This window comes from Dendropsophus ebraccatus, chromosome 3 (assembly GCF_027789765.1).
Source record: "Dendropsophus ebraccatus isolate aDenEbr1 chromosome 3, aDenEbr1.pat, whole genome shotgun sequence".
In the NCBI taxonomy this organism is placed as follows: Eukaryota; Metazoa; Chordata; class Amphibia; order Anura; family Hylidae; genus Dendropsophus; species Dendropsophus ebraccatus.
Window position 1 is genome coordinate 143,480,671 of NC_091456.1, and position 144,179 is coordinate 143,624,849.

The 144,179-nt window shown below is 42.9% G+C and overlaps 5 protein-coding genes and 1 long non-coding RNA gene across 10 annotated transcripts in view; 2 read left to right on the forward strand and 4 right to left on the reverse strand.

Moving 5' to 3' along the window:
- Nucleotides 1-23,889: 23,889 nt before the first annotated feature.
- FAM151B (family with sequence similarity 151 member B) lies at nt 23,890-44,229 on the reverse strand. Its single transcript, XM_069962860.1, has 6 exons — nt 43,713-44,229; nt 41,556-41,681; nt 40,216-40,375; nt 32,154-32,368; nt 28,002-28,137; nt 23,890-26,712 (listed from the first exon to the last, which is right to left on the reverse strand). Exons 1-6 carry the CDS (start codon nt 43,897-43,899, stop codon nt 26,541-26,543), a joined length of 996 nt encoding a protein of 331 aa, XP_069818961.1. The 5' UTR covers nt 43,900-44,229; the 3' UTR covers nt 23,890-26,540.
- A 30-nt stretch (nt 44,230-44,259) lies between these two features.
- Nucleotides 44,260-48,236, forward strand: LOC138786128 (uncharacterized). Its single transcript, XR_011362186.1, has 3 exons — nt 44,260-44,386; nt 45,634-45,734; nt 47,529-48,236. It is a non-coding gene; the product is annotated as an uncharacterized lncRNA (long non-coding RNA).
- A 2,080-nt stretch (nt 48,237-50,316) lies between these two features.
- ZFYVE16 (zinc finger FYVE-type containing 16) lies at nt 50,317-94,572 on the reverse strand. Of its 3 annotated transcripts, none has more exons than XM_069962858.1 (18): nt 94,487-94,572; nt 90,090-90,193; nt 85,662-87,652; nt 82,611-82,707; nt 81,473-81,574; nt 76,800-76,951; nt 75,713-75,959; nt 73,873-73,995; nt 73,600-73,755; nt 72,424-72,648; nt 70,260-70,342; nt 68,110-68,214; nt 67,590-67,740; nt 65,491-65,571; nt 64,057-64,219; nt 60,757-60,862; nt 58,808-58,975; nt 50,317-58,668 (listed from the first exon to the last, which is right to left on the reverse strand). In XM_069962858.1, exons 2-18 carry the CDS (start codon nt 90,157-90,159, stop codon nt 58,507-58,509), a joined length of 4,182 nt encoding a protein of 1,393 aa, XP_069818959.1. In that variant the 5' UTR covers nt 90,160-90,193; nt 94,487-94,572; the 3' UTR covers nt 50,317-58,506. The 3 variants fall into 3 exon arrangements, with proteins under 3 accessions (XP_069818959.1, XP_069818958.1, XP_069818960.1); XM_069962857.1 differs by having other exon boundaries at nt 81,404-81,574; XM_069962859.1 differs by lacking the exon at nt 81,473-81,574.
- A 4,894-nt stretch (nt 94,573-99,466) lies between these two features.
- On the reverse strand, nt 99,467-119,011 carry CCDC125 (coiled-coil domain containing 125). The gene is made up of 12 exons (XM_069962861.1): nt 118,860-119,011; nt 116,937-117,271; nt 115,393-115,451; nt 110,074-110,160; nt 109,441-109,518; nt 108,548-108,633; nt 107,892-107,974; nt 107,067-107,182; nt 104,649-104,753; nt 102,926-103,103; nt 100,740-100,873; nt 99,467-100,149 (listed from the first exon to the last, which is right to left on the reverse strand). Exons 2-12 carry the CDS (start codon nt 117,238-117,240, stop codon nt 99,790-99,792), a joined length of 1,590 nt encoding a protein of 529 aa, XP_069818962.1. The 5' UTR covers nt 117,241-117,271; nt 118,860-119,011; the 3' UTR covers nt 99,467-99,789.
- Nucleotides 119,012-121,075: 2,064 nt separating this feature from the next.
- Nucleotides 121,076-138,571, reverse strand: RAD17 (RAD17 checkpoint clamp loader component). Of its 3 annotated transcripts, none has more exons than XM_069962864.1 (17): nt 138,552-138,571; nt 136,404-136,507; nt 135,174-135,416; nt 135,007-135,081; nt 134,733-134,889; nt 134,444-134,580; nt 133,861-133,913; nt 133,637-133,762; nt 131,871-131,940; nt 131,184-131,295; nt 129,117-129,308; nt 126,403-126,491; nt 126,033-126,179; nt 125,140-125,286; nt 123,586-123,706; nt 121,717-121,774; nt 121,076-121,625 (listed from the first exon to the last, which is right to left on the reverse strand). In XM_069962864.1, the coding sequence occupies exons 2-17, from the start codon at nt 136,443-136,445 to the stop codon at nt 121,373-121,375; spliced, it is 2,022 nt and encodes a 673-aa protein (XP_069818965.1). In that variant the 5' UTR covers nt 136,446-136,507; nt 138,552-138,571; the 3' UTR covers nt 121,076-121,372. The 3 variants fall into 3 exon arrangements, with proteins under 3 accessions (XP_069818965.1, XP_069818963.1, XP_069818964.1); XM_069962862.1 differs by lacking the exon at nt 138,552-138,571 and adding an exon at nt 138,257-138,364; XM_069962863.1 differs by lacking the exon at nt 138,552-138,571 and adding an exon at nt 138,257-138,346 and having other exon boundaries at nt 136,404-136,502.
- Nucleotides 138,572-138,576: 5 nt separating this feature from the next.
- Nucleotides 138,577-144,179, forward strand: part of AK6 (adenylate kinase 6) — a 9,379-nt gene continuing 3,776 nt past the window's right edge. The window contains exons 1-2 of the mRNA XM_069962865.1: nt 138,577-138,685; nt 142,284-142,376. Of these exons, the coding sequence (XP_069818966.1) occupies nt 138,658-138,685; nt 142,284-142,376 (121 nt within the window). The 5' untranslated portion in view covers nt 138,577-138,657. The remainder of the gene's footprint in view (nt 138,686-142,283; nt 142,377-144,179) is intronic.

Consider the following 144,179-nt stretch of genomic DNA (forward strand, 5'->3'; position numbering starts at 1 on the left):
TCCACTCCACCTTTTCCAGCTATTCGTCTGGAGTATCTATCTATATACACAAAAGTATTGTGTTCAGTGTTATAAGTAAAAAGATAGATAGTAAGGGAAGATATATCTTTTTGCATTGCAAGTTGTTTAATGTGGAAATGATTCTGGCGTGTCTCTATATCCCTCCTCCTTTTTCCCTACATGTTCTGATTCAGTTAACTGAGTTTGTGGACGGAAGGGGTTCCCTGCCATTGGTTATTTGTGGGGACTTTAACTGTGTGATGGACCCCCTCCATGATAGAAGAGGAAAGCCTCAGAAGGTTGGACAACGTACCCTTTTGGCTAAAATGGTGGAAGAAGTAGGGTGGTTGGATATATGGAGGGAATTATATGGGGAAAAAGGGGTGTTCTCTTGTTTTAGTAGCTCCCACAAGTCTATCTCCCGCATAGACCTTGCTTTCTGCAATCAGTTGTTATTTAACTGGGTACACAGACTGGGGTATGAAGCTAGGTCCATTTCAGATCATTCACCTATGGTTTTGGTCCTGAATGGCCCCTGGATGCAATTAGGTCCCAGGAAACCATTTAGGTTCAATCCCCATTGGCTGAATATAATTGATAATAAGGAACAGATAAAAAGGGAGCTAAAAATTTTCTGGGAGATTAATCAGGGCTCCGCTAAGCCTCAAATAGTTTGGGACTCCATGAAGGCGTTCCTGAGGGGACTCTTGTTTCGGGAAGTTAAAAATTGTAAAAAGATCTTTAGGGAAAAAGAGGATAAGTTACAGGGAAAGGTTTTGGAAGTTGAAGAGCAGTTTAGCAGAGACCCCTCGAGGCAGTTAGGTGTAGAGCTTGAAAAAGCTCAAGGAGAGTATTCCAATTTCCTGAGGGAGAAAGCTCAGCAAAAAAACTTTTTTAGAGGCCAAACTCAGTTCTTGGAATCGGGTAGACCGGGTAGATGGCTAGCACGTAATATCTCCCCGCAGGAGAATAAAACCTTTATATCACGTTTATATGATAGGCAAGGGGAATTAACAGGGGATAGGGATAGAGTTCAATCTATCATTTATAATTTCTATAGTAACCTCTACGCTTCTAATAGTAGGATAACACTTGAAGAGGTGGACAGCTTTTTGCAGCAAATTTCATTTCCGAAATTGGATCCCTCACTGAGATCGGAGTTGAATAAGCCGATCTCTGTGGGCGATCTAAAACAGGCAGTAAATGCTTGCTCTGGACAATCCGCCCCTGGGACGGATGGTCTCCCTTTTAAGATATATCAGGAGTTTGCAGATATTCTCCTCCCGGCACTGTCCTATACGTTTAATGAATCCTGTTTGGATGGATTGCTCCCCAGCTCCATGAGGGAGGCTGGAATTATTTTAATTGAAAAAAAGAATAAAGAGCCTAATAGAATAGAGTCTTTCAGACCAATATCGCTGCTTAATACTGATTATAAGATCTTGGCGAAGGTCCTGGCGATACGCTTAGCTAAGGTTGCTCCGATCCTTATTAGGGAGCAACAGACGGGGTTTATACCCGGCAGACTTATATTTGATAACTTAGCCAGGGTTTTTGCCAATATTCAGCTGGGGGAGGGGGGCCCCCACTCCATCATGTCCCTGGATGCCATGAAGGCCTTTGACATGGTGGAGTGGGAGTTCCTTTGGAGGGTTTTAGGAGCATTTGAGTTGGGAGGGGACTTCGTTAGATGGATAATGCTACTCTATACTCAGCCAAGGGCACGGGTCCTGTATAACGATGCTACGACTGAGTGGTTTGATCTATCTAGGGGAACCCGGCAGGGATGCCCTCTCTCACCCCTGTTATATGCTTTTTATATTGAGCCATTGGCAATTAAGGTGAGACAGTCTGAAGAGATAGAGGGATTTGGTCTGGAGGGCTCTAATGAAAAACTGCTTTTGTATGCAGACGATATTTTGCTGTTCCTGAGGGGTGGGGAGCGGTCCGTCCATAAAGTAATAGATTTAGTTTCGGGGTTTGGAGCGGTGGCAGGGCTCCAAATTAACTGGGGAAAGTCGGTGCTACTCCCTATGAATATTGATACATCTAGTTTCGAGGGGAATTTTACAGTGGTAAAGGATGGTGAATCTTTGGAGTACTTGGGCATTAAAATATCTAGGAAAGTGGAGAGTTATATGGAGCTGAATCTGCATCCTTTTTACGTAAAATTGAGAAAGAAAATAGAGCTCTGGAATAAACTCCCCATATCTATGGCGGATAGAATGGCCATAATTAAAATGACCATTCTCCCCCAAGTGCTTTATTACTTATATGCTTGCCCTATTTGGATTCCGCAAGCTTGGTTTAAGAAACTGAACCGGCTTATGAATTTTTTTATTTGGGCAGGAAAAAGGGTTAGAGTAGGGTACGAGGCCTGGACACTCCCGGTAAATGGAGGTGGTATGGCCCTCCCAGATTTTCAGTTATATTTTTTTGCAATTGCTATACAAAATTTAGTTAAAGGAGAAGGAGCACCGGTGATTAAATATATTATGGATTTGGTCGGGTATAAATATGGAGATGTGTTTAGAGCAGTAGAAGCTGGATTTGGGGGTTATAATTTAATCTCGCAAGCCAGTATGTTTAAAAAGGCATGGGAAGCACTTAAGAAAATATGTAGAATTAAGGGTAGTTTTTCTTTCACCCCATTATGGGGCAATGTAAATTTTTTAGAATTCTGTAAAATAAATGATACAGGTTTTTGGGAAGATAGAGGTATCACTAATATACCAGATATATTGGAGGAGGGTAGATTGCTCTCATTTATGGAAATTCAGCACTCTCACGGCCTATCTGGTGGCCATGTGTTTAGATATGCACAGTTAAGAAATGCTTATAGATGCACGGAGAATAAAAATATGTTTCAAATTAATTCACATTTTGTTATAGATTATATAAGGAGTTTAACTGGGGGGGCAAAAAAGAATCTGGCTCGTATCTATAAGGTGGTTATGTTAGAAAAGGGTAAGGTTCTCTTGGAGAGGATAAGACAGAAATGGGAGCTACGGATTGGAATTATTTCGGAGGATGAATGGCGTATTATTGTTGGGAATATCGCTAGTTCTATTTCTAATGTTCCATTTAGATTAATACAATTAAAAATCCTTCTTAGACTGTATTACTCTCCACGTGATCTTTACTTTAGAGGTTGTAGAGGCTCGTCTGAATGCCCTAAATGTCTGCAAGAGAACGCTGGGTCTCTTCACATGCTATGGGAGTGTCCAGAGATCCAGACATTCTGGGTTCAGGTGAGGAGGTACTTGGAGGGGCTGGTGGGACCTAGAGTAGGAGAGAAGGTCTCGGATATGTTGCTTTCAGGGTATGTGGACGATGGTGGAGTGAGATCCTTCCTAAATAAAGTATTTGTATTAGCAAAAGTGATCATAGCACGACATTGGTTTAGTGATAAGGCCCCACATGTGGAAGAATGGAATGGACTAGTGAACAAAATTAGGTCATATGAAATGATTATAGCTAAGATGGCCTCGGGGAAAGCTCTTAGGAGATCTCAGAAGGTGTGGAGGTATTGGAAAACTTAGAGGGTTTTTTTTTTTTTTTTTTTTTTTTTTTTTTTTTTTTTTTCTTCTCTTGTCTGCCGGGGGGGGGGGGGGGGGGGTAGGATTGGGGGGAGGGGGGATATAAGGGATTGAGTATATGTATATTATATTTTGTATAGTAACAGATGTGTTGCTTTATTTTTGGAAATGAATAAAAAATTTATATAAAAAAAAAAAAAAAAAAAACACCATCGGCTGAGGTGACATCAACACCATCTAACCAACTACCTCACCACACCTCTATCCAACAAATCACATTTAGCTCAGAGGCATCAAAGTAAGAACCTGTGCAGTCCCTTAAATCCCCTTATACAAAGCACCTGATTTACTGATGCCAACTGTTCACCAATGTGATCCAGTCTCAAGGAGTCGAGACTCCTGCTCTTGGACTGTTGGGAGAAGTTGCTCTTGGAGGACATTGTGGTACCATTCTTTATTCATGGCTGTGTTTTTAGGCAAGACTGTGAGAGGGCCGATTCCCTTGGCTGAGAAGCAACCCCACATATGAATGGTTTCAGGATGCTTTACAGTTGGCATGAGACAAGACTGGTGGTAGCGCTGTTTTCCAGATGTCCCAAACAATCGGAAAGGGGATTCATCAGAGAAAATTACTTTACCCCAGTCCTCAGCAGTCCACTCCCTGTACCTTTTGCAGAATATCAGTCTGTCCCTGATGTTTTTTCTGGAGAGAAGTGGCTTTTTTGCTGCCCTCCTTGAGACCAGGCCTTGCTCCAAGAGTCTCTGCCTCACAGTGCATGCAGATGCACTCACACCTGCCTGCTGCCATTCCTGAGCAAGCTCTGCACTGCTGGTAGCCCAATCCCACAGCTGAAACACTTTTAAGAGACAGTCCTGGCGCTTGCTGGTCTTTCTTGGGCGCCCTGAAGCCTTTTTGGCAACAATGGAACCTCTCTCCTTGAAGTTTTTGATGATGCGATTGATGATGCGATTGTTGACTGAGGCCATTTTTGTGCAGTGCAATGATGACTGCACGTGTTTCTTTAGAGATAACCATGGTTAACAGAAGAGAAACAATGATGCCAAGCACCAGCCTCCTTTTAAAGTGTCCAGTGATGTCATTCTTACTTAATCATGACAGATTGATCTCCAGCCCTGTCCTCATCAACACCCACACCTGTGTTAATGGAGCAATCACTAAAACAATGTTAGCTTGTCCTTTTAAGGCAGGGCTGCAATGATGTTGAAATGTGTTTTGGGGGATAAAGTTCATTTTCTAGGCAAATATTGACTTGCAAGTAATTGCTGTTAAGCTGATCACTCTTTATAACATTCTGGAGTATATGCAAATTGCCATTATAAAAACTGAAGCAGTAGACTTTGTAAAAATTAATATTTGTATCATTCTTAAAACTTTTGGCCATGACTGTAATGTAGATTATGCTTGCTTATTAGGGGAATACACTTTGCCCAGAGCAGTGACCACTATTGCCGTAAGCTTTTATGCTCAGATACTCCCTGTTGTGGGAGGTCATAGATATGTGGAGCCCATTTGTACGTTTTGCTGTTGAGCTTCCTGGCTACTTGTTATGCTCCTGTAATGGCCTGAACAAATACTCGGACATGTAATATTTGCATATTAACAATTATCTTTTTATAGTCTTTTACTCCTGAGGATCCATTTTCTGGAAGCGGAGAATGTGCAAAGTGTCATAGTCACACATCAGTAAGATATAACATGACAGCTATTAATTGGAGAGGGAAACGGCTTCCACAGAACAAGCCGTGTACCGGGAGCACAAACCCCATCTCACCCAGTGGAATTATCTGACAGAGAAAATGATGACATCTGAGGAACTTTCTACAATTGCAAAGCATCCACTAACTTCTATTCACATACACATATATAAGACTACATGCAATGTATATACATGCAATGTAGTGGAGAGATAAGGAATGGGCTCAGGGGTTGAGCTTAGTCCCTATACAGTAGATGCCAGCTGTGTATTATAGTCTTTGGCAGTAGCCAGGATCAGAGATGTTTCTAATGTGTCTAACTATTCTAAGCCCCTTCTCTTCTCCGTTTCCGGTACATTAATAAGTCCCAATTCTCTGTCTACACTGTCATGTTCTCTACATGTGTCCATCTAATCAGTTGATGACACAAAATTAGCATAACCAAAGGGATGAGTGGGCACCACAAATAAATACACAAATGCAATAATCAATACATTGGGTGCAAACAAAAAAGACGAGAGTACAAGTTCAAAAACACTTAAAAACAAAAAACACATGGGGAGGACCCAAAAATATCCGGTCCGTCACATTCCTGATGAAGTCACAGTGAGTGACAGAACGCATGGGATTCAGGGACCCCTCTCTGTGGTATCTACCCCACATTGGGTGATACCTGTTTTCTGCTTCCTACTGCATTGCACTTTGCATCTTTGCACATTTATTTCTGCTTAATACCACTTTTTGGGGATGACTTATTGCACTTTATTTTGTTTTGCAAATTCATTGCTACACTGATCCATGCATTAGGGTTGGATATATTGTATCTTGTATTTATTATTGATATCATAGTTGGGGTTATGGGGGTTTCTGGATATTTCTGGGTCCTCCCCATGTGGTTTTTGTTTTTAAGTGTTTTTAACTTGTACTCTGGTCTTTATTATTTTTATTTTGTTTAATAAATGAATTGTATTGCTTTATAAGGAGAGTGCAGCCTTCTTTTTGGGTACACATCTTTTTTCTTCTCTTCTAATAAAATGAGCATACTCAACAGTGTATGGAGCGGGTTCTAAACAGCATCTGGGCAACCACTAATAGCTAGCACTGGGCAATCGCCTGTGCCTGCTATTTAACTATTTAGATGCCAAAACTATTTAGCATTTTAATTACCAAGTAACAGTGTAATTAAAATGGCGCTGCCCTGCTCATTGGTGGTGCAGTGGTCTAGATTGGCTGCCCCCAAAATCACTAGGAGATAATCCATTGTCAGTGCAGCTCAAGGCCTTTCCTAGGCTTTAAGGGCTGCCTGACTCCACAATTGATTTGGCATGCCTACAGCAGGCTGAAGCAATAGAGCATTGAGATAATGGATCAATATAAATTTATAATAAAATAATAGAAACTTAAATCACCCACCCCCTTTTACCATTTTAAAATAAAAATGTAAATGACTTGAGCAAAAAAATAATAATAATAAAAGGCAAAACAAAAGAACCCCCCCCCCCCCCCCCCCGTGTCTTTTTCTGACTAAATACAGACTTTCGTGTCTGATTTCTAGTTGTTCTATGTATACATTTTGGAGTTTTAAAGAACAAGTTCATTGCATATGACACAATGAGAGCTTCACTAACAAAATATTAAAATATTGAAACTGATTTAAAGTTGGGTTTTTTTAGAATATGAAAATTTGGTGTGCTTGAGACCTCCCCCTCTCAGTTGAAAGTGTCAGGGTATGAGATTATAATGATGCAGATTGATGTAAATGGTGGACATGGCACTTAGGACTAACATCAGTTGGCACCATAAGCCCCGTTCCCACTGAGGAAAGGTAGCGGAATTCCGCAACGGAATTGTCCGCCGCGGAATGCCGTTAGCCTCCCGCTCATAATGGGAGTCTATGGGAGGCGCGCCCTCCTGCTCTGTACGCGCTGAAGAATGAACAATTCCGCTACCTTTCCTCAGTGGGAACGGGGCCTTACAGCTCTGAAAGCTTGAAAGCTTGCTTTATAGAGTAATTGAGGAAGAATTCTTAGTCTGTCATGGCTTCTCCATTATGTACTAATCAGAGGAGTTTCCTTTTGCTACCACATAAGCCAGGATAACTGTGCATCTAGATAAGGCAGGTGGTACAAGTCTTATGTATTGTCTATGACCTATCGGTGATCATAGTGATTGTTGTTTTTAAACTGGTAGTGGAAGCTTTTGTACTACTAGATCATTGTATCTCAGCACATCTGTATAGATTCATCCTATTAGGGCCATACCTTTGAATGTGCAGTATCATATTAGAAAATATGGATATACTAGGTTCTGGACCTACAGTATGAGGCTTAGGCAGTGCAGATGCAAGGTAACAATATATGATCACCTGGGGACATTTATGATGCTTTTTTTCCCTTTAAAGTGACATTATGTACTAAACAGATTCCCGGATCAGTAACACTGTGATTGTGGGAGATCTTCATTGTTAGACAACCCCTTAAAAATTACCACCTGCAAAAATAATACAGTGAAACCTTGAATTACAACCATAATTCTTTCCAGGAATGAGCTTGTAATCCAAATTGCTCTTATAACAAAGCAAGTTATTCCATAAAAAAATAATTCAAACACAGATCAGTAAAGAAGGGGTTAATCAGTTAACTCTCCGTGAACACAACTCCACCGATTGCTGCAAACCTGCTGATACTAGTGCTGTCTGCCTGGAGTAGCTATCAGTGAAGAGGTTAATTCAGGGGTCAGAGGGAAGCAGCGGTGACGGGGATGGGCACCGGAGAGCCTGATGGTGTCCCATCACCGGCAGAGTTGATCGAGTAGCCGTAAATGAGAGGGCTTACTACCCATTATACAGTATCAGGACAGGGGACACAGGGGGCTTGTATTATGAACCATTGCTTGTTTACCGAGTTACAATTTTTTTTAAAATTGTCTTGCAAAGTGCACTAAAACCAAGTTATTTCTAATCCAAGGTTTCACTGTATTTCTGTATTTGTCAGCCATGTTGTTTTCTTCACTTTGCAGACCTCTCCGCGTTCCTACACTAGATGCGATGTGCTGTTCTGGCTGCCATCCTCACAGCTTTACTAGCAAGGATCATCTGTTATTACAAACAGCATCTGTGTCTTCTCGCCTGTGAGACTAAGACTTCCCATCGTGGGCTGTTCTGCATCCGGCCTGTCATAATATAGTGTGGGAGTAGTAGGTCAGGTCCAGTGATCTGCCGCTTCACTATATACAGTACACTGCTGATTGCTTTTATTGTGAATTGTTACATTTAAATCATCCAGAATATTTAACTAATGTAAGATGAAGAGAATAAGAGACAAAATGCAGCTGTGTAATAGGATCTGCATATAGGAAGATAAAGATGTAGTCCAAACTTCTATCATCCATTTGAAAAAGGAACTGCCCTCCAGAAACCTAAGTACTGGTTGTGCCCCTCTTGGCAGCAATAACTACAATTAAACATTTGCTAGAACTTGTGATGAGTTTTTTTTACATTGCTTTACAGGAATTTTAGCAGACTCCACTAAAGAATTGGAGAATTTTGCCTGAGGAAGGCTCAGTTTTATCTTCAAACCGAAATGCCCTGCTTTTATTATAATAAATCTGTTGCATTAGATATACTTCCAGTGTGGTCTGTCTTATTTAAAGGGGTTATCAAGCATTAGAAAAACAAGGTCACTTTCTTCCAGAGACAGCACCACTCTTGTCTCCAGCTAAGATGTGGTTTGCAATTGAGATCCATTTACTTCAATGGAACTGAGTTACAAGACCCCATTCAAACTAGAGACAAGAGTGCTGGTGCTGTCTATGGAGAAAAGTGGCCATGTTTTTGTAAAGCTGGATAACCCCTTTAAATTCTATGGATGTGCAGCTGGTGCTATATGTTTACCTGCGCTTGACTTAGGGTATATTCACACGAACGGTCTCGCAGCGAGATCATCGCTGCAAGACCGGCAGGTCCTGGCAGTTCCCACAAACTGAACGACCGCAGCGAGTATGTAATTCTGCCGCCCTTAACCTCTTCTGCTCCCAGCCGGCTCCCCCACTGTAAGCATACATTACCTGTCCTCGCTGCACGGGTCCGGCGTCCTGCTCTCCCGTCCGGCCAATCAGTGGCTGCGGCTGGGCAACACACTGATTGGCCGGACGGGAGAGCAGGATGCCGGACCCGTGCAGCGAGGACAGGTAATGTATGCTTACAGCGGGGGAGCCGGGCGGGAGCAGAAGGGGTTAAGGGCGGCAGAATTACATACTCGCTGCGGTCGTTCAGACCGCAGCGGGTATATAGTTTGTGGGAACTGCCAGGACCTGCCGGTCTCGTAGCGAGAATCTCACTGCGAGACCGTTCGTGTGAATATACCCTTAAAGGGAACCTGTCACCCCCCGTGCCGGGGTGACAGGCTCCCAACCCCCCGTTAGAGCCCCCTATACTCACCTAATCCCGCCGGGTCCCGCTTCTGGAGGTGGACAGGAGAGTCCAGCGCTCCGTCATTCTCTATGAGCGTTGGACTCATCTCTCAGCGCGCGCGCCGGGCTGCAGCGGCTGAGATCTTCATCGCCCGACCACCTCCAGAAGCGGGACCCGGCGGGATTAGGTTAGTATAGGGGGCTCTAACGGGGGGTCGGGAGCCTGTCACCCCGGCACGGGGGGTGACAGGTTCCCTTTAAGGAGGAATCCTTTCTGCACTTCTTAACCTGGTCTGGGTTAACTCTGCTTCTCATTTTCCCCTAAAATATACTGTAAAAAATTGTGTAATTTGAAACTGAAAAAAAAAGTTGTTCATCATGTGGTAGTATGAAACTACAATGTGTATAGATTTTGTGTGGAGGGTAATTTTTGTACAGTCTGGCACCAATTGGTGTCGCTTGGACTTTTTAATCACTTTTTTTCTGAGATGTGGTGATGAACCATTGCCCCCCCCCCCACACACACACACACACACCGCAGTTCTGACATTTGGTTTTCTAAATATGTCCCTCTAGTCCCCAGATACTATATTATTAAATGGATCACTGCAATTGGTGATCTGCTAGTACAGCCTGCTATGGCAAGTTACAGGAACAGATACTGACTGGAAGCCACAGAAGCCACAAAAGTCTAGTACAGGCCTTGGGCCACTATGACAACAGGTCATATCCCTGTCATCGCATCATGATGAACTGACCCACTATAGCACCAACAGCACAGGTCATAACTTCAAATGAAACTTTACATTTTGTAACAGATCTTGGATGAGTCCTTAGTGCACTCCTGGTGAAATTTTGTTAGGCTGCCACACCTGGGAAGGTTCACTACTGTTACAGATTTTTTTTCTTACATTTTTGAATTGGTGCTCGCTGTAGTTTGCTGAAACCCAAAAGCCTTACCAATGACTTTGTAACCATTTCCAGACTGGTAGATTTCAATTACTTTGGCATCTATAACGGAATCTACTTTTTCAGACCTTCTAGTTGCTTCACATTGCAGAGTTTAACATAAGTGATGTTTAAATTCCACAGGTCTGACACCTTAGTAGATAAGGTAGAATTTACTTTTAAGTGTGCAGTGTGCATTATGTAGGGAAAAAAACGGAGGGGTTCAAGTATTATTTCAATGAAAACATTTGCTCTCACTTAAAGCTACCATAGTATTAAACGTGATACATGAATGATACATTTAGAGACAGCTGCCTTGTCACCTCTGGAGCTTCCCTGCATTGAGATCTATGATCCTAGGGTGCAGCCTGGGATCGAGTAAAAAGTATTCTGTGGATCAGCTTCAGAATCCATATTAAAATTGTAAAATCAAGTGATCTTAGCAACTTTGTCAAGAGCAGAAAAAGAAGGATCCTGTGGACATTAACAAGTGTTAAATGAAAGAAGTCAAGGAAGGATGTCAAGAACTGTTCTCATGAACAGGTAGTGCATGGAAAAGCAAATTGTATCCTGAAACAATCTTGGTGCTCCAACCAACATGGCTAAAAGCACAAAATGCCAGTGCTGTCTGAGGGACAAAAAGGTAAGATAAGTCTTGTGTCACCCAGGTAAAGGATAACACTCTCAGGTGTCACACAAGGGGATGAAGCTGCCTTTTGCATTTTCACCACATGGTGTCTCACTATCTGTCTGTTGTAAGAGCACAGATGAAGGTAGGCCAAGGGTTAACTATGTGTTCTAATGTTCACTGTTCTGACCAATCACAGGTGCAGGTACCTCACACAGCTCCCAGCCACTCACACTTCTTCTCGCTTCTTTACTTTACACAGCCCCACCAATAGGACGTTAAACCTGGTCACCCCTATATAAGCTTAGTCAGTTCCTGGTGGGAGGTCTTTGGCTAGATGTCAGTAGTAAAGGTAGAGAGAGACTAAGACACAGCCAAAGCAAGATTTCCCTCAAAGAGACTCTTTACGGAATATGCAGTGCTAAACCCACAGGAGGGCTTACTGTTCTCTAGGGAAAACCTTGTCAATGCCAGGGATCCTTCTCCAGATTTTTCAGGACAGTCTACAGCAGAGATGTCAAACACAGGCTGTCCAGCTGTTGCAAAACTACAATTTCCATCATGCCTGGACCGCCAAAGCTGTAGCTTTAGCTGTCCAGTGTCATCTACCGGATTCAAGGGACTGATCCACAGTAAGACAAAGAGCCTAAGCTGAAGTATCTTACTGATCTACACATAGCTACCTTGGGAGGTATTGAGGAGTCTGCTTCACCCAGTTGTATAGGCCTGGGGCTCATACTACCTAAGCTGGCACTCCCTGATCTGGTTGGGCAGAAGGCAGTCTTTTATAAACATAAGAGTATTCTCGTCTTTAGCACTAAGTACTATTCTCAACACAAGCCCAGCAGGGTACATTGCTAAATTAGACCAACAAAACACAACACTCACTGGGCTCAGGGAGATCAGTGAAAAAATACAATGCAGAACTCTTTTAAGAGTCTCCACTGATTGCCCACTACAAAATTTGAATATGCAAAGAGGGAGAGAGAGAGAGAGAGAGAGAGAGGAGAGGTATTTTATTTTTTGGCCATCTCACCCAGGCCTAGTAGAAACTAAACTAAAGTTCATCCTTTCATGGCAGCTGTTTACCCAATGGCAGAAGCACACTTTAAGTGGGACAATGCGCCATGGCACTTGTATTTCTGCGTCTTTAAGCAGTGAACACTCTTCCAAGAAACATTCAAGCTTCCCCCATCACTGTGGGTCTATGAGAGTTGCATGTTAACAGCAATAGGGAACTGAATCAGAAGCTCGGAAACATGACACATTTTATATATCTGCTTTCAAGGGAAACCCAGCCAGAATCCCTGCATTTCTAAGCGTTGCCCAAGCAGTCCCTTCCTTCTCCGCTTTGTTTTGCAGGTGCTGAAATAATTTCAAGTAGGTTCTATTGATCAGTAAGAGACTCATCTATCCCAACGGCGCAAGGAATTTTATATTCAGACAGCTGGTTGGGGATTTTTTAATAGTCGGAGGATAATTGCTTTTAAAGATTAGTTCCTATGCAACAATGTTTCTTTTGACTGAAATCTGCATTTTAATAAAAAGAAAAGAAAAACAGAATAGGCGCTTGTACTCCCTTGAAACATCTTGGTAACTGGGAAATACATTCTCAAGAAGTTTATCTAGTACAAGCAGCAGTGATTTGCATACACTCATTTGCTATACATTTACCATGGATATATCCTGTTACGTGACTGAAAACCCTTCATAAATGTAGGTTCATACATTAAAGTGACTCTGTACCCACAATCTGTCCCCCCCAAACCGCTTGTACCTTCAGATAGCTGCTTTTAATCCAAGATCTGTCCTGGGGTCCGTTCGGCAGGGGATGCAGTTATTGTTTTAAAAACGACTTTTAATTAGGCAGCGCTGCGTCTAACGGCCAGGGCTTACATTAGTATATGCATTAGGCTGGCACCACCTCTCTGTCCTTCCTCCCCACCCTCCTCATCATTAGGAATGCTCCAGGCAGATTGCTTCCTATTCCCCAGCTTTGTGCATAATGAACATGGGCTGGATCGTTAAGACACCTGTGCAAAGCTCACACAGCAGTAAATTTTCCTGGATCATTCCTAATGATGAGGGTGGGGAGGAAGGACAGAGAGGGTGTGCCAGCCTAATGCATATACAAATGTAAGCCCCGGCCGTTAGACACAGCGCTGTAGGATTAAAAGTTGTTTTTAGGACAATAAGTGCATCACCTGCCGAATGGAACCCAGGACAGATCTTGGATTAAAAGCAGCTATCCGAAGGTACAAGTGGCTTGGGGGGGTCAGATTGTGGGTACAGAGTTGCTTTAAAGGGGTACTCTGGAGGGAAAAAAATCCAAGTCAACTGGTGTTAGAAATTTATACAGATTGTAAATTGCTCGTATTAAAAAAATGTTTGCTTGCACCTAAATATCGGCCCGTCCCCAGTCAGAGAAAACCCCTGCCTCTCATTAAAATCAATGGAGCCGGGGAGAGTAGAAGAGCTACTTTGCTTACTCTTCTTCACTAAGTTTTGTCCCTCACCAAACATATCTTGAAGATAGGTTATTAAAAGTATTTCCCTTCTCATGCCCCTCTACCAGATGGGTCTCTGCTGGTCTCATCTTCCTTGTTCCCATCTTGACACACAGGAAATTCCCACTTAACCAATCACCAGCCACAGTGTACGGCTTATTTTAACTACCGAGGTATCGCTGCAGTGCAAAGGAATACATTTGTACAAGATTGTGCGGAATGTCACAGACCCCAGAGAGATAGGTAGGTAGTACCCCCTGTAAGAAACAACATCCAGGCCTTAATCTCTTGCAGTGACTGGGTAGCCTGGCATACAGTATTTTCTTCAGGGATTTAGGGCGTAAGGCACAGCGTATTCTCATGAGTTACATGTTTAATGCATCAGATAGCATTGTACAAAGCAATGTGAGTGATGATTTGTTGCGGGGGCTGGCAAGGTCAGCTTTAGAAATCCACATAACCTTGATGGGAGAGGAAAGAAGGAAATCACATGGCAGGAAACTGCCACAAATGGCTGTGTATTTAGTTACAATAAGAACACATTCTGGTTTTTTTATTTTTCTCTAAAGGTTTGAATGGTCTCAGTGCCTCTTCCCCTGCAGGTTCTCAGCTACTGGTTGTGCTCGGCCGATGCTAGGCCCTGTTATCTCTACAAACCATTTGGTTACATGGCACACCTCTTGGTGAGAGCCCTCTCCTTGTTGCTATTTCTCATTCTCTTCATTTAAAGTGACTGTACCACCAGGCCCAGGCTGAAGCACTGGAGGCGGGCTGACCCACCCTTAGTGGGAAGAAACCCCAGCCCCTCCATGACGTGACTCCATTAGAATCAATGGAACCCTATCATAGAGGGGCTAGGGTTTCCTCCCACTAAGGGTGGGTCGGCCCGCCTCCAGTGCTTCTGCCTTGGCCTGGTGGTACAGTCACTTTAAGGGAACAGGACCTAAGTACTACTGGCACGCAGGACTTTCTTCCCCTGACTTCTCTGATCATTATGCTATTCGTCTTCCAGTACTTTTTAGCTGCTGTATGTCCTTCAGGAAGTGGTGTATTCTTTTCTGTCTGATACAGTGCTCTCTGCTGCCACCTCTGTCCATGCCCTGAACTGTCCAGAGCTGATTGTTTTTTCCTTCTGCCGTATTCCTTTAAGATTTTAAAGAAAACGTAAATGGTTGAAGTATTATGGTCTTACAAGTTGTCCACTTGGACCTTGCTATTATTGTAAAGCTGCCTGACTTCTCCCCTGTTCTGAATGGGAACCATATTGGAGATTAAGACATGTAGAGGCACATGCATATCTACACAGACCTCAGAGCACTAGTATTGCAGAAAATAACCCTCTCACAGACTATACATGACAAGAAGGTTAAACATACAAATAGAATTTAAAGGGGTTATCCAGTGCTACAAAAACATGGCTACTTTCTTTCAGAAACAACACGACTCTTGTCTCCAGTTCAGGTGCGGTTTGCAATTAGGCTCCATTCACTTTAATGAAACTGAGCAGCGAAACCCCGCCCAAGCTGGAGACAAGAGTGGGGCTGTCTCTGGAAGAAAGTGGCCATGTTTTTGTAGCGCTGGATAACCCCTTTAACCCCTTAACGACATCGGGTGCCGCATGTAGCCCGGGACCGTAGGTATTAGCGGGCACGGTCCGATCGCCGTGCCCGCTAATACAGTAATCAGATGCAGCTGTCAAACATGACAGCTGCATCCGCTTACCGGACGCAGCGTCATCCCTGGTGTCTAGTGGGGAGATCGCTCCTCCGGGATGTTATCCCGGAGGAGCGATCTCCGTAAATGAAGCCGGCCGGGGACCGCTCCAAGATGGCGCCGTCCCCAGCTCGGCACTCGTTTACTTCCGGCTGCAGCAGTGCCTATCTCATGGATCTCTGCAGCATATCTATGCTGCAGAGATCTCAATGAGAGATCAAAGCACTTATACTAGAAGTCCCCCAGGGGGGCTTCTAGTATAAGTGTAAAAGTTAAAAAAAAAATGTCATTATTAGTAAAAAGCCCCCTCCCCTAATAAAAGTCTGAATCACCCCCCTTTTCCCAGGTTATAAATAAAATAAATAAATAAATAAATAAATAAACATGTTTGCTATCGCCGCATGCGTAATCGCCCAAACTATTAATTAATCACATTCCTGATCTCGCACGGTAAATGGCGTCAGCGCCAAAAAATCCCAAAGTGCAAAATTGCGCATTTTTGGTCGCATCAAATCCACAAAAATTGTAATAAAAAGCGATCAAAAAGTCGTATATGCGCAATCAAGGTACCGATAGAAAGAACACATCATGGCGCAAAAAATGACACCTGACACAGCCCCATAGACCAAAGGATAAAAGCGCTATAAGCCTGGGAATGGAGCGGTTTTAAGTGTCGTATATTTGTTGACAATGATTTAAATTTTTTACAGGCCATCAGATACAATATAAGTTATACATGTTACATAGGCTAGGTTCACACTGCGTTTTCAGAATCCGTTTAACGCATCCGTTTTTTGCAAAAACGCATGAAAAACGGATTGCAAAAAACGGATTCATTTGTGTGCATCAGTTTTTCCATTGACTTCCATTATAAAAAAAAACGGATCCGTTTTTTTTTGGCGGACCAAAACGGACCAAAAAACGTTGCTGACCCTATTTTTCTGGACGTAAAGAAAAACGGATCCGTTAAACGGATGCTGAAAACGCAGTGTGAACCTAGCCATATCGTTTTAATTCTAACGACTTGAGGAACATATATAACAAGTCAGTTTTACCCCAGGGCGAATGGCGTAAAAACACATTTCCCCCAAATAAACAAAATGCGTTTTTTTTTTAAATTTCACCACACTTTGAATTTTTTTCTGGTTTCGCAGTGTACTTTATGCAAAAATTCAGCCTGTCATTGCAAAGTACAATTAGTGACGCAAAAAATAAGGGCTCATGTGTGTCTCTAGGTGGAAAAATGCAACTGCTATGGCCTTTTATGCACAAGGAGGAAAAACCGAAAACGCAAAAATCGAAATTTGCTCTGTCCTTAAAGGGTTAAAGGGGTTATCCAGCGCTACAAAAACATGGCCACTTTCCCCCTACTGTTGTCTCCAGTTTGGGTGGGGTTTTGAAACTCAGTTCCATTGAAGTAAATGAAGCTTAATTGCAAACCGCACCTGAACTGGAGACAACAGTAGGAGGAAAAGTGGCCATGTTTTTGTAGCGCTGGATAACCCTTTTAAAGACACAGAGACATTGACCCCAGATTTACAATGCAAATAAAATTATGGTTAAAATACTACATCAGATTTAGAGCACCACAGGGCGGCATATATGAGAGTTAATGTGGAGTTACTATCAATTTACAAATATTAAAAACACTTGATAAAAAGTGTAACTATGGCAACCGGCCTTGAACAGTCATGTACAATTAAAATGTATCTCCTTGGAAAGAGCAACATAATGGTATACACCAGCACAGTGCCTGAGCGGGGTGCAGCAGGGAGCGCTGGATAACAGGATGTCATACTTTACTGAGGAAGAAAATTATTGGTTTCATATAATCAATGATCTACAAGCTAGCCATATGTGTAAGCAGCATCCATTATGTGTATTTACATTACATTACATGTATCCCTTCCATATTCTTCCACTTCTTTAACATGACAAAGCATACCAAGAAAAAACAATAACCAGGACTACGCTGGTGCCTGGAGACCAGTCTTGTCCCCTAGACAAAGGCCCCCAACCACCACATAGTGTTACTGAGAAGAAAACTGTTAGTTGTGTCCTGTGTTGCGTCCTACCCATACGGGATTCTGACTAAGACTGACCTACTCTTCCTGTCTCCCACGTGACTTCCTTCCTCAGCATATCTAAAAAGCGCTGTGAGTGGGTGAAGAGTGCAATAGAAGAAGTGAAGAGAAAGATGATAGGAGAGAAGAACAGATTCCTATAGGTTCACAGATCCATGTGACACACAAACAATAACCCTTTACACAATTCAGCCGTGCAGCATCTGAGTACATACATCTAATACAACCACATCTAGTGGCGAAACTTTATCATAACCTTCATCACAATAAGTACAGACTTTTTCGAAGGGTGTAACCAATAGCAACACCCGTGGTGGGACACCACATAGCATAGGGCCCCGTCTTGCACTGCAAAGAGGAATCAGGTGGGGGTCCTGCGTTGCTGTTCGGCCAGTGACAGTCAGGTTTGCTACTGGTCCATATGGACAAAGTTTCGCCAGGCCATGGAATAGTGGACTTTGTCTGAAGTTGTTCCCTGGCAGAAAAAAGGTTGGGGACCACTGCCCTAGACCACTAGAGATTTAAATATTAACCTCTGCCAGACACCTCCAGGGATGGCATCATTAACCTCTTTATTACCCTAGACCACCAGACCAGAAATTTTCACCATATTTTTGAACAAGACAATCAGAGATGAAGAGATTAACCCCTAACTATCCTAGACCAATAAAGAGCCCTATAGTAACGCACTTCTATGCCTCTGACCGTGGCTTAGGATTTGCAGCCAATAGAGGATAGATTTAGTAAAACTCATGATGTTTACAGAGTTTTGTCTAATGCCCCCTGTTTGTAAATGTACCGTACAGTAAGATACCTATGCACAGAATATCAAAGAAAAAGTTAGAAATTCCAAGAGGTTTTTGCACCAATATAATTTAATGTAATTCTGTATAATCCAGCAAGATCACAGGAAGCATTGTGCATGACTACCCTTCAAAGAAAGCAGATATTCTCATGGAAAATGATAGTAAAGAGGTCTGAAGAGGTGGAGTACATTGGATTTTTTTTTTATGTATTTGAAGGTGTCATCTGTTATAAACAACTCCTTATTATCTTACCCTAGAGACCGGCCCAGCCCGAGACATGAAAGACATGGCCCAATCTAGAGGTCCTTAAATATAAAAAATATAAGCCAAAAAACAAAGAACATAGACACATATATTTCTAACAAGCACATAAATAATCAGTCTGACATATCTGATATCCCCATAAGCCACAGAACATTCATGAGAATATACATACATGTTCACCTAGCATCAATTACAATCCTGAATGCATTTCTTTCCCTCAGCTGTTCATCACAGTCCATCACCCTGCCCATTCCCCGCCCAAATCTGTTGCAGAACATCTAGGCTGTGTTCACACATTGCAGTTTGTGTTACTGAATTATTTGCAGTACTTTATCATTTCATGGTGTTCCCATCCACCCACCACATTGTATTCTCTACCTGTAATGCTGATATTGCAATAAAGTAAAGCACTTTTTAAATTTAATTTTAAATATTTTTTCTTTTCCACGCACATATTATGATTAGGAATGGTCCGAACCGAGTTTGGTTCAGGTTCGTACGAACCCGAACCCCAGGTAATGATTCCCGCTGTTTGCCCACTCCGTGCAGTGGGCGGATCCAGCGGGAGGAACGCCTGGAAAACTGGGATACAGCCATAGCCATAGGCTGTATCTCAGTTTTCCAGGCGTTCCTCCAGCTGTATCCGCCTGCTCCACGGAGCGGGCAGACAGCTGGTATCTGCTGCCGAGCGTTCGGGTTCATACAAACCCGATCCTCGGCAGGTTCGGACCATCCCTAGTTATGATCAAGCATCTTTTATCTTTGAAGTTGAGCCCCACAATAAAGACTTTATCCGATACTATCTCACATAGGATATAATGTTTATACCTCTTTTTTTTTGTCCAGGTGGGATTGGCAGTGCCGGCTCTGATCCTCTCTGCCGTTTAGCATAATTTAATTGTGTTACTGCATCTTTTTTGTGAAGACGCTAGAGTACTGCAATGACACTCCAACATGTGTGAACACAGCCCTAATTTCACTGCAAACTTCAGTGAAGTTGTGGCTGATTGTCACTCCTTGTCTGCTCAGGTGTAGGCTGGAGGGGCTGGTCAGAGATAGTGAATCACTCAGGGGGTGGGAGACAAGATCCAGCCAAACCTCTGTGACATCACACCCTGCCCCCTGTCTGCATCATCAGCCTGTGCTCAGCAAACACACACAATGTGAGACAGAAGCATGGAAGCTTTGTCTCCTAAGGGGGGATAGCAGAAGGAGTAGGAGACAATGTGGATTGGCACAGAGGCCATTTTCTTCACTTCCTGGATTTCTATCAGCTACCAGTGTGGCAGAACTGGACAGATATGGTAATACTTCAATACAGAAAGTGGTGGCTCCCAGCTCCATAAAAAATGTATAACTTTATTAAACGTGCATCTTAAAATAACAAACAAGCTAATAAAAACATCAGCGCCGACGCGTTGCGAGGTTTCACCTCTTAATCATGGCAATTGAATCAATGTAAAGATACACTTTTATAGGTAAGATGGTAAGATCTCCATACCTCGGACCGCCTCTCGGGCGTCACCTGTCCGAGATGGAGGTCACATGACTTACTTTCAGAGGTAGGGGGGAAAACATAAACTGGATCATGTAGGCAAAAAAGCAATACATTTAATATATGTAATATAAGTCAGATTTCAAATTTAAACCTTTCGGGTAACGAGTGTCTAGGTACAAAATCCAGTAGGCCTCCCTTTTTCTTAAAATCTGTACCCAATCACCTCCTCGTGATGGTTTGTTAACCCTTTCTAGGGCGCAGATAGAGAGGCCCGTTATATCCCCTCCATGATACTCACTGAAGTGTCTGGATAATCATGAAACAGATTTATTGGTGTTTGACGCACTATGTGCACGGATGTCTGCTATATGTTCACTAAAGCGTGTCTTTAACAGAGTTTTAGTTGACCCGACATATTGTAACTTGCACAATTTGCATTCTGCCACATAGATGACATAAGTGGTGGCACAATTAATAAAGGAATTTATGTTAAATGAGTGTCCTGTACTGTATAATGTTATAGAAAACTGTTTTTTAGCTGTAAATTTACAAAGGGGACATCTTTGTCCTCCGTATTTGTAAAAACCTTTTGTTGTGAGTTCCTTGGCCGCTTCCTCATAATTAGCATCTGTGGAGCAATTTCTGCGAGTTCTAATGAACTCACCCACCGGCAGGTTTCTAGTGACATGGTTGGGATGACTGCAATCTGTCCATCATTTAGACACAATTTTAGATCCAAAAATGCATTGGACACCGGATCAAATTGGTGAGTAAATTTTAAATTTAAGGTGTTACCGTTAATATACTTTACAAATTCTAAGGCATGCCTCTCGCCTCCACGCCAGACTAGGAGGAGGTCATCTATAAACCTCCCGTACCAGAGAATAAATTCTCTGTACGGATTACAGGTACTGAACAAGACAACCTCCTCCCAGTAAGCCATGAATATGTTGGCTAGTGAAGGCAAGAAGCATGCACCCATCGGGCAGCCATTGATTTGTAGAAAAAAGCGATCTCCAAAAGGAAAAAAAAATATTTGTAAGCAAAAATTCTACCACCATTATTAGATAATCACACAAGGTTCTGTCGTAATTGCTATATTAGTATAAATGATATTTTAAGGCCACTATAGCAATTTCATGTGGTATGCTCGGATAAAGAGCGACCACATCACATGAAAGCCATGCCCCTCCCTCCATACGTGGTAGATGTTCAATCGCTGCTAACAGGCTTTTACTATCCCTAATAAAACCTATCGTTCTTTTAGCTAATGGTTGTAGATATTCGTCTACCCATTTGCAAAGGCGCTCTAAAAGAGAACCAATGCCTGCCACAATAGGGCGAAGTGGAGGGGGGAAAACCCCCTTGTGAGTCTTCGGGAGTGCATGGAAAATAGCTAAGACAGGATATTCAGGGATGAGATAACTTTGTTGTTTGGCGTTTAGAATACCTAGTTCTACTCCTGTGTCCACTATATTAGTGAGTTTTTTGGTTATAATTGTGGTTGGATTAGAGGCTAATTCCTTATAGGTAGATGGATCTGATAGAATTTTTTCTATTTCTCTCACATACAAGCCATGATCCATTACTACCACAGACCCACCCTTGTCCGACCTGCGTATTACAATGTTGGGATTGTGTGTAAGTTTGTATAATGCTTGTCTTTCACATTTGGATAGGTTGTCCCTGCTGTTACCCAAACCAGACTTATTCTTATTCTGGACAGTTCCTGACATGGACAGAGGAGGCAACAGAGAGCACTGAGTCAGACAGGAAAGAAAACACCACTTCCTGCAGGACACACAGCAGCTGATAAGTACTGGAAGACAAGATTTTTTAATAGAAGTAAATTACAAATCTCTGGCACTTTATGGCAGCAGTTGATTTAAAAGAAAACATTTTTTGGTGTACAACCCCTTTAATGGGCTTTCTGCTTATTTGTTCACACAGCAGAATTTCCGCGCTGAAAATTCCGCCGCAGATCCGCTTTCTGCCTGAAGAATTGACATGTCAATTCTTTGGGCGGATTCCGCTAGAGGAATCCTATAGGAGTCAATGGGGCTTTAATTCTGCTCAAATTCCGCTTACATTCCACTCAAATTCTGCCAGAGCTGAATAGGCGAGGAATTTCAAGCAGAAAACTTTCCTCTACAATTCCTCGAGAATTCCTCAGTATGAACCCACCCTTATAACGGACTGCTGCTCCTCCCCGGGTACTGGGAAAAGCTGGATCCAGTCCTGGGAAGCTTTTCCCAGTTTACCAGGACTAGATCCAACTTTTCCCAGCTCCCGGGGAGGAGCAACAGTTAGTTAAATGGCAGCCGACTAATGAACAGATTGCAGAGATAACAAAGTGCTTCATTACTATTGTAAGGGTGCGTTCACACCTACAGGATCTGCAGCTGATTTTCTGCAGCAGATTTCAGTTAAATAACTGAACACAGCATCAGATTTGATGCTGTGTTCAGTTATTTAACTGAAATCTGCTGCAGAAAATCAGCTGCAGATCCTGTAGGTGTGAACGCACCATAAATACGCTCTATCTGTAGGTCACCACAGGTTCAGGACAGACTCACCAACCATTTTCTCTGCACTCGTTGCTTCTGTGTATCCTGAACAAGGCATCTTAGGTGGAGACAGCACCCTGTGCATTTACATGTGTTATAAGCAGCAGTGCTATGCCCAAAACGCAACAACAAGGTGACAGTCCATCTTTTACGGCACACACCACTACAAATACTCCCCAGAGATAACTGCACATGTAAAGCCTTTTGGTATTAATTATTATTAACTGTATCAATTATTATTAGAGAATAGCACAAACAGTACGAATCCCAAATCATGCAATTTTATTGTCAGTACACAGATCAGCACTTTGCTGTCTGACCCAGCCAGACTGTACCAGTGGATCAGGCATGGCAGGCACTGTCACAATACATACACTATAGTACATACTTACCACATGCAGGAAGGGAGAGATACTGCAAGCATGGCTACTGGCCAGGGATATCCCTTCCATGTGTCTCTCCTCCCATGTGCTCTATATTTTTTTCTTTCAAATTAACTGGCGTTAGAAAGTTATACAGAGATCTGTAGAGTACTTCTATTTAAAAATCTAAAGTCTTCCAGTACTTATCACCTGCCGTCCTTCCTGCAGGAAGGCTTACACAGTGCTCTCTGCTGCCACCTCCTGTTCGTGACAGGAACTGTGAAAAGTAGAAAAGGGTTTTTTTATGAGGTTTTGATACTGCTTTGAAAAGTTCCTGTCAGACAGGAGGTGGCAGCAGAGAGCACTGTGTCAAACTGAAAAGAATAGACCACTTCCTGCAGGACATGCAGCAGATGATAGTAGAAGACTATAGATTTTTAAATAGAAGAACTATACAAATCCATATAAATTTATAAATTTCTGACACCAGTTGATTTGAAAGAAAAAAAAAATCACTGTAGTTCCCCTTTAATAGTTTTATTTTCTAGGTCACCTAGTTTTCTTTCTGATTAGGGTTTTTCTAATTGGATTTTGTTTTAATGAAATTTTTTGGACCCTATTACAGAGGCAGCCATATTGCCTGACCTCTCTAGATAGCATTTAGAGATATGATTTATAGCAAGCTCCAAAGGCATACTTCTAGGCATCCTCTGTGACCTGTGTAGGAAGGGGGGGGGGGGGAGGGGAGCATCACCTATTCAGGTTGTTGTTGTTTTTTTCTAACACAAGCCTGTTAAAATGAAAGGTTTTTTTGTAATGTAAAACTAAATAAGACCAAGAAAAATGATTTCAGAACTTTCTCCACCTTTAATGTCAATCTGTACAGTTCATTTTAAGAACAAAGGGAAGTCAACCAAACCAAAAAAATCTTAACATTCTGAGTTTTATTGTGGCTTTTTCATTACAATTAGTATTTCGTCACCCTTACATTTTATAACTAGATCTGCAGCCATTTAGGCATGAATCAGCAAGGCTGGTGAAGTACGTGGAGTCCTTGGTTGCCCACAGTCTCTTCAGCGCCTCCATTAGATCGTTAATGTTTCCAGGTGTTTTCTTTTGAACCTTGTTTTTCATTAAATTCCAGACATTTTCTGTGGGGTTGAAGGAGAAATTCAGGAAGAGGGGGGAAAAAAATGAAACTTCTGCAGAAGCATAGACAAAACACATACGAGGAGGCAGATACTCTTGAGAAAGGAGGGCGGATCCACCTAAACATGTCGAGGTGTTTCCCAGCTTCAGTAGTTTTTGACATCACACTACCTTGCAAAAGACTTTTACATTGCAAGTGTTGCACGTGCTAACGGCCGGAGCACGTCCCTTGTGAAGAGGATATTTCAATTGGAGCAAACAGACTGCAACTCTCTTCAACAATCGTTACACCACCATCTGGAGTGAGGATTGCTAGCTTCTTTTCACACTATCCCAGAGCGGATGCAGGCAGTGGATTACCTGACAAACCTCAGCCTGGATAGAACGTCTACCTGGAGGTTAGTACTGGTTATACGCCCATAGTGTAGGGCTTTTTCAACAGTCTATTTCACATTTTATCATATGCGCGGAACAGGTACAATAACTTTGTTTTTTTGTTGACACTGTATTCTCTACCTGTAACGGCGATATATGAATAAAATAAAAAACTTTTTCTTTTCATCTCCACGCACATATTATGATCAAGCATCTTTTATCTTTGAGGTTGAGCCCCACAATAAGGAGTGTATCAGATATTATCTTACATGGGATATACTGTTTATGCCTTGGGATTGGCAGTGCCAGATCTGATCCTCTCTGCCATCTACCATCATTTGTGTTACTGCATAATTTTTGTGACTACGCTGCAGTACTGCAATGGAACTCCAACATGTGTGAACATAGCCTGAATTTTACTGCAGAGGTTTGCACAATCAGCAAAGTTGCAGCACCAGCTTCTGGCTGCTCAGAGATGGTGAATCACTTAGGGGATTGGGGTATCTAGCCAAGCCTCCTGTGACATCACGCCCTGCCCCCTGTCTGCATCATCAGCCTGCACTCAGCAAACACACACAATGTGAGACAGAGGCATGGAAGATTTGTCTCCTAAGGATGAAGAGCAGTGGGAGCAGGAGAAAGTGGATTCGCACAGAGGCCATTTTTCTTCACTACCTGGATTTCAATCAGCCACCAGTGTGACAGATATGGTAATACAGTGCATAGACACATCTATATAACTTTTAATGTACTTTTAATAGTAAACAAGTTCTCCCTATGTGGAGTTCCACTTTATGGTCAGGCAAATTATCTGGCCACTCCAAAATTTGAACATTGGTCATTAACCAATGGTCATTGAGAAACTTTGTCATGGCCTTGGCTCCATCATGTATAAAGTAATCACACTGAGGACCCAATAATTAAATAAATGTTATTCCAAAACATTAATATAAATGCCTGCTTTCATATTTACATTCTTGAGAGGGAAGTGAAATTATGATGCAGATTTTACTGTAAAGGGTAAAGATTATTTTTGCCAGCCCTGTACTTTCTTGAAGTACCCTTTGAATTCATGAAAGTGTATCAGCATGACACAACTACACTAGGCAATCCTTGCTTACTCCAAACTTGTCAGATTATGAGGGTATCTCCAGGGCATAGCGCCCTCTCCAGGTTAAACAATAAATGATTAGATTAATTGCTGCAGGCCTCTTCGCAGCCTCCTCAACCAATTTTTTTTTCAGGTCTTTTCATAAATTTTTGAGGGACATGCAGTTATTAGTAATGTCACTGCTGTGCCAAGTTTTATCCACTTCTTGATGACCATCTTGACTGTGTTCCATGGTATATCTTTTGTAGGACCTTTCTCCTGAGTGATACATTTTAACAATGAGATCACGTTTATATGTTGCAAACCATTTACAGACCACAGCTACAGCTGCAAAATATAACTAAGAAAAATCTCACTAGAACATTATTCTTTTTGGTCAGATTTTTTCTTTTACAAAAATTTTCCATTTTAATGGATGCACACCCGGTTTACACCCACTGTGTATACTGGCATCACTGTTCACCGTGACCCTGCCTGTCATAAGAATGCTTCTGAAGAATTCTCCTACAGAACAGGAAGTGTTAGCTTATTATTAGGCTTAGTGGCCAAAGTAAAACTGCAAGATTTCAAGATTATCCAATACAACAAGTAGAAAAATAGAAAATTGTTAAAATGTCATAGGAAATCATTACAAAAAAAAAACATGAAAGCACAGTATTAGGGCCAGGTTTTTTTCCCCTTAAAGCAGCAGAAGACCAGTTAAGAGTCTTTACAAGTCATGACCCAGCCAGAAAGGCTTAATAAAAGGGGGTGTCAAGAAGGGGCCACCCATTTCATTTATCATCCCTGTTATTATGTTCCTGGTTATTGATATGTAGAAGATCAGCACACGGGCCCACAACCACCTTCCTTTGCCTGTGTCTTCAGTAATACTGGCCATCTTGTTGCTTCTGTTTCACAACCTGCTTCAGTTCACTGTTTTGAGGTTCAAAGACATCATAAAATATCCTATCTTTCCCTGAATGCTCCCGAGCATAGAGCAGATCCTCTGTGGGGTAGATATCGTCCTTTCCTGACCAGATGGTGAGGCTGTACCTGCAATAAGCCAAAGGGTAAATTATTAGGACTTCTGCTAAAATGAATGCAGTGGACCAGATCTATCAATTAGTCGGAGAAGAAAACGGTCTAGTTTTGCTCATGTCAACCAATCACAGCTCAGCTTTCATACCTTTACAAGGGCCGGGAAAAATTAAAGCTGGGATGTGATTAGTTACTATGGGCAAAACCAGACAGTTTTTGTCCTTAGATTAAAAAATCTTTGGTTTAACTTCCTGGCTGATGTCTTCAGATGCTGTGCGAGCATCGCCACAACTTTCCTTCCTTATAATTCCATCTATTGTAGAGTGCTTCAGCCCCTCCTGCAGTAGAACTCCTCCACAACTGATGCTGCCACCCCAACCCACTTCATGGCTGGGATGGTGTTGTTTGGTTAACCAGTTTAGATTTCGCTTCATCACACCAGAACACATTTCGCACCAAAAAATCTGATCTTCCGGTGGGTGGGTGGGGGGGGGGTCTATCATCCCTCTGACATAAGTTAGCAAAAAGTCACAGTGCAACTGCAGGCTGTAAGCAGGTTATGGTTATGTTATGGTTTTTTTTGGAACAGACTTCTTCCTTGCTAAGCAGCCTTTCAGGTCATGTGGCTGAAGTTGGGTTCACACTACGTTTTTGAAATCTTTTTTTTTTTTTTTCTCATCCGTTTTTTGCAAAAGCGGATGAAAAAAAACAGATTTTAAAAAAGACGGACGGAACAACGGATGCATTTTAATCTGTTTTTCCATTGACTTCCATTATACAACGAACGGATCAAAACACATCTGTTTTTTTTAACCTTCACAAAAAAGGTCAGCTATGTTTTTGTATATGTTAAAAAAAAAACGGATGCATTTTTATCAGTTTTTGCAAAAACGGATAAGGAAAACGGATTGCAAAAATGTAGTGTGAAACCAGCCTAATAGGACTTATTTTTGGATATAGATAGTTTTGTATCTGTTTCTTTTGCAGCAAAGTCCATTTGTCTCAAGGAGACAGAAGAGGTGTCCTTATTGTACAATACGGATGATTACATGGACTTATGGTAGGTACACTTGCATATCATAGTGGTTGATATATGCAAGATGAATGTGGGACCTTCAGGCATTTAGAAACTGCTCCCAAGCACACACCAGACTTGTGGAGGGACCTAAGAAGATCTAACCAACTTGCTAAGAGTATAGGTTGACATGGAATCTGTTGAGGGGAGAAATTAGTTGTAATGACTTAAATTTAAGTGAATGAAAACTTATGACTTCAATGATATCGAGTAATAGGTATGATCGTACCTGTCTGATGACTGCAGCAACCACTGGAGTTGAGGCCACGATTGTCGCACTAAAGCTGCCCTGACTGGGAATGTCACTGGCTGGTTCAGGTTTTTACAGATGTTCTCCATTTCTCTCACCATCTCCCAGCTGTAGCCTAAAAACAACACGAAAAATGACCAACGTTGTCTACTGTAAGGTCATCTGGTTTAGGCCTCAATCTGTCAAGAAGTTATGGCACCGTATGCTCTGACATTTGGTCAGCAGGCCAATGGACAGAACATAGACTACTACTGACTGTGTTTAGTCCATCATCAAAAGGTTTCTGTGCTAAAACGCAATACACAGCAGATCTTGCTTTTAAATCCTGCACAAAAACTGTATCCATAGGAAGGGGAATTACAAGCTGATCAGTGAGGATCTGCCTGCAGGGACCTACAGCAACACTGAGAATTTCCCTGCAATGAATGGGCTACTAAGCATTTCCATTTCCACCATTTATGCCTGGGAGACTTTGGTTCTTGTTCTGGGCATCAGTGGGGGGTCCCTGCAGTTGTATCCCGATGATCAGCTACTTATACCCTATCCATGAGATGGGAATACTCCTTAGGGTGCGTTCACACGTACAAGATCTGGTGCAGATTTGCTTTGAATCTGTAACTTCAAATTTGCGCCATCAAATCTGCTGCAGATCTTGTACGAGTGAATGGACCCTTAGGGAAGCTTCACACGTACCGACTCGCAGCGTTAATAACGCTGTGAGTCGGCTAGGTCCTGGCAGATCACTTTCACTACATACACACAACGGTCTGAACGTTGTAATTCTGCCGGCCCCTTAACTCCTTTAGCTCCCGCTCTGTATACATTACCTGTCCTCGCTGCACGGGGTCCCGGCGTACTGCTCTCCCGCCCAGCCAATCAGTGTGTTGCCCTGCCGCATGCACTGATTGGCCGGGCGGGAGAGCAGTACGCCGGGACCCCTGCAGCGAGGACAGGTAATGTATACAGAGTGGGAGCCGGGCGGCAGCTGAAGGGGTTAAGCGTCCGGCAGAATTACATACACGCAGCGGTTGTTCAGACCGCTGTGTGTGTATGTAGTGAAAGTGATCGGCCAGGACCTAGCCGACTCGCAGCGGTATGTGTGAAGCTACCCTTAGGGTAGCTTCACACACACACACACACACACACACACACACACCATATTGCAGCAGATTTTATGCTGCGGATCCGCAGCAGATTTGATCTAAATAACTGAACACAGTATCAAATCTGCTGTAGATCTGCTGAAGATCCTGTACGTGTGAATGCACCCTTAACCTACAAACACATAAAGGTAATGGACTCACGATGAATCACATTGAGTTCTGACCATAATACAGGTCAAAGCGTTAATACATGGACGGTCCTCATTGTCAATGCATTTGTCTTTCTAATGTTAAAGTGTCAATGTCGTTATAACCAGCAAGTTATAAAGCAAGTTTGCAAATTACATTCATTTTTTTTGTTTGTTATTATAGACAACACAGCAGTCATAAAACAGGAAGTCCTGTGTATCCCAGGCCATCTGAGCGATCACAGAGAGAAAGCAGTCATGAGACTGATGGACACATTGAGCCGTGACACTCTGTATTGTCAGAAAATCTGCCTTGAGGAGACTAGACCTGGATTGCTGGTAAGTATAGCTTTGTGTTACAGCATGATAACAACAAAAATAATGAATGTATATTGCAAACTTGCTTTATATCACGTCTGCTGTTGATTTAGATTTTGAAAGTTATAACAACAGGGACACTTAGTCATGAACACATCACTTTTGCTTTTGCAATGTGCCGATTTCTGTTTTGACCTTTTTCACAAAGAAATAAAATATCGAAGTTTTGTACAAAGCCAAAGACTTTTATTCAAGTGTTTTCACTAGCTACTTCTTGGTAAGAAAGAGGCAGAACACATGGGGGCTGGTGGGGGTGGGGGGCAGTCTAGGAGAATCTGATATATAAAATATACTGTCACCCCACTTTCTGACTTTATGCACAACACTAGAGAAGTGGCAAAAAGCTTGTTTTCATAACCATCAATAACCTTCAGATACAGACGTTATGTGCACGGCGTCATCATGAACGATATATCCAACCTGTTCTACTCTTTACATCAAGGCCAGTCTTTGTTCAGCAGCAGGAAAGAGGCATTTACCTCTCAGTGATAAGTATATTGACGAGCGACTATGTGCGGCGTTTATCAGAGAAATAATTGAATTCGCTGAATGTAAAAGCGATCACATCATCGAGTGACGGAACAAACAGGTGCTCAGGGTCAGCACTATCTATACCTCGCCTCAAAGAGGTAAATGATCCAAACTTCTGTACTAGGATCCACGACCCATACAGTAAAATATAGTATAAGCACAGTAGACATTGCTGAGTATTAGGAACACAGGCAATCAAAAGGCCAAAAGGTGAAGAAGAAATATCTTTAACCCCTTAGCGACCCATGACGTATCGGATACGTCATGGTGCCGCGGAGGGTGTTTAGAGCGGGGTCCCGCCGGGCCCCCGCTCTGAACGGCCGGATCCCGGCTGACACGTGCAGCCGGGCAGTGCCTCTATTAGCCGGCGCGGGTCCCGTTGCCGCGCCGGCTAATTAAGCACTTCAATGCAGCTGTCAAACCTGACAGCTGCATTGAAGTGCTTTATACACACTATCCCTGGTGTCTAGTGGGTCGGATCTCCCCCCCGCGATGCGATCGCGGGGGGGAGATCCGTTCTTCTGGCCGGCCCGGGCCTCAGCGTCGGAATGACGCTGATCCCGGCTCGGCAATAGATTGCTATGGCCTGCAGCAGGCCATAGTAATCTATGACCGATCTAATCGATCTTTGCTGTGTATATACACAGCATTGATCTCTATGAGAGATCAGTGCTGTCTATATACAAGTCCCCCAGGGGGGCTTCTAGTTACAGTAAAAAAAAAAAGTAAAAAAGTGTTTTTATTAATAAAAAATCCCCTCCCCTAATAAAAGTCCAAATCACCCCCCTTTTCCCATTTTATAAATATAAATTAATAAATAAACAAATAAATAAACATATTTAGTATCGCCGCACACGTAATCGCCCAAACTATTAATTAATAACATCACTGATCTCGCACGGTAAACGGCGTCAGCGCAAAAAAATTCCAAAGTGCAAAATTGCGCATTTTTGGTCGCATCAAATCCAGAAAAAATGTAATAAAAAGTGATCAAAAAGTCGTATATGCGCAATCAAGGTACCGATAGAAAGAACGCATCATGGCGCAAAAAATGACACCTCACACAGCCCCATAGACCAAAGGATAAAAGCGCTATAAGCCTGGGAATGGAGCGATTTTAAGGAACTTATATTTGTTAACAACGGTTTGAATTTTTTACAGGCCATCCGATACAATATAAGTTATACATGTTATATATCATAGTAATCGTAACGACTTGAGGAACATGCATAACAAGTCAGTTTTACCATGGGACGAACGGCATAAATGCAAAACTCCCCGAAATCAAAACAAATTAGTTTTTTTTTCAATTTGACAGCGCAAATGATTTTTTTCCGGTTTAGCAGCATATGTTATGGAAAAATAATGCCTGTCATTACAAAGTACAATTGGTTTCGCAAAAAATAAGCGCTCATATACGTCTCTAGGTGAAAAAATGCAAGCGCTATTGACTTTTAAACTTAAAATGGAATAAGCAAAAGCGCAAAAACGAAAATTGGCTTTGACCTTAAGGGGTTAAATACCCGGATTATTACATAGCACATGGCTCCTGCTCATATTGGCCTCATAGGCTCAGGGAAACCTGCCATGTAAAGACTGCAGACGTAATGGTATACAGGTGGATGAGCAGAGGATATTTATATATATATATATATATATATATATACACACACACACACACACACACACACACACACACATACATACACATACTTTAACTCATAACAAAAATTCCTGTTAATTTTTGGCTTAGGGGTCCAATGGGTTGTCTCGCCACATGATTGGCAGCCTTCCCTGTATAAAAGATAGATGACAGATAGAAGCAAGACCACCCATTGGACCCCTAAAGACTACTTCAGAGCCATAAATGTATTTACCGTACATGTGAGAAAGTAAGAAGCAATGATAACAGTAATATACCCAGGTTATACCTTCATTAGGTGTGTCAGAATGCCAGGCTGTCGTCCAGCCCAATGACAGAGTAACATCTGAGAAGAAGGAGGTGACAACCTGAAGAAACTCTGTTCCATCCACTCTGAGAGTTCCACCGGGGCCAAGAAGGATGTCTGCATTTATCCAAACAGGTTGATGGAGATTATCCCTCATTGTATCCAGGATTTTCATAGAAGGTAGAACAGCTTCCATACTATGAAGTAAAAAATATAAAATCAAGTAAATAAGTGGTGTCTTTTGCATCTTGCTGTAGGATACAATATGCATTGCAAGCATTATAAGTCTATGGAGCAGGGTTGGAAACTGCCGAGAGCCAGAAGCTGAAGCATTTAGCCAAGAATCTGACCCATCAAAAGTTTTTTGTTTTTTAAGTGACAGGGACATTTTCAGTCCAATGTGCCCTGAACTCTAAAATGGATATTCTACAGCTTGTCCTGACACTGCATGTAAACCCCACATACCAGGGAAGATAATGCAGCTACTCTTCACTGCCATTGTGCCATATACAGTGTGTACATGTTTAATTAAACAGAACACCCATGACTAACCTTGGAAAGTTCTGTCCTATGCAGCATGCTCTGCTTCTTCATATACTTTCCTTGATCATACACTAATAAGGCCCTATTCACTAAATTCCTATTCCATAAGTCATGTAAGTTCAGGAAATAAGACTACACAGACACTAGTAGAGGCCAAGGGGTCCACTAGTAATATGTTACAGTAAACTGTATATGTGTTATAAATCAATGTGTGCAAAAACTAATGTGAATTGGGTCTAAATTGAAAATCACAACAGCCAAAGGCTGATAGCTATTCTGTTTGACTTTACTGATCATCCTGACAATATGACAAGTAGGTCAGCCAAGTACACCAGGCAGTCTGTGTGTACAATAAATTATTTTTATTATAGGGGTTGTGCAAGCTTAAAACAACATTGTTGCTTTCTCCCAGAAACAGCAACTCCTTGTCCTCAATTGGGATGTGGTTTTGCAGCTGTTCCATTAAAGTGAACGTAACTGAATTGTGATATCACACACAACCTGGAGACAGTGGCGCTTTTTATAATCCTGGATAAGTTTCAGGACGGCAACATGTCATACAGATTCTTCATACAAACATGTTCCACCCATATTGCAATTGTAACATATTCCATCAATACACTAAACATGCTTGTCATGAGAAAACTCCTTCGACGATTATCTTTTTAGAATCCATTACCCTAGAGGATAGCACCATTTCCTGGAAGCTGAGAATGCACAGTGTCATAGTCACACATCAGTAAGATAAACATGACAGCTATTAACTAGAGAAGGATATGTCTACCACAGAAAAAGCCGTGTACCGGGAGCATAAACCTGACGATCCCCAAAGGAATATCTGTCTGCTACAAAGATGATGATGAAGATGGTTGTGCAAGTTCCCGCTAGAGCAGGGGTACTCAACAACTTTTAGTGAAGGTCCACTTTCCCGGGGTCTATTGTCAGGTGAAGGTCCGAGCTGAACATCAGTAGGAAACGTGTTTTGTTAATTTTCACAAACGTTCAACTATTTACATACAGAATGCTGCTTATTAGCGGGAAAACTGGCATTTTTTCTCTCTCACCAGCACTTTGATATTAGGTACAAAGGGGGTGACTGCCCTGGTAATATATAACCCCCCCTGTTGCTCCCCCGGTAGTGTATAGCCCCCCTGTGAGCTCTCCCCCAGTAGTATATAGCCCCCCTGTGCGCTCTCCCCCAGTAGTATATAGCCCCCCTGTGCACTCTTCCTCTGTAGTATATAGCCCCCTGTGAGCTCCCCCCAGTAGTATATAGCCCCCTGTGAGCTCCCCCCAGTAGTATATAGCCCCTTGTAAGCTACCCCCAGTAGTATATAGCCCCCCTGTGAGCTTCCCCCAGTAGTATATAGCCCCCCCTGTGAGGTCCCCCCAGCAGTATATAGTCCCCCTGTGCTCTCCCCCTGTAGTATATAGCCCCCTGTGAGCTCCCCCCAGTAGTATATAGACCCCTGTAGTATATAGCTCCCTGTGAGCTTCCCCCAGTAGTATATAGCCCCCCTGTGCTCTCCCCAAGTAGTATATAGCCCCCCGTGAGGTCCCCCCAGTAGTATATAGCCCCCCTGTGAGCTCCCCCCAGTAGTATATAGCCCCCCTGTGCGCTTCCCCCAGTAGTATATAGCCCCCTGTGCGCTGTCCCCCTGTAGTATATAGCCCCCTGGGAGCTCCCCCAGTAGTATATAGCCCCCCAAGTAGTATAGAGCCCCCTGTGCTCTCCCCCTGTAGTATATAGCCTCCTGTGAGCTTCCCCCAGGAGTATATAGCCCCCCAGTGCGCTCTCCCCTTATAGATGGCCCCCAGACAAAAAAAAAAAAAAAAAAACAACCCACAACTCACCTAGCACCTCACTCCCCCGCTGCGGCTGTCTTCTTCTTTTCTCCTGTCGGTCCGGCCCCAGGCTGATACGCGCTCTCTGGGGACGTCCCTGGGATTCCCCAGCAGAGCGCGCACCAGTGACCTCAGTGTACGCCGCCGGCCTGAACTGAGGTCACTGATGAATCCCCGGGACATCCCCAGAGAGCGCGTATCAGCCGGGGGCCGGACCGACACTGCCCCCAGCCCCACAGGCGTACTGACATCTAAGGACAGTACACCTATGGGGCGGGAGGCATTGCGGTGGGGAGCGGGACCTCCTAACTGCCCCGGGTCCGGTCCGTCCCGGGCGGTTAGGAGGTCTGACCAGGGGTCCGGACAGTGGTCCGCCAGTTGAGGACCCCTGCGCTAGAGGATCTAAAAATGTATTGATAGAAAATAAAATAAAAAACGTTTTTAAAAAATCCTTCGTAATAAAAATAATGACCCCCTTTTCCCATAAAAAAAAAAAATCTGGAGAAAAACAAAACAAAAAACAAAGCCAGAATTGTTGATTTTTGGTACTAATAACTCTTTCATTTCCTTTATGTATCAAGCTTGTAAAGTTTTGATCACAATTAAAATTCTAAAAACATTTGGCACCTTGTTTATTGATAGAGCGGTGCAACGTTAGAAGATTAATTTCCCAAGTGACATTTTCTTTCTAACCTTTACAATACACCTACGGGTTCTGCATCCTCCTGAAAAATTATTTAGTTCAGCCCACATCTTCTTGCCGTGAAGAACCAGTCAATGCACAGAGGGTTAGGAAACAGAAGCAAAACGCTTCATCAGAATCATTCTTATATACAACACACAGGAGAAGGATACTGCAGCCTAGTGGCTTCATGTAATAGTGATGCCCTATGGCAGATCTTTATTATTATGCTAATATGCAGCTAGAGTGTTTAACCCCCAAAGGGTTTGGCTTTGCTGCAGGAGGATTGAACATCCAAGAAAAGTTAGTCACGTTGGCAGGGCTGATGGAGCCGTGACAAGAACATAGGAGGTTGCCAGGAAATGGACACAGGACTCTGGATCAGAAGTCGATAACAACATGGACACAGTCAGGAAGGGGTGTAGCTGCAGAACCCTTAAAAAAGGCATCAGGACCTGATGTCCTATTCATGCTCCAGTTGCCTTGGCATCCCATCCCTGCCTCAAGGCCACAGTAAGAGCACAGCTACCCAATCCAGTATGGCAGGTGTTGTAGGTGCACTGGAGGTGGGTGTATGTCTGGAACTGGATGCAGCTCCTGGGAGGAGCCGCCAACACCAGCAAAGAATCACTGAAAGAGTCAACCTTATACATATTCTTCTTAAGAATGTGACCTTTACCTCCCAACGTCAAGGTACGGTGACAGGAAATGGCATTTTATAAATACGCACTTGGGTGTAAATGGTATACATGACATATAGGATATGATATATTAAATGGGCACGGTCACTAAAACTAATGTTTGACATGCCAAAAGTCATTGATCAGGGTGGGTCTCACTGCTAAGACTTCTTCTGATCAGAAGATATAGCTGGGGAAAGATCATGGCAGATCGCAATCCTCTCCATGGCTGGCTATGCATTCCGTCAATTTCTTTTAGACTTCTAGGGGAAATGTTGACGGACTGCAGGGCCGGCCGTGAATTGTGACCTATCCCCGGCTATATCTTCTGATCAGAGCAGATGTCAGCAGTGAGAACTGCTCTGATCAATAACGTTTGACATGTCTGATGACATCTCAAAAGTTTAAGTGACAGGTGTGCTTTAAAGAAGACAGCTTGTTTACTGATTCAGAGTTCTGAGGCCGTCATTGCTTCTGTACTAATCATGGGAGTCTCATTTTGCCACTACACGGACTAGAATTAAAGGGGTTATCCAGGGTGAGAGAAACATTGCCGCTTTCAACCTCAAGTTATGTGTGGTACTGCAACTCAGTTAAATGGCACTTCAGCTTCTGAGGAAAACCGCAATTTTATAACTTTGCAAATGGCCATCAGCAAAGACAAAAGCATCACTTGTTTTATCTCCTTACCACCTATCTTCCTGTGTCTGCAGCTCTGTACCTCTTATGGACCTGACAGATTCCCTTTTTCAATACCAGACGCAACCAGGCAACAGGTGTACCACTGTTCTAAGAAGAAAGCAGCTTGCGTCCGGATTAGGCAAGATGTAGAAGTTTTTTGCTGCTACAGTAGCACTTAGTTACCATTATAAAGCCAGAATTGTGGAAATATGTGACACTTGTTAGTCACTAAAGTATTCCTTTACTTGTTAAAGATGAGAGTAGAGATGAGAGAATCTACAGTATTAGTGAAACAAAGCACTTTGCTGCGCTCGGCCGTCAGCTTGTCAGCCAGCTGCCTTTGAACTGCGCTCCACACCGGGAGCCTGGAAAAACTGGATGCAGTCCTGGGAAACTTCTTCCAGGACTGCATTGCATCCAGCTTTTCCTAGGACCCAGAGTGGAGTTCAAAAGCAACTGGCTGACAAGCCAATGGCTGAGCGCAGCAAAGTGCTTTGCTTCACTAATACTGTAGATTCTCTCATCTCTACATGTTATCTATGGGTTTCCTTCACTTACAGACCTCCTCTTGTTCCCACACTAGATGTGATGTGCTGTTCTGGCTGCCATCCTCACAGCTTTACCAGCAAGGATCATGTTATTACAAACAGCATCTGCGAGACTAAGACTTCCCATCGTGGGCTGTTCTGCATCCAGCCATCCATAATATAGTGTGGGAGTAGTAGGTCAGGTCCAGTGATCGCTCTGAAACGCATCAAATACATCTATGGAGTATAACTATAAAAATAGTGACATATACTTTGGTTCCCAAACCAATGCTCATAACAACGTAAACCCTTACAATGGTGGAAAGAAAAGGTTAAAATAACATGTTTTTCTCTACCTCCTTCATCATTTTTTACCTGGAAAAATGCCAAGAAGTAAGATGGCACTTAAAGTGACTCTGTTCCCACAAGCTGCCCCCCCCCCCCCCCCTCCAATTCACTTGTACCTTCGGATAGCTGCTCTTAATCCAAGATCTGTCCTGGGGTCTGTTCGGCAGGTGATGCAGTTATTGTCCTAAAAAAAAAAATTTAAACTTGAAGATTTGTGTCATACTGGCGTGGCCTAGAGTGTCTGTGCCCTAGGCCTACAATGCCTCTCCATCCCTCCTTCCTGCCCACCTCATCATTAGAAATGCCCCAGGCAGGATTTCTCCTAATATTTACTTGTCTAAACAGTACACATGTGCTGGATTGTTAAGGCACCTATGCAGTGTTTAGACAGGTGATGAATAGGAGAAATCCCTCCAGGGCATTACTAATGATGATGAGGACGACGAGGAGGAGGGACGGAGAGGCGGTGCAGGCCTAGGGCACAGGCACTCTAGGCCACGCCAGTATGACAGAGGGCTGCAGGCTTAAAAGTATTTTTTTGGGACATTAACTGCATCACCTGCAGAATGGACCCCAGGACACATCTTGGATTAAAAGCTGCTATCTGACTGTACCACAGGTTTGGGGAGGGGGGGGCAGATTGTGAGTACAGAGCAGCTTTAACCCATTAATAACTGCTGATGCCTATAGCTTAAAGTGCTGTGTTCTTATGAAGCTCTTGAATATTGGTTGCATGGGAGATTGTGCTGTGTTGGCACAGGTGTCAGAGACAGACGGACACCTGCAAGAGAATGCAAAAACTGTGCTTTATCATTTCAGACTTCCCAATCGCTCTGTACACAATGCCTATATGAGCATTATGTCTGCAATACAACAGAAGTAGCAGTGCTGCTTCCATAGATCCCATGTGATTGCTTGAAGATGGCTCACATGGCTATATTGGCTATGGCACTACCTGTTACAGGAGACATAAGGAGATCGGAATCAGGAGAATCAGCTTGGAGAAGTGTATGATAGTGAATTTAATTTCCTGCCTCACAGCAATCTCCGTCCAGGCAGCTTCATTACAAGTCTGACAGTGAGGAAACGCACTATGTGCTCCTGTGCGCTGTTCTCCTGACCGGTGGGGGTCTCAGCAGTGATTAAATACTCAGTTGTTCTTCTGAGCAGTAGGGGTCTCACTGCTAATTGACAGTATACAAATGCAACCACTGCTCCATTTCACTGTGCTAGTAACTGGAAGACCCCTTCAATAAGCATGTCCCTAGAGGATTGATCATCTTCTTGTACACCCACCAACTAATCAAGGACAATTAGAAACATATAACAGACCTTGAGCCCCCTCTACTGGTGTCTCCCTGCAGGAAATAATAAACTGAGTAGTCCAGCCCCTTAGAGATAGTCCAAGCCCCTGTAAACAATTAGTCAAAGAAGAATGCACATACCAAACTAGAGATATGCCTCAGGGATGTATCTGTAGCTAGGAAGCCCACAGCAATTAGGTGGATGGTAGGCGTTCCCCCTCAGATGGGCATGGGCACATATGGTCTATACTATTATCCCTCAAACACACAGAAAGTTTGTAAACCACTACACACTTCTCCCTTAGAGGGGGTTTAGAATTCCCTATGCCAGCACAAAGTGTAAAAAACATTTTTGTGCAAGCTCCATTGGTTTAGTCCTCAAGCTATCACTATGTCCCTGGGAACGAGTCCATGTCCTCTGTAACATGAGCCCCACTGATGAATGCTATGCACTTGTCATTTCCCAGAAAGACATCTACCTGGGCAAGGAGCAACAAATTGTTGTATGACTAGATAAACAAGATGAAATATTTTTTAATGAATCTGGTCTTTTTTTTTTTTTATATATAATAAACAGTTAAATATTTTCTTTAGTCTCCAAATATTCAACATTTCACTCACTCCTGGTATCAGGCCGCTTGGCTTATGAATCTCTTTTGCTGAATGTATGCCTGTGTTTATCCGCAATGTATGATGAATGTTCTTTGGACTAAACCATTTTTACCATAACTTGTATGGCTTGTCCCAGGGCTGATCTCAGCACAAACCTAACATGTGGCCTGCCCTGTGCTACATATATACAGACCTGAGGACAGGAGGGGAGGCTGAAGGACAGGGCATAATATTAGGTTCTCCACGCTTGCATCTTTGTACACAGGATCATCAGAGATCCTTTATGTCTCATACTCCTGGCAGTGCTTGGTCAGTCATATAGTCAGTTTATATAAATGTGTCTGGACTAGAAGAACTCATAGGGCGACATGTATCATCTGACCTACGGATGATTTTCGGCGGAAAGTGCCGATTTGCGTATTTTCTTATTCGCAAATGGCCGATTTGCGAATAAAATATTTGCATATCGGCACTTTCCGCCGAGTACGCTGGGGGGCAGGGAGAGGGTGTGGAGGGGGCGTTACGGGGGGCGCGGACTCAAGAGTCCGCTCGATTTATCATTTTTTCAGCGCAAATATACGCCGAAAACCTACTCCACCTTTCAGGTGGCGTAGGTTTTCGGCTGTGCGCACCGACGCACACAAGATTTATGTAGAGGCAGTCCGCCTCTACATAAATCTCCGTAGTGCCGGAGATGCGGGGACATTTATAAGTCCGGCGTAAAAAACGCCGGACTTAATAAATGTCCCCCATAGTGTTTGCCATGGTGTGGCCAAGAAGCCAAGCTCATACATTGCTTCTCACCTCTATAGAATAACTTACCTTTTGAAATCGAGCTTAATGCCTTTATTAGACATAGACACCTTGTCCAGCCACTCCTGAAGATTTATATCACTGTCTGTTGCGGGAGGATGAGCCATTATAGGTTCTTTATCTCCGGTTCCTCGAAGGAGAATGTCCGCCTCGATCATATGAACATCACCTGTTAATAATATTTAAAAGTACAGTCTCCATTATACCTAAAACTGAAGCACAACAATTCTCCCCACTGCTAAGGTTTATATGTGCACCCCTAAGTCTGGGGATGCATTGCAAGGTAATCCTTTCAGGGTTAAATTCAATTCATTTTACTGTGAATGTATAAAACTGAGGGAATTCACAATAGGCCTTGATTAAAACTTGATTCTAAAGATCCTTTTCAAATGTATGCATCTCCATGGTAACAGACAACAAAATATGCTGTGTAGTCTGATCCATCCACCCTAAACAAAGTATATAAGGGACAGACTGCAGGATCAGACTACACCTGGATAACACTTAGTCACTATGGAGACACATAGCTCTGCACAGGAGCTGTAGACACAACATAATTAAGACTTATTATGCAGAATTCATGAAAAAACAAAACACAATTTACCTTATTACTTATGGGAAACAAATAAGGGGCGTTCAGTCTCTGTTACACTGACATTACTGATCAGAACAGAACACCTTGGAGTAGATTTATCAATAAGCGCCCCTGGCGTACACCACAGAAAAGGTGTAGATTTTTTTTTCCTTTCCATTTTCCACCTTTTTCCATGGTGTACACCAGGAGTAAGCCCCGTTCTCCTAATTTATTAAGGTTCATGCCTAGTACACCATGTCAGAAATCGACTACTGTGAAAGCCCGGCAAGAAAAGGCATGCGCCTTTTAGTAAATTTGTCCAAATGAATGGGAGCGGGGCTTGATTTAAGATTGGCTAAGCCAGTCTTAAAGCCCTATTCCACGGAACGATTATTGGCCGTATTCGGTTAATAATCGTCCCGTGGAATAGGAGGCAACGATCAGCCGACATTGTCCATGTCGGCTGATCGTTGAAGTCGTTTGTCTTTCAACATGTTGAAAGACAAACGACGTATATAGCAACGATCTGCTGCCGGAGCTCTGTGGAATAGGAAAGGCGGCAGCAGACTGCCGCTATTTCCTATGGGCTGCCAGGACGATCAGCGATCACCCGGGAAGCCCCCCCCCCCACAGCTCCCCCCGGCCCTCCCGCACTCACCCGCGGGAAACGAGAAGCAAATGAGCGCTAATAGCGCTGTCGGCCCATGTAATAGGGCCTTAAATAAATCTCCTCCCTTGTACCTACAGGTATATCTGGTACTGATACAGAACTCACTCTGCAGAGCCTTCTGTAACTTCTCCTTGCTGTTGGTTGCATGCTCCCAGAGGATTTCTATCCCATCTCTGGCTTTTATCCGATCCTTGCTCAGGAAATAGTCCAATATATTTTCATTCCATGGACCTAAGAAAAGAAAAAAATGCAATGATCATCTGTGGGACAGAGGAGAACACCCGCTTGGGACTCATATTCTCAAAGAAAAGTGACTGCTTTGATACATCCACCGCGTCCAGGGATATGCTGGATATACCTGGCTTACTTTATATATAAATCTTTATAGTATTACCAACAATATACACAGCTATATATATATCTTTCTACATATGTAATTTATAGAGGGCCCATTCACATCACATTATAGTTATACATTGGGACAACATCTGTATTCTGATGTTTGCCAGAGCATTCATGTGCCAGGCCTATTGACTTTAAAGAGATCCTGTCTTTTTAATACAGTGCCACCCTTACATAGAAAATAATAAAGAGCATCTTTGATGCCCCTTTCCACATGAACTGTTCCGCTTCAGTCGGATTGGCTGAGCGGGCTGTCTCAGATATAGCTGTCAGAGCATTTAGCGGGTGGCCGGAAGATGTAGAAGGGGTTTTGGAATGACTGGGCAGCAGGGATGGTAAGAAAAAAAAAATGAGTGCCCAGTGACGGCATGCTGCAACCACTCCCAGACCTCAGCAGCCATGGGTGTCTGCTTGCCGCAGTTCAGAGTGATGTCACTGGGGCATTTCCTGCTAGGCTCCAGAATGGCAGCACACGCTGCCAGCAGAGGGGCAGGTATGGGTTTTTATTTCTTCTGCGCGGTTATTTTTGAAAAGGGTTAGAGAAACATATACCAGATCTGACCGAGGAGGGTTGGATGAAGGCCCTTGTGTCCCCTCTACTGGTCTCTCCCTGCACCAATATGAGTAGTCCAGCCCCTTAGAGATTGTCAGAGCCCCTATAAACAATGACAGCACTGGATGCTCAGCCGTTTCAAAGCATACTAGAGAGTTATGCCTCCGGGGTGTATCTGTAGCCAAGAAGCCCATGCTTCCTAGCTACAGGTGCTATTTAGCTATTATCTCATATGGCAAAGTTGTGTTCAATAACAGAGGCGGCCCACAAAGCTTCAACAATGCTTGCAAACCACTGTACAATTTATCATTCCCTGCACCAGCACAGAGTAACATAAGGGCCTCCCTGCTGAAGGGCTGGAGAATCCCCCCTTAACACCTGCGGGATCCCTAAATCAACCACCCTGATGAAGGAAAGGGTCTGATTCATGCTCATAAACACCAGTTTCTGCCTGAGCCGACCGTGCTCTATACAGCGTTACCTGTCTGCGCCATGGTATATGTCAGGGGGTGTGAATGGGGGTCAGTGGTCAGGAAGGTGGACTTAGCTGTAACACCACATACAGAATAGAGGTAATGGTTAGGGGACAATGACATGCTGGTCACTGCGACATCTATACAGCGTTACCTGTCTGCGCCATGGTATATGTCAGTATATACTGGTGCGGAGCCCCAAAGGGGGTGTGAATGGGGGGCAGTGGTCAGGAAGGTGGACTTAGCTGTAACACCACATACAGAATAGAGGTAATGGTCAGGGGACAATGACATGCTGGTCACTGAGACATCTATACAGCGTTACCTGTCTGCGCCATGGTATATGTCAGTATATACTGGTGCGGAGCCCCAAAGGGGGTGTGAATGGGGGGCAGTGGTCAGGAAGGTGGACTTAGCTGTAACACCACATACAGAATAGAGGTAATGGTCAGGGGACAATGACATGCTGGTCACTGCGACATCTATACAGCGTTACCTGTCTGCGCCATGGTATATGTCAGGGGGTGTGAATGGGGGGCAGTGGTCAGGAAGGTGGACTTTGCTGTAACACCACATACAGAATAGAGGTAATGGTTAGGGGACAATGACATGCTGGTCACTGCGACATCTTCAGGAACTTCACAACACTATAGAAAACATAGGCTACAAGTGTCTCATGTGTGCGACATATTCTATGTATAGTACAGCCGAGCCCAGACTAATGCAGGTAAATGACGCCCAGAGGCAGGAGGCTACACTGTGGCAGGGATCGGGACTGGCTGCGGTACAGGTACGTATTACACCCGGCCCCGGGCACTGACAGCAGCTCCTTACCTCGGCTCCGGTCCATGGTCAGCCCCGGGGGCAGTGCACAGCACAGGAGATGGTATGTCAGCTGGTATGTGGCGATCACCAGTGCTGTGCCCACTATACACACCCGCCACCGGCCCGCACACACCGAGCCCTGCCGCCGCACACAGCGCCCATCCATCCGTCCACTGCGCCGGTCCGCTGCGCACATGGCCCGTCACCTGACCTCCCGTCCTTCCACACTCGGCTGAGTGCTAGAGATGCGTGTCAGGCGCGCCCCCGTGAGGCCAGAGCTGGAACTACGTATCCTTCCTGTAAAGAACAGACTACGCCCAGTGGCGTAGCCACCGTGGTCGCGGGGGTCGCCGCCGCGACCGGGCCCGCCACAAGGGGGGCCCGCGGGGCCCCCCGATCAATCACTCTTGTGACCGCAAGCATTGTTTTGCTTGCGGTCACAAGAGTCGGGCTCCGTCTTCCCCCGGCTGCTGCGCGGCTGCCGGGGGTGTCGCGTCTTACCCCCGGCAGCGCGCGCATCCCAGAACTCCCTGCGCGCCTTGGGCCCTGACTTCCGGTTCCGGCGCGCAGGGAGTTCTGGGATGCGCGCGCTGCCGGGGATAAGACGCGACACCCCCGGCAGCCGCGCAGCAGTCGGGGACAGACCAGGAGGAGTGAGAATCAACGTGGGAGCGCGATGTCAGGTGAGTTAAGTTTTGTTTTTTTTATCAGCCTGTACGGGTGGGGGGAAAGGAGGGGGGCATCTATGAGGGTGGGGGGAAAGGAGGGGGCCATCTATGAGGGTGGGGGGAAAGGAGGGGGCCATCTATGAGGGTGGGGGGAAAGGAGGGGGCCATCTATGAGGGTGGGGGGAAAGAGGGGGCCATCTATGAGGGTGGGGGGGAAGGAGGGGGGCATCTATGAGGGTGGGGGAGAAGGAGGGGGGCATCTATGAGGGTGGGGGGAAGAGGGGGCCATTTATGAGGGTGGGGGGAAAGAGGGGGGCCATCTATGAGGGTGGGGGGAAGGAGGGGGCCATCTATGAGGGTGGGGGGAAGGAGGGGGCCATCTATGAGGGTGGGGGGAAGGAGGGGCCATCTATGAGGGTGGGGGGAAAGAGGGGCCATCTATGAGGGTGGGGGGAAAGAGGGGCCATCTATGAGGGTGGGGGGAAAGAGGGGGGCATCTATGAGGGTGGGGGGGGAAGGGGACCATCTATAAGGGAGGGAGGAAGGGGACCATCTATAAAGGGGGGGAAAGGGGACCATCTATAAGGGAGGGAGGAAGGGGACCATCTATAAAGGGGGGGAAAGGGGACCATCTATAAGGGAGGGGGGGAAGGGGACCATCTATAAGGGAGGGGGGGAAGGGGACCATCTATAAGGGAGGGGGGGGAAGGGGACCATCTATAAGGGAGGGGGGGGAAGGGGACCATCTATAAGGGAGGGGGGGGAAGGGGACCATCTATAAGGGAGGGGGGGGGAAGGGGACCATCTATAAGGGAGGGGGGGGGGAAGGGGACCATCTATAAGGGAGGGGGGGGGAAGGGGACCATCTATAAGGGAGGGGGGGGGGAAGGGGACCATCTATAAGGGAGGGTGGGGGGAGAGGGGGCCATCTATAAGGGAGGGTGGAGGGAGAGGGGACCATCCATAAGGGAGGGTGAGGAGAGAGGGGGCCATCTATAAGGGAGGGGGTATAGGGGGCCATCTATAAGGGAGGGGGTATAGGGGGCCATCTATAAGGGAGGGGGTAGAGGGGGCCATCTATAAGGGAGGGGGGCAACATAGGGGGAGAGGGAATACACAGAGGGGGGCATATATTATTAGGAGGTCACATAGAGTCAGGGCTACCCACTAAATGAGGGTGTAAAGGGGACAATACAGATGTGCAGTGTGTAGAGAGATGGAGATGGTGTCAGAGTGTGGAGCCTAATATGTCTGTCTGGCAGATTCTGTGGATTCGTGGCTCGGAGAAGTTCTCATAACGGCCCAGGACGGATGGAGAAGATGATGAAAAGGAAAGAACTCCGATCAGAGAAGACGTCCCACTGTGAGTCACCTGATATATCTGCACTGTAATGTATATGGTGTATAGAACCTGTGTAGAGCTGGGGCCACCTCTATATGACTGGATGAGGTGATTTAGTATACTGGATTTGGTCAGTAACAATATGGTGGTGATGGTAGTGGTTGTGGTGTGGCGGTAATGTTTCCTTCCTATATACTGGTATTACTGGTAATATTGGTCTCAGTATACAGGATTTGGTCGGTAACAGTATGGCGGTAATAGGTAATATCTGTCTTGGTGTGTGTGTGTATATATATATATATATATATATATATATATATACATACAGTGGTACCTTGGTTTAAGAGTAACTTCGTTTAAGAGCGTTTTGGTTTAAGAGCTCACAGTTTTTCAAAATTGTGACTTGGTTTAAGAACATTGCTTTGGTTTAAGAACTTCCTGTATCGGGTAGGAGCGCGAGTGGAGAAGGGGCATGGCCTGCATAGCGGGGTCTACAGCACTGTACTCTAAACACCTTCCAAATCATAGCAGATCCCCTTCAGGCTGGGGCTTACATCAGGGGACAGGACTGTGGGGGGGGGGGTAATCTCTCCATAGCTGTAACCCCTCTCTCCCCGGACAGAGAGTGCTGCATGTATGTGCCCACATCTGTACTGCTCATTCCTTCATGCTCCCTGCAGTCTCTGTCAGCCCTTGTGTTTCCCATCCTCTCCATTACTGTACAGTACAGAATAATAAATATATTTGGGGTGCGGAACCAATTGTCTGCATTTACATGATTTCTTATAGGAAAATTTGCTTTGGTTTAAGAGTGGATTTGGATTACAAGCACGGTCCTGGAACGAATTATGCTCATAATCCAAGGCACCACTGTGTGTGTATATATATATATATATATATATATATATATATATATATATATATATATATATACACAAACACACACAACAATAGCATCACTTGGTCGTGAAAGGAGGGGGGGGGGGCCCAAGTTGGCCTCTCGCACCAGGGCCCAGGAGACATTAGCTACGCCCCTGACTACGCCTCATTTACTGGTGAACCTAAGTAGTGTGCTCAGAAGTAGATTTTTTTTTTTGCCTTCTGTCTCATGCATTTACATAGGACAACCCAAAGTATGTTCATCTGAATGGAAGCTAATGCACCTGACCCCTTCAGTACACCACCAATAAATACAGACCCCTGATCAGACCCTCTTTATGCAGACCACAGACTACTAGACCCTCTAAATGTTTTTCAACATCTGAAGGGCCGAGGGTCCCCAACCTGTAGCTCCTTAAAGGGGTACTCTAGTGAAAATCCTTTGCTTTCAAATAAACTGGTTTCAGAAAGTTATATAGATTTGTAATTTACTTTTAGTACTTATCAGCTGCTGTATGTCCTGCAGGAAGTGGTGTATTCCTGCCAGTTTTTGCTCTCTGCTGCCACTCCTGTCTGAGATAGGTAATGTCCAGAGCAGGAGAGCGTTTCTATGGGGATTTGCTACTGCTCTAGACAGTCCCTGACATGGACAGAGGTGGCAGCAGAGAGCACTGTGTCAGACTGGAAGGAATACACCACTTCCTGCAGGACATACAGCAGCTGATAATTGGAGGATCTTGTCTCTGCCATATATACATAAAATCATTCCTGTGGAGATCTCTTATAGATCTATTTTCCCAATGCCACATCCAGATGTTAGTTGGTATTTAATAGTGAAATATAAACTACCACATCCAATGTTTTTTCAATGACAGCTTTCCTCCCTGGAGTGGAGTTTCTGCATCAGTGATGGTTTTATCTTCTATTGATCTCTAGGGGTTATAAAAATGCATAGAAAGTCAACACAATGAAAAAAAGACCAGAAGATAGGATAAAAGTGAGAAACCTGGACAGAAGGGCAAAGTAAAAGCGGCATCACACGGGCAAATTAATGGCGGATCAGCACATTTGTATGAAGCCTAATACATGGTTACACTGTTGTATGGGTGGGATTGTTTGCATGGTTCTTTACTCCTGTTATTGTTCACTGCACATCCCTATTACACCTGGAGGACTGCACCTGATGAACAATAGTTTTCAAACCTGCTTGACTTGCTCATTCATCACTGAGCCGGTTCAGGCCGATAATCGCTCCATGTGATATCCAGGATTACCAAATCAGTTGCTTTCTTCCAGAACAGCGCCACTCATGTCCTGTTTATATGGGGTATTGCAGCTCAGTTCCATGGAAGTGAAGAGAAAAGAGTTGTAATACCACACAAGCTAAGGACAAGTATAATCAGACTCTTCTTCCAGCTTATCATGCCCAAACTTTCTCTCTCCCAAATATTATTTGTCAGGAGAAACTAAAGGTCCTGGTCCTACTGAAATCATTGGTCCCAAATAATTTTTTTTTTATAATGTGTATGTCTAACTGTGCACACAAGAAGACTGTGGCAAAGCAAGTGCAACGTTGCATTGAACAGTTCACAGATAATTTTATCTAAAAAAAAATAAAAAAAAATACACATTTCTGGTCATTTACATTAGACATGTGATACACATCTCATTTTACTAAGTGGGAAAAAAAAAAGAAACACCTATACTCTAGGTGTGACATTTATCTCGGACAGTTTGAGGCATTTTCCCATAGGTAATTTATGCTTCAAAAAACAAAGCAAATACATAATAGTGTATTTTTGTGTGTGTTGTCTCACATTCTTGAAGAGAAATCCTTAAATGACACGATCAAAGGCTAATGGGACTGGGAAAAACAAAGCAGAGAAAAAAAAGACAACCAAAAACAACACATAGAAAACCTAGTATTATGCCGGGTTCACACTGAGCAAAACTAGCGGAATTCTGCAGACAATGCCGTTATCCTCCCTCTCATAATGTGAGTCTATGGGAGGCGCGTGCTGCTGTTCTCACAGCATCTCTCCGCGCTGAAGAATGAACATGTTCATTTTTCAGCGCGGACAGAGCAGGAGCGCGCGCCTCTCATAGACTCCCATTATGAGAGGGAGGCTAACGGCATTGTTCACACTGCAGAATTTCAGAGCAGAATTTTCTGCTACATATAAGCTTTCCGTTTAAAGAATTGACATGTCCATTTTGTTGAGTGAATTCTGCTAGAGAAATTCTATAGAAGTCAATGGGGGCTTAAAGCAACTCTGTACCCACAATCTGACATCCCCCCACCAACCGCTTGTACCTTCGGATAGCTGCTGTTAATCCAAGATCTGTCCTGGGGTCCGTTCGGCAGGTGATGCAGTTATTGTCCTAAAAACAACTTTTAAACTTGCAGCCCTGGTGGGGAGGAGAGATGGAGAGGCGGTGCAAGGTTTGGGCACACACACTCTAGGCCCCGCCAATTTGACACAAGGCTGCCAGTTTAAAAGTTGTTTTTTAGCACAATAACTGCATCACCTGCCGAACGGACCCCAGGACAGATTGTGGGTACAGTCGCTTTAAATTCTGCCAAAACTGAATAGGGTTGGGTTCAGACTACGGAATCCGCGCGGATAAGTTCCAGCGGATTCCGTGGCTCGTACCCGTTCACAGCGGGGAACCTATCCGCCCGTGCCATAGACACCATTCTATGGTTGAGCGGATTCCGCATTCCGCCAACAGAACTGACATGTCAATTACTTCGGCACATAGCGAAATCTGCCCGGCCATAGAATGGTGCCTATGGACCCGACTTATCCAGGCGGATTCTAGTCTAAACCAACTCTTGTAGAGGAAAGTTTTCTGCTTGAAATTCCTCGCCAATTCCTCAGTGTGAACCCACCCTGAGTACTAGTCATCTCTGATCCCAGCGGTTGCAGCCATGATCCTAATAACTGCTAATAATATGCATGTGGACAGTGGGTTAACGGGTATTTTCACGTGATGGCTAAAAAAAACCCTGAAAACTTCACGGAGTGCAGCAGTCCCAGGTAACCAGGAGTGTCAGGAGGACAGGCAGTCCCAGGACACCAGGAGTGTCCTCGACCTCCCATTGGTTTTCCTGTTTTGCAGGTGTATACTGTGAAGGGCCATACGCAGCAGGAACAGTGATAGGATGAGTGGAAGGGGGGATAGACACACTGTTAAGGACAGATACAGGGTCTGTGTTCTCACTAGAGATGAGCGAATTTACAGTAATAATGAAGTGCTTTGTTATCTCTGCAATCCACTCATCAGCCGGCTGCTGCTCCTCCCCGGGGGCTAGGAAAAGCTGAATCCAGTCCTGGGAAGGCAGCAGGCTGATGAGCAAATTGCAGAGATAACAAAGCCTTTCACTTCATTATTACTGTAAATTCGCTTATCTCTTGTTCTCACCAACAAAGATGGTACAAGGCAGGTCGTATAGGATAGGTGGAGGAAGTTAAGCAGAGCTAACTTGTTTCTGTAGGTGGCCATCTCTTGGAACTCCATTCAAGTGAACCAGGTCTTGTAGAAGTGTTCATGAGAGTCAGTTCCTCCATATGAATCACGTCATTGATCTTCCGGCCTCGGTCACTGGCTTAGTGGACCGTCACAATTGAGACAAGTCCATAGTGGAAGTAGCAAGCAGAGCGTGATACACGTTACTATGCCCATGTGGCCTGAATAAAGCTCAAATAAATGCAGGCATAACTGGACTGAATAACATTTATTTGCAGTTTATTAAATACAAATTGCTTTATTGTACAATGAACACATTACAAATTATCTAAAAATCAAGACAAACAGAAGAAAAAAGAATTTTTAAAAATAGGATAAAACTGTCTCCCAACCTTTACAAAGTGCAGGGCATAACCGTATAGAGAGATATTCCTATCTCAATCCTTGCTGCTTCTATCACACTTGTGTGCCTTGTTTTATTTTATTATGATTTTTGCATAACAAAATCTCAATGTAAGTATGCTATTGTATGGAGACCGGTCATTTCTGTTTTATATATGACTATGGGTAATAGAGGAACATTGGACACATTTTCTGAAACCGAACGCCAATACATCAAATAATAACACTGACTAAATGCAACACATAAATTTATCAGTATTTGCAAAACTCTAATTACAATATAGTTGATATAATAAAACATTGCCAAAAATTTGCATAATATCTGTAAATTCACACAAAGGTAACATTGTGTTCACAGCTGAGCCTTAAAGGAATATTACTGGTTCAGGATATAAAGGCTAATGTTTGCAATACAACAACTTACTTTATTTATGACCTCTGCAGTCTTTCATAGTTATTATAGTCCCACAGGTATAAGACATGGGCAAAAATGGTAACTAGAGATGAGCAAACTAACAGTAAGTCTCTAATACTAACCAATAAAGGTCCCATTGGATGAAAGCAAGCAAAGCTCTTTAAAAAAAAACAAAAAAAAAACGGGAGTTTGGGAAATTGTATAATTTTTCATTATACAACACAAAGAAAGAGCTCTGTCAGCAGAAACGGTAATACTCCTTTAAGATGATTGTTCCCTTTCTGTATTCCAGAAAATGTAGATGTAGAAACAACCCTGCCTTTTGGGAATACAGGAAGGAAAACAGATTTCGGATCCAGCCGTGTAAATGCAGCTTTAGATGACATAGTAAAATGAGGAGACTGGAGGTTGTATAGTGAAATACTAAACCTTACAATATCCTCACAGCTCTGCATTATCCACATGTATCAGTGACACAAGGGTAGAAAATGTTCACTGTAGGCTGCATACAAGCTATGGAAATCCTGAGCTTCGGACAGAATCCCTGATGTGCAGTTCAGCTGAGGTGTGCGCCCTTGGTAATAGTCACGCCACATTTTTCACATATTAAAAAAAGCAACATAAGCCAAAGAAAAAGGCATTTGTGAATAATGCTGGAGTAGACAAAATGTAGTACTACTATTATAGGGATTTCACAATTCTTGTTTATAAATGACTCTCCATCCACTGCAGTCACAGACTATGAGCCACTATTGCTGTGGACTGCCAGAGGTCATAGAATCGATGTCTAATAAGAAGCGCATAGCACACAATCTGTACTGTGTGCTGCCCAGCAGTCCTACCACCGCAAAGGTCCAACAAGGTGACAAGAACTATGGAGGCCAATGTGCACCATATGGACTGTTATTTAAAGTACTCTAACAAAGAAGGAGAACATCAAAGCCTGAATCTGGCAATCTGCCCAATGGCCTAATTTGCTAAAATGGACTATGAACAGAAGATTTAAGGGGTAATTTTAAAACTTTTTGTATTAATAGATAGTACTCATCAATAGTGCACTACACCTCCACAGCAGGAGGTGGCAGCATATCCATCTAAGGCTGGGTTCACACTACGTTTTTGCAATCAGTTTTTTGCAAAAAATGGATGAAAAACTGATGAAAAAAACAATGCAACTGTGTGCATCAGTTTTGATCCGTTTTTCCATTGACTTCCATTATTATCCATCAAAACATCAGGTTTTTTTAGCGTATACAAAAACATGGTTGACCTCAATTTTTGTGTCCGCTAAAAAAACAGATCCTTTTTTTAATAATGGAAGTCAATGGAAAAACAGATCAAAACGGATGCACACACATGCATTTGTTTTTTCTATCCGTTTTTCGCAAAAAAAACGTATTGCAAAAATGTAGTGTGAAGCCAGCCTTTACATGGGTTTGGCTAGTAATCTTTTCGTTAAACCCTTTACTTTAGCCAAAGAAGGTTTATTTCCCTTAAAGATATGAAGGAAATATTTAGTATTCTGGGAGAGTTGGATGTAAGAATATGTGCATTTATTTACAGTTTACATATAATCTGCATAAGAAGTCGAGTTATGCTCTGATGGCATATAGGTACACATGAACCATTTAAATGCAGAAGCATTATAGTACAGACCCTAACACTGTGCTGTTTTTCCAAGAAAGTAGCTGTGCTTTTCTAATCCTGGATAACCCCCTTAAATGGATATCTAGCATTAGAAAGCCATGGCCACTTTCTTCCAGAGACAGCACCACTCTTGTCTCCAGTTTGGGTGTAGTATTTGAAGTCAATGGCGCTAAATTGAAACCACACCTGAACTGGAGACAAGAATGGTGCTGTCCCTGGAAGAAAGTGGCCATCGTTTTCTAATGTTGGATAACCCTTTAGGGGAAATTACACTGTACAATTTGCTTTCTGTCCTCAAGATACCTGTCACAGCATGGCGATGGCTTGGGGCCAGGTATCCCTTTTTCTTATAATCCCAGCCTGGCTACAAAAGAACAGATGAATAAACTTCTGAAAAGCTATGGACTGCCAGCGGCTTGTATAACTCACTGGTTTTATTTTGGAAAAAAAACTTGCATAGGTGGAAATTTATGTTTTTTCAAAAGCATTGGTGTATTGTATTGTTTGTCCCCTCATACACTAACTTACATTTAGCTATAATCCATGCCATGCTACTGACGTGAATGATTGTGGGTGTAGAACTAGATAGTTTCTGACAGCGCCACAAAAACAGTAGGGAACAATGATGGAGAATTCCAGTCCTAGATGACTCAGCTATGGAATCTTTAGCTGGAAATGATGGGAGAATGAGTGAAAGCTATGGACTGCTACATTATACATCAGATCCACAACTACCGCTCATCTAAGATGAAATTCATAGAAACATGAGCAGACCATGAATGCTGATATTTTATTATATTTTTTCTATAAATTACTTCAATTAACAGTGTAAAGAACATGCAACAATAAGGTTGGTATCAGACATTATTTTATTTAGTTTTTCAAGTCATAGCCAGATGTGGAATCTAAAGAAACGGACTAAAGAAAAAAGACTTCTACTCTTACCTTCCTCTAGACCTACTTTTGGCTTTGGCTCAAGAAACTGCACCAAATACTGCAGTGCTTTTTTTTGTGTGTGTGTAAAACCACCCTAATTTTAATTTGTTTTCTGGTTCAGATGATGGTTAACCAAACCATTTAATTTTTCCTATGCTTACTTCTGGTTGGAATACTGGTATTAAAGGGATTAGTAAATCTGACCATATGCTGTGTCTGGTATTTAGAATAAGTTGTGATAGCAGACAACACCTGTGGAGGAGAACTAGTACAGCATCTCCATATAATGATTAATAGACATGGTCAGGAGTGTTTTTCTAAGCTTTCTTCTAATTAAATAGGAGCTAAATGCTTTCCAAAGCCAGTGGAATCCCTTTAGTGCCCTAGGGATGTGAAGCACAGTAGGGGAGCACCATTATATACTGTATGATGATGTGCCTAAAGCAGTGAAAAGAACATATGCTAGAAATCCTAACAGTGTAGACAGATTTATAGAACCTGAAATAAATAACATTAACTGTCCCTCCTCCTATCCTTACCTATCAGGAGTTTAGCACTGTGAGAATCCTGCTTAGAAGCATAGACACTGAAAGACCTGCCATGAGCTGACCAGGAATCTGCATAATACATGCCATCTCTGCTAAACTCCAGGCCATCTACTAGCCGCAGAGGGGGGCAACTACTGCCCAAACAAAACCTTCCTTCTAATATAAAGCTTAATCATTGTTAAAATTATCAAAATGTTACGATCTATGTTGTTGTCAGTGAATGGAGGCGGTCATTTATCACCAGCTGTAAGCCAGCACAGCGCAGATAGCGCTCCCTGTTGAAAATGAGCTACAGCTATATCTGCACTTTGATGACATCTAGCAGAGATCTTAACAATTGGTACAAACTGAAGCTGAGTATATTAGACATCTGTCATTAAATGATTAAGATTTAAGTAATAAAATGTCCGCACACAATGGAGGGACAGATGACATCACTGAAATGCGAGGCACATGGTGAGCAACTACATTACATGGTGTATTGAGTGCAAAGCCAGGAACATAAGATGACATGTAAAAAGACTGAGACCTCACTTTTCAAATTCATTCCTGTGTTTAGATTTAAAAAAGCAACAATATTCCTTAAGGCTATATTCACACACAGTATTTTTGCTCAGTTTTTTGGTCCAAAATACTGAGCAAAAATATTATGTGAAAACATAGCCTTAAAGGGGCAACTAATAGTAGAATTTAAAAGAATGAAATTCCATGCACTTGATAATAAAGACACAGTTATAATGATCTCAGAACAGGCACCATGCTTCTGGACATATGAGTAACCACATATTCCTATCCCACACATACAAGGTTATTAATCCATGACCTCTCCACAGCCATGACCCTTGAGTCAGCGCATCAAATCATAAATCTCATGTATGCTGGTGACTGAAAGGCAACACTTGTTTGTTGATAATTCATCTAATGAATATTACATATGCTAAAGCTGTCCATAGACACAATAGGCTACATTACATTCTAACTTGGCCTATGGCTCCTTTATGAACAGGCTGAGTGGGCGTGTTATTTCTATGTACAAAAAGTCCAACCTCTTTCGTTAGAGATGAGCGTAACTCAAGCTTGCTTGAGTTGTGCCCATCTTTATTTGTGATCCTTGTTTTACCTAAAAGCTAAGGGCTAGTCTAACAGGATTAAAATAGATAGAATCCAATGGGTATAGCCATCTTTAAAGGGTTATCATAGAGTGGGCACATCATGCAGTTTTACAATATTATGTAACATTCATTTTGTGCATGTAGAAAAATTCTGTATAATTTGTAAGGGCCCAACACCGCCATGATAACAATTACCGATCAGCAAGATCGGCACTTGTTTACAGAAGCTTCTTCACAAGGCTTTGTTAATCATGCGGCCATTCAATCAATACGTTGTGCATCCCATAAAATCATTGTTATTGGCCTCACACTGTCTAAACCGGTGTGCGGCCAATAATAATGATTTTATGGGCAACACATAAGATTCAATCATTGTTTGCTTGACTGTTGGCTAATCCCTGGCCCTTTTACATTGGCCGAATATCAGCAACAAGTGTTCCTATGAATAATCATTCGCATGATTATCGGCCTGTGTAAAAGGGTCTTTACACGGTGAATAAAACGTTGATCTTTCTAGGCTTTAAAGTGTACCTGTTGTTGTAAAAAAAACCTTTGACATGCCAAAAGTTTTGATCGATCCAGGTCTGAGTGCTCAGACCCATCACACGTCCACTCTCCACTCTGAATTAAAAAAAAAAAGTCGACTCCTGCTCTATCTCCCAATCGGTACAGGTCTGAGCACTCAGACCCTGGCCGATCAAAACGTTTGACATGTTTCTATGACATGTAAAAAGTTTTTTTTAAACTCTAGGTACACTTTTAGAGTCCAGTAAGCAGTATCACTTAATGATTGATAATATTTCCTGCATGAGCGTGAATAAAGGGATACCTGTCAGTCACTGATAAGGACCGCCCACAGGACTCCTAGGCACAGATGGAGCAGAAATTCCAATGAAATTTCAAGTTACTCTTTTCCACATAACCATATATCAATCTGCTCAGCTCTTCCTGTTCTATGACAAGCTTCTGTACAAGATGACAGGTTTACTGGCCATAATGGAAAAGGCTGTCTGCTAAATGCTCTTTCGGACAATTTCTCCCAACTTTATCAATGGGGACACTTGAGGAAACTGCTGCCAGCCCCCTCCACATTGTATGCAGTACAGAGTGTGATAAGGGGGTGGCGCGGGATAACCTCGGGTGGCGTGGGATAACCAGGGTGTGCTTAACTGAACATAAAGTGCACCGTGTATCTAGGAGAGACGACACCCTGAGGGTAGGAGGATAGGAGATTATTTAACTAAATATATTGCATAAAAAAAACCATCAGACAGCATGTGCAAACCAAGAAAACAAGAAGAAGCCATTATTGGCAAGGAATGCTACATTTCAATTACCCATTTCAAAGGTTTTTTTTGCATATGAATCATATTTTATTATTATACATGACTTAAATGAACTAGATACACTATGCAATGAAAATAAATGCAATAGAAAAATATATGTGTGCCTTATCGAAATTATTGCTTGTGTAATTATAAATATACAAAGTAAAATAAATTATTCCTCTCACACTGTAATGTTGTATCTAAATATAGCTTTTAGGAATATAAAGGTATGATGATAAACCTTATAGCTGTACACACGTTGTATTTCACTCCAATACAGACGGGGATACATCTATACATATCGAAATAAAGAGAGTGAATGAAACCCAGAAGACATGGAAACTTCTTCATGCTGTCAATTCCTCACCCTGGCCCAAAAAAAAAGGGTCGGCTTGTTTGATGTGGAAATTTGATCTAGCAGCGTTATTACAAGGGCAGATCTAGAAACTTTATATAAATCAGGAAAGCTCTTTGACATAATATATAACACCAGAGTTACTGTAATGGCAAGCCTCTGCACGGCATGAGAACTATATAGTCATAGTCTATAGCTAATTTTTTTTAAAGTCATACCTTGTTCTGTTCAAATTTTATGATTATACAAGAAACAAATGACAAATTTAGTGTTCTGAGTTCAGTGCAGCTTTATGTATTATCTGCTTTCCTATGACAGGCTACAATTGCTTCTGCTTGCTACAATGTTCCATTTGTGAAAGGATTCAGGAAATGTATTCCAAACATATATACAATGTCCATATGTTGCGGTGGCCAGACCATATATACATCTTATAAGTTGTGCTTACCAGTATATACTGGATCAGACATTATATCATATTTCATCCTTCGCACCACAGAAAGAAGATAATCTAGAAAGTTGTGACTTTTAGTATTCTGAGATCATAGTGGAATATAAATCAGAGTATATTGGAATATATAAAGTTGAAGCAGTAGATACTAAAGGAAAATTTAGGAAGCCCTGAAGGTATGGATATAGTTATCTCTGATAAGGCTACACAGTGGTGATTTAAAGGGGTATAATATAAAGTGATGACAAGTGAATGAAACCATGCTGCAGTTCCCTGCCCAGACAGATGACAAGGACTCCACTATGCTGGTTAAATACAATGATGGTGACGCAGTGCCCCTTTATTTTCAGGATTAGTGGGTGTCCCAAAGGTTGGACCCAGAGCAATCATACATTTTCCAGAGGTATTCGCCATGGGCCTATGTCTGGTATTGCAGCTTAGCCCTATAAAATACTAGATTCTGAAAAAAAAAGTCAGGCTATTGTGGAAAAAAACATCTCATACAATAAAAATAATAAACAAAGTTATAGGCAACCAATATGTTTCCTATGGTGGAGAACCTATTCTTAGGGTTAATATCATCAGTACGGTCAGTGTTTTCTGAGTGAAGAACTCCACTGCCATTGTAGGGGACCTCACAGGGCAATTTAGTCAACAGCTCCACTGTTTGGTTTCTTCCTGAATTTTTCTTAAACTGTTCTGATGCTTACGATTACTAATAAAGTTTAATTTTATAGTTCACTCAGTGACCCTTTATATAAAGGCTGTAAAATCAGCCTAAACAGCCTAAACTCTTATTAAACTTTTTTCCATCAGTGATCTGCTGTTTTAGTATATGGTACAATAATATGAGATTTATTTACTTTGGTTGGTGCCACAAATGGTTTGTCTTCGGTATATTTCTATGAGCTTGACTCAAACACAATGGTATTGTCAATCTCAGCTGCTATGAAATATTTACAAGGAAAAAGCATCAATGAAGGCAGTCAGAATGGAACAAGCAAGAAGCATCTATAAATCAACATTTGGTTAGAATTTTCCCCAAGTGTTTGCACAAAAACGTGCACTGGTCTTACTTCTGACACCAATATGATAGGGAGTATCACCGAGAAACTGCTTCTGCAATAGTTTTACAGCAATCAAATTCTCAGTATAAAAGCACTCGATTTGCTTTAAAGTTCACGACTGAGCTGGTAAAAGAAGAGCCCATGCCTTCAAACAATGAATGAGCAAGATACGTAGAAGGGCACTAACTAAGGCTCTCTATCAAGAAGAAGATCAGTTCCATTACCAGAGGTAAAATGCTAGTGTCTGAGGTCCGGTTGTGGATGACTGGGATGAGGGCGCTGTCTAGGTCATTCAAGTACAGCTGAGGAAGAGGTTGACCACCTGACCCTGCACGATACTCCACCTGAACAGAAAAGTAAACAATTTAAAAAAAAAAAACGGAGATGAAATTTAAATAAGACAAAACAAAAAAATACATATATACGAATCACAAATCACTGAATACACAAAAAAGATACATTGGCAATGGACATATTTGTTACCATGTCGATATCCATGGAGACTCGCAGCCCTATCTTATTCATTCCACTGTTCTTCAAGGTCTTGAGATGAGGACAGAGAGCTGCTCCGCATGCTGTTGCAATTTCTTTAGCAAACTGAAGATGAGCTGTCGCACTGACTGGTTCACGATCTCTAAGCAGATAAAACACCTAAAAGATGGACATTAGAAAACTACTGGTGGCTTCTTAGTCTACATGTTTGGAAGCTGCCTTTTCATGACGGCATAAAGATGGCAATGTACATTCCCAATGTTGCAGATTGAATATCAAATCATTTTCTATAATATTTTCCTATTCACAATACATTACCAGTGAAGTCAGATTCAATACTCTCTACTACCAGCAGAAAACTTAGACAACTTAAAGGCTTGGGCCACCGCATAACACATGGCTGCCCAAGTCTTTCAGCAAGGGGACCTCTCCTTTCCTCTCTAGATGGCTACAAGTACATGTTCCCACCTCTCTGACATATTTTCAAGGTTTGTACCATAATAAAGATTAACTGCAGACTCACTTTTACTCTAATATACAAAAAACTTGCTTCTTAGACATATTAAAGGGGTACTCCAGACATTTTTTTTTCCTTTAAATCAACTGGTGTCAGAAAGTTATATAGATTTGCAACCTACTTCTATTTAAAGGGGAACTATAATCATTAGCGGGCAGCAGGATACGCTATAAAAAAAACCTGCCACAGCGCTCCTGTTGCAGGCCCATGGCAGATGTAGATTCGTTTCAGCAGCGCAGTTGATTGCATCGTATACAATGCTGGAAAAAAATCTGTATCTGGCACGTGCCAGCATCAGGAGTGTGGCGGCAGATTTCTTTTATAGTGTATCCTGCCATCTGCTTAAGATTATAGTTACCCTTTAAAAATCTCCAGTCCTTCTGTCATGGACAGAGGTGGCAGCAGAGAGCACTGTGTCAGACTGGAAAGAATACACCCCTTCCTGCAGGGCATAAAGCTTGACTTGAGATTTTTAAATAGAAGTAATTTACAGATCTGTATAACTTTTTGACACCAGTTGATATGAAAGAAGTGAATTGCCAGAGTACTCATTTAAGGGCCCTTTTACAAGGGCTGATTGGCTCTGATCCTTGTTTTTTTTTCAGGACAGGTACACTTTAAGGGTATAAACCCACACACCGTATACGCAGCAAAAATGCAGCAAATACGCAGCAGATGTGATGGTGAAGATTTGATGCTGTGTTCAGTTATTTAGATCTAATCTGCTGCGTATTTGCTGCGTATCGCAGTAGTAAATACGCTGCATATACTGTGTGTGGGTTTGTACCCTAAGAATGTATATGGCAGAAGGGTTGGAATAAATGGATTTGGTCTAAAGCTTTCTAATGTGTATGTATACAGATATATGTCTGTGTATAATATATCAAATCATAAGTTATAGGTTATACCACTTTATCTGATAAAAATAAATAAATGCTTCAACTCAGGTACTGCAGTCTTAAGGCCTAGGCGCCTGGTGAACTAATGCTCCAGATCACTAGTCCTCGTACACATCTCACTGATCAGCTTACGAATAACCAAATTCTTATGACTGTAACTTTGATGTAGACATAATTATTGCTTGCTGGTAGCAAATGCCTCATGAAAACTGAGGATGTGCAGCTAAACCAGTCTGTCTATAAGCAGAGAGGTTTCACAATTGCAAGTACAATTGTCTGCTAAAACAGCTCCTGAAGATTGCCACAAGTGAATCAAAGAAAACAAGCAGTGTCTTCCTATTGTTCGAATGGCGCTTGCTAGAAGCAAGTTATCTGCCCATGTATAAGGACCCTTCATGCGGTCGGAAGCTCTAAGGGAAAGTGTTATGACACTTCTGTATTCCACTTAATACTGCGACACTACGACAATGTATATGATGTATGATTTACACTCTGCTTGTAAGATCCAGTAGTCATCCTCTTACCTCTGTGCATTTCACAGCCTTATCATGTGCTTCAAAATCAGTATCCTGGGAAATCCTTTCACTTGGAATTCCTTCCATTGACTGTCCATCAATGGGGCTTAGGATTCTAGAATTGAAAACAAGACACAGAAGAATTCTGAGTGTTATATATTGAGAATGTGCTTTTTGTACACCTATAAGTATAATTAGTATTCTGACCACAAAGAATGACTGACAGCTTTTCCTGCTACGTTTAAACAACGGCCATTATTTGGCACTTAAAACAATGACCGTTCTTTTCATGAAAAGGATGGTGTGTTAAGTATGCGTAGTGCAAAACCTCAGCCTGTGTCTTCCCTTATGCATCAACTTCCTTGTATATAATAGCAGAAATCTGACACAATTCTTCAGCCTTAAAGGAGAAGTCCGGCGAAAATTATTTTTTTATATGTTATTACTGATGGAAAGTTATACAATTTTCTAATGTACATTAATTATGGGAAATGCTCCTATACTGCTATTTCCCTTAATTTAGTGTACCAGGAAGTGTTAGAATTCTCTCAGAAGCAGTGACGTCACGACGAAAGGTGTAATTCCTATGGAGTGTCCAGCTGGGGGCGCACTATATATAGAAGTCAATGAGTACCATTGACTTATATATATAGTGCGCCCCTGCTGGACACTCCATTGGAATTACAATGGATGTGTATGTAATGTAATATACAGTGTTTTTGATTGAATACATTTATGAAATACTTTGGGGAGCAAGTGTCCTTGCTCCCCAAAATATTCCATAAATGTAAGCAATCAGTACATCACAGTGAGCCCACCGCCGCTACCGAACGCCCGCCGCTGTGGACTACTCTCAACTACTACTCTCCCCACCTGCTCATAGCATGTGCAGGTGACGGGAGAGTAGTAGCCGGGTTATATGGCTGAGATCGCCGCCGCGATGCCGCGCAGGGGGAGCCGCTCATCACTGCAGCTATCATCCCCCTCCGCTCCCCCCTCCTGCTGCTTCCTTACTCTATGTGATAGCTGACTTCCTGCCGGGCCGCCGCTCTCCGTTCACACATGCCGGCGGCCGGGCAGGAAGTCAGCTATCACATAGAGTAAGGAAGCAGAAGGAGGGGGGAGCGGAGGGGGATGATAGCTGCAGTGATGAGCGGCTCCCCCTGCGCGGCATCGCGGCGGCGAACTCAGCCATATAACCCGGCTACTACTCTCCCATCACCTGCACATGCTATGAGCAGGTGGGGAGAGTAGTAGTTGAGAGTAGTCCACAGCGGCGGCAGCGGCGGGCGTTTGGTAGCGGCGGGCTTACTGTGATGTACTGATGTGCTTACATTTATGGAATACTTTGGGGAGCAAGGAGACTTGCTCCTCAAAGTATTTCATAAATGTATTCAATCAAAAACACTGTATATTACATTACATACACATCCATTGTAATTCCAATGGAGTGTCCAGCAGGGGCGCACTATATATAGAAGTCAATGGTACTCATTGACTTCTATATATATAGTGCGCCCCCTGCTGGACACTCCATAGGAATTACACCTTTCGTCGTGACGTCACTGCTTCTGAGAGAATTCTAACACTTCCTGGTACACTAAATTAAGGGAAATAGCAGTATAGGAGCATTTCCCATAATTAATGTACATTAGAAAATTGTATAACTTTCCATCAGTAATAACATATAAAAAAATAATTTTCGCCGGACTTCTCCTTTAAACATTAGACAAAAATGGGTTAAATTAAATGGGTTGTCTGGGACTGGAAAACCAAATTCTACTTTTTTTAATAATTTTAATACAAAATAGTAATAAATGTTCATAGTATAGTATGGTATAGTATATGGGTAATAATTAGAGATGAGTGAACCTCAAGCCCACTCAGGTTCGTCCGAACCAGAATGTGCATCATTTGATTACCAGTGGCTAAGAAGTTGGATGCAGCCCTAGGGAGTCCTGCAAAACACTTATACAGCCTATGGCTGGGTTCACAAACATTATATTTGGTCAGTATCTTGCAACCTCAACCAGGAGTGGATTGAAAACACAGAAAGGCTATGTTCACACAATGGTGAAATTGAGTGGATGGCCGCCATATAACAGTAAATAACAAATATTTGCCATTAAATGGCGGCCATCCACTCAATTTCAACATTGTGTGAACATAGCCTTTCTGTGTTTTCAATCCAATCCTGGTTGAGGTCGCAAGATACTGACCAAATACTGACTGAAATATACTGTGTGTGAACCCAGCCTATGGCTGTATCCGTGTTTTCCAGGCAGCGTCAGCCACTGGTAAATGCTGCACACTCTGGTTCAGACGAAATAAGCCCCTTTTAACACATCAAAAATATTCTAAATGACAGGTACGCTTTAAAACTTTCCTAGCTGGGGATTGGAAAATGTGAAGGGGAGTAAACATTGGCTCTTTTTATTGCTTGAATGCAAGGATAGGCAGTAAGAGAAATGGCTGTTTGCCCTGAAAACCCCTTTAACAAAATAACAGAATAAATGCCCTAAATCTTGGCCACTAGGTGTCTCACTTTTCTGTAATCTGCTGTTCACTACCTGTAGCTGGGGAAAATCCATCTCTAGTAACAGACACAGCAAGACAGAACACAGAAAGTAATGATGTAGGCACAGCGCCTGCAAGCTGAGCCAGTCTACCTGCTAAAGATCTTCTTACCACCCATAAACAGCAGGGCAGCTATCCCTTGTGGACATACCCATATATCTACTGCTGTATATCCACAGTGCTGCTGTGTATTTTCCCCTTTGGTCTGCAGACCTGTCATCAGTAGTTGTTCAGTGGTTAGTGTAACCTCTTCCTTGCTGTGCTGCTCCTTGCTGTTCACACAGCATCTTGCAAACCCAGTAAGTCAGTAAACCCTTGTACTTCTACATGCCTTCAAATATTAGTGTTCTGTAACGTAACAGTCCAGCATCAGCTTGTTCAGTCTAGTGCACCAGTACCTTTCCACCAGAACTAAGTCACAATGTAGCAAAGAAGGGGTATGTTCTGTGCTGTGATTGGTCAGACAAATAAGGGAAAAGTAGTAAGTGTGTGTATACTACTAGCAGACATCATCTGTGGTCCCATGTCCTGAAAGGAGAGAATGAGAAATAGCTGTGCACTATGGAGGGGGCTCTTGTGAGCTTGATAACAGTAGTGCGACACTAATATCACCTTGTCACCACTCTGAATGGTTAATCTAACAAAACCATGCAGGTGTATTGAATATTGTGAAACAACACTAACACTCTAAAATAATTAGGTCATTTATATTTCCACAGGTTTTCCTTTTACCCTTTATTTTTAGTGTCTACAGTCTCCACCCAGCGAATAGTCACTTCTTCAGACAAATCGCCAGAATCTATTTTTCCACATGTTATCCGGAAGTCTTTTTTGTCCCTCAGAGCTTGCCGCAGAGCTTCCATCATTTCCTGTGTTATTTGGACCATCATCCCATCTGAAAAAAACAGAAAGCCATGATTGGGAATAAGGGATAACATTTTTATTGTAGGATTTAAAAGCAAGATATAAAAAAATCCAGAGTAATTTAAAGTGTCCCTCACATAAAATACTTCAACAAGAGCCTAGCTTTTAGCTTTCTCCACTTTCCCTGCACATGTAAGTACAGCATGTAGTTAGTGTTCACACACGCTGGCTGGATGAGTTTTCAGCTAATCGGTATAGGTATAGTTTGGCTTCTGATTTAGTGTATGGCCACACGGAATAAAAAAGCTTTTATTCTCCTGTGTCAGAGGTCCCTGAAGTGCTGTAAGATGGAAAGCCAATTAATTTCCCCTTCCATCACTATGCCTGTTTGATTGACAATCAGCTGGAAGCTGAGCCCTAAGCATACAGAGGAAGGGGAGGGGAAGTGAGGAGGCCTTCCAGATTGCAGCACTTCAGGGACTTGGGAACGCCTCTTTGACATACTGCACAGGAAAGTAAAAGCATTCTTTTTACACTGCGGAAGTGCAGACAAATATATGAAATATAACAGGTGTCACTTTGCTGTACAAGCTAACAATGGCTGCAGTTTAGAACATGAATTGCAGCAGACAGATTCCTATCCCTTTAATTTATGCCACGCCCATTTGAAGTTAAGGGAAAATCAGTGAATCCACAGCATAACCCGGGATGACTATGTCGGGTGGTATAACGTACAGTAGCAGGACCCCTCTAGTTATCAGTCCTGTTACACTAAAAGCTCAGTGTTACATTTATTAGGTTGTGAAACCAGTGGTACAGCCATTTCTCTAAACTGTTCCAGGAGCGGCTTTTCAACATGTCAAAGCCAGGTCACATGTTGCTTGTGCTACTGTGAGCAGTCTACATGGCCTAAACATGCTACCTTGGCCTGCAGCATCTCTGGGCTTCCCATAGAGCACATCTGGGACACCATTGGTCAGCATTTGCTAACCAACAGCGGATCTTAACGATTAGCATCCAGTGTGGCAGGACACTTCTCAGACAACAATCGCTAACCTCAATGATAGCATGCCAAGGGCTGGAAGCGTTTATGTCTGCATGTGGTACTCATATAGGATACTGAATAAAACAAGATGTTTTGAATATTTTGTTTCCTATTTTTATGATTTGTATATTATTAAACTGTCTATTGATCTTGCGAGGTGAAGCAGCAGGGGATTTAGTTGTATTACCTTTTTTAATCACTAAATGATGTCAGTTCTCGCAGCTCCTTTAAATAAATACTGATACAGTTACACATACCTTCTACTATGCTAGACTTGGCAAGGAACCCAGACGATGTTTTCAGGGCACCATTGAAGACAACAAAACTTGCTCCAGTAACTAGAAAACATAAAATAAGAAAAATGCATTTAAAATACAGGAGTCTAAATGTAAAATAATACGTTCTATGTTTACTTTATAGTGACTGTATGGACTATTTTACATAAAACGAAGAGGTCACAGAAACAAAATATGCCTCATCTACCTAACAAATACATTGGACAAGCTGCACCAATGGCTCAGAGAAGCTATAATACAGTACTACCTACGTCATTATTATGCACTTGTGATAATAACTATAGTAATCCTTTCTATGTGAATCATTCATTGCACATGTACAGAACATTTCCATCAGGAATTAGGTCAAATACATAAACGTGGTGGCCCAGATTCTATGTGATGTGACTAATCTTGTAGCTAGGGCTGGGCCATTAATCAAATTAATTCAATACATTTGCCAGTTCACCCAGATTCAGATTTTTATCAAATTTGCAAACTTGCTTTTGTTTCCACCTGCTCGGCAGCAGCATCTTGTGTAACATTGTATCACACACTGCAGAGCAGCAGTCCAACAGGTGATTATATATGACCCCTTGTAATTCAGATCACCCAGCTTTCCTATAGCTCTGTAAGGTAACTATGTAAATGTGGTATTCTGGGATTAGGCTTGGGAAAGCCAAGTGACAGTTTCTGTAGGTGCAGTATAGTGTATATTGAATCTGTTTTTAGTGCTACAAGATGCTGTACTTGAGAAAGATTCAGAATTCACTGTTGCATATTGCGCAGTGTCCGAAGATGTGTGATACCTTGTAGTAAAGACTTCAGTCATAAAATGTAGGTACAGGGAGCAAAGAGGGGACAATAGTACTTCTCAGGACATACAAAGGGGAATTATTAATGTTGGGGTAAAACAATATGAGACTAAATGCAATATTACCTTTTAGGGGCAGAAAGATGGTGCTAATACAATATAGGGACAAAAAGATGTAACTGCAATGTATTTACTATGTATGGCAGTTTTTTTTTTTTTTTTTTGTGGGGCAAGTACTGCTTATCTTTAAAGGCACTAGCTGCTACATTGATAAGTTATTTAAACGTTTTGGCTAAAATTTACAGAAAGGGCCCAGAGCCTTTAACCGCACTAATCAAACGTAAAACCTAAAAGACAATTCTGAGAAAAGAGCAACATAATCACACAATGGGGCACTGACTGACATAACCATGAAGTCCTAATGTAAAGGGGCTTTCAGACCACTGGCTGTAAATGAACGCTGATCAGCGAGATAGTTTGCAGTAACTTTACAAGGAATGATTTCCACGCGGCTGGGCAGTATCCTCCATGCAGCCATTACATTACAGTCTTAACATTAAGAGATGTGTGGCTTATAACAAGGATTTTAACCATAATTAGCCCGTGTAAAAGGGCCTTTAATCCCAACTCTGCTGGTTCTCCTCAGAAAGGTCATAGACATCAGCCTATTCCTAGCAGTATGTTATTAAGGACATTTACTATGAATATACCGTACTATCATTGGCCTGGAAACTGGACCAGAAAGTGTGATGAAATCCAATGTAAAATATGGTTGTCAATAAACTAAAATGTAACCTTTTTTTGACAAGTATGACAACACATAATACGTTCTAGTGATACACAGGAAAGCAGCAAGACAAATACAAAATGGAAAAACATGTCAGGTTGTGGCCTCACAGCAGAAGCAGCTACTGTCAGAAATTGTTAGGAAACCTATTTACATGCTAAGGTCATTTTCAAATGTGTGTAACATGGACTTGTGTTTGTGTCCATACTATAGACTCAAGTCTCAGCCTGGCAATATGGCAGCATGATAAAAGGGTTATGATGGTTTCATATCAGGTCTCTAAGACCAAGGCCAGGCTGGGACTTGCAAACATAATACAAACGCAAACACACATATGTATTACACACATATGAGGGTGGCCTAAAAGGTGAGTCATAAACAGAATTATAGTTTATGTAGACCACGATCCATTCACTGTTAGATATGATATGGATACAACTGATGTAAACAGTAATTCCAGTTCTAGTAATGGATTCTCACCTTTCCGGGGCTGACCAGCCGCACTGTTGGCTTGTGTCTGATAGATCCCATCACTATTCTGCACACAGACCAGATGAGAGTCCGCCTCCAAACTGAAGCTAGCACCGATGCTTATGACATGTTCATTGCAAGAATGAATGACTTTAAGAATCTATTAAAAAGAAAAAAAAGATCTGATAAAAAAAAAAAGGACTCTTTTTTTAGTTCCTTCCCTTGGCTCTTTTATTTTCCACCTACAGAGCCACACGAAGGCTTGCTTTTCTGTGGGCTCCCCATGGGTGATGTCATGATGTACCAATACATACTGGTATGGTAGATTGAGGGGTTAAAGAATCGCAAATGAATATATCTGTGACAAAATGCACAATCATTTATTATACGGCATATCCAATTTTGTATTTACTATTGTTATAGTGAAAGAAAATATATTTAATGTTAATCTTTATAGCGTCATTAACCTATTATACCTATATGTTGGCAAGTTCTTACCAGTACAATGTAACTTGTGGACCTGGCTCACCTCATTGTGTCGCTTTGAAGGGATCTTTATGCAGCTTTTGCCCATTTCCATGTGAATTACTAAACCCTCTACATGTGGAATCGTATACTGGTAATTTCTGAGGTCCTACAAAAACGAAAACACAAAAAACAAGAACAGATAACTATGTGAGATAATTATGCCATAAAAATCAACGTTATAGCAAGTATACAAATAAAGTGAAACCTCAGACAAAACTCAACAATTCGCTCTTGGCCACGGTGTAAGAGCTTTACCCACCCCTGTGTTACATACACCTAGACAGTGCCAATGCCCATATCATTTGGGTTTCTTGTTGCAGGCCTCTCTGTGGTAGTTGCCATCAGCTGCTTAGGAAGCAACTCTATATACAAGCGCTCAGAGAATTATTTATATGTGCCAGGTAGCAATGGCCCAAGACAACTGCAGCTTGAGAACAGTGATAGAGGCTGCAGGAGAGGCCTAAAAGAACTCACAGACGGATCTCAGTTATAGGAGTTCTCTGGCACTTTTCAAAAATTTCCTATAGGCAGGGATCAGGGTAAATAAAAACAAAACCCTCAAACCTAAGTTTACCGCCAATTCAGCATCACTACTGCTCCAATGTCCTCCGCTAGAAGTGACACATTGAGTATGTGATGCCGCAGACACTGGCCTAGGTAGTCTCTCCCTGCATGTACCCCCCCCCCCCCATCCACATGAATGCTGCAGCCTGGGAAGAGTAGTAAACTAAGGGGTGACTACAGGTTTATGTATTTCTATTTTTCGCCATATTTCTTACCTTAGGAAGGCAAAGTACAAGAAAACTATTTAAGGCTATGTTCACACAATGTAAAAACAATGGCCGTATTTCATAACAACAGCTCTTGTTTCAGAAATAATGACTATTGTTTGCACAACAATGGCTGTTATTATGAACTATGGCCATTGTTTTTACACAATGTGAACACAGCCTAAAGGCCCTATTCCACGAACGTTTTTGAGCGATTATCGTTCATAAAATCGCTCAAACGACCGCTCGTTAATGATATTCGTTCTGTGGAATAGCTGTAAACGAGTGAACGACAACTACGAAATCGTTGTTGAGTCGTTCACTATTTTTTTTCAACATGTCGAAAAAAAATCGTTGGTCTTTCAACAATAATTCGCTCATCTTTTCGTTAAATAAAAAAATCTTTCAGTCTTTCTTGAAATGTCTACCTACATTTCCCCACCTACATGCTCAGCCTGGCGAACGTTTTAAACGACCATGTAACGATGTAACGACCGCCAAAAAATCGTTACACTACAGATATCGTTCACATTCCCACACGTATTATGTGTTATCGTTCGCTTAAAAAAACCGTTAAGTGCTTGTTAACGAGCGGTCGTTGGAGTGAGTCTATAACCGATAATCGTTCTGTGAAATAGGGCTATAAAGGGGTATTCCCTTTATAAGTTGGTCAGTGAAGATCATACCACTGAGACCTCCACTGATCTGAGGAACGGAGGTGAAATGTCCCTAGCACAAATTGAGCAAATCACATATAATACTGTGCTGATATTGAAATACCCCTGTAAAGCAAATGTACCATCACAGGTACTGGGAAAAATTTTTGGGAGAACCTGCTCGGCACCAAACGCAGAGATACCTTTGGCACAGTGCTTGAGCACCATCCCTTCTAGGAGCACAGGGGCAAACACAGCGCCAATAAAGAAAGTGGTGGCTTCCAGCTCCGTAAAATCTTGTATACTTTATTTAGATATGCATCTTAAAACAATAAACAAACTGATAAAAACATCAGCGACGACGCGTTGCAAGGTTCCACCTCTTAAGCAAACACAGCGCCCCCCAAGTGCGACCAAAAACCCTTCCCCTCGGCGATGCCTCTCTACTCAATTCTAATGGAGACGTGTCACCAAGAGAAGGGGTTAAGGCACCAGCGGGCGCCAGGCCTGCCCCTAGTGCTCCTAGCTGGGCCGATGCTCAAGCCGAAAACGGTGCCAAGCACGGGATCCCATCAGTGTTTTGAAAAAAGGACCATAATGGAACATTCTCTTAAAGGCACATTAAAAGTATAAGGCAGCAGCTCAAATGCTGATTATTGCCCCAGTTTTGCTTCAAGTTTCACTGTAAACCTCTTTGCTATGAAACATACAGTAAAAATACTTACAGTCAATAAGTTTATTATAGTATGTCCAATCTCTCCAAATACAGATTTTCGGTGTCTGCGGCTTGTTACAGGAGATGGATATACTTGAGGAATTAAACATAGACAAAGTCAGGATAAGTAAAGTGCTAGTCAATCTAGGTCAAGGGTGAATGACCTTTAGGTTTTAGCTAAAAACATCCAGTCAATGGCAAACCACTCCGGCTGCAGGACACCTTAAAGAGCATCTACTGTTGGTTTAGGATTCATTTGGGCTTTAACATATGTCTTGAGTTTCTACAATTATTTTATGCTTCTCACATGTTTTATATTCAGCTGCACAGTTTTTCATTAACAATTTAATTAAATAGTTTCAATGCCTAGCTGACAGTCCATGGAGTACTACATGCAGACATGCTCAGTAAGGGCGCTGTCTAAGCATAACCACAACTGGTCAGCAGGAAATGCAATGGGCCTTCATTTCAGGCATGTCAGCTGTCAGTATATAGCTGAGTAAATAGGTGCTATTCACAGAAATTCATGAGCCATAAAAAAAAAAAAAAAAAAAAAAAAAAAAAAAAAAAGACGTATCACATGTCTTAATATTAAAGGGATTATCAAGCGCTACAAAAACATGGCCACTTTTCCCCCCTACTGTTGTCTCCAGTTCAGGTGCGGTTTGCAATTAAGCTCCATTTACTTCAATGGAACTGAGTTTCAAAACCCCACCCAAACTGGAGACAAGAGTAGGGGGAAAGTGGCCATGTTTTTGTAGCGCTGGATAACCCCTTTAAGACCTCCACTGATCAGAACACATGAGAGTCAGCGCACAATGGTGTGCTTTACTTCCATCCAGCGGCCTCATAGACTTGAAGCTTGATGAAGATCGCCGAGTTTGGGTGAGTGAAATGTACTACTGCATGCTTCTGATCAAAACACTATTCACATGCTAGATTTTTTTTTTTTTAAATGAAACTGCCCATTTAAGAAAGCATGGAGAACAATGAAAGGTTTAGTTAACACTAATAACCCCAGGACCTGAAATCACAGAACCCTAAATGAGTTGAGCATGAGGCCGCGTCATCAGCTGCTCAGCCGCGATTGGCTGAGCATAACTGTGCTCAGCCAATCGCGGCTGAGCACAGTTATGACGCGGCAGAGGGGGGCCGGCCTCCCAAAGATGACGTCTTTGACAAGATTACAGACGGGGTCGGTCGACACGGTTCAGGTATGTATACTGCACTACACTTCCGGGTACACGGGCGGGGAACGGGGAACACGGGAAGGAGGCCATTCACATACATAACATACATTACAAAGTTGTATAACTTTGTAATGTGTGTTATTTTGTGAATAATTTCTTAGCGCCGCACTACCCCTTTAACTCCTTAGGTAGACTGTACTAATAAAGTGGGGAGTCGTGGGTGTAACATTCTGTGCTGCGCGGCTGCTGTCCTGTGTTAGGGGGCAGGGTGATGAGAAAAGTTCTCAGGGGCCAAAAGGTGCTTGTGTGCTGCCTGCAACCTCCAAAAAGGAAGATAGCAAAAAAGGCTAGAAGGAGGAGGTGTGGGGGCATGGAGGAGGCACGTTTTTAAGGGACACCTTTAAGGGTCTACCTAGTGAATGGTAACTGTCCAATGGCGAGCAACTATTTTTAAGTAGGGCAACTAGACGTGGAGAGGTGGGTCTAAGTACCGTTTATTGTTTGTGGGCGAAATTACGCCTACTTGCAAACGATGATCAGGATTTAGACCCGCCCCTCCACGTCTCAGAAGGGATACTTTCAAAACATGGAATCAGAGGAGGGAGGCACCAGCTCAGCAGTTTTTTGCTCCCAGGACAACCCTTTTAACATCTAAGCACAAAATCTACACTCTTAAAAAGGCCACAAAACCATGCAGCTTTTGACGAAAACAATGTGTAAACCAGCATTAAAAAAGTTCTCCAAAATTAGAAAAACATGTCTGCTTTCTCCTGAAAACAGCACCACTCTTCGTGCCCTCAGGAGGTGTGTGGTATTGCAGCTCAGTTCTATTAAAGTGAATAGAGCCAAGTTGTAATACCACACTCTACCTGAGAACAGGTGTGGTGTTTTCTTTTTTTTTTTATAAAGCAGCTATGTTGTTCTAACCTTGTATAACCCATTTAAGGAGGTTTATCAGTGGACTAGGATTATGACACAACTTACCACCACTTTCAGCTCCCAATGTCAGCAATAAACGAATAGGAAAAACTTTAGCCCATGGAACTTCCATCTTCATGATAATAACCCCACACAAGAAAGGACTATTTGGTACCGGCAGCCCACTGACATCCTGAAAAGTAGGTGTAAAAAACAGGAAGCCGCCATGATCCTTGCTACCGAGAAAGCTTTCAGTGAATGTAATATTTTCCAGGTTTCCTATATATTTTCCTGATGAAAAAAGCAAAGATCAGTTAGATAAAATATGGGAGGTAAGGGTGGCTTACAAACAAAAGTACTACATACACCCCTGCTCACCCCCCCACCACTGCCTGGGTCCACACTGCTATCCATGCATCAGCACACAGGGAATGCCCAGTCGGCCAATCAATGCCAGAGCTGGATCACTTCTGTAGCCAGAAAGTGGTGGACAGCGGGAGCTGGGTACTATTGTAATGGCAGGTGTGAGTGTAAGTATAAGATTCTTTATTTTAAAGTAATCTGATCAATTTTCAAATTTTCTACCTTTTAAACAAGACTATTACTTATCACTTTTCTGTTTAAAGGGAATCTTTACTGGCCGCCACCCACCCCAATTTCTCTCAGCTATAGGTAGAAATCGCGGGGGTCGCACTGGGATCCTGACCAACCACAACATTTGACTAAATATCTGTAACACAGGAGTAGATTCTATAGTAAGCCTATGGGGCTACTCTCCTGTTCCAACCTGAGAGAGGAACAGGATTATTTTTATGAGGATTTCAAGTAATGGTTAACACAGGTATGTGAGGAGAGCTGACAGATCCTGGGGGTATTCCAGAGGTAACAAATGATCACCTATTCACAGATGAAATATGCTAGACCACTGTGGTCTCATATCTCGAGTGTGAATGAAGCTGGGGTCAAACATGAGTGCTGTTGCTCCTTTAAAAACTCTATGGGTTTGTCAGGCTGAAATTTACTACAAACTAATTAGCATTCAGTAAGCTGCCCAAATAAGCAGCATTAGTTATTTATCCGCACTCAGACTAAGACTGAGTTAGTTTCTAATTTATTGCTAAAAATGTAAAATGTGGCACAGGTCAGTCAGCCTGAAGCTGCACTTCAACCATTAATGGTATGCGGATTAGGCCTTGTAAAAACAATGAAAGTGTCCATATTCCCCTCGTGATCACAGTGTACCTTTCTGTGCATCCTTGTAGATGTTATTCATAAGCTTAAATAGTTCCTTCGGAACAGCGTCTTCATTCGGTAAGCAATTCAATATTACTACAATCTCTGCCTGACCCAAGCTGTGCAATCCATTAGTTGCGAAAAACCAGCATTTTTCTGAAGTATCTGAAGAAAATATAGAACAATTTTGTTAAGAACAATGTTGTTTTATGTGTTTACCAGCCTATTAAAAAAAGCATCAGAGAGATCAGCATATCGAAGACAGACTGTGCTCTTACTTACAAGTTACTAATTTGACATTAACAAGCAAATTTGCATTTAGGATAAATGTTATTGGGTTAGTCCCTTCTTCTTCCAAAAGCAACATGACTCCTGCGTGAGTCGGTCTGTTCTCCACCACAGCATCTGAAATATATCAACATGGAAGAGGTCATTAGGCATGTGAGTACTGGGCAAACAATCATACAGGAGCAAATGTGACAAGCCGCAATAAAAAAAAGAAATCTAAACCACTAAACAGCACAGTATTAACAATGACTAATCAGAAGAAGCAGGTGGTTAGCACAACTAATCAGTGGCGTACATTGGGAGTCGCTCTAGATCAGGGGTGTCAAACTCAGGCCCTCCAGCTGTTGCAAAACTACAAGTCCCATCTTGCCTGGACAGTCAAAGCCTCACTAAAATGGAGGTGCTCAGGCATAGAGAATAGAGCAACCCGCCTGAAACAGTCGTTGCTTCAGGAGATTATCCTGCACCAAGATGTTATTGGAATAAAGACTCTGTAAGCTGAAATATTGGTGAGTGCTGGACTTACTTTCTCTTTGATTTACACTATTAACAACACCCCGTGTGTATATATATGTTGCAGTGAAATGATAGAATCCAAGGATTTGATCAAATCCCGGGAAATAATAAAATGAACGCGCCGTTCCTTAATTTCCCTAGGGATTTGATCAAATACCTGACCCCTTTCAGGGAAATAATGGAATGAACGATCGAGGAGTCGCCCGGCTCTATGTTTGGTGGCGGAGGCGGACAAGGGAGCAGAGCGGCACACCTCACGGCAGGCATATGGCGGACAAGGGAGCAGAGCGGCACACCTCCCGGCAGGCATATGGCGTTGGGGCGGACAGGGAGCAGAGCGGCACACCTCCCAGCAGGCATATGGCGGCAGGGCAGACTGGGAGCAGAGCGGCACACCTCACAGCAGGCATATGGCGGCAGGGCAGACGGGGAGCAGAGCGGCACACCTCCCGGCAGGCATATGGCGGACAAAGGAGCAGAGCGGCACACCTCCCGGCAGGCATATGGCGTTGGGGCGGACAGGGAGCAGAGCGGCACACCTCCCAGCAGGCATATGGCGGCAGGGCAGACTGGGAGCAGAGCGGCACACCTCCCAGCAGGCATATGGCGGCAGGGCAGACTGGGAGCAGAGCGGCACACCTCCCCGCAGGCATATGGCGGCAGGGCAGACGGGGAGCAGAGCGGCACAACTCCCGACAGGCATACGGCGTTGAGGCGGACGGGTAGCAAAGCAAACAGGCCGGGGGAGCAGAAGGCATTTTGCAAGGCGGGGCGGATGACACCGGAGGCGGACGGGGAGAAGGGTGGCACACCTCCTGGTAGGCATCTTGCGGCAGGGCGGACGGGGAGCAGAGTGGACAGGTTGGGGAGCAGGAGGGGTGTCGCAGGGAAAATAAACAGAATGGGGAGCAGAGAGGCGACGGAGGCAGACGGGGAACAGAGCAGACAGGGCAGGGGGGCAGAGAGGTGATACGGTAAGCGAATTCTATGTTGCAGGGGGAAATGATAGAGTTCATGCCATCATTTTCCTTAAAGGGGTCAGTGAATTGATCAATTCCCTAGGGAAATGATAGAATGGTGCAGTCATTTCATCATTTCCCGGGATTTGATCAAATCCCTGATTCTATCATTTCACTGCAACATATATAAGTATTGACATGACTTTCATTATTATATTTCATTGTTTTCAATGGAAGTGGAAGGGAGTTGATGATTGAGCATTATAAACAATACTATTCCTGGGCTGCAGTTTTTTATGTTGTAGAAAAACATACTGAACCTAATATCAGCATTCAGTTCAATACTGCAAAGAAATTACCTTCACTTCCTCCAAGTGTCATTAACAGAGGTGGCAGACCAACATTATCATCTGGAATAAGACTGAGTTCTCGGCTGACACATTTCTCGATGCAGCAAAGCATCCTATAGTCTGAAGCAGAGGACACTTGGAAGGCACTAGCTGATTCTTCATCTGTGGATACTTGTGCACTGCACACTTCATGTGAGGTCTCTGGCTTTTCTGTGTTATCAGATTGCTTTGCGTTATCCTGCAAAGATCCCAGGGCCTGTGGAAAGGAACTTGGCATTTACAGATCTTATCCTTTTTAATGCCAATAATACTGCAGCAAAATAACCCCAACTATGGCTCCTTACTCACTGCAGTTCTACCTCAATGTTGGTTCTAATTGAGTATATTAAATTAACATCTCTGAATCCTACTTACTACTACTACTACTACTTACGACAATAAGACAAACTACATTGCCGCTCGGTTTCAGTAACAAAAGTACAAGAATATACCAGCTATACATTGGTATATTAAATTATAGATTCTATATGGTATTTGAACGGCAGAAAAGGTGAGGTTGAGCATGCATACTGCTGCTTTATTCACTCACTATGGGACTGCCCAGTGCTGTTTTTGAATACCTATCAGTCCAATAGAGAAAATAAAGCAGCAGTGCACAAGCTTGACCAATGCTCAAATCACACAGGATGACACGGAAGGTAATAATGGATTCCCATAGACACTCATCACCTGTCCTGTGAATAATTTGCATTCTTAGGAGAACCCCTTTAGTGATGCAGTTACAACAAATAAAGAGTGCACTTTGATAAGGAGGTTATACAATTTTTCTCTACTCGTTGTCATTCAATATGAACCTAAATTATTTATTTCCAAAGGATGGAAATCTTAAAAAACCATGAGTTATGAAGATTGTTGTAAGAAGAAAAAATTATAAATATATAAATTTTTTCTCCCCACACAGAATAAGCATTACTTGCTAAAACTGTATTAGCCCCTGTAGAAGAACCTGATTGATTTAGAGATGGCCCTTGTGAAGCAGTGCATGGCACTGCTGAGAGCACTAGGAAATGACAATTATTATTACCAACAATCTTACCCTGGAAGCATCTGGGGAAATTGGAGTTACTGGAGTTGAGTCTTGAGGAGTCTTCCTGCCAACAGCAGCAAGTTTACTTGTGTCTGCAACCTCTCCATTGGGTAATAGGCCATCAGCAAACCACACACGTTTCTGTTCTTTTGGGTTCATTCCTGGAAACATGATAACAAAACTGTTACAATAATGCACAAATCATATAGTCAAGCATCTCATTACAAGACAAAATGTAATAACTTTAATCGTACGGTCCTTAAAAGAACTATTTAACAAAAGAGGACTACGGATTACTGGATGTGGGCAAGCATACTTGAAGCCTAACTCTTCTTGAGGTTTGTGTGCGATCTCCTAGGATATATAAAGATAGAAGCTGCACAGTGAGCATACTGCGGGGAGCCTGCTAGTCAAAGCTCTATGAAACGTCCTCAGCTCAGGTGACAGGAACTGCACCTGTTTACAATGACCTGGATCTGGATTAGGTTTGGAGAGATCTGCTTGTAGCCAGATAAATAATTACATACCCAACACAACAGAACCAAGGTTATCCTAAACTGTGACAAAAGGGCAGAACACAGCTCTAAAACATAGAAAACAGTATTGTACTGTGAGATAAGAAAAGAGGATCGGTCAGTACTTCGGACATGTCTATTTTACTAAGTGCTGGTAATCTCCATAAGTACTTAAGAATTCTCTATAAATACCGGAGAATCTTTTGTTAGAAATCTATAGGGACAAACCCTATTGAGAAGAAGCTCTCATTGAATTTAAAGGGGTAGTTAACCAATACGTTTTTTATTTCAAATCAACTGGTGCCAGAAAGCGCCAGAGATTTGTAATTTACTTCTATTAAAAAAATCTCAATCTTCCAGTACTAATCAGCTGCTGTATGTCCTGCAGGAAGTGGTGTATTCTTTCCAGTCTGTAGAGCAGGAGAGGTTTTCTATGGGGATTGTCTGCTGGTCTGGACAGTTCCAGTTATGGGCAGTTATGGCAGCAGAGAACACTGTGTCAGACTGAAAGGAATACACCACTTCTTGCAGGACATACAGCAGCTGATAAGAACTAGAAGATTCGAGATTTTTTAATAGAAGTAAATTACAAATCTTTGGCACTTTCTGGCACCAGTTGATTTGAAATAAAAAACTAATGGTGAACTACCCCAAAAATTTAATTGGAGCTTCTTCTCAATAGGGTTTGTCCCTATAGAAACTGAGCATTGTTGGATCAGTTTATGTACACCGCTCTGGCAAGATTGGTAAGGCCGGGTTTACACTACGTTTTTGGAATCCATTTTTGCAAAAAACGGATGAAAAACTGATGAAAAAAACAGGTGCAATTGTGTGCATCCGTTTTGATCTGTTTTTTTAACGGACACAAAAATTAGGTTGACCACGTTTTTGTGTACGCTAAAAAAAACTGATCCATTTTGATCCGTTTTGTTTATAATGGAAGTCAATGGAAAAACGAATCAAAACGGATGCACACAGTTGCATCATCATCAGTTTTTCTGCCAAAAAAAAAAAAAAAAAAACATTAAAAAAAAAAACGGATTAAAAAAATGTAGTGTGAACCCAGCCTAGTTGTAAATTACAGATCTCTGGCACTTTCTGGCCCCAGTTGATCTAAAAGAAACATTTTTTGGTGAACTACCCCTTTAAAGGGAACTTCAGCACATCTTTTCCACGTGTTCCCCCATCTCTTATTACAGTAATGCAATACTTTAATAAAGCTAGAGACAATGTGCGAGGGATCCCTGCAAATTAAGGTCCACAGCAGCAAATGAACAGTCAACTAGAAAGCAAACATAAAAGACAACATCTTGTGAATATGAATGAGCATAAGCACATGACATCAAAGGATCAAAAGCATTTAAATATCTTATCCAATGCCCAGAGCTTACAGGCTTTACATAGCTTTGCAATCCTCAAAATCACTGATAATAACTGGTGACGAGCCTCATATGGTATAAGTCACACATCAGGGTTTCATGGCAAAAAAATTGATTTTTGCAAAAACTGTGGCAAAAAATGCATAAATCCATATATATGAATGCCCATGTCTTTCTTGTATAGAACAAAACTAGATATCAGGACCTTTCATTTAGCATTGCTCCTATAAAGGGAAACTATTAGCAGGTTAGATGAATCTAACCTGCGGATAGCTCCCTAGTTGGTACAGGGCGCTGAGGGTGAAGTTATGGCTTATCTTCCTCCTCAGCGGCATTCCCGTGCTGTTTATTCCTCTGCCCGGTAAGCATTTAGGAGCACTGGGGATGGGGCTACTCATCCAGGCGGCCTACCTTATTGATTATCATAAGAAGGGGCAGGGGGGTTGGCCGGGGGTTTGGCGTAGCCATCATTGTCAATGGATTTTGTTATGCTGTAAACGATAAGATACTAGCACTTACATCACACATTTTTAAGGGGTACTCCGGGGGAAGGAGGGGAATAGCTTTCAGCTTAACTGGTGTGAGAAGATATACAGATTTGTAAATTGCTTCCATTCAAAACATTTAAGTTTACCACCAGCTGATTTGGAAACCATTTTTACCAGAGTACCCCTTAAAAAGATTCTCAGGAAAAAATATGTATATATATATATATATATATATATATATATATATATATATATATATGAGAGTCATCCAATCTGGAGGGAGAGATGTCAATAGACGATTGCAGGGAATGGGCTTCCTAGCCAAGTAGCAGTGAACAATCTTGTTCTATCTACATTACATCACAAAGAGGACAAACAAACGTTGGGGGAGAGGGGGGGGTCTGGGGTAGTTTGTTACATAGCCTGCAAGCATGACGTCAATGGAACAGAAAAGGAAGTTTACAGTGAAGCGGGATGTAACCAGACAGCTGTCAAGCAGCCACTGAAGCTTGTAAGATATAGAAGTCACAAATGTCTGCAGCGTGGTTGTATGCTGCATATTAGGAACCATTAGACGTATAGCTTATGATTATAAACAGCAAAATGTCATCATTGCCAAGCAGCTTTAAACAAGTCATCTCCCAGAGGCCGATGAATGACTGAGGAAGCCATAATTACTGGGGTAGATTTACTATTGGAATGGTTCCAGCACAATCTGCGAATGCCGTCCACCACATTTATTACATGTTTTGCATCATGTCTGATCATTTTTAACAGCAACGTGACTTAACACATGACACAGCGCATCAAACTTTTGGCACAAGACTCAAGCACCTTTTCAGCCGACTAATAGATGGTATTTACAGTGTAAAGATGCTGCGGGCTGTTGTCAAATGTAAGAATGGGAGCTGGAAGGTGTGCAGCCCTCTTCTTTACTATCATCAAAATTGCTAAACTGACATCATTGTGACATCTTAGAAACCTGCCCCACTGTTCTCCCACATATCTACTGTCTGATGTCATAGTTTACATGAACAACGCTGAACAAACAATGCCAATGCTTTGGTTATGTTTGTTGTTCTACAGTCAGATACCATTGGATAGCACACGAGGCAGCATTGGACAACTTGTCCCCACCTTTAGCCATGCTGGGACCATTACACAACCAGATAAGGTAAGCGGCACATGATCTGCTTTTAACTCCATCTGAACACAGTTCACTACTAAAAGCAAATTTCGCTTTTCCTTTTCCTCATAGTGTTTCTATGGAAAGCCATTCAATCATTTATTAACTCGTTGCTGGGATTCCTCAAACACGATTTTATTTAACATACTAGAGGGTAAAGGGCACCATTATTTATGATGTACTTACAATAGGCTTGTAAAGTTAGCATTCCAGAACTTAAAGTGCATGTGTAATTTGTAAGGTATACACACACCAAAAAAAAAAAAAAAAAACACCCATAGGCATCAAGCGCTTTACGTTGACCGTCATTAAAAAACACTGGGTTTCTATGAAACACAGCTAAGATACTTGTGTTGTGACCACCCATGATATTCACTCGCTGACCCCATGTGAGGACTAAAAGTTGACCATCAGTGATTTTAAAATCAAGCATTAAAAGGACAAAGCAAGCATTAAAAGCTATGCATTAAAATATTGTTAAGTTGGGCGCAGATAAAAGCTAAAAACAGGATTTTGCACAAGGAACACTTCAGGAAAAAGTAGTCGTAATAGTTTTTTGGGCTCCGTTTCAACTGTAAAATACAACTGTCTTTTTGGGCCATATTTACAGCTGAAAAAAAAATCCATTCTTTCACTCAGGATGTATTTCGGGAGGCTTATTGGCTAAAATACACACCAAACTATGGACCATAATATGGCTGTATATTGGCATGTAGATGGAATAAAAAATAAGGTCAAAAAATGAATAAGTGTAGCAACCAAGATGTATTTTACCACTGAGTTTTAAAAGAACTTCAATGGTCTGGGCCCTGTTCTTGTGATGTAGAAAAATAAAATAGTTTTAAACCCCCTCCCCCAATAAATAAATAAAAAAATAAAACTACTTACGAGTACAGCCATCAGTTTTTGAAATCTAAATTTTGGATGCAATATTCTATGTTTGTAAGGAATATAAGATATTTAAGTGCATGTTACTCCTTTGAATCTGTAGGTGCTCATGTTTCCCGACCAGTTATTTTCTATCTATTCATCAGCTCTAATTTACCTTCAGCTCCTGGTTGTTTAAGTACTGAGCCAGGCACCAAAATAGTGGGTGGCGGAGAGTTAATTGTACCTGCTGCCTGTGCCTGCACCATGAGAGGGATGGTGGAACAGTACTCAGTGGGGACAGTGGGGTTTGGACTAGTTGGGCTCATCATCCTCCTAATGGCCTGTACTAAAGGAAGGGAAACAAAACAGAACAGAATACTTTTCATAGGGAAAAACTGACTTGCTGCAGTCTAGGTAGAGGAGTGCACAAAAGATCTGTGGAGAAGAAGGAAAACCTCACCTGAGAGAAAAGGCAGAAGTATCAGAAGTAAAGCAGGAAGAAAAGGGTTACCCCCTCTCCTAAAATGATGCCATATTGCTAGGTTATGTCATCAATTTATGACTGTTGAGGGTGGACTTTTTGGCTCCCCACTGAGCAAGGGAATTGTTCCACTAGACAATGGCACCCCCAACTATCAACTGTGCAGATAACTGCAGTGTAGATCCATTCAAGTGAATGGGGCTGGTTGCAGTAAATACACGGTCAGGTAGCCTGGAGTGCTGCTGTGGAGGAAAAACCTCCACTGCCACCTCATTGCGGATCCCAGAGGTCTCACCCCCACTGATTATAAAGTAAAGGCATATCCTAGCTATACGCTCTCGCTTTATGAGATGGAAAACCCCTTTAATACCAGAGATGTTTCAGAAGAAAGAAAGTAGAAGCAGCTGCAGATCTCTAGAAGAGAAGTTCATACTGACTGACATCCTCTAAGTCACATGTGTCAAACTCGTGGCCCTCCAAATGCTAGGTGAAGGTATACCCTGCTATGAAGCAGGGATAACAAAGTCCTCTGGTTACTTAGGGATATAAAATAAAACAACTTTTTGCTCTACAACTTTATGCATGCAGATTTTTTGTTGAAATCACATATAATTGCAGCTTTAATATTAAAATATAATCAATGAAAAACCTAAACATATAAGATGGATATGCACAGGTCGGCCACCTGGCACGCAGCTCAGCAACTGTGGCACATTAATTTCATTTGTTTTACTTATGTGGTAGTTTTAGGATGTCAGTAAGTAGGATAAAGGTTAGTGAAGAATGAAATGGAATACTAGAACATCACATCCACCTGTGGTTTACCATGCCTAATGGCTTGGGGAAACCACAAGTAATAAATGCAGTCACAGGGTGGTGTCAAACACATAAGGACTCTTACCTTTAGTGAGAGAGTCATAGCAAACCACACAGACTCTCGCCTCTTTATCCAGGTACTGCAGGCGACACTTCTGGCTACAGCAGACAGCACAAAAAACCTAAGTAAACAAATGCACAGTGAATGAGGATGTGTTTTACAGCTATACACACCTCCCATCCATAAATACAGGCAGATGATTTACCTGATGACTAAACTGGACCTACACCCAGCTCACTTATGTCTAAATACCTTTTAAGAGGTTCATCATTTCCCTCTTTTTTTCATGCAGGTACCTTAAATTTTGCTACATTTATTTGCGAGACAGGGGATTTTACATTAAAATATCACAAAAGTCGTATGTAATTTGCATCCTTTTTATTTTTTTAGATAAGGATGTGTTCACATTGATGGTGACAGCTCTATTCAGAGTCTCTATCAGGTACTATTATATTTAATGCTAACAACAGTACAGCGCTCATCACAGCCAATGCCATGGACACTATGAGAGATACCTCTATACATCATGGCTTGTGTGAAAACCAAATATACCCCTTGTATACAACCCCATAAAATCCTGTGGTCTGTTCTAGTCACCAGAAAAAATAAATCCACAATGCTACTATTGCAATATCTGTATATGCATCTGTATGCTTCTGAATGGAAATGTGAAACACTGACATAAGTATTAATGTATTGGAGGAAATCTTTATATTGTATAGAATGTGTAGGATATTTAAAAAGTGTTACTATTAATTAAACAAACAAACGTAATGTCATAGAAACATGAGAAATGTTTTTATTGGACTCCCACTGATCACTTGAATGAGCAGAGAAAAGCACTCAGAGAAGTGCTTCTCTCCCTCTTCTTGCAGCAGGAGAATTCTATAGAAATTTATAGAGTCCATCTTATGCACAGAGGAGAGAAGTACCAAGCTGAGGGCTTCTGCCCACTCGGTCTAAGCATATGGTGAGGATCTCAGTGCCCAAACACTAACTAAAATTTGACAGGTGAAATGTTTTATTAAATGATAGTAACACTAAAGAGACTAAAGTACAATAAATTTACATGCACATACAATTAGAATAAATTTGCAGACAGTCATGATGGATATAGTCATTTGGCATTTAGGGCCCTATTACACCAGAAGAAGTCTGACATCATCTGAGGCCCCCTTCACACGTCCGGAAAATCTGTCCGGATTTCCTATCAGGAAATCCGGACGGATTTCCGGACTCATAGGCTAACATTGGACACGGACACCCTTCCGGATTTTTCCGGAAGGGTGTCCGTTCCGGAAAATAGGACCGGATTTTTTAGATCCTGTCCTATTTTCGTCCGGAAATCCGGCACGGACGCCCCCATAGAAGTCTATGGGAGCGCCGGAATCACGGGCATTTTCCTGATGTATATCAGGAAAGTGCCCGTGATTCCGGAATGGTAGAGAGCCAGGACCTCACCACGGGGCCGACCGCCCGCCCGCTCTGCTCGCCCGCTCTGCTCGCCCGCCCGCTCCACTCGCCCGCCCGCCCGCCCTGCTCCGCTCGCCCGCCCTGCTCCGCTCGCCCGCTTGCTCGCTCCGCCCGCCCGCTCCGCTCGCCCGCCCGCTCCGCTCCACCCCCCCCTCCCGGAAACTCACCACCGGCCCGCCGCATGCTCCGGACCTCCGACCGCTGCCGCCGCCCGGATCTCTGCACTGCACTCTGCCCGGACCTCAACCTCGCTGCCCGGACAGAGCAGGATCCAGGACAGGTGAGATTACCCTTTTGAGAATTACTACTCCCACCATGCTTTGATGGAGTTGCCAGGCCATGATGGGAGTTGTAGTTCTGCAGCCTGTGGCCATCCAGGTTGCAGAAGTACAACTCCCATCATGGCTCTGCTGGCAGGCCATGATGGGAGTTGTAGTTCTGCAGCCTGTGGCCATCCAGGTTGCAGAAGTACAACTCCCATCATGGCTCTGCTGGCAGGCCATGATGGGAGTTGTAGTTCTGCAGCCTGTGGCCATCCAGGTTGCAGAAGTACAACTCCCATCATGGCTCTGCTGGCAGGCCATGATGGGAGTTGTAGTTCTGCAGACTGTGGCCATCCAGGTTGCAGAAGTACAACTCCCATCATGGCTCTGCTGGCAGGCCATGATTGGAGTTGTAGTTCTGCAGACTGTAGCCATCCAGGTTGCAGAAGTACAACTCCCATCATGGCTCTGCTGGCAGGCCATGATGGGAGTTGTAGTTCTGCAGCCTGTGGCCATCCAGGTTGCAGAAGTACAACTCCCATCATGGCTCTGCTGGCAGGCCATGATGGGAGTTGTAGTTCTGCAGACTGTGGCCATCCAGGTTGCAGAAGTACAACTCCCATCATGGCTCTGCTGGCAGGCCATGATTGGAGTTGTAGTTCTGCAGACTGTGGCCATCCAGGTTGCAGAAGTACAACTCCCATCATGGCTCTGCTGGCAGGCCATGATGGGAGTTGTAGTTCTGCAGCCTGTGGCCATCCAGGTTGCAGAAGTACAACTCCCATCATGGCTCTGCTGGCAGGCCATGATTGGAGTTGTAGTTCTGCAGACTGTGGCCATCCAGGTTGCAGAAGTACAACTCCCATCATGGCTCTGCTGGCAGGCCATGATGGGAGTTGTAGTTCTGCAGACTGTGGCCATCCAGGTACACTAGGGGCTGTGTGGGTACCTGTGATTTATGTTGGCATACTAGACCATCTCATCAGGAAATCCTGAAGGTTTTTCCTGATGGTTTCCTGATGGTAAAAACGGATTACTGTCAGGAAATCCTGATACTATCCTGATGACATTTGAGGTCTCCTGATCAGGATTTCCTGACAGTAAAAACTGACACAGACATGTGAATGGGGCCTGACAGATTTTTTTCAGCCAAAGTCAGGAACAGACTATGAACAAAGAACAGGTCGTAAGGATAAGGCTGAGATTTCTCCTCTTTTCAAATCCAATCCTGGCTTTGGCTGGCAAAATCTGTAAAATAATCTGTCAGACATCTTTTGGTGTAATAGGGCCTTAAATCTCTTGTTAAAGGTAGAGAAACCATTTAATATAGCTAACTTACCTTTCCACAAGCTCTACAATGGTGTCTCCGCTTAGTGAATGTGAATCTAGTGCTGCAGTTCATGCAGTTTGGAGCTTCAGAATCTGGAATCCATGTCGGCTGCCTCTGACCAAGTTCAGGATTTTCATATGCACTAGTCTCAGGTCTCTGCATCGCTTCCTTCACACTGAGCTCAGGACTCTCATCAATGTCTTCATTCACTGATCCACGTACAACACCCGGTGAATGCAAGCCGTCCGATGCAGATTCTTCAGGCGTTTGGTCAGAAAGCGTTCTTTCTAGATTCCGATTATTTAGCTTGTCGGGTTGGCTGAGATTCAGAGACTTTGGTGGCTGATTAAACAACTGTTTTGGCCTGGCACCTCCAACATGAGAAACCATAGCAGCACCCGAGAGATTCCCTTGGCTTTGAGGAGGAGGAGAAGCAGGTTTATTTTGTGAGACATCCACTGTGTTGCTCTCAGCTTTGCCTTGATCTTTTTCCTGAGACTGTAACTCATCACCATCAGCCCTGGCCACGCTTGATTCAGCCCATGTTACATCACAGGCTGCAAGGTTTTCCAACGCGGTTTCTTTATTTGGAGGAACACCTTCCTCCCTAAGAAAAGCGTCCAGCTCCTCATCAGTGATGTATGTGTCACCTAATAGCACGTCATTACGGTCACTTATAAAATCAGACAATACAGCATTTTCAAAGTCCGGGCTATAAATATTGTCTGGACAGGCGGCGCTCTGTGTGATGTTCAGGCTTTTTTCTACTGTAGGCAATTCAGTAACAGGTTGTGGTGGAAAATCTTCACCACCTGGCTTGTTTTCAATGGCTATGGACTTCTCTGTGAGTACAGGTAACACAGGTAAAGATGCATTTTGACAACTTGGTACCTCAATATCATTTTGTGACACATCAGCTGGTACGTCTCCTGAGGCCTGGATATAATGCTCCACCAAATTATCTTTTACAGGCAAATCACTATCTTGTGTAGTACAATCTACCACAGCACACGGCAGAGATTCGGCCTGAGGAGTCAGCTCATGGTGTGCCGATGGTGTAGATGTCTCAGACACGTCATTATTGCACTCGGGGGTAATCACACTAGTGATTTCATGCTTCTCCACAGGCAGACATTCACTTTGGCATGCACCTAAATTACTATAAATTTCACTATTTAATCCCAAATCTGAATTTTCTGTTGATAACACTAGAACATCTAGATTTGCTGTTGGTAACAATGCACTGCCCAGTCCAGCCTCCTGTACTTTTGACTCCAAGCCATTTTGATCCTCAGTCAATGGCTCATAACACATATCATCACTTACGTAGCCATCAGTGCTAGAGGAACTTGAAGTACTAGAGGAGTCAATACTAGATGCAATGTCAGAAGCATCTCTAGCATCATCAAAGTTACCATCTGAGGTGGCATTAATATTTGCACTGCTAGCCTTAGGGCTTAGATCAAGTAGGTTTGATGGACTTTCAGGTAACCAGTCTGATTCCCTTGTCGAGACATCTACATTGTGTGGTTCTTCACTTCCTAATGAAGCTGTAACATCCAAAGCTGGAACTGTAAAGAAAGCTGGGTCAGAAAGCAATTCCAGGTCAGACACAACACTTGCACTTGGCTGTAGAGTATCAGGAATTAGTGACTCATTGCTACTTGCTGTATGAAGCAAGCTGCCAGTGTCACTGATAAGGTCACATATAGGAACACTACTCCTCCCAGTGCTCGATTCATCTTCATTAGATTTTCCTTCCTCTACACAAGATAAGAGATCTGGCCCAGTGACATTTCTTTCACCCTGAGAGACAGGAGTAACATTTCTCAACTCTTCCTCATTCACACGGACAGGAGATGGAGGTTCTTCATGACTATTGCCATAGGACTGCTTCCTGGGAGATGACAAATCCGGCTGCAAGTAGAAGTCCCCAGAAGAAAGTGCACTTTGGTTTGGGTTGAGAGGCGCATCACGTGGTGGATAAGTTTCCAACTCGTCTGTATTAAAAAAAAAAAAACAGTAAGTAAATTCTTCAGAGCGCTATGTATATATATATATATATATATATATATATATATATATATATACACATATACATATATATACATACATGCTTCTCTTCTATTTGGGTGTAAACACGTCTGTGCTCCTTTTACATGTGAAGAGACTAAAATGCAAGGCCTTTGATATTTTGACATAGATGCATTGATCTGCCATTTTAGAATAAAATATTTAGCATTCTAGAATATAATACAAGTCAAGGGAAATTTTTAGTGAATTCTCTTGATATAAGCATCTATTTCTAATGTCAGAGACAGATTATACAGAGATGAGTGGAATTCTTCCCTTTTCTGCAGAAGAGGACTGACACAGGTTTCCCTTTGTGTCAACCACTGAATAGCTGAGTTGTAGTGATATCTGTGCTTTGGTGAAGAGGTCCTGCAGTGTGTAATATACAGTACTGTATAATCTGTCCTGTATAGTAATGGACAGAAGCTCCCTATTGTATCATCAAAAGGAGGTTCTGCAGCAGCTGAAGTAGTATTAAGAACAATATCAACCATGCTGTAGCCTGTCCATTTACATATTAATTTCCCAGGGGGCAATGCACCTAGGTTTTCACTGTGTTGTGTGTTTTTACTAGCAGTCTACAGTGGTTTGTTTAGCTGGTCTCCCTGCGATTAGTGACCATTTTGCCGTGATGGTCTACTAGGCATTGCTTCCGCCCACCCAAACTCCTACTGCACACCGATGAGGGGCAATGCCCCGAAAAAGCTGTATAGGGACGGATAGCTGGTTTTGTAATTCCCTTGTTATATGCTTAGACTTCGGTTTTGGTGGCCTCCTCACAGGACCCACCCCCATAACTAGGTCCTTGTCTCCCTGGGGGGATATCTGGCTAGTCCCATATTTCTAAACTCTTAAATGAGGCTCCACAGACTCTTTTTGCATATTTATATACTAAAGCTGTGCTCTAGTTCCTTTGCATGGTGAGCCTCTAAAGAAGCTGCAAAGCTGAACACGTGCTGTGGCCTTTCTCAGAGTCAGTGGGGTCCCAAAGGTCAGAACCCAACAGATGATAAAATATATAGAGGTATAAATCTGAATAGTGTTTCTAGAAGAGAAAAAAGTGATTGTATTCACCTCATCTCTGCAGACGCTGCAGCATACACAGCACAACACTGCAGAGAGGCTCGCCCGAGTACTATATATTCTAATATATTGGGGGAGATTTATCAAAGGGTGTGAAATTTAGACTGGTGCACACTGTCCACAGCAACCAATCACAGCTCAGCCTTCAGCTCTGGTAAAATGAAAGAGGAGCTGTAACTGGTTGCTGTGGGCAGTTTGCACCAGTCTAAATTTTACACCCTTTGATAAATCTCCCCCCCCCATAGTGTATATTCAGACAGCCCTGCAGTTTCTGAAACAAACGTTGGTGGTAGCAGAGAGGCCGTGTTGTCCGTTATTTCTACCACTCAATGTATAATAGTATATAAATAGAAGAGTATACATTTATTATTTAATGAAGTTACACTAAAAATAATATAACTTTAATAAAACAATGTATAAAAATTATTTTTACAAATCACCTCTGGAAAGAAGACATTTTACTCATTTAATTATATAGTTTAGGGTGCCCTAAACTTGATACACTCTTCAGTAAACAGTAAGGTGGGCATAAACTTAATAGTAATGGAAGTAATTTACTCTGACTGTATAATAGCACCCATTGCCTGATAATCGCCCTCATTTTGAAAGTTAAGTTCATGAGCATCTGACTATTAACTGAACCGGAAAAAGAACAAATACAGTGATACTTTACGAAAAAGTATAAGTGTGGGACAAAAAGGTAAAAAAAATGCAGTTCTTTTTTTTTTTTCCTGAAGGGGTTACATGAAACTTCAGCTCAGCTTTTGTTCAAGTGATTATGGGTTTTAGTATTAGTATGACCTCTGTGGTGCCACAAGAAAACAATAATATCTGCAGCCACCAAAACCTTGAGCTGTCACACGGCCTAAGAGCCACTCTGGGCAAACATGGCCTAAACACAGAAGATCAAGGATAAGAGAGTGAGCCCCGTGCACACAGAGCAAGAGCGACGGAATTCCACGGCGGAATTGTCTGCCGCGGGATGCTGCCAGCCTCTGTGTCATAATGACACTCTATGGGAGGCTCCTCTCCGCGCTAAAGAATGAACATGTTCGTTCTTCAGCGCCGAGAGATGCAGCCCGCGAGCCTCCAATAGAGTGTCATTATGACACGGAGGCTTGCGGCATTCCACGGCAGACAATTCCGCTGTGGAATTCCGCCACTCTTGCTCTGTGTGCACAGGGCCTGAGGATACGGGAAGAGGCACAGCCCCACAATGCATACACCTGTCCTTATCAAATATATGTTGTTAAATAATCTAACCATAATGCCTTCACTCACCTGTACTCTGCTCAAAATCATCTAGAAGTTTATCCAGATCAACTACTGCTGCCTGAAAGTAGGTGTCCATCTTACTAAAGATCCAAAACCATTTATTTTGGCACCTGAAACAAAAGGTGATTAAAAAATTAAAACACTAATATAAAGAATATTCCCAATAAGGCTTAAAGAAGAATATTAGAATTTTTGTGCAGCCATACGTTTCCAAATCAAGAAAGTGTATAGATCATTTTTAATAATAAAAAAAAAAAGACATTACATGCTCTCTCTCTCTCGGCTGTGGTTACAAGTAAATATGGCGTCGCCCCCTTCACAAGACCTGATCCTATGGCCGCTTCATCCAATAGATCAGCTATGTGGTCACATGACCAGCTCACTTTTAGTGTACCTCTATGAGATTTTCAACATGAGTCCCTATAACTCTCTGCAGTGTTTTAAAGGAGAGTGAGTTAAAGGAGGACTCCGGGGAAAAAATTCCCGAACAGGCTGGGGTGGTGGTAACATAATATAACAAAAGTTATACTTACCCGTCCCCGTGCCCCCACAGTGCCACCGCTCACTCTCAGCCTCCGGTCTCAAGTTTCTCCCGGCTTCCTGGGGCGTGCTACAAACCACCCAATAAGCATGAGGATCTAACTACTAACTGCACAAGAACAGTGCAGAGGATGAAGGCAAGAGACATAGCTCCATCTTCAGCGCTCAGTGGACAAAAGGAATGTATCAGCAGGTTAGATTAATGTACAGGAGAATGCACATCAGTTCTGGCCTATCTGGATTCAAACAAAGGAGGAAAATAGATTTTTAATCTCCAAGCCACAGCCTCATTTAAAGTGGACCTGTCATCAGAAAACAAGGGTGCATATAAGTATATGGGTAGATAGGGCTTCTCATCTTGATTCTGAGCATATCTTATTTTATCTCTATTATTCTTTCCAGTACCGAGATATATAAAACTTTTTGTCATTATGCAAATTAGGCCTAAAAGCCCAGGGGGTGCTTTCCAACATGACAGAAGCCGAGGTAAGTCCAGCCCATGTCCTATTCACTGCCTCTGCACGCACGTGCATCTGCCTACCTCATTTGACTAGATAAAGAGGACATGGACTGGACTTAGCTGGGCTTTTACTATGTTAGGGAACACCACCTGAACTCTCAAGATGCATTTTCATGGTAATCAAAAAGGTTTATAACTCTGCAATAAAAAGGACTATAGGGATAAACAAGGTATGCAGAGAATCCTAATCAGTAGCCCTATCTAGCGATGGGCCTATTTACCTGCTTATTTTTCTGCCCTGTTTCCTGCCAACAGCTCTACATTAAGTGCTGCCCTAGACATATGCATGCTTACAGCCAGTGCAACTATCCTTATGCATGGCATGTTTTATAGTAGTGAAGCCAGTTCTATCCAACAGAACCTATAAAAATGCAAAGCACCTGCCTAGTATCTTCTTATCTATTGTGTGTCAGTTCCAAGGGAAAGTTACAGATGACAACAATGACACACAGATAGTAAGCAAATAAAAATCTATTCTAATTGATTGTCCATATTCTGTTGTTTGGAGGGGTTGTTCAGACATGAGAGCCCTAAGGATGAGCTGATGGAAGCTGCCAGCTCCTATATATTTACACTGCAGAGGAGTACAGTATCAGAAATGGTCTGAATGGCTATATACTGTACATTCTCCATGTCACACAGTGGGAGCTGAGTTGGCGTTTCATCGCGTTACTGAAGGACGGCTGGACGCAAGGAAGTGATGCAGTAACACAATAAAATACTGATATTAAATGATCCATTCACAATTTTCATTGTGTTACCGCATATGTGAACACGGCCTAAGCTCTATAACCTTGAGAGCAAATTAAGAGGGGCCCCTACTGAACCTACATAGCCAGGGGTGACAAACTTGTGGCCCTTCAGCAAAACTACAATTCCCATCATGCCTGGACAGCCAAAGCTTTATCTGTCTTGCAGTTTTGCAACAGCTGAAGGGCCACGAGTGTGACACCTGTGCCCTATAGGCTTACATTATACACAGCTCAGCAGACCAATAACCTGTCAATATATAATTAAAAGTCAGCCGAACCTGCCAGCTTCTTCAGGACTGTCCGGTCATCTAATGTGTGTGGAGACCTCCGGACCACCCTAACAGATGATGATGGGGAGGATAGAAGGTCTGGCTATATTGGATATCCATTGTTTAAAGGGGTTGTCCAGTGAAAATCTTTTTCTTTCAAATCTACTGGTGTCAGAAAGTTATATAGATTTGTAATTTAATTCTATTAAAAAATATCATGTCTTCCAGTACTTATTAGGCCCCGTTCACACGGAGCAAGAACGGCGGAATTGTCCGCCGCAGAATGCCGCCAGCCTCCGTGTCATAATGACACCCTATGGTAGGCGCGCACGCGCGGCGCATCTCTCAGGGTCTCTCCGTGCTGAAGAATGAACATGTTGAGATGTAGAGATGCAGTGCGCGTACCTCCCATAGAGGATCAATATGACATGGACTGTGGCAGCATTCCGCGGCGGGCAATTCCGCCGTTCTTGCACTGTGTGAACTGGGCCTTAGCTGCTGTATGTCTTGCAGGAAATGTTGTCCTATTTTCAGTCTGACACAGTGCTCTCTGCTGACATCTCTGGCCGAGACAGGAACTGTCCAGAGCAGGAGAGGTTTTCTATGGGGATTCATAGAAAACTGAGACAGTTCCTGTCGCCAGAGATGTCAGCAGAGAGCACTGTGTCAGACTGAAAATAAAACATTTTTCTGCAGGATGTATAGTAGCTAATAAGTATGGAAAGGCGGGAGATTTTTTAATAGAAACAAATTACAAACCTATATAACTTTCTGATATCAGTTAATTTGAAAGAAAAAGATTTTCGCTGGACAACCCCTTTAATCCTTTTGCCAGAGCTGTCTAGCTTACCCCCCTCTTCCCTGAGAAAACATAGTGGAGCCAACCATTCATGTGTATGAGGAGTGACAGTGAATGTATGCCCACCTTTATTGGTGAAATAGGACATAAACCCAGAATTGTGCCATGTACCTCTGAGGCCGATCCCTGCCGCCTTCCCACATGTATATTAAAGGAGAAGTCTGGCAAAAATTTTTATTGAAGTATTGTATTGACCCCCCCCTAAAAGTTATACAAATCACCAATATGCACTTATTATGGGAAAGTGCTTTTTTCCCTGCACTTACTACTGCATCAACGCTTCACTTCCTGGATAACATAGTGATGTCACGACCCGACTCCCAGAGCTGTGCGGTCTGTGGCTGCTGGAGAGGATGATGGCGGGGGGGACACTGAGGGAAACAGGGCACTGGAGGGACACTGAGCATCCCTCTGCCATCATCCTCTCCAGCAGCCACAGCCCACACAGCTCTGGGAGTCGGGTCGTGACATCACCATGTTATCCAGGAAGTGACATCACCATGTTATCCAGGAAGTGACATCACCATGTTTATCCAGGAAGTGACATCACCATGTTATCCAGGAAGTGAAGCCTTGATGCAGTAATAAGTGCAGGAAAAAAAGCACTTTATAAGCATTTCCCGTAATAAGTGTATATTGGGGATTTGTATAACTTTTGGGGGGGCAATACAATACTTAAACATTTTCTCCAGACTTCTCCTTTAAATATTCCTTAGTATTCTGTGTTGTACTGACATCCCAAGCCAGTGCAGCACAGCCAATGGGGGCAGTCCTCGGCCCCTAGAACTTTTGGGGGGCAATACAATACTTTAATAAAAATTTTCACCGGACTTCTCCTTTAACTGCACAAGGAAACATTGGCGTTACAGTGCACCATGTGACCTCGTTGTGTATTACTCACATTCTGGGGCTGAATACGTGTGCAAGATAGGCGCCATAATCCTACCCCATGACTGCACTCATGCTGCATTGTTCTGCATGTGATTTGTCGCATATTACATTGTAAAACGTGTGCACTATACTGGAACATACAATAGGTTGTACAGTGTACAGTGATTTGCTGCAGGATTTGACTTTCACATTAAAATAACCTGGGAAAAACTGGAACAAATCTGCAGAGTGTGAACACACCCATACACTGATGAAACGCCAGGATACCGCTGACTTTATACTGTGTGAATAAGTGCACATTTACCTCACAGAACACTGCCCTATCAGGTGCTGCGGTTACCCTGGCGACTGTGCTACCTGAGGAGATTGTGGGGTCTCTGAGCCTGGCACACACCACCTCAACCCTAGGGGGCAGTAACTACTCTCTTATCCCCATATGTCTCCGTGCACACACTGCATAGCGCAGCAGCTCACACACACACAGGTACACGCGTCCAGCGGGGGGGATGCACTTTTATTGGCTTTATACAGATGGCGCCGTGTAGCAGACATGAAGGACAAGCTCCGCTCACCTCCTGGGTCACCCCGGCCTCATCCTGCCCCTCTATCTGCGCTTCTGCCTCTCCGGAGCCTTTCACCTCTGACGTCACGACTGCCCGCCCCTCAGTCATGTGAGAGGACGACGTCGTAGTCACGTGCTCGCTGAGAAACGTTATGGGTCATGTGATCAAGAGGGGGCGTGGTGAAGGGTAGAATGTGCTGCTGGAGTCACTAGAGAAACTCGATAAGCAAAATCCGCATTAGATTTGACACCCATTGATATTAGTGGGTAGCAAAACGTCATGGGTCGGTGCAGAGCGCCCGCTCACACAGTGTTAGGAGGTAAGTGATGACGCAATAGCCTCACCACTTACCTCCCCTAGCCCTGCTGTGACCAGCTGTGCATGATGGCCTGCTGCCTACTGCTCTAGAGCCTGGGCTCCAATCTGGAGTAGTTATGCCCAGTGCTCAGTATCCACAAGATGGGGCATAACTATGGGGGTCCCACCGCTGTGGCCTTCCACAATTGCGTGAATGGGGAACACAAAATTCCGCAGGAGGTCCATGCTGCATTCATCTTTTTGGTGGCTCCATAGAAAATGCATGGAGTGACGAGGCATGCATGACTCCTGTGTGTCCATCCTGCGGGAACCCACAGTGGTTGGACCCATTAGGAATGCTCCATCCTGCAGAGTTATAGGGCCATTCCCACTTGGAGTAGTTAGACCCTATTAGGGGCATAACTACTCCAAGTGGGAATGGCCCTTTAACTCCCAGACAGTTAGCAGCCATTTATATAGATTGCTGCTTACTATAGAGGATTAGAACAGACGGGGAGATTCATGGGGGCTAGAGATGAGCGAACCCGAACGTTCGGCATTTGATTAGCGGGAGCTGCTGAACTTGGATAAAGCTCTAAGGTTGTCTGGAAAACATGGATACAGCCAATGACTATATCCATGTTTTCCACATAGCCTTAGGGCTTTATCCAACTTCAGCAGCCACCGCTAATCAAATGCCAACCGATTGGGTTCGGATGGACTCAAACCCGGTTTGCTCATCTCTAATGGGGTTTCATAGCAAAAAAAAAATAAAAATAATACACTATATATATATATATATATATATATATATATATATATATATATATATATGCACCTTGGTGATGTAGCCAAAATTTTTTTATCTTGTGGCCAGAAGCAGAATCCTGCCTGCAGCCACAAAAGTGACTGGCAGAGGTGATGGCACCCTCTTTAACTCCTTATGTACTGCAGTGTGTAAGTGACCCAAAGTTCACTTGCATGCTGCATCACAAAAAAGGGTTAAAAAGCAGAAGACAAGGAGATCTCTGCCTCACTGCTCATAAACTGATAACCCATGGCCTCAAAGCTTGCATTGGGAAAACATGTCAGGGGTTGTCACAGCAGTGAAGCAGAGATTTCCTTTTCTTCTGTTTTTTAACCCTTTTTTGTGTCGCAGCATGTAAGGTTACTTAAACACTGCAGTACATAAGGGGTTAAGAAGAAGGACACAGGACAGCTCTTATCTTTTCTGTGCATCCACTGGCCCCATGCATCCTATACTCATGGCATAAGCCATTGCATGCAGTGGGTACTGCAAAGAAAAGAATACTTTATAGGGGCCTTAAAGGGAACCTGGCACCTGAGAACAGAGGGAAGAGCCCATCTGACTGCAGCAGTGATTTCTTATGGACGTCGGACTCATCTCTTCTTGTTTACATAAAGCGCATGCAGACTGTCGGGCGGCGATTTCTCTGCGCAGGGGCCGGCTTCTGAAGCAGGACTTGCGGGATGAGGTAAGTATCCGTGGCTTCTCCGGGGGAACAGGCAGGCTCTTCCCTCTATTCTCAGGTGACAGGTTCCCTTTAAGTTGATGCTACAATATTTTAGCATTTAGACAAAAAATAAATTTGGCAATTTCTTGAATGTTGTTTGAGACATTTACAACCCAACAGTGGCTGGTTTGCACACTAGCATTTTGGCCCAAGTGTGGTGCCTTTAAAGCGACTCTGTAACTACAATCTGTCCCTCCCAAACCGCTTGTACCTTCGGATAGCTGCTTTTAATCCAAGATCTGTTCTTGGGTCCGTTTGCCAGGTGATGCAGTTATTGTCCTATAAAAACATCTTTTAACCCCTAGGCGACCCTGGACGTCCAGGGCGGCCTACGGGTGTTCAGAGCGGGGCCGCGCTCTAAACTCTAAAAGATGACAGCTGCATCAGATAACCTGATGCAGCCGTTCCCTGGTGTCTAATGGGGTGGATTGCAATCGGCACAATTGACAGATCCGGCTCGGGCCGGGGTCTGCGCCGTAATGGCGCTGATCCGGCATGGCACTCGATTGCCTCCGGCTGCAGCAGTGCCTATCTCATTGATCTATGCCAGGGGTCCTCAACTGGCTGACCAGCTGTCTGGACACCTGCTGCTAGCTGCGCTCTGCACAGTAATTATGAGTGCTCAAAACGAGCGCTCATATCTACCGTGCAGAGGCAGCACTGACAGAGAGAGAGCCATCGGCTCCCTCTCTGTCAGTCACCCCTCACTGGCCGCCGCAGCGGTCACAAGAGGCCGCACTCTGCTCCTGGTGTCGGCGCTCGATTGACGTCACTACACCGGCACCAAGACTAGGGGAGAGCTGCCACTTGTGACCGCTGCAGTGCGGTCACAAGAGGGATGAGAAGAGGAGACGCCGGACCCAGGTGAGTATAATTATTATTTTTTTTTTTATGTTATATGGGAGGGGGAGAGCGCACAGGGGGGGCTATATACTACAGGTGGAGAGCGCACGGGGGGGCTATATACTACAATGGGAGAGAGCACAGGGGGGGCTATATACTACAGGGGGAGAGAGCACGGGGGCCTATATACTACTGGGGGAGAGAGCATAGAGTGGCTATATACTACAGGAGGAGAGAGCACAGGGGGGCTATATACTACTGGGGGAGAGAGCACGGGAGGCTATATACTACTGGGGGAGAGAGCACAGGGGGGCTATATACTACAGGGGGAGAGAGCACAGGGGGGCTATATACTACAGGGGGAGAGAGCACAGGGGGGCTATATACTACAGGGGCAGAGAGCACAGGGGGGGTATATACTACAGGGAGAGAGAGCACGGGGGCTATATACTACAGGGAGAGAGAGCACAGGGGCTATATACTACAGGGGGAGGGAGCACAGGGGGCTATATACTACAGGGGAAGAGAGCACGGGGGCCTATATACTACAGGAGTAGAGCGCACGGGGGGGCTGTATACTACAGGGGGGCTATATACTACTGAGGGAGAGAGCACAGAGGGGCTATATACTACTGGGGGAGAGAGAGCACGAGGGGGACTATATACTACAGGGGGAGAGCGAACAGGGGCATCAATTTTGTATGGTAAAAGTTCAACAACCTTTGTGAAAAGTTACATGTTTCCTACTGATGTTCAGCTTGGACTTTCACCTGACAATAGACCACAGTAAGTGGACCTTCACTAAAAATTGTTGAGTACCCCTGATCTATGCTGTATTACTATACAGGATAGATCTCAATGAGAGATCAGTGTGCTTATAGTCCCCCTTTTCCCATGTTATAAATAAAAATAAAATAAACAAACATGTTTGCTATCGCCGTGTGCGTAATCGCCCGAACTTTTAATTAATCACATTCCTGATCTCGCACGGTAAACGGCGCAAGTGCAAAAAAATCCCGAAGTGCAAAATTGCAAATTTTTGGTCAAATCCTGAAAAATTGTAGCAATTAAAGCGATCAAAAAGTTGCATATGCGCAATCAAAGTACCGATAGAAAGTAAACATCATGGCGCAAAAAATTACACCTGACACAGCCCCATAGACCAAAGGATAAAAGCGCTAAAAGCCTGGGAATAGAGCGATTTTAAGAAACATATATTTGTTAACAATGGTTTGAATGTTTACAAGCCATCACAAAATATACATGTTACATATCGTTGTAATCGTAACGACTTAAGGAACATATATAACAAGTCAATTTTACCCCAGGGCGAATGGCGTAAAAAAAAAAAAAAAAAAAATTCCCTCCAAATAAAAGAAATGCGTTGTTTTTTTTTCAATTTCACCACACATTGAATTTTTTCCCTGCTTTTGCAGTGTACTTTATGAAAAAATTCAGGCTGTCATTGCAAAGTACAATTAGTGACGCAAAAAATAAGGGCTCATGTGGGTTTCTAGGTGGAAAAATGCAACTGCTATGGCCTTTTAAGCACAAAGAGGAAAAAACGAAAACACAAAAATTGAAATTCGCCCGGTCCTCTAAGGGTTAAACTTGCAGCCCTGTGCCAAACGGGCGTGACCCAAAGTGTCTGTACATTAGGCTGGCACAACCTCTCCATCCCTCCTCCCCGCCCTCTATCAATAGTAATGCTCCAGGCAGATTGTATCCTATTCCTCTGCAGTGAACACTGCACAGGGGCCTTAACGATCCAGCCCATGTGCAGTGTTCACTGCAGAGGAATAAGAAAAATTCTGCCAGTGGCATTCCTAATGATGAAGGGGGTGGGGAGGAGGGACGGAAGGGTGTTGCAAGGTAAAGGCACAGATACTCTAGGCCACGGCCCTTTGGCACAGGGCTGCAAGTTTAAAAGTTGTTTTTTAGGACAATAACTGCGTCACCTGCCGAACGGACCCCAGGACAGATCTTGGATTAAAAGCAGCTATCTGAAGGTACAAGTGGTTTGGGGGGGGGGGGGGGACAGATTGTGGGTACAGAGTCGCTCTAAAGGGGTTATCCAGCGTTTAAATATATTTTACATATTGCTGCCCTGTTGGAGTTTGTCTTTGAAGTGGCGGAACTGCAGTCAGCGGGGGACACCGTAGAAGCCACATGGGGACACATGTTTAGGTTTACCAACAGGGTAGCAACATATAAAAAATAATATTAAATGCTGGATAACCTCTTAAATCTCTGTCCCTTATTCAAGTAGGGTGAAAAGTTGTTGAAAATTGTTTTTGGACAATATGTAGAAGAATTTGGTAAGCGGTAATTTATTTTTTCCGATACTGCCAAAATCAGCACTTTTGAGTGACGATAGTATGTAAGGCCAGCTTTACTCATAATGATGTAAAAAGTTAAATAAAAGTAGAATATATATGTATCCTCTCATCTCAGAAAAACAGAGACTTGAGTTGTAAAATGGATTTTTTTACATAAATACGAACGATTCATAATAGTCCAGTAAATGCTGAAGGTCCTCCTTGGGAACAAATCATGTCCATCATGTTGTCCAAAATTTTAACAAAAAGATAAAAACAAAACATTAAAAACCATTTTATAAAACTGTCATTTTGGATACTATGTTTGGGGATGTCCTGAATCCTCTGAATGGGTCTGGTGGTTTATAGCAGTCTCCTTTCCATCTTCTTGCTGAGGATAGACATCTTTTAGCAGCAAGGAGAATGAGTTTTCCAGAGTCCTGACCACACTCTGTTCTTGGCTGCTTCTCCCCTCTGGTGCCTTGTCAGTCGGGCAGGGGCACAGGTCCTCACTTGTTGCTATATCACAGCAGTTGTCCTCATGATCACTAGCAGGAGGCTCTTCCTTGGGATTACTTTTACTGTGTGGTTTTTCTGGATCTACTTTGCCTTCTATAGTTCGTGCAAGCATGTAGCTCACTTTCCTCTGATGGGCTAAAGCCTCCTCCTTATCATTAAGCTGCAAATCCAAATAAAAGCAATATTAGTATTCACATCAACATGACAGTTGCACTTATACATAGGCCTGATATATAGCAGTCAGGTTTGTAAAATTATTATTTTAATGAATCTGCTTTATTCTGACATCACTGAATTCATTACAAGATGACCAAGTGATCATTGGGCACATTTCTTTTAGATTTCCTGGCAAAATCCTTTTAAAGAACTTCACAGCCTCTCTATCAGAAAAGATATCTTCCCACTAAACTTTATTAGCCGTTTTTGAAGTTAAAAAATAAAATATCTTTATAAAATCAAAAATTCAATAAAAAAATCTGAGACTTTCTGACCTTTTTTTTCCCCCTTGTGTGAACATAGGGTCCATTTACACAGAAAGATAATCTGACAGATTATCTGTCAAAGATTTGAAGCCAAAGCCAGGAATGGATTTGAAAAAAAGGAGAAATCTCAGGCTTTCCTTTATGACCTGATCTCTGCTTATAGTCTGTTTCTGGTTTTGGCTTCAAATCTTTGACAGATTATTTTTCTGTGTAAATGGACCCTTACCCTTATTAATTAATAATATATTAAGTAAAGGTTTTCACTCACCAAATCAATTAATAATCTGAAGATTTCTTGAGGGTCCTCCATGGCATCCAGAGTCATGCCGTCAGATGCTGATATCATCATGCCCTTTAATTTCTGGCCTAAACTTCGCTTTTTATCCCTTGAAATGGAATGTTCTTAAAAAAGAAGAGGACTGCATATTACAAATCTACATAGAATACAAATATGCAAAAAAAGCCTCCGTATAGCCTCAGTTGCGGGTTTCAAAACACGGGAATAGCCAGATATGTTTTTTGCATATTTAAATTTATAGGGGGCCATTGTATCAATGGCGAATTTTAAGTACTTCATTGGATTTTTTTTCACTGATCTCCTTGAGCCAGTGATTGCTGTGTTTTGTCTACATAGAATACAAATAAAAAAAATTCATTAACCAACCATTCACTAACATCCAGGGCTGTGAAGTCGGAGCTAGTTCTGGCTGGAGTCGGAGTCAGAAAAAATTTACCGACTACCACCCCAGCTTTAAAAAATAAATCTTTAAAAAATTTTGAATTGAGTTTTAATATGATATTTAAGTTTTGCTCATCAATATATTTTATGAGCAACATTACAATAGGACACTGGCCCTATTAGATAAGGGGGGTTGGGGAAAAGTAGTCCGTCACTGTATGGCAGTATGTTTCTGATCTGGAAGAGTCCATTGTGTGGGGGGAGATCTGTGCTGTTCTCTTCCTGGATGCTGGATGACTGTATATGAGCAGCAGTGTAATATGAAGATATCCTGTGTAATATAGAGAAGGAGGAGGAGGAGGAGACATAAGTAGTGTAGCAGTAACCTCTGTCCTCAATGTAGTGTTTTCTCACTGGGAGAAGATTGTGTGTTTTTCTTCAGTGTTCTATGGCTGCAGCCCTTTGTGTGTGTGTGCTATGGCTGCAGCAGGCTGTGTGTATGAGTGTGTGTGCTATGGCTGCAGCAGTCTCTGTGTGTATGTGTATGCTTTAGCTGCAGCATTCTGTGTGTGTGTATGCTATGGCAGCAGCAGTCTGTGTGTGTGTTATGACTGCAGCAGGCTGTGTGTGTGTGTGCGCGCTATGGCAGCAGCAGGCTGTGTGTGTGCGTGTTATGGCTGCAGCAGGCTGTGAATGTGTCTGCTATGGCTGCAGCAGGCTGTGTGTGTGAGTGTGCGTGCTATTGCTGCAGCAGGCTGTGTGTGTGAGTGTGCGTGCGTGCTATTGCTGCAGCAGGCTGTGTGCGCTATGGCTGCAGCAGGCTGTGAATGTGTCTGCTATGGCTGCAGCAGGCTGTGAATGTGTCTGCTATGGCTGCAGCAGGCTGTGTTTGTGAGTGTGCGCTATGGCAGCAGCAGGCTGTGTGTGTGCGTGTTATGGCTGCAGCAGGCTGTGAATGTGTCTGCTATGGCTGCAGCAGGCTCTGTGTGTGAGTGTGCGTGCTATTGCTGCAGCAGGCTGTGTGTGTGTGTGTGTGTGTGTGTGTGTATATATGAGAGAGAGAGAGCGAGAGAGAGTGTGTGTGTGTGAGTGAGACAGAAATTAAAGGGGTATTCTGGGCAACAGTGAAAAATCCAAGAGGGACTGGGGGTGGTTGGTTCATAATAAAGAAGTCCTATTTACCTGTCCCCGTGCCCCCACAGTGACCGCTCTCTATTACTATGTGTGACCCCTCTATACCACAGGGATCTGGCATTGTTAGCAGTGTTTCTGTGTGTATGGTGAATATTTAGTTAGAAACATAGAAGATTGTCAGCAGGAAAAGACCACCTGCTCTATCTAGTCTAGTTGTGAGTAGCTCAGGACATGGAGGCTGGAGACTGGCTGCATCCCCTGCATACACAGAGGAGAAGCGGCTTTATTATATCTTTCCTCATTCCCTCAGAAGTCGCCCCAGGATCATGTAGGACATGAGGGAGAAGCTGCTGAGCCAGTGTGATAAATAACTCCCCTGGTATATGACCGGCCATTTATGAAGGAGCAGGAGTCGGTCCTGATAAAATTCAGGAGTCAGAGTCGGAGCTGCGGCTTGCTGGCTCCACAGGTCTGCTAACATCTGACATTTTTTTACGTCAAGCCTCAGGATAGGCTAGCGATAATAGAATATTAGAACGGAGGGGATTGGATTTCTACATGAACAGGGCACGAATATGGAAAGGGACATCCCCTTTTAAGACTTTATATACATGACAATAATAATGCTCATCGATTATTACCATCCTCTTTAAGACGTCTCCAGCCGTTCAGTCTTTTGCTCCCTTTCTTGCACAGTCGGTCAATTTCACTTAAAGGCAAAGTGGCATCATTCCTACGCTTCAGTTGCTGCTCAAAGGCGATGCGAAAGGCGTCGGCCATGACATAGGCTTCTTCCTTGCCCTTCTTCTCCACTTCAAACTACAAAACAAACCACATTTAGCATTGTGCAGATCCAATGATTATCCTCACTGATGCCCATACACATGGCTTATAGAGCACTAGTAACATTTGGTGCTAGGATCAATACCACATTTTTATAAAAGACTGCCAACAGTAAAGTGCAGGAAGTGTTGTCATGGGGCACATAGGTAGTTGCATGAATCAGAACTGTAATATCAAGCATGGACTACATGGCAAATAAGCAGAATACTAGTTTTCCAGGGAAAACCCACTGATGACCTATCCACAGGACACTTATATAGTGTGTGAGCATCAGGAGTAGCGGTTAAAAATCAAAAAATAGCCCCATTTAGATTTTTAATTAATACCTCTGATGCTCACACACTATATAAATGATAACTAGCAGTGACATTACCTGTAAGGCTAAAATAATTATATGCAATTTGTATGTGCCTTTAATAACTTTTTTTTTTTTATACTCACCATTTGATTTTAAATAAGTAATTAAAAGTCAGGTCTCTAAGGGGGCTCTACTCCCTTGGCTTGGTAAAAGTGGTCATATTGGACTAGGAGGGTTTGTGATAGTTATACTGCTCTTTTTAGCACACCTGTTGGTCGGCACAGTGCTCAGGTAGGCTCTGGGATGAAGGACTCTGAGATGAAGTTATCTGTGATGAAGTAATCTGTGCTCCCCACCACTAGGTGTCACTGTGGTCTATGTGTTGCACTGGTCTATGTGTTGCCACTGGGGTGGGGGTGCCATTTCTGACAGAAAGCGGTCACGTTTTTTGTTGGAAGAAAACAGGTACTTTTATAATCTAGAATAACCCCTTTAATGGGGGCTCAGCTGCAATGACCCAATGCCACCACTACACAACGTATGGGCCCAAGGCTTACTGCTACGTACATTTTTTAATGCTCTCCAGAGCAGCCATTCAGCTTTTTACTAGATACCAAACAGTTATTGGTGACCTTTCCTGTGGCTATTTTAATGTATTTTCCCTGAAAAACACCTTTAAAGCACTTGTAGTTGCAAAAGCTCTACATATGGGTCAACTAGGGATATATAGCTATATATAGCTATATCCCTACAATAAACTAATGGAGAGGGTTGACTACTGATTGTTCCAATGATGTCAATTTACTAAACAGTGAAATTTACTATAGAAAATGAGGCCGAATTCTGGCTCAAATGTTGTCAAAAACGTGCACACACCTCTTGTACCTTTTTTCCTTTTCAAATCTATATTTTTATAAGTTTTATACGTTTTTACATAGTTGTATCAACATCAAAACTTGCAGTGTCTACAAAAGATGGCGAAATATCACAAGGCTTTACAACACAAAAGCAGTGAGTTAGTGTACGCAAAGCATGAATCAAGGGGATGCTAAATTAAACAAGGTATATGAGTTATACCTAAACTATATATAGTCAGGGACATAATAATGGTTCTTTTCCTATGAAACTAAATGAGGTAGGCCACCATCTAAGACAGTAATAGTAAATCTTCTGTATACTTGTCTATTTTATCTGAGAGAATGTAAAGAATTACTATCATTTACCTCTTGCCGGAGCTGAAGGAGCTGTTTGCGAGTAGCGGCTGACATTTTAGCACAGGAGCAGGGATCTCCTCCAGGACAACATGTACAAGCTCCAAGCACTGCAAGCTGAACACAATTACACCCAGTGTGAGAATAGGACATTATGTCCATTACTAGGTACAGCTGCGGTTCACACGGTTCTTTGTCCTCTGTGCTGTCTTACAGAGGAACTAATAATTTAAATAACTTACATTTCATAATTATTCAACATTTTACACAGACAAACTATGTCCTATACCTAGCTTAAAGTGTCACTGTTTTTTTTTTTGCAGAAATCAATAGTACAGGCGATTTTAAGAAACTTTGTAATTGGGTTTATTAGCTAAAAAAACCGCATTTTTATCATGAAAAAGCAGTTTAAAGCTCTCCCCCCTGTTTATTGTTCTCTATGGAGAGGGGAGGGGAGGAGGGTGATGAGGCACCAAAACAGAACAACAAAGAGTTACTTTACAGATACATCACTGGGCTATCTCCTCTGAAGTTAGCACTGACTTCTGGATACCGGCTTTCATACAGCTCCCACTGTGTAATCCTTTGTTTTCTTCTCTCTGTTGCCAACTAATCTCCCCCCTCCATAGGTTACACAGGGCTCGACTAATGTAAAAGTCGAGATTTCCTGATAATGAGCAGTGAATGAGAGGAGGGAAGGGGGGGGGGGGCTGGGGAAAGTCTTTTTGAATGCAGATAATGGCATATTTGCTTAATAAACCCAATTAATAATAACCGCATCTCTGGCTCATTCTAGCCAAAGTCAATGAATATAATAAGTTAGACTAACTAAAAATAATCATTCATAAAGCACATATGAAATTCAGGAGAATCACAGTGCAAGATAAATAGGTTCCCAAAACATATGTTCCTATACCTCTTTAGAGAATTGTGAGTTAATGGGGGATGGTAGTGACGGTGATGGGGAGTGGCTAGAAAGCCTTCCTTAATTGAATGTTCTACTGTATTACACTGGTTGATACCAATGTGCACTATGTAATACTTGGTTTCACCAGTCGTGGTGCTATAGGGAAACTGAGTTTTTCCAAAAACTGCAGACGACTGAAGTAAATCCTGATAGGGACACTACAGGATCAGCGTAGTCTTTTTTTTTTTTAACTTTAGATTTGTATTGATTTTTCACAAAAGTTTAACAAAGAAGAGAAAGGAACATGCATTATCAACATTATACCATCAAACAGTAATGATCTTACATCTTGCATCAATAAGGCTTAAGACCAATATACTAGTACGAAGACAGTAAGATAAAAAAAACAAAACATAAAAATAGATCAAGACAATGATATGCCGACTAGTCGCTAATGCCATTAAAAATACTACAAACTTACAAATGTAAGTAAAACAAAAAAAATACAGTACAAGACAAGGGGTAATACAAATACAGAGAAAAAAAGGTTAGGTATCGATACAAAAAATAACCATTTTGCACACAATAACTATGCCAAGGGGACCATAATGCTTCATACACATCTATCTTATTATAAGCCGTGAGACGATCCATAGTTTGCATCTGCGCAATCCTGGATATCAAATTTGTAAGAGGCGGGGGATATGGGAGATAGTGGTGGTCTGCTGCCGCCGCTCCTATTGCGTGTAGTGATGGCCAGAAGACCATGGTTATCGATATCAGGATATTAGTTCCTGTTGTAAATCGGTGATCAGCTGACATGTCAGCTGATCATTGTTTTACAACATGAGCTATTACAGGAAGATTATTGGCCGAAACGGTTGGTAATCGGCCAAGTACGGCAGGTAATCGCTTTGTATAATAGTACCCTAACAAATAGGAATTGTCCTAAGCAGAGAACCCCTTCAATAAAACTAATCCACTCCCCCTAATATATACACGATATTAAGCTAAAATGTGGCGCTCTAAAATATTCAAACACAACATCCTGATGGCAAACACTGCATCGAATAAGAACTCTAATGGTGACATGCCCGGTCAGTAACATGCATGGACTGACTGCGGCTTCTGCATTACACAGCACCATTACTTATTATTTACTGATTTCACCAATATAAACAGTACGCCCAATCTTGACCTTTAGCTGTATTATTACTGGCAATAGTCTGGATGACCACAATGAGGCCTTTCACAGCCTATAACCTGTTTTCTCAGTTCATAACTTGCTTTTTTTTTTTACAGTGCCCAACAAGTTAGCACAGCCAGAATCCTACTATTCCATCTACCCCCACTGAACACCATTTCTGCACCTTCTATGGGTAGAGATTCTGGTAACCTGACATTGGCTTTCATATACCACTTTGTTTTCCAACAACATATACAAGGATACAGTGAGATGTAGAGCCACCTTGCAGGTGGGCCTGTGGATGTCAGCCTAGTGTTATGTGTAACAATAAACTTACTTCAAGTGCTGTGACTTCTGTCAGACTGCTCTTATCAAGAGACACGTTATCCTGGAACATTTTTTGCTGCTTCACGTCAAGCATTGCTAACAGCTCCTGGCACTGCTGGTTTATAACTATACAAAAGTGGGGAATGATGGGTAAATACAACATGCTGGATAAACTATTAACTCAATCCTGAATTAAAGAAATTGGGCCTATACCACGACCAAAAGTTATCCCCAGTCCACACGATGGTTTAACTAGCTGACCAGTGAAGGGGTCCCCACCAACCACGAGAATGTAGGCCATTTATCTCCTCCACATAGTAAAATTCTGCCATCAGCAATGTTCAGAAGTCCCATAGACATTGAATGGAGCAGTGGAAAAGCATGCGTGCTGCTGTCCTGTTCTCTTGGGAGACCACTGTTCTTATGATTGGTGGGCCCTAACAGTCAGACCTCTACTGATCAGCTAGTTATTCCCTCTTTTTTGCATAGGAGATAACCTGTAATCTTGGGATAACCCCTATGATCGGGGCAAATCAGTCCATCTTCTTCTATCACTTTTATGCTGCCTGAACCATAAGTCATTGGGGTGTTCCCTAACAGCTTCTCCACTTTCGCTTTGATTGACTGGGTATAGGGAAAGATCCATCAATCAATGATAGCAGGAAAGAGAAGTTGCTGGGGGCCGCCCTGATGACCCCTGGTTCAGGCAGCATGAAAGTCATGGCCCGTTCCATTCAAAGCCATATAGACGTCTGGTAAGTATAATTGAAGATGACTGCCTACAAGATGGATGCCACCACTCTCAGTATCATGTTCAACACACTGTACTACTTACTTGTATTTTCAGACTTTAGGACTTTCACTTCATTTGTCCGCAGCTCCAGACTTTCCTTCAGGGCCACATTTTCACATTGTACACTGAGGGGGAAAACATTTAAAATACTCAGCAAAACTATTGTACTGCTTATGCCAGACATTTCCATACAGATAAAAGGAGTCAAGTATTGCCAAGGAGAAGCTTTTCAGGGCTATTAGAAAACGAAGTTTGCTAAAAAACTAAGCCCACTAGTGCTCTGAAAACTTTCATTGTTATACAAGACCTCTGTTATATAGCACCAACATATTCTACAGTACACACATACAGTGGTAACTTGGTTTAAGAGCTCACAGTTTTTCAAAATTGTAACTTGGTTTCAGAGCATTGCTTTGGTTTCCAAAACATTGGCACTGGCACAGACCGGGCAACCTGGGATTTGGCAGTGGCAGGGGAGCAAGACAGGTAAGTATTTAATTACTGACATGCCTTTTGCAGCCCTGGCAGTTTCCACAATTACCCGACAACTTCTTTAAGCTGATCAGCGTAAAAAGCACTTTTTTCACAGAGACAAACATCTTAGTTTATTAATGGGGTTCAACACATTCATAGCAACAAAACCACCTTAAACATTTGTAATAACAGAACCCCAGGAGGTGGGCACATTACACACGTACCGTTCATACTTCTCCTTCCAGGACTCCTCCAAGTTCTTAAGCCTCACCTGATCAAACTCTATTTCCCACTGCAGAACATTTATCTCCTGGATGGAAAGACACAGTAATAACTAAATATTAAGCCGCCATACTTAAATATAGCCTATTATACTCCAATTTTTCACACAGCGCTCTGTAGAGACTTATTGTTTGCTTTCTTTGTTTATTAACCGTAGTGCAAAGTGTGAACCTGACCGCACACTGACTAATAAGTGATGGATTGGGGGACGGTCTTGCCATCCTACTGGTAAGTGAGACATGTATTGTAGTTAGTCGAGTAAAAATGTCATTCTCATGAGAACAATCCTGGAAAGTCTGGGACAGCGATTGTGGTCACCGTGTCCTGAAAGGTCACTGGTCAACCCCTGAAGCAATGAATCCAATGCTACCTCTAGAACCTCCTACAGTGACGTCTTAAGACAATGAATTGCTTGTCTCATATAAAGAAGTAAACAATGTTTGTGCTGCCAAGAGGCTAAAAAAGCAGAAGAAATGTGTACGTAAAGCAATAGGCCATGATGTAATTGCATTTCATTAAACGCTGGATACGGACTGTGTGAGTCACTATTATCTGCACAGCTGTCTTAGTTGAGAGCTACACGGCCACATGTGGCATACAATGGCAAATCGCATCTAGGTGACAACCAAAAGACTTTCTGCTATGTGACTTACAGCATATGTTGCTTGCAATAAGGTCAATGCTGATGTGCGATTTATAACCTGCGACCAGAAATCCATCTGGATTTTGTACAAATGTCATGTCGTGGTGACATTAGCTGCATCGTGACCACACGGACAAGCTTTAGTTGTGATGTCAAAATAAGAGGAAAACTTTTTATGGATCTTCCACTGACCTTTTCCAGGGCCCTGCGGTGGTCTTCTGCTTTCTGAAGCATGACCTTGGTGTGACTTGTGGCTTTATCAAACACGGCCTATGGCAGACAATGCAATAGAGTGTCAGCATTAGAAATAGCACAATGATTTACCATCCAAACAGATCAGATGTATTGCTTCAGTTATCCTATTGCTAACATTGACTGTATTCTGTTCATTTGAGTCGTCGATACAAAAATGCTTGGTAAGGAATAAAGTCACTTAATCCGACAACCTATACACATGCATAATATTATTAATAGATACCTAAAACGTTTCCATTCGTCTCTATATTGAAATTATAATTCATGTTTATTGCACTTTTCCAGTATTACTGTATGCTTTATTTGCATATTGCACCAGTCTTGGTCTTTATATACAGTGTATACAATCTAGTGATTGATTGTGCAACACTGGCCGCATATATTAAGACGAGGCTCTGTAAACGAGTGCCGATCTAGTAGATTGATGCTCATTTACAGCACGGTTCAGGCTGTCTAATACGGCCTTAGCTAAGGTCCGTTGGTCTTATTATATATAGGTCGCATGGCTTTATAAATATAGCAGACATCCCAATTTATTGTGTACTATACCATCCTAGCTCTAGAACTTACCATGTTCTGTAATATCCTCAGAGCTTCATCCTTTCCATCAAGTTGTCTTTGGGAAGCTTCAAGCTCCACTCTTAGAATCTCCACTTCCTGAAATGAGTGAAGATATGATATTGAAATTTTTCTAATGTAACCTGACATTTCTTTACAGTGAACATGTCCGCCCGTCTCACATTTATGTTGCCGGGTTCTCTTATATTGCTACCACAGCACTGTGGCGTCTTATTGATTACATTCTTTCTTTGTGGTGATAACTACATCTACGGGATTCTGGTGTCTCTGGTGTCAGCCAGAAGAATGTAGTCTGTAGAATTGTATTAGTCAAGGAGACCTGACAGACCTTATTGTAAATCAGTGATACCCATATACAAATAGATTCAGCAAACTAGTTGTGGCTCCATGGCCACATAGTGGAAGCCATGAAGGTACTGTGGACACAGCTTAAGCATATGTTCACACCAATGGGTGGCCTTAGCTATGTGTGGGACCAGTGTGGTCACAAAGGGTGCCAGCCACCAGACTGCTTACGGGGGGCGACATTGGATGTGACAGAGCAAGTCACACATCCATACTGTCAGTGGCAGAGCTGACGTCAGCACCTGGCAAACCCAAGAAGTGTCTGGGCCCTGTGACCCTGGGGGGGCACGGAAGGACCTAACTACTATGTAGGGACACAGCAGAGATCCCATACTATATGTGCTAGAACAAGGAACCCAATATGAAGAGTTGTTGGCCAATCTGGATGGAAAATAAAAAGAAAAGTGAATGATTGATCAAAGAAAATGTCACCTGTGAGTTAGTGTCATCATTTGTATTTCCTTCAGAGCTGCAATCTATCAATATATGGTCACTGTATAGGGGATAGTGGTGTTGGCATATATATTTTTTATTAGTAACAGTATGGTGGTAATCACAGTGGTCATGGTGTGGCAGTATTAGTAATACTGATATACTAGATTTGCCAGCAATTAACCCGCTGTAATGTACAGTAGCAGGGTAGTGTTTCAACCAACCAAAACACACAGTGCAAGATGATCTGCCCTGCAGGTTTTCCAACAGCGTGCAGCTATTCTTGCAGGTTTTCCCGCACCATGCAGCTATTCTTGCAGGTTTTCCCCCACCATGCAGCTATTCTTGCAGGTTTTACCCCAGCATGCAGCTATTCTTGCAGGTTTTTCCCCCCCAGCATGCAGCTATTCTTGCAGGTTTCCCCCCCCCCAGCATGCAGCTATTCTTGCAGGTTCCCCCCCCCCCAGCATGCAGCTATTCTTGCAGGTTCCCCCCCCCCCCAGCATGCAGCTATTCTTGCAGGTTTTTCCCCCCCAGCATGCAGCTATTCTTGCAGGTTTTTCCCCCAGCATGCAGCTATTCTTGCAGGTTTTACCCCAGCATGCAGCTATTCTTGCAGGTTTTACCCCAGCATGCAGCTATTCTTGCAGGTTTCCCCCCCAGCATGCAGCTATTCTTGCAGGTTTTCCCCCCAGCATGCAGCTATTCTTGCAGGTTTTACCCCAGCATGCAGCTATTCTTGCAGGTTTTACCCCCAGCATGCAGCTATTCTTGTAGGTTTAACTCAGCATGTAGCTATTCTTGAAGGTTTTACCCCAGAATGCAGCTATTCGTTGTATAGCCAGTGCCCAGCAATTGCATTGTGTCTGTAGTTTCTGATGTTTGTAGGCCGCTGTGTGAGTTACAATGAAACGGGGCCAACTTTGGTTCTGTCAAAGGGCTTACTGAAGCCTGGAACCGGACCTTCATCTATTTCCTATCTATATCCCATCTCTCTGTTCATCTACCCAATTATCTGTCTGTCTCTCTACTTATCCACCCATCCATCATGCTTTTGCCATCTCATGTAAGGGCAGCGTGAACACCAGAAGGTCCTGCAAAACAGCTAAGTGGCCATGTTTAGTTGTGGCAGCATCACCATGACAACCACAGACGCTGTGTGTAGTGCAATCACTGACAGTTACAGAGCCGTGGTAGGACGTGTATAGGTTGTGTTACTGTGTGACCTTATGTGCCCCTCTTTGGTTGTCCAAAAAGTGAGTTATGTGCTGGTTAAATGGCCAATCCCAGACGTATCACATCTGCAGCTACCGGTACTTGTCATCTCTAATTTCTTATTATTTCGTTTTCTTAGTGTCCTAACCATAAGCTGCTTGCTTGGTTACAAGTGTGTTTAAAGGGGTTATCCAGCGCTACAAAAACATGGCCACTTTTCCCCCTACTGTTGTCTCCAGTTCAGGTGCAGTTTGCAATAAAGCTCCATTTACTTCAATGGAACTGAGTTTCAAAACCCCACCCAAACTGGAGACAACAGTAGGGGGAAAGTGGCCATGTTTTTGTAGCGCTGGATAACCCCTTTAATGGCCTCTGTAGTGAAGCACATGGGCAGTTATAAAAGGGTTAATGCTTCAGATTACTGTGGGCACCTGTAATCACCATGGCAACCATGAGCTGTGAGGACAATCGATGATGTCATAAAGCAAGATCCATAAAAGAAAGAAACGCTGCCTGGATCACTGCCATCTTGGATGCGCTAGAGGACCTTGAGCTTGACTACATTACTCTCTCCTACCCTTAATGTCATTTGGAGGTTCTAGCAGGGGAAAAGGGGTTGTGTGCTTCAAACGTCTTGAGAGGGAAACCTAGATCTGTAAGGGAAGAAGGGGCTTCCACCCAGCCATTAATACGGTGACAGATATGGCAGCCAGATCACTCCCACATCTGGTGTAGTATATTTATAGTCTATTTTTGTTATATTATCTGTAAATTATACAAAATGTACAAATTCCTAAACTATGTTATATTGGTATCACCCTCTAAGCCCAGGGGAGGGGCAACTCTCCAGCCATGGCTCCCATGAGGTTTCCCCCACAGGGGTTTTTTCCTTACCTGAGTGCTGGAGGGTGGCTCTTTGTGAGTCGGGGGTCTGATGTTTTTTTTCAGTGTCATTTAATTTTTAATAAAATTGTGACTAATTGACCTAACTAAAATGTGTTGTGTCTATTTTGTGTTCTTTGGTTTTATTTATTTTGCTTGGGACTTGGGTGGTTTATCACATATTGTCAGAGTCATAAAGCCAGACATCCGCCGACCAAAGAAATACCTTCTTATTCCATCTCAAGCTGGGGACCAGCTGATACTTCTATGAGCTCACCATCTAAACTGGAAATTTAGGGAAAGGATGGGGGATAGAACCCATTCACTGTTATAGCAGTCCCCAGCTGTTTAGGAAACATTACAAATGTATCTGGATGTGTGTATGTATGCTGTATAGTATTGGAGCAACTGTTAGATTTTACTTATTGTGGTGTCCATTTCTGGCTAGCTATTCTATAATATGAGAACCTAAAAAGATACGGCAGTCTGGCAAAGCTGTGTAAAAACCTTTGTGATGAAGCATAAACTGATCCTGATAAAACACTCAGGATGGGTCAAGGATATATTGTCTGTTATATATATTGGGGGTGTTACTTGAGAGCATTTTGCACAGGGCTCCACGAAGCCTAAGGCTGACCATGTCAAAATATACTGGATATTCTGCAGTTTTAATGCTGTATAAGTGAATGTGAATAAATAAATGAACACAGCATATAATCTGTAGCCCATCATCCGTGTATACAGTACATGTGAACAAACACTGCCTCGTTCGCACGTTCAGTAATTTTTCTGGACCGCAAAACCTTCCGCTATTTTGACTCCTTGGTCAGTATAAATTCATCCGTACTTGCATCCATTTCGGTAAAATGTGAATAGTACTAGTTTGCATAGATCTGATCTGTGCTTTTTGCTGACGTCACGGATGCGCAATCACAATCCGCACTAGGACACGTCCTTTTTTTTTTACGTAATGGATTACGGATCAAAATTAAAACGGACTGTGTGAATAGCCCAATATACATTAATGTGCTCTAGGTTGACCTGTGATTACAGATCCACAATTGCGGACAACTTTACTGAACGGATGAATGCAGCCTTTTTGGACTGTGTTTACACCACATTTTTGACAGATATAAGGCACAATACATATCCCACACCGCATGTAAAGTTTTGTAAAGGTGTTTTGTCAGTCACAAACACCAAAAATTGTGCAAAATTTCAAAATTGTCGAAATGCAATGGATTTTTCAGCCCTCTTTTTACCCTGTTTGAACAGACCCACAGAATGTTTCAGAGATTTCCAGACACTGTTTTAGCAAGCAAGCATTTAGTGCCCAGACCCCCTTGTTCTGAAGACTGGTGGCTGTCCAGGTTTACAGCTTCCGTTGATCAATCTATGTCAAATGTAATGATCATTTTAGCTGGATTGGAAATTTAACAGATTATAATCTATGAAAAATCCACCCCTGGGAACATGCTGAATTTCTGCAGTCCTGCTGCCATTGTCACTAAAGCATTTATGCTGAGGAACTTGCAAAACTGGTTAAGAACAACCCAACACTGTCCAGCAGCAGATAAGTACTAGTTATTAAAAAAAATGCCGGAAGCTCCTATTATTTAATATTCATCCAGGGTTCACAGCAGTGCTTAGCAGCTGTGGGTGGCATCAGTGCAGAGGGCTGGATGAATATTCATTAGCAGGTGTTCTGCGAGTGTGAGAATGCCCTCAATACAGTGAATTCCCTCATTTACATATTAATAAAAGTTAAAGGGAAAGTCCTGGCAAAATAATTTTAAGATATGTTATTGCCCAACAAAAGTTATGAAAACTACTAATAGACACTTATTATGGGAAACACAACTATAGTGCATTTTCTCTGCACTTACTACAGCATGACGTGTTCAGATCTCTGTAAAGTTAGTGATGTCACGTCATATAAACTGCCCACACCTGCTGCTCCAGTCTGTCTCACCGCTGCAGCAGGTGTCGGCAGTTTAAAGAAGAAAAACTTTCTACTGTCTTCCTCTAGAACAAAACAATAAGTGAGCCACCCGCTGTCAGCTTTGTTCCTGTTCTGCCAGCTTCCGCTGATGTTCTGTTCCCAACTCAGCCAATCACAGAGCTGAGCGGGACATCAGCAGAACAGGAACCCAGCTGAGACCTGGAGAAGCAGGTGGAGTAAGGGGAGGCAAATATGGCTCAGTTATTGTTTTATCTAGATCTCCCCAGACAACCTCTAAGTTTTTCACCATAACGCACATACATAAAGTTTTCCTTATCCTCACTGTGGCCCAATTAGAATCAGCAAGTTAGGATCACATAACCTGCTCACAGATTCTCTTTGAAGGTTGACTTTACTAAAAGTAGTACTCTGCAGAAGGTACAAAGATACTGTACAGTACACAAATAGCTGGGACTATATAACAGTAAGCCCACCTCAGTCAGGTCTTGGAGACGCTGCCTCAGATCTTCATTAGATATTTCAGAGCTGGCATCTGCAGAGAAGAGGGATACATACAGTAAGCTATCATGTAGTCACAGCAATTGTTTTTAGCATCTGGCGCTCTCCAATCACTCATTTTTCCATCTCCCTTCCCACCCCTTTGCTCTTCATAGGCTTCTATGTGCAGCATGTAACTGACCCCTCAGTAAGTTGAACTGAGATGATTTGTCAGAGTGAATTAAAGTTTAGTGAAAGTGGTAGGAAAGGCGTCTGACAATTACATTCACTGCTGATCTATGCAAAGTATGTTAAAAAGACAGCAACCATTTAGTAACAATAAAAGGCGTCTTCCTTTAAGTAGAAGGGTGTGACACTGAATTGATTTTGGATAAGTTTACACGTTCTGGTTTGGAGCAGCAGTTACTGAATACACTGTTAGGGATGGCTTTGCAAGAGAGGTAGACCCAGTGTTTGCTTTATACACATCCACCGTGTATGATCTGTTCCTAGCTGTGTATTCAATTATTGCAGTTAGAAAAACAAATGTGTGAACAAATCCTAAGGTAAAGCTGGTTACAACTACTGTCAACTGAGGTGACATGGTATATGTCTAGGCTATAGAACCAGCATTATCAGTGACACGTGGTTAGGGTTCATGCACACAACTGTGAATGAGACCGCATACTATCCGCAGCTGCAGACAGTAAATAGGACACATTCCATCCAATGGGTTTCATGGTCCCTGCACTTGCCCAAAGCCCGGACCCCTATTGCGGGTGGCCCACGGATGTCACTTCATCTTTGTCAAGGGTAGATACCTTATCCTGCCCGTGTGTAGTCAGACTTTTTACTGACAATGGCAATTTGTAAATACAAATCTCCTCCATTCTCTTCGATAGTCCAAGCAAGACAAACTCCAGAAGCCAGTTAGCTTAGTATGTGTTTTGCTGGCATGTAACTTTTTGGTCTTTTTTTGATCTATATCTTGTTTCTCACGGCTTCCTACTGGAAAAATAAAACAGGTTTAACTGGCTCCTAAAATCAGTAACTAGTCTGTATAAGCTCCCTGGCATTCACTGTAAAAATACTGTCAACCATGGGGGGGGGGGGGTTCCCCTTAAAACAAAGGGTCTCATTATGCTCTTGGGGAGAAAAAAAAATATCACTATATTGCAAAGTCTTGCATTCGTTCTTGTATAGGCTCTGCAGACTGACCAGGATCCAATGTGCCCTTGTTTTACTTAGCATTCAAGAATAAAAACTAGACTGCTTTGTGCCAGTTTATGGTGAGTGTTCACACATGCACTTCCATTGCATTATTGGATCATTTCATTGCAGTAATTCATCAGTTAGTTGCCATCCTTCATTGTGTTACTGCAAGGAAACTCCAACATGTGTGAACATACCCTCAACAAGAAGAGAAGGACAAGCAGGTGTGCTGGCTGGGAAGTGTTCTTATGTCAGCAGGTGTCCGACCATTGTGCCAAGAAGGGCAAAAGCTTCACCTGGCTTTCCTCTCACAGAGTCACCTTCTTACCTATGCTGTTGTGTCTGCACTGTGTATAACCCTCCTTGGCAGGCCTCACGGTCTCCTTTTCCTCGGTCACACTATATTTTCCAGCATAGTGTCTTGGGTTACAGTCATCCTCTCCTTTCTTGACAAGATGATAGTGTAGAGACCTGGATCCTGTCCTTAGTCTGAAGGCTTTCTTCAGAGTCTCATCAAGACCCTCGTAGAGTCCACCAGGCTTCCTCCCAAAGCCCTCACCCAAGTCTCCTCCAGCCATGAAGTCTTCCTCCTCTGACAGGCAGTCAGGATCACCCGCTGATGTGTCAGTCATCTCTAATGCGTGCACTAAAGTAGTCACTGCCCTGAGGAGCCAAAACACACAAGTAATGTTATAATGTATTGCCAGACAGCCATGTAGAAACTCACAGATTTTGGCACAACTCAGTTGTGAAAGTCTGACGGAATTAAAAAAAAAAAAAACCAAAAACCTCAAGAATTGACAAGTCAATTCTTAGGCCCCATTTACGCATTCTATAATGGGCAGGTAATTGCAGACAGTACTACAGACCCATTCATTTAAATGGCTCAGTTCGCGTGATCCATGCCACAAAAATAACAGGCAGGTCCTAGTACAGACCCGCAATTGCCGCACGGATCAGTGTTCTCTATTGAACAGGTAGGTCTTACTGTAAATTTAAAATCTGCATAAGAAATTGTAAAATTTAAAGTGGATTTCCCCCTGAAATCAATTGGACGTGGATTTCATGTTGTTTTCTTAAATATTTTTACATGAAATCTGTGACAGAATCCACAAAACACTCCAGAAATGTACACACTCCAAAAATGAAAACATTTTATATATAGTTATTCTGGTTATATTATATTGTATCTAAGTAGCCTGGTAACCCTCATGATAGTGGTGTTAAGCCTGATGTTACCATAGCACTACAGTATATATATTATGAATTATTCTACATATAGGAGATGGAAGCTTACCAACTCCACAGCCCTGCTACTAATTCCTATGGACATATGTCCACATCTAATATCTGAAAAAATCACAGGGAGATGTCACACCAAGTCTGACCGCTAAGACCCCCACAGTCTAAGGGTCCTATTACACAGAGCGATTTTTAACAATTAACAACTAACGATAATCGATAGCAAACGAGAGTGTTTATCGTTAACCTGAAGTCGTTCACCACATTACACAGAACGATGGTTGTTAGATACAATCATTATTGCGATCGTTTATTCCTTCTGATCTCAGGAAAACAATGAACAACGTGCTATTCCAATGAACGATTAGTTGCCTGCAATTACACAGAACGATTATCGTTTAAGTTCGAACTATACAACGATTTTCGCACGATAATCGTCCCATGTAATAGGGCTCTTAGGAATAGAGGTCTGGAGTCCTCCTTTTAGAGGGAGCAGTGGTCACTGTGCACATCATTCATTGTCTATGGGGACAGCATGAATGGAGGGGCAGCATACACTTGTGACCATCACTTCATTAGAACAGGAAGCCCAGGACCTCCATTGCCAAGCCTGCAGAGAACAGAGTGGTCATGCCCTTATCCCGTCTCCTGTACATGGTGGTATAACCCTATGTGGCTCTCATCATACACACACCCCTAATGCCATGCACTTCTCTTATTGACAGGTGTCTGTGTCAGTGGGCGGGGCTTCACAGCAGCATTCTGTATAACTTATATAACTTTTCCATCCCTTGCTCCGCCCCAGCTGCTGCAGGGTCTCCTCTGGGACAGGGGCGCACACTGATCCTGTATATTAGGCGCCCTGTAGTGACTGTCCGTGTATAGAGATCAGGAGCTGGGCTCCAGTCACTGTGTACTGTGTAAGCACCACTCCCTGATCACACAGTGCGGCCGGCCATGTATGTGCCCAGCCCGACCTGCCGCCGCTCCCCGTGCTCCCGCTTCTTACCCTCTCTGTGTAGTGCCGGTGCAGGGCTCTCCCCGGTCAGGCAGCACGGCTCTTCCCCGCTGTCGGTCTCTTCCTCCCGGAGATGTCACTATGCACAGAGCGGCGCGGTTTCCTCCTGCACAGACGTGGCCGCCCCGCCCCCTGCTGGTCACATGACCCGAGGGCAGCGACCTGGCCCCGCCCAGTCACCTGTCACTAATGATCGCTGCTGTATATGGCACAGCTGGATGTCACACATGGAGGAGCAGTGCACAGAAACTTCTATAGCAGTCATTCAAGGGACTCATAGAAGCCATCAGTTTGTTAGAAATCCATAGTAACTCATTTAACTTCTTCTAAAACAGCACCACATCTGCCCTCAGGTTCTGTGTGGTACTGCAGCTCAGCCCCATCCACTTAAAGGGGAACTCTGGCCATTTAAAAATATATATATTTAAGAGAACCTTACTCTACCCTGGGATGGCATTGCATAGCAGATAGGAGGTCAGAGCCCAGTTTAGCTGATGCATAGGGTACTAGGGGCAGTTTTGGGGGCAATATAGGGTTGCCAGGTTCTCATTAAAGCCAAGATGCAATACTGTAAGTAACCTTTGTTACTTGGAGCAGTCTTTAGAAAACCCCTTTAAGCCTCCTTCACACCTATGTTTTGCACAGCATTTATTGTCTATCCTTCAGACCACTTAGGGCGGTTTCAGTAAACAAATAGCATTAGGGTATGTTCACACTGAGGAATAGGCGAGTATTCAGTGAGGAATTAAAGAGGAATGTTTTGTACTTGAAATTCCTTGCCTATTCATATCTGTCAGAATAGGAGCAGAATTTGAGCGGAATACAAGCAAATTCAAGCCCCATTGACTTCTATGGTATTTCTCTAGCAGAATCCGCCCAAAGAATTGACATGTAAACTTTTTGGTCGGAAAGCGGATCTGTGGCAGAAAATTCTGCTTGGAAATTCTTCACAGTTCATATTTTACAGGTGAAATCTGAAGCGGAAATTAAGAGCAGATTCCTCTTTAATTCCTTGTCTATTTCTCATTGTGAACATACCCTTAAAGGTGAAGTCTGGCGAAATGTTTTATTAAAGTATTGTATTGCCCCCCCAAAGTTATACAAATCACCAATAAACACTTATTATGGGAAATGCTTATAAAGGTCTTTTTCCCTTGCACTTACTACTGCATCAAGGCTTCACTTCCTGGATAAAATGGTGATGTCACGACCCGACTCCCAGAGCTGTGCGGGCGGTGGCTGCTGGAGAGGATGATGGCAGGGGGACACTGAGGGACACAGGGCACTGGAGGGACACTGAGCATCCCCCCGCCATCATCCTCTCCAGCAGCCACAGCCCGCACAGCTCTGGGAGTCGGGTCGTGACATCACCATTTTATCCAGGGAGTGAAGCCTTGATGTAGTAGTAAGTAGGGATGGTCCGAACAGAGTTTGGTTCGGGTTCATACGAACCCGAACTCTCGGTAATGATTCCCGCTGTCTGCCCGGTCCGTGCAGCGGGTGGATCCAGCGGGAGGACCGCCTGGAAAACTAGGATACAGCCATAACCATAGGCTGTATCCCAGTTTTCCAGGTGGTCCTCCCGCTGTATCCACCCGCTCCACTGAGCGGGCAGACAGCGGGAATCTGATGCCGAACCTCGGAGGGTTCGGACCATCCCTAGTAGTAAGTGCAGGGGAAAAAGCACTTTATAAGCATTTCCTGTAATAAGTGTATATTGGTGATTTGTATAACTTTTGGGGGGCAATACAATACTTAAATAAAATTTTTCTCAAATTCTCCTTTAAATATTCCCTAGTATTCTGTGTTGTACTGACATCCGAATCCAGTGCAGCACAGCCAATGGGGGCTGTCCTCGGCCCCTAGAGCCCCGTTCGCCATTGCCTCCTATATTTACGCCTAATTGAGACCAGCTTACGTATTCTTGAATATGTATAAAGTAGGCGTAAATGTGGTAATGAGGCAATAGGCGATGCCAATGGTACTCAGGGGGTGCTCTAAAGTTCGCGAAAACTATGGGACTTTCAAACATCGAAGGAGCGGCAATGGAAAGAAAAAGTAGGTAAAGGGCTACCGGGAGCTATCAGTGGGTTCATCTGCATGAACCTACTGACTGTTTTCCTTTAAGGTACCTAGAATAATGATATATTGAATATGATATAACTTAAAAGGAAAATCAGGTAACAAAAATGCAAAAAACAAAATGGGAAAATCAAAAACATTTTATTTACATAAATAGTTTAGCAGAGAACTTTACATAAACTAAGTTTCACATTCTAGGTAGGCTGGCTTGCAATAAACCTGTCTGGCGGTGTATAAGATGTTACTGCAAGTGGGTGCCGGAGCGAGGAGACAAAGGTAATGTGTCTGCCACACTTTCTTGTGTGCTATAAATGGCTGGATAGGTTATTTACAGAGACAATTGCATGAAAATAATTCTTTAAATAAGTTCATTCTTAATAGACAAGATAGCAGCCAAGTGCAGCTCTTATACGTGGTGTGTATCAGTCACTTTCATATTCCTCTATCCTTAACTCTTCATCATCCATAAGGGCCTGAGCTGTAACAGGTTGAGGTTGACTGGTTGGAAGATCAGTTTCTCCTCCTTGGCTGGAAGGAAGTACTGAGCCACTGGATCCTTCCCCGGTATTGGCTTTGCTTCCGCTTGTGATCTGTCCATGAGCAGAGTCCTCTTCATCACCACTGTCTATATCTGGTACTCCGGGGTCCTTGTCAGTGAGGGCTTCCAGCCTTACCCTGCACCAAGATTGGAACAAAACAAATCTCATATTATATGAGGGATAGGCAAACGAATTACCAGAGAAATGCTTTAACAGCTCTGTAATACCTTCCAAAGTGACTCTTCAGGGGAAGCCTGCCAACATCCTGGATAAAGGCAATCTGTGCTGTAGAGGGAAAAGATCAACATAAGATGTAATCGTACTGCAAAGAAATATTTACAGTGTGTGGCTTATACATGTTGCTGCCCTAGATCAATAACAAAAAAAAACCTGATTTACTCGTAATGCAGTGATATTAGACAACAAAAGGAGATGAACAGAGTGAAGATGCCCACCAATTCTGATTAAAGGGGTAGTGCGGCGCTAAACATTTATTCACAAAATAACACAGATTACAAAGTTATACAACTTTGTAATGTGTGTTATGTAAGTGAATGGCCCCCTTCCCCGTGTTCCCCCCCCCCCGAAGTGTGGTGCATTATACTCACCGCATTACTGTCAACCCCCCGGCCACCATTTTGGGACAATGACGACATCTTCGGAATGCCGGCCGAACCACTCCGAACCGCCCTCATGCCGGCCCCCCTCTGCCTTGTGATCAGCTGCTCAGCTGTGATTGGTTGAGCACAGTTATGCACAGTTATGCTGGATGACGCGGCAGAGGGGGGGGCCGGCATGAGGGGCGGCTGGAGCGGTTCGGCCGGCCTTCCGAAGATGTTATGGGGGGGGGGGGGGTTGGGGGACACGGGGAAGGGGATCATTCACTTACATAACACACATTACGAAGTTGTATAACTTTGTAATGTGTGTTATTTTGTGAATAAATGTTTAGCGCCACGCTACCCTTTCAAGGGGTTTCCTTGACAGAAAAAACAAATATATATATATATATATATATATATATATATATATACATACACACATACACACACACACTACAGCAAATGGACTTTCTTTCTGCTTTCGTTTCTGATGTTTTTCAATGTTTGTAAGAAATGCCCTCCCAGCCCAGCAATTGGTTGAACAAGCTTAAGACACAAACAGCAGCAGTGGCTAGGAAATGTTGGAATGACAACTGTGTGGGATTGGGGCACATAAGTATGCCACCTTTATATTTTTAAAGTGCTCCCACTGCATGATGGAATATTTCTTTTAAAGGGAAACCTTCTTGACAAACCCAAAAAGGGGATAAGGGTCAGAGGGAACCTGTTGAAGATTGTGGCACCTCCTTTTCAGAGGCTCGTGTTATGTTGGGTAAAGGGAATACTTGCAATAAAGTACGACAAAATGTATCAAACAGCCTACGTTATATTGACAAATCTGGTGCGTTTTTTTACTGTCTAGTCTAAGGGTCCATTTACACCGAAAGACTATCTGACAGATTATCTGCCAAAGATTTGAAGCCAAAGCCAGGAATGGATTTGAAAAGAGGAGAAATCTCAGGCTTTCCTTTATGACCTGTTCTCTGTTTACAGTCTGTTTCTGGTTTTGGCTTCAAATCTTTGGCAGATAATATGTCAGATAATCCTTCTGTGTAAATGGACCCTCAGGGTCTATTATCAGCAGGCAGGAACACTCATCTCTGACAATTGGTCTAAGTGAGTCCAGTGATGAGGGATTGAACTAGAAATCTTGATTCGTTGGCTGATCTCATCTTTTGTATTGCATGCATTTACACAGTCACTAGTTGCTTACACATCTTCCCACGTAAATGGGAATGTGGGTGACTAGGGTGTAGTTAATAGGCCTCACAATTAATTAAGCCTTGTAAAAGTGATGCAAGCGAGCACCAGTCTCACAGATCAGCGCTTGCTTGCGGTGCAGCGTCTGCCTGTGTAAAAGAGCCCTAAGCTAAACTATGAATTAAATAGTTTTAGTACATTTTGGCTCACGCCTTTAAAATTATATTTAAAGGAATAATTTACCCTGTTCGTTCTATCTTGTATTTTCCCTACCGATATAACGGCACAGTTTACCTTGGTTTCTTAGAGGGTTTGTGAGCTTCGCCAGGTAGGGAACCACCTGGGTCTGAAGGCACAATGGTGAGGAACAGAAACTTGAGAACAGTTCTCTTGCAGCCAGTGTATTTTCCTGATACTGAAAACAAAAAAGGAAAATGAAGAGGAAAGGAACGTAGAGGTAACAGGAAAACCTTTATGCAATAGAATATATTTCTGGACGAAGTGAAAGATGACGTATTCTATAAGCATCCAATTACACAGGATGAAAATAAAGAACTAAACTGGTTTTATTATGTAAATTGGTCACCAATATCTTCCAACTTATTGATGCAAGAATAATAATAATTGAAGAATAAAAAAAATAAAAGACATATGGGTCGTCTTCCGATCAACAGCATGTAGTGGCTGCAGAGAGACGTACCTCGGTGCATCAGCATGTGTGTATCTGCAGATCATTTACAGGGTCATTGAGATCAGAGGTCAGAGAGGCACCTGGTACCTTTCATATATTCAGCTGTGATTCCAAAACATAGAGTTATGCTTTTATAAGAAGAGTCAAAGAGGCTTTCCTGAGCTCCTAAAGCTCCTCCTCCCATACCTGACCCTGCTTGGGACTCAGCTTCCAGGTGTCAATCAAGCCAGGAGGAGGGAGAAAGATTATTGCAGCTTTTCAGGTGTTTGGAAAAGCCTCTTTGACTCCTTGTACCAGAGAATAAAAGCATGTCCCTACATCCTGGAAGCACAGATGGATATATGAAAAGTACCATGTGTCATAACAGGTATCTAACAGTGTCAGCAGTTTGGAACAAGAACAGCTGACAGATTCCCTTTAGGTGAACAGGGGCCAAGCTATGACTAGGATGCAGTACCAGACACCACCACATGGACTATACAGTGGAAAGTCCAGGCTACAGTTAAAAGAAACCAAATCATAAGAAAATTGTGCATGTACCTAAATTTGCAATGCAATATAGCCCCCAGCACTGCTTCTAACCATATAAGTAATCGCTATAAGCAATATGGACTGAGAACACACTTTGTAACTCTTCCGTGCCATATGTAAATTATACCTATGTAGGCACTGGTGGTAATCGGCCTGCTAAGTAGTCATAGCTGCCGGGAAACCTCCTTTGCAATCAAGCCTCCCTGGGACGCTCCCAAAGTGCCTTTTCAGGGGATATGAATAACACCAATGTCAATTACTTATATGGTTGGAAACAGTGCTGGGGGCTATATTGCATTGCAAATTTAGGTACATGCACAATTTTCTTATGATTTGGTTTCTTCTAACTGTAGCCTGGACTTTCCACTGTATAGTCCATGTGGTGGTGTCTGGTACTGCATCCTAGTCATAGCTTGGCCCCTGTTCACCTAAAGGGAATCTGTCAGCTGTTCTTGTTCCAAACTGCTGACACTGTTAGATACCACGATTATCTGGTGATTGGTTACATTTAAGAGGTCGCAGTTCTTCAATGAGTGCTGCCCCTTTATTCTGCTGATTGTCCATTGATGGTCAACCCATCCCCCTGACAAACGTTCTGTATAGTCAAAAAATTAAATTCTACAAACCTTTTTATTTACAAGAAGCCATTGTGGCTTATGTAGAGGTCGGAAACCAACTCCTGACTGGCAACTAGCAAAAGCTCTGGAACTGTTGGAATGTATGATCCCTCTGCTCGCCACCGAAGAACTGTATACATTCAGCATGGATCTAAACTGGAGGGTATAAGCATAAGGAAGCAAATGACTGCTGAGATTCTGACCAAGTACAAGTCCTTTCTTTATATTTCCCATTCCTTCTTAATCCATATCTGGCTTTGGCACAAAAACTGCAGTGGCAGTTCTTCAAAAATTGCCTTGTGTGAAACTAGCCTGAGCCTTTTTTTTATTTCCCTGGAATACCCTTGTAAGGATGGACAACAAGTTGTCTCAATTAGGAATGGACAAACTCCTCCACTCCAACAACAGGATGCCAGGTGCAGGTCCAGGTAGCCAGGAATAGATAGCGAACATTAAAAGAATTTATTAAAACATTGTACATGGTACAAGACACAACGCATTTCGAGACCAGTCCGGTCTCTTTCTTAAAGTGTTCAATTAGGAATGAGTGAATTTATGGTACTAGCTAAGCACTCTGCTAGGCTTGGCGGTTAGCTTGTCAGCCGGTTGCCTTTGAACTCTGTGCTGCTCCATGCCGCTCCGCTTCGGGTACCTGAAAAAGCTGGATCAAGTCCTGGAAAACTTCTCCCAGTTTTTCAGGTCTGGATCCAACTTTTCCAGGCACCCTGTTAAGAGCAGCACAGAATTTAAAAGACAACCGGCTGACAAGCCGATCACCATACAGTAAATTTGCTTATCCCTAGCCTCAACTGGTAAAGCTTTAATAATATGCAAAAAAACTATTATATATTTCTGTATACAGTAAACCCCAATGCTAGAAATGCACAAGTAATACTCCTTACATTCCAGTCGCCAGTGAGAACGTCGGCAGCACTGAGGTACTCGCTGGCTCGTACAACATCATCAATATCAGAGAAGAAATCTAAATAGTTTTGGTGAAGATATAAATTGAATAATTCACTTCGCATATGAGACTTCTCTACTACAGCCTGTGGAGGAAACAAGAGAGAAACATGGTAACCAGCCTATGAGCAGATGTATGTCACAGTACGCAAGTGTAAGCATATCTATGCTAAGGTGATAATAAGGGGACTGGGGCAGACTAGATGCAATAGGTGGTGTTTCTCAGCAATCTCCTGAATAGTCGATAACCATTTATACAGCCCTGATCCAAATAAAAGAGCGTCCTTTATGTTAAGTCCCATTGCTTACCTCTGGGAGGACAAGGAGCAGGTCTCTGTGATGATGTGATAAATGAGCTGGCAATTTATAGCACTCCAGATCTGCTTCTGGAGCCTCTCCTGGAAAATATACATAAATATATACATTACCACAATCATTTCTCTAATCTGAACATTACTAATCTGAACCTACATTATTAGCTACATAGCAAAAGACTATGGCATGGGCCAAGCTATAAATTACATGCAGGTTATGTCCTATATGACAATACTGTAGACAGCCAACAAAGCCACTGCATGTACTGTAAGGTCCACAGAGAAAAAGCAACCATACTATTCATAATATATATGGGGATTGTAGAGATGTGAGGAATGGAAGTAATACCTATACATACAATTATGGCCTGAAATAAGCTCTTAATGTTTTCCAACTTAAAAGGGGAAATCTAGTGTTAAAAAACGTTTGCCATACAGCTGTAGTTATATAGAAAATGATGCTTACCTCTCCGCTATCCCTCAGTGTTTCCTGTCTCCCCCCTGACTCGTCTCGGGATTGACAGCCCACTCAGTTAATCACTGATTGAGACGATACAGTGCCGTGTCCAGTGATTGGCTGAGCAGGCTGTCACTCATAAGCCAAGTCCGTCTCATAAGTGGCGGCTGCGGTCAGGGGGGAACACAGAAGACACCGCAGGAGGACACCGGGGAATATACAAAGAGGTAAGTATAAACTCTTATTTTCTATATAACTGCAGCTATATAGCAAAAGTTTTTGTAATGTCAGATAACCCCTTTAACCCCTTAAGGTCAAAGCCTATTTTCGTTTTTGCGCTTTTGCTTATTCCATTTTAAGTTTAAAAGTCCATAGCGCTTGCATTTTTTCACCTAGAGACGTATATGAGCGCTTATTTTTTGCGAAACCAATTGTACTTTGCAATGACCGACATTATTTTTCCATAACATATGCTACGAAACCGGAAAAAAATCATTTGCGCTGTCAAATTGAAAAAAAAACGAATTTGTTTTGATTTCGGGGAGTTTTGCATTTACGCTGTCCGTCCTATGGTAAAACTGACTTGTTATGCATGTTCCTCAAGTCGTTACGATTACTATGATATATAACATGTATAACTTATATTGTATCTGATGGCCTGTAAAAAATTCAAACCATTGTTAACAAATATACGTTCCTTAAAACCGCTCCATTCCCAGGCTTATAGCGCTTTTATCCTTTGGTCTATGGGGCTGTGTGAGGTGTCAGTTTTTGCGCCATGATGTGTTCTTTCTATCGGTACCTTGATTGCGCATATACGACTTTTTGATCGTTTTTTATTACATTTTTTCTGGATTTGATGCGACCAAAAATGCGCAATTTTGCACTTTGGAATTTTTTTGCGCTGACGCCGTTTACCGTGCGAGATCAGGAATGTGATTAATTAATAGTTCGGGCGATTACGCGTGCGGCGATACTAAATATGTTTATTTATTTATTAATTTATATTTATAAAATGGGAAAAGGGGGGTGATTTGGACTTTTATTAGGGGAGGGGATTTTTTATTAATAAAAACACTTTTTTACTTTTTTTTTTTACATGGACTAGAAGCCCCCCTGGGGGGCTTGTATATACATAGCACTGATCTCTCATAGAGGTCAATGCTGTGTATATACACAGCAAAGATCCATCAGATCGGTCATAGATTGCTATGGCCTGCTGCAGGCCATAGCAATCTATTGCCGAGCCGGGATCAGCGTCATTCCGACGCTGAGGCCCGGCACGGGCAGAAGAACGGATCTCCCCCCCGCGATGTGATCCGACCCACTAGACACCAGGGATAGTGTGCATAAAGCACTTCAATGCAGCTGTCAGGTTTGACAGCTGCATTGAAGTGCTTAATTAGCCGGCGCGGCAACGGGACCCGCGCCGGCTAACAGAGGCACTGCCCGGCTGCACGTGTCAGCCGGGATCAGCGCCGTTCAGAGCTAAAAACGATAACCACAACACATTTTTCGACACAATTGCATTGCTCAGCTTTTCATTTATATACACAGATCGTCAAAATCTTGATCGCTATGTATTCAAGGGATTGTCTCATTAACCTCATCTATCACCTAGCCAGAGGATAGGAGATAAAAGAATTGCTGTGGGTTCTGTGGCGTTAAATAGGACTGCGTGTAAAGGCCCTTTCATACAGGCTAATTGCTGACAGGAAAACTCACTGCAAATTGGCCTGTCCAAGAAGGGCTAGCGGTCAACCGAGGAACAAGGGATGATTGTTTGTTTGGAATTTGAAGTTTCATTGCATTAACGGCAATTAAATAATTACTGTATGAAACGATCAATTACTGCAATTAAATGATGCATTCATGTTGCATTTTCATTGCACTGCGTGAACACAGCCTGAAGGCTCAATCAATCATGCAGCCAGATCACACGATCGATAGCTGGATCACATGTGCAGCACAGCTGCAATTTATTTAACTAATCGCTTAGTCCTAGGGTGGATTTACACAGAAAGATTTGTCTGACAGATATTGGAAGCCAAAGCCAGGAATGGATTTTAAAGGGAATAGATCCCAGACTTTCCTTTATGACCTGATCCATGTTTATATTCTGTTCCTGGTTTTGGCTTCAAAGATCTGTCTGTGTAAACGCACCACTACATACATCATTTTTATTTTACAGAAATGGGGCTCTTAACATTACAAACAAAGGTTAAATGTAGTAAAACATCTCAGACTCTTACTTTTACAATGCAGAATTTTCCCCAATGCGCGGAACAGGAAAAGAGAAGCGTCTTTGCCTCCTATGGCTTGTATTTCATCTGTGTCTCCTACTTTATCAGATTTTTTTTTGCCCTTTGATTTGGACGTGGCTTTGGACACCTTTGAAGCTTTTCCTTTCTTCTTAGACCAAAAATCACTTGGCAAGGAAGAATCTGTAGACAGATAAGAAAGGCGGCTGACTAAGTTACATAAACAGACTAGTGCAGTGGTTTCAGGACGCTTCCTGCTGCAGGATGTTTTTAGAGAAGCTTTATATATTACAAATATACACTTTTTATTAAAAGGGAGGTCCCATAAAAATAAAAAAGTAAGGAAGGCAGGGGGGTGCGTTTCTTGCAAAAGACCTTTGCAGCTGTAATGTCATGGCCCGGCGGAGCGATTGCCCACTCAGCCAGTCAGTGACTGGGGCGGTGTTGTGGGGCAAGAGGATAGGCAAGTATACTACGTTTATTATATTCCCGCACCCCCTTGCCTTTCTGTTTTTTTTCTTTTTTAATTCATGGGACTTCTCCTTTACATTAAAGGGGTATTCCCCCCAAAATTATTTTTGCATTAATACATTGCCCACCTGTAGCTTTTCATCTTTCCAATATAAAGTTATTATGGATTCTGCACAGTTTTGCTGTTATCTAGATGCATTCACCCCCACGCAGAGAATCATCAGACCTCAGTCCAACCCAACACGCTCCCTGATCCTGGCCCGCACCCTCAGAGACGGCATCACGTGTCCGCCATCTCTTCAATGGGTCGGGTTAGCGCTTCTCACCCAGTCCACTGAAGCAAGGGAGGACACTGAGACAGTGACAGCAGCTGCTGATGATCACTGTCTCCCTCTCTGACAGCAGCTCCCCCGCCCCCCTGCATTTCACCACCCGTTGGCCGTCCGTCCTGAATTCACCTCCCGGTGGCCGCCCCCCATCTCATCCACCTGGTGGCCGCCCGCGGCACGTCCACCCCCCGCCCCCCTCACATCTCAACTCCCGGAGCCGGCTGTGCCCACCCCGCATCTCATCCCCCCCAGTGGCCGCCCGCGGCACGTCCACCCCACGTCCCCCTCGCATATCACCTCCCGGTGGCCACCTGCGGCAACGTCCACCACCCCCCGGTGCCGGCCGAGGCAACATCCACCAGCCCCCAACCCCCGGATCTCACCTCCCGGTGGCCACCCGTGGCACGTCCACCCCCGCGCATATCACCTCCCGGTGGCCGCCCGTGGTACGTCCGCCCCCCCTTGCATATCACCTCCCGGTGGCCGCCACTCATCTCACCGTGCCGGCCGCGGCAACGTCCACCACCCGCCACCCCCCACCCCCGCGTGCCGGGATATGGCATCCCCTGTGGAAGTGGAAGACACTTATGGGATGGCTGGGAGCAGTAGTTCCACAGACTGGCATCACACTAATATGACGTCCCCCCCCGCTGTATCTCATCTCCTGCTGGGATTTGGGAGGGGGGGCCAGGGGGTGGACGTGACGCTGGCGGCCACCGGGGGATGAGATACAGCAGGGGACATCATGTTTGCGTGATGCCAGTCTGTTGAACTACTGCTCCCAGCCATCCCATAAGTGTCTTCCACTCTGCCCTATGTGTTGCATCATGCCCTGTAATCTAGGACAGAGTGGAAGACACTTATGGGATGGCTGGGAGCAGTAGTTCCACAGACTGTCATAAGGATCATCAGGCAGAAGCATTGCATGATGGGAAATGTAGTTTCCTATGTTGGTTATAGATCGCTGTTAGAAAAACTTGTAACTCAGGAACGGCAGCAGCTAGAAAGATGGGAGACTGCTCAAAATACTCAGGGGGACTTGGCGAGTAAGGTCAGCTAGGTTTGGGAGCATTACATTTTTTTTAGCTCTTGGGGGGAATACCCCTTTAAGTCTCTTAAGCCTGTGTCTAGAATTACAGCATTTTTTTACTTTAGTGATATGATCAAGAGTAAAGAATTTTTGGGGAAAAAGGCAGATTTTTATTTTTTTTTTTAAATCACAATCACTTTTAGGACTGAGTCATAAATTTAATCTTACCTTTAAGTGCTGAGAACTGAAGGCTATTAATGGCGCTTCTAATGTCCCCTGAACAGCCGGAGCACAACAACTCCAAAGTTTCCTTATCAGGAATAACATACTTCCCTCCGCTCTGAAATACAGAAAGAGTGAGCATGTGACAATACTGCTCAATGTGGCATATATATGAGTTTCAAGATTTTACCCCTTCCTGTTAAGCCTAACATAACAGTAACATAACTTGAAGGGGTGTTCAGAGTTAAATTAACCAATTCCCTAACCGGAGCAGAGTGGATAAGTGGTAGTGTGGGGAGAAAGTCTGACCGCTAGGACCCCCACCATGTCCATAATAGAGCCCTGAGAGGCTTTTATGAATGGAGTGGCAAGTTGTGCATGCATGCAAAATGTTCTATTCATTGTCTATAGAGCTGCAGAACTTAGGCTATTATTTGGGTGACAGGTTCACTTTAGGGTTGTCAAGGAAAAAATAATTGATAGCATAAAGTAATCGACAGACTCCCAACAACCTTGCTGTGCACTACAGGGTCTAGATGATGCATGGCTTAAAAGCTACACACATGAAAGCATGAAGATAATGCATGGCACTATGGTCTATGAACAAAAGTTTGGAACTTTGAAAGATTTGAGAAAAGACAGTTATATACAGTAAGAAGATTGTGATAGTCTCAATACTATGCACTTACTGACCATAGCAGCCTCTGTAGCTGCAATCCTGCTCAGCACTTTCATCATACTTGTGGGAGCAACGGGATTGAAGCTGCAAGAGTACATGAGCAATTAGTACATAAACATATCTATGGTATACTGTATAAATAGCTATAAACAATATAGGCATAGGTCATATGTATCAGTGTTATCCATTATCAGTTGTTTGCCAACCATGGGAATGAGAGAGATTTTATATATTCACTTTGAATTAAAAAAAAAAAAAAAAAAGAGTGGAGGCTAAGCATGTGAACTGCAGCTCCATTTATTCAGGACAAGGGCCGCCTCCCCCCCTTCTCATGTTTGGAGAGTATACCAGTGGTCAGACCCACATCGATTAGACACTTATCACCTTATACGTTAATAATATCGTGTATGTATTTCTGCCAGTCACACAAATGTCTGAAAAGAAAAAAAAGGGAAAAAAAACAACTGCATGTGAATGTAGCCTTAAAGGAAAACAGCAGAATAATGTAACCTGCTGTTAAGTTCTTAAATGGCAGGGGACACAGCATACTTGGGTTTCTTTATTATAATATTTACAATCACATTTGTTCTCCTTTCAAAGACATTTTTCTATCGAGTGACAATAAGAAGTGCAGTAATTCTGGTTGCAAGCTTTTCCGAAACAGATTTCAAGCTTTCAGCCTGTAAGTATGTCTAATTTTAAAAGTGTACCTGAAATTCTAAACTTTTGACATGTTCGGGAGAATCAGCAGGGAGTTGTACCGTGCTGCAGTGCATTCCACTACCTACCCTGTGTCTGTGTGAGCATAGACATACATTTTGCAGCTGTCCTGGACACATGACACAGCTGAGAGCGGATTTCTCTAGACTTGTTCTCCTGATCGTTCGCAGTCTAAACACTCAGCCCCCTGACCGATCACAACTTTTGACATGTCTCTGTGACATTTCAAAAGTTTTTTTTTATAATGACAGGTGCGCTTTAAAGAGACAGCTGTATTAAAAATAGGGTAAAAAAAAGACAACTAATATGGCTACAAATTCTGCTGTCACTTTAGTAAAAAATCACTGCAACAAAACACAATCAAAATGACAATATCCCTGTAATTAAAACTAATTTCAATACGAAAGATATTGCTTCCTGTTTTAACTTCTGATGAACCCGTGCACTACTACAAGGCACCAATGACTGTTTGCCCACTGTCTCTAGCATCATGTCATGTCTTGTCTCTATATCTGAAAGTAATCTTTCATAGATTCAACTTCTTGGGGGACATTTACTAACATGTGCCCATGGCATACACCACGGAAAGGAGGCAGAGTCACCCCTTCTCCATGTCGTATGCCAGCTGTAGGCCACTTGCCTAATGGACGGGCAAGGGGCGCCGGCAAAGCGGGGAGGAGACGTAGCCTGATTTTCTAAGGTTTACGTCTATAAACAGGTGTAAACCAGGCAAAAATCTACTTTTGTGCTAAGCGGCTTTACATTTTTGGGCAATGCATGCGCCGGTTTTACTAGGAGTTGTGCACCTCTTAGTAAATCCGTCCGGGGTTTTATTTATGACTAGCATACGAGTATGCCTGTCTTGATAAATGCCCCCCTTGTGTTTGGACCATGTATGAAACTTGATATTTCCACTTATGATAAGAATATAACATCTCTGCACTGGATGCCTATTTACTGTGTACATACCATATAATGATTACTATTGTTATATGGCCCATTTTATAAGTGTACTTGGATAAAGTAATATGTCAGTTGTGTCTCAGCAGAAGGCTTTCACCTAATATTGCAAACAAGCAACTCTTCCTGGATTTCTTTCGGGAACAGTCGTCTTTGATGGCTGTCACCGCTCAGACTGTCGGATATTATAAATACTAGGGGGCAGCGACCAGTCTTCACAAATCTCCTGTGGTAAAATGAAGAGAGAAAAAGAAAAGAAAATGAGCAACTCTGCGGGGAATGTATACAAGCAGAAACCTGTGCACAGTTTATATTCTACCTTACCTGAGAATATCATGTAGACTTGCAGGGTCCCTATAAAACTGGTTGGGCATATCCTAAAAACAATAAATAGGTAAAACAACTAAATATATTACTTGATATTTGCTTAAAGAGTATGTTTCTCTAGGTTTAGGCATCAGTCTGGGTCTTAACACACAGATCCCAACCAATTAAAAGTTTAGCCATGTTTCTACATGTCAATTTTTTTTTTTTTTTACGTGAAAGCAAGTTATTCTGTTGAATACCCAATACAATTTACTTTTCTTAAGGCTTAGGATTTTTAAGATAAAAACAAATACGTTTTGCTGTTCCAACCCTCGCTGACATCAGCAATGACATGTCCATAAAGCCTTATCACTGCTATAGTCAATGACTGTGGCCTCAGCAGTGTACTGTGCGAGACCACTGAAGAGCTGCAGTGGTGAGGTATATAGGTACACTATCACTGCTTCCAAAATAAAAGAGAACAGTGGGGAGGTCCAAGCCATAAAACAAATCATTTCCAACCAAGTCAGACAACGCCATATATCTGTATGTATGCATATTATCTTTAGATACATAAGTTCATTTTCTCTTTACGACTTACATCAACAATAATAATTTTCCTGTTAGTAGACGGAGACTCTCCTAGCATCTGAAGTTTGTTGTATTTGTTTGCCCTTAAAAGAAAGTCTTGGAAAAGAGCGGACTGAGACTGACTGGTGAAGATCTGGAATCCCATCTCTAGAGGAGGAAATGGAAAAGAAACGGTTAAAATCCATATTGTACACTTAACTAAAGGAACATGCCGGAGTAATTCCCCTTTTCAGTCCGGCAGCTCTCTTGGGAACATAAAAAATACTTACATGTTCTTTTTTATTTCTATATTTTCTTACCTCGGTCAAATATCTCTGGAGGCTCATCCTTCTTAAATTCCTGCATTAAAGGGTTGATCCACTCCTGCACTTGGATCCCCATCTCTTTAGCAAGAACCAGGATAGTTGCGGTTTTTCCACAACCAGGAGGGCCAGTGAGCAACAAAATAGATCCACCCTATTAACACAAGCAAATGGGTAAAAGTTAGGCATAATATGGTTTCCAAAAATATCTATAGGAAGAAGCAATACACTGACATTTTCCAACATATCAAAGTAAAATAAGCAAACAAACCTGTTTTTTGTCAGCATGAGCTCTTAGCCAGGTCTCCACCTCTTCCACCTTCTTCTTATGTACGGCAAGGTCTGCCTGCAAACAAGAACAAGAGTGCTTCATTCTAAACCTGATCAGCTCTGCTGAATAAATTATACAACTCGATGTATCTTTCCCAAGAGACCTACCTGAACACTGGGTGAGTATTTATCAATCCAGGGGTCATTCTGAGCCTGCTCCGAGGGTCCTTTGACTCCATCATTACAATGATTGGCAGAGAATGGATTTGCTCTTTTTTTGCTCTGAGATGGGTTCTCTAATGCGGACTCATCTTTCTTGCTCCCTCTTTTAGATGCTCCAAATGACTGAGATGTGGCTTTGCCTGAGCAGCCAAAGAAATCTTCAAAGGACGGTTCTACCCAGTTGGTGATCTGTAGAGAAGCAATATTAGAAATACAAATCTATATATATTCTGTATTGTTGTGAATACTTTTAATCCATCCTACACACTAAGCAAATACTAAATGTAATATTTAATATGGTCTAAGCTGTAACTGATCGCAATTGTATTTATATTGGAAATATTATAGGAGTGTATGGGATCTTGATATACTAAAATCTGCAGTGTCAGGTAACTAGCAGACATTTCTACCAGTTCATAAGTAACAATAACACTGTCTCTGGAGATGATCTATCACATATGCCCAAAGCATCAAATTCAGAGCAGGTTAACATTCTATAAAATGCATTAACATTGAGTGTGGCTGTGCATTGGACAGAGATGCTGGGGATTTATGCATACGTTTAAAATAAACAAACATTTAAAATCATCAGTTGCAAGTTTTGCAAAGGATCCAACATATATTCAAAGAGAAAACTTGCTACTCTAGTAATACACTGTGCAATTTACATATATAAATCTGCTATGGACAATCCACAGCATATTGGGCCTCAAATGGCAAACCTTCAATACTGCAGTAACCCAAAAATATAGGTGCCAAAAACCAATCTATATAGATGCATGAGTAAGCTTGCTACCATTTCCCCCCCCCAGTTCTAGAAAATTGTTTAATTTTGCCTCTATGGAATGTGGGAGGCCTGAATAACTACAAGGCCTGGAACAGGTTCCAGGAGGTACACCTACGTACAGTACTTATAATTTACCTGTCCTACATATGACATGTCAGAAGTTTTGATTGGTTGGAGGAGCAGCACCACACATTAGCATATTTTACTTCCCCACTGTTAATCATCCAGATAATAGGTGCGGACTGTAGAGGTTGGACATTTATAACATATCCTATGGACATGCTATAAATGTTGAGTTGGAAAGACCACTTCAATAAACATGACTACATTTTAGAGTGGGAGAGAAATAGCAAATACATCAAAGCAGCAATATAACACTAACACATTACCTTAGCAGAAGTTACTTTCCTTCTGAAAGAGGTCTTTGACATTATAAAATTTTAAGTCTCCCATGAGCTCAGCACTGCATGATATGTGGTAGCCGCCTGCTGCACTGTAACAAAGCACACAGGACATTTAAGTATAACATTGTAGAAGGCTAAATAAAAATTGTAAAATATTCAAAGGTGTTGACCACCCTGTATGTACTTTATTGAAATTAACAGCAGTCCTAATAATCATATACTCGTATACTCTCCACCCCTCTCCCCTTGTGCTGCTGGACGGCTCCTCTGTTCATACACAGCAATACTGAACAGAAGTAAGGAGTGCAGACGTAGTGTACAGGGTACAGTGACCTGTATCATCACATGCTCCTCCATACATGATGCATGGACAAAGGAGCCATCCGGTGGCACCAGAGAGGTGCGGAGTTACTGAACAGGGCCGCCTCAGAGAGCAAGTGACATTATCATCAATTAATGGCCAATCAATTTAAAGGTTTAAAGAAAATATGTCAGCTGTAATTCACACTCAGGGGGGAGTGAGGAAGTGTATTACTATAGTGTGCTTACACAGACAGATTTATCTGATAGATTGTTTTAAGCCAAAACCAGAAATAAATTTGAAAAGAGGAGAAATCTCAGTCTTTCCTTTATGACCTGGTCTCTGTTTATAGTCTGTTCCTGGCTTTGGCTTCAAAAATGTGTAAATGCACCATTACAGCCTGCTGCACTTCAGGAGCTTGGGAAAGCCTCTTTGATTATTCTTACTAGAGAATAAAAGAATCTTTCTATGTTCTAGAAGCATAGTTTATTTTTTAAATTGAATTTTATTCTTATTATTTTCTTTAAAAAAAAACATAGTCATACGTTCGGATTTCATTTCTGAATACAAAAGCCATTCACAGATTACATTTTCTCCAAACCCGCCCTCCCTACCCTCTATCCCCACCCCCACCCCATGCCTAGGGGAGGAAATAAAAACACCACCTAACCTATCTCCTCTGATATTTTTCATATTTCTCCAAACACCTTTCCCCTTCTCTTATACTTGGGACGGCAGCTGCCATCCCGACTCTTATGATCAATAATCTGGCATCAAATAACATCCGAATTATATTCTGACGTACTTTTCTATTTGCTTTGATCTCCAAAGTATTGTGAGGAAGCACAGACAGTCATATGAAGGATACCATGAGCACTAACAGCTATCTAACAATGACAGCAGCTGACAGGTTCACTTTGAAAATGTTTATTTGGGTTTTGTAAAAAAATAAAATAAAATAAACATAAAATGGAAAAACAACTTTTTTTTTTCTACAAGCAAATATGGTGTAGAAGCAGAGGTACAGTATAGTGAATGAGGAAGTGACGCACCATCAAAGCATCTTGAACAGTTTAAAGGGAAAAGGTCACTTCACTTTTCCACTGATGACTTTCATGCTGCCCAAAACATCAAAGCAGGTCCCTTTAAAGGGTTCTCCCATGTGACAATGTTATTCCCTACCCCTGTGATCAGTCAGTTACCCCTCATCCAGTAAGGAGGGGATCCTATCTCTGTAATGTGTCATGTCCTCAGCTGATCTTTGTTTGGTGCAAGTTCACACATACACATAACGCAATGGTAAGTCCTCAGCCCCCTGTCAGTTCCTCTCCGTTCCTCTCCACCCAGATCCCAAGGATGACACTGTGTTACATGGTCCTAGAAGCCACAACAACATCTGGACTATGCCAATACCCACACAGTGAGGTATGAGAGTGCTGATACTTGTAGCAGAAGTGGCAGCTGTGCAGGCGGACAGTGTCCCCTCGTCCACATACAGGCCCGTACTGGTAACAGAGACACATCCCGGAGGACTCACCCTGACAAGACGCAACAACGCAGCCCCTTCTGTGCGGCTCACTGCTCGCACCTCACGGCGCTTCGTATGGACGTCACCGGCGCACAATGACGCAGCGACAAAAGTTAAAAGATGCTCTGACGTCTGAGGGAGGTGAGGCGCGCGCCGCCATCTTTGATGTGGTCAGCAGATTGCTTACCTTTTGTAATTGCTGCCAGCTTACCTCTGTAACATACATATTACACTACAGGGGTGATACAGCCTGCCTTCTGATAGGGTTATATTTATATTATGAAGCCGATAATACGGGCCTGACCTGTGACGTCACGTTGCTCCGCCTCCTTAGTGTGTGCGCGTCTCTATGGTGTGCGGCATACAACGTGTGACACCAGGAGTGCACGTGACTGAGCCGGTGTGTGACCATGAGGCGCCCCAATGTGCTGCTGACGGGTGAGTGCTGCCCTCCTGTACACACGACGCGTTACCGCAATCTGTGCTTCCTATGAGTCTAGGAGAGCGCTCGGAGAGGAGAGGCTTAGTGTGTGCTCGCGGCTGCGTGTAGTTCTCACCCCAGTACCTATAATGGAGTAGAGCTCCCCTATACCGTACCCCAGTGTGCCCCAAGCTGCGGCAAAACTACAACTCCCATCATACTGCCGGGACAGCTGAATACCGCGAGGTCTAGTATTGCAGCAGCTGGAGAGTCGCATTGTCATATCCCATAGAATCTAGTTACTCCAGTGTATCCGGGTAATACCCCAATATTATTACTGTATCTGCCAGGAGAGTAATGTGTGTGTATATATATATATATATATATATATATATATATATATATAAATATTTTATATACTGCCCCTTTATTACTGTATCTGCCAGAAGAGCAGGGTATATACTGCCCCATTATTACTGTATCTGCCAGGATAAGGTATACTATATTTATATACATACTGCCCCATTATTACTATATCAGCCAAGAGAGTAAGGTATAAATACATAATAAATAATATATAAAATATATACTGCCTCAATATCACTATATCTGTCCGGAGAATAGGGTATACATATATATACACTTCCCCATTATTATTACTACTACTACTGCCAGAAGAGTAGGGTATACCCATATACTGCCCCAGTATTATCACTACTACTACTGCCAGTGTATACCCATATACTGAGGACGACATGTCAGCTGCAGTGTTGGATCTAGTTCCTCCTTGGCGTCTCCAGTACTTGTCATGCGTTTCAGTGTAAGTGAATATTGATGTAAATAGTTATTAAGATCACTTAAAGTGTCACTGTCGTGAAATTTTTTTTTGCAGAAATCAATAGTCCAGGCGATTTTAAGAAACTTTGTAATTGGGTTTATTATCCGAAAAATGCATTTTTATCATGAAAAAGCAGTTTGAAGCTCTCCCCCCTGTCTTCATTGTTCTCCTATGGAGAGAGCTAAAGAAAAGACCAAAACAGGACAACAAAGAGTTAATCTACAAATCCCTCACCTGTTATCTGTTCTGACCATCACCAGTGACCTGTCTGAGCTCAGATTACAGCTGTCACCCAGCTCCGTGCCTGTAATCCTCTGTTATCTGCTTTCTGCTGCCGGCTAACTCCCTCCTTCCTCCTCCCCCCTCCCCTCTCCCTAGAGCAGACAGGGTACGTCTCCTGCAACAAGTCACGATTTTCAGATTTTTCAGAGTGGATGAAAAAGAGGAAGGAGGGGGGGACCTGGGAAAAGGCTTTTTACATGCAGATAATGGCAGATTTGGCTAATAAACCCAATTACAAAGTTTCTTAAAATCGCCTGGACTATTGATTTCTGCAAAAAAAAAAATACGACAGTGACTCTTTAAGTTCCCTCCAGCAATCCTGCATCGTATGGAGCAGTGCTTCTCAAACAGTGAGGCGCCCCCTAGTTCTTGGTGAGGCGCAGTTTAGGAGGCATTTCTCACAAATGTGACCATAAGCTGCAAAATCCTTTCCCTGACTCCAACAATTTCTGCTTTAGGATCATTATTGACTCATTTTGTACTTATTTTATGTTATAAAGAGATTAGGAGACAAATGGAGGGTAGACTGAGCAATAGCTTTTATATTTGGATGGACTTCTGCCATCGATGGTGAGGGCCCAGCATCCTCTTGGTCAGTCTGGTGAGGCCCAGGCATCATTTTGTCTGTTAGGTGAGGCTCCAGAAGAAAAAGTTTGAGAAGCACTGGTATAGAGGATAGGGACATGCGGATTCCAGAGTCACAGTATCGTAGTCCCAGGCTTTGGGGCAGTATTTTTAAGTGATCAGATCTCAGCATAGAAATTATATTACTCCTCACTGATTATCATTTTTTTTTCAGAATACAAAATATATATTCACCAACTTTAAAATACAACAGCAACAAGAAAAACACATGCAGTTATGGAAATTACAGGATCCATAGACATGTTACTGATGTGCAATTTATAGGAGATTGGACCAAAGTATACAAAACTTCTCTATTGTCAGTTTTGTGTAAAAGCACGGCATGCAGAAATACATGCACTTACACACATGGCACGCAGAAATACATGAACTTATACGCACAGCATGCAGAAATACATGCTTTTATACGCACAGCATGCAGAAATACATGCACTTACACACATGGCACGCAGAAATACATGCTTTTATACGCACAGCATGCAGAAATACATGCACTTACACACACCGCATGCAGAAATACATGCACTTATACGCACAGCATGCAGAAATACATTCACTTACACACGGCATGCAGAAATACATGCACTTATACACAGCATGCAGAAATACATGCAATTACACACACAGCATGCAGAAATACATGCACTTACACATGGCACGCAGAAATACATGCACTTATACACACGGCATGCAGAAATACATTCACTTACACACGGCATGCAGAAATACATTCACTTACAAACGGCATGCAGAAATACATTCACTTACACACGCTGCATGCAGAAATACATTCACTTACATACACACGTTGCATGCAGAAATACATGCGCTTACACACGTGGCATGCAGAAATACATGCGCTTACACACACACACACACGACATGCAGAAATACATGTACTTACACACACACGGCATGCAGAAATACATGCACTTTTACACATGGCATGCTATTAGTGAGGGTATTAATGGATGTATGAGTATGTCTTGCCACGCAGAATGCACTTGGACACACATCACACTGAGCCATATTGCTGGGGACATGTCAGTAATGTATACTTACCTGTCCCGCTGCCCTTCCACTGCCAGTTACCAAGCACTGGGGTACATAATGTTGATTAGTGCTGACATCTTGACCTATGTACATAGTGATCTGCTGTAGTACTACTGCACTTAGTACTACATAGATAGATAGATAGATAGATAATAAAAGTGAAGAAGAGGCGGCACTCCAATATGAAATAAAGGTGTGAGTTTATTGACCCAACACGTGTGGTGACGTTTCGACTCTGCTCTAGAGTCTTTCTCAAGTCTTTTTGGCTTGAGAAAGACCCAAGAGCAGAGTCAAAACTTCGCCACGCCAAAAACTCACACCTTTCTTTCATATTGGAGTGCCGCCTCTTCTTCACTTTTATTGACGTAATAATGGTACCTGGGGTCGGTTACCTGGAGTCATGCACCCACAAGCTGGAAGCTCATTGACTGAAAGTCTGCATAGTGCCGTTCTATTCCTTTATTACATAGATAGATAGGAGGGAGGCACATGACAATGTGATTATTTAGAGATCTAAGGGACAACTACTACTTCAGTCTGTATAACCTTATGCCTTGTCCTTCTTGGTTTTGGAGTGTAATGAAGGTGAATCCCATTTATAGACTGTTAGCCCTCACGGGCAGGGTCCTTTTTCCCCATGTACCAGTCAGCTATTTGCTTTCAATGTGTCTTGATCTTGTAATGTTTTGGTTTGTTAACCCTATTGCTTGTTTAGCGCTCTGAAATAAGGGGCGCTTTATAAATAATAATACACTGTCACATTAGGCATTTCTCACTAATCCCTGCTACTTTTTCAGGTACACCAGGTGTTGGTAAGACAACCCTGGGCAAAGAGCTGGCGGAGAGAACTGGTCTTGAATATGTCAATGTTGGAGACTTGGCAAAAGCTGGTAAGCCATATGACTGAAAATTAAGCAGTTTTAGGGTGCGTTCACACGTCCAGGATCTGCAGCAGATTTGAAGTTGCAGATTCAATGCAAAGTAACTGTGGGCCATCAAATCTGCTGCACATCCTGTACGTGTGAACGCACACCCTTAAAGGGGTACTTTAGGCCAGTGCTTCTCAATTCTAGTCCTCGGGCCTCACCAACAGGTCATGTTTTGAGGATTTCCCATATAAAGAACAGCTGTGATAATACCTGATGCACTGAGTATAATTATACCACCTGTGAAATACTAAGGAAATCCTCAAACCATGACCTGTTGGTGAGGCCTGAGAACTGGAATTGAGAAGCACTGCTTTAGACAAACTAAAAAAAATAGGAAGGGCAGGGGAAGTTGGGAACATAATATTCAAGTTATTACTTACCCATCCTGGCGCCCCTGCAGCATCACCGCTCGCGATTACTCGCTGGTCACCTGTACTTCCCTGTTCTGTGACTTCACGGCCCTGATGAGAAATGGACACCTCTGCAGTCACTGATTGGCTGAGCGGGTAGTTCCTGTGGGGCCGTCAGCTGATCGCGGGCCCTTTTACCTGGGCTGATTATCAGCTAATTGAGCGTTTTAGGAATCGGCAGTGTAAAGGTCCCCTGAGGCTGCATTCACACGTCCGTAGATTTTGCTGACCTAAGGATGGTGAATGCATAAAATGGATTGTTGCCCCGCTGTCAGTACAGTGCCATGGCGCTTCAAAGAGTTTTCCCGCTGCTGGCATGATACTGACACATAATGCCATTCGGGTGATACAATCCACTTCATGCATTCTTCATCCGTAAGTCCGCAAAATCTATGGATGTGTGAATGCAGCCTAATAGCCCAGTATCCTCTTTCCCTGTCTGGTATTAGATAAAAAAAACTGCTGAGGACTGTCAGTAAAAGGCAGCTCCGCCCAGAAGCAAACAATGGGTAAGGAGGACAACATGAAATGCTAGTAAATTCCTGTCACTGGTTGTGTGCAAATATGTGTAAAAAAACAACCCCCTTGCTTTATTCAATATGTTGAGTTTCCATTGCTTTTCACAAGCACAATTGCTTAGTCTGCTGTAGTATTCTGCCCATTAGAGAGGCTAGGCACAGCCTGTATGGATGCCAGTGAACATGCCATGAACTTTGCATGGAATAACGTGTACTCCCTTGTGACATGTTGTCAGCTTTCTCCACTGTTGGATGCATCATAAGGGCGTGTGACCTGTGAGGAGCCTGCCACCCCCACCTCTCTTCTCTGCTTCCTAAGGGCCCTATTCCACCGGACGATTATCGTTAGCATAATCGTTAACGACCGCTATTGCGAAAGACCTGAAAACGTTCACTCATTTCCATGGAACGATAATCGTTACTTATGATCGTAATTGCGATCGTTTCTTCTTCCGTATTTATTCGCTATTGCGTTCGTATCTATTGCGAACGACCGAACGATGTCTTATTCAATGCGAACGATTTGCGAACGTTTTGCGAACGAGCAACGATAAAAATAGGTCCAGGTCTTATAAAGCGATCAACGATTTCTCGTTCGGTCGTTAATCGTTACTGCATTTCAACCGAACGATTATCGTTTAGATTCGAACGATTTAACGATAATCTGAACGATAATCGTCCGGTGGAATAGGGCCCTAAGACTGGGAGTTTCTCATTTTCAATAGGGATGGTGTGCTATGTGACTGCATCCATCCTGCTCCTATTCAGGGCTTCTAGGGTCAGTGCCTGCTCTACGGAGACTGCTGCATTTGCACAACCTTTACAATGGCATTGCT

Bases quoted from the DNA above. Each gene is read 5' to 3' on its own strand.
- CCDC125 (XM_069962861.1), bottom strand. From the start codon at position 117,240: ATGACTGACACATCAGCGGGTGATCCTGACTGCCTGTCAGAGGAGGAA. The intron at 109,519-110,073 runs GTAAGTTCTAGA...TGTCTGCCATAG, and splicing joins TGAGGATATTACAGAACATG to GCCGTGTTTGATAAAGCCAC. The intron at 103,104-104,648 runs GTAAATGATAGT...TTTGTTTTGTAG, and splicing joins TCCTTCAGCTCCGGCAAGAG to TTTGAAGTGGAGAAGAAGGG.
- FAM151B (XM_069962860.1), bottom strand. From the start codon at position 43,899: ATGTGCGCAGCGGACCGGCGCAGTGGACGGATGGATGGGCGCTGTGTG. The intron at 32,369-40,215 runs GTAAGTTATTCT...TTTACTTCATAG, and splicing joins ATTAAGCTCGATTTCAAAAG to TATGGAAGCTGTTCTACCTT. The intron at 26,713-28,001 runs GTACGATCATAC...GGCTTATTGCAG, and splicing joins TTGCTGCAGTCATCAGACAG to GTACAGCCTCACCATCTGGT.
- ZFYVE16 (XM_069962857.1), bottom strand. From the start codon at position 90,159: ATGGACACCTACTTTCAGGCAGCAGTAGTTGATCTGGATAAACTTCTA. The intron at 73,996-75,712 runs GTAATTTCTTTG...GATATATTTCAG, and splicing joins GACACTTGGAGGAAGTGAAG to ATGCTGTGGTGGAGAACAGA. The intron at 64,220-65,490 runs GTATGTGTAACT...TGTTTTTTTCAG, and splicing joins CAAGTCTAGCATAGTAGAAG to ATGGGATGATGGTCCAAATA.
- RAD17 (XM_069962864.1), bottom strand. From the start codon at position 136,445: ATGTCAAAGACCTCTTTCAGAAGGAAAGTAACTTCTGCTAAG. The intron at 134,581-134,732 runs GTAAGAAAATAT...TTCCTCCTCTAG, and splicing joins TCCAGAGATATTTGACCGAG to AGATGGGATTCCAGATCTTC. The intron at 125,287-126,032 runs GTAAGGAGTATT...TATACCCTCCAG, and splicing joins TTCTCACTGGCGACTGGAAT to TTTAGATCCATGCTGAATGT.